The sequence below is a fragment of the Amaranthus tricolor genome, chromosome 14 (genome assembly GCF_026212465.1).
Source record: "Amaranthus tricolor cultivar Red isolate AtriRed21 chromosome 14, ASM2621246v1, whole genome shotgun sequence".
NCBI lineage: Eukaryota > Viridiplantae > Streptophyta > Magnoliopsida > Caryophyllales > Amaranthaceae > Amaranthus > Amaranthus tricolor.
The window spans coordinates 6,783,443-6,926,690 of NC_080060.1; the positions used below are offsets into that span (position 1 = coordinate 6,783,443).

A 143,248-nucleotide genomic window follows, 5' to 3' on the forward strand; every position below is an offset into this window, starting at 1 on the left:
TGATCTGCTATATTCAAATGAACTTTTTCTCCTTCTCATGTTTTAACTTGTTCTTGGTCTTCTCTTTCTCGGTGGACTAGCGTAAGGCTCAGGTATTTCCGCGCCATCTGGGTGTAGTTCATATTCAAGTAACTGAGACATTCGGCGAACAACAGCGGGATCAGATTTGAGGACTTTATCGACCAGAGATTGAAAGTACTCTTTGTCATTGGCGTTCGGGTATCGTACTCCTTCATCGGTTTCGTCTCCTACCTCTGTGTACCTCAAAGTACTCCAGAATTCATGAATGTCATCCAAATACAAAGCACCATGTGATCCGATGGACATATGTAAATAACATGCACACGGCAATCCATGGGTTTGTTGAAGTACACAACCACATTTGTTAAACACAAAATCACCGAGTTCTAACATGCGGTTATACTCAAGCTGGAGCTGCTCCAAGGCATAGAGAGATACGTGGCGATATAGAGGTCTAAAGTAATGCTGTCGCATCGATCTTGGTACAGAAGACATGGAATCCTGTAGCGCTTGTCGGATTGTAGCTTGCTGATTTGTAATCTGTGCGTGCGCCCTTTTGAAAAGGGTATCGAATGAGCTATTACCGCTACCAAGGTAATACTTAAAAGACGAGTGTTGGCTTTCAACTCTGCTGGTAGTCCGGTTACCCAAGTGTAAACAATCATTCGTCCACGCACGGACAAATTTCTCTCTAAGTGGAATCCATGTTCCAGTCAAATACCGAACGACCTTTTTGTTCCTAACCGACCACGTACTGACGATCACTTGCCATTTATCTTCATATTCCTCGATCGTAGAACTTTCAACCAAGGGGTTCCATCTACTTTTCCTGAATACCTGCCCTTGTTGATTTTTCTTGCCGCCACACAACTTGTCCACCATGTTCTCAACGTCGTTGTCAATATGCCAGATGCATAACAAATGCCGCACATCTACATTAAACAAAACATTGAACGTAATTAAGACTTTATCATTAGATATAACCACAATAATGAATCAGCAAAGCCTTTTTACCTCGGAAGACGTCACGAATAGCTGCAGATAAACCTTCGTCTCGATCGGTTACAATGACGCTAGGAGTCTGAGCAGTGCCGAAAATATCTCTCAATCCCTGCAGCACCCACGAATACGACACAGCCGCCTCATCTCGCATCAAACAAAACGCAACCAAGAAATTGTGATTGGTTGGCGTCATTCCGATCACTTCACATAGTGGCCACTTTTGTTTGTTCGTTTTGTACGTTGTATCTATCAGCACAACATACGGCCACGTATGTATCATTTGGATAGAGGTAGGATTTGCAATTAATAGTCTGCTCAATTGCCCTTCGTTATCCAAGTCTGTCCAGACCACATAATTAAGTTCTGTGGCCATATGAAGACAGTGTTGAAGGGGAGTCCTACCCTCCATCTCTTCTCTCCTTATTGATTGTCTAATATTATATGTTTGATTCATACTAGCATAAAAACCAGGAAAATTATCTCTAATAGAATTAATAATAAAGGCCGGTTGCACTAAGCTGTCGTATGTGCTCCCGAATGTCTACATTAATCCTATTTGCCCTTACATGACCATCTCTGTACACCAAGAACGGGTGGTTATGTTTTTTCCCTTTTCACCAGGACACACCCTTACCGTTCAAGGTCTTTCTGGTGGTTTACGACTACTTCCTACAATCATAAATTTACACCCGCAACTTCTACTTTTAGAACCAGATCGGGCAGTATTATCTAGATTATGTACATCACCCCTAATATTACCATAGCGGTGACATCTTAAATAGACACTAACTCTAGAACGTCCTTCTTTCTTTTTATAAGAAGCACGTGTAAATTGAAAACCGATTGTTATTGCTATCGCATCGGCCCAACTATGTAACTCATCTAAGGAGATAAATTCCCTATCCGTAACAAAGCTACCGGAGTAGTCTACGTTGTCTCCAAAGTTTTCAAACTCCTGCAAATTTGAAATATAAATAATATAAATTAAGTACATTAATGACTACAATAATAATAATAATAATAATAATAATAATAATAATAATAATGACAACAACAACAACAACAAATTAAAAACATTACGTAAATAAAAAAATCTTAAAAATTTAAATTTATCAACAATAAAAATTTATACGGAAAATAAAAAAAAATTAATACGAAAAATAAAAAATAGTACTAACAATAATAATAATAATAATTTAAAAAAAATTAATACGAAAAAAAAAAAATTTACAGTCGCCCAGATTTGTGCGCCTGAACTATGGTTCAGCCGCCCAGATCTGTGCGCCTGAACCATGGTTCAGCCGCCCAGATTTTTGCGCTTTTTCTTTTTTTTTTTTTATAATTTTCCAACGACAACTTTACGTACCGCATCCGACTCGTAGTCGCTTTCGTTAGCCATATTTAACCAATTACGGGTTACCACTTCTTTAACACTTTTTAGAGAGATAGTACCAGTTTTTAAAGAGATAGTACCGTGTTTGAATTCGTACTTCATACGCATCTCAGAATTCCATATATATAGACAAATCTTACGCATTAAATTCTTATTAGTGTTATTAAGCGTGATTTACATTTATTAATTAATTTTTAAGTATAGTGGCAATTTTGTAATTTTTTTAAATACAGGGGCAAAAATGTAATTTACAGGGGTGGCGATAAAATGAATAGGGGTGGCGAAATTTAGCGACTCCCATTCTCACATGCCAGCGTCTGATTTCTGAAATCTGAATCTTCCTCCTCTTCCCTTCGCTTTCTCTCTCCCTAACTTCTCAATTTGCTTTTCTGGAATTAGGAAAGTCTAAGGCTTGAAGGAGCTCAATAGCATTATCAATGGCGAAATCTAGCGCCGATGACCAAGAGTTACGCCGAGCATGTGAAGCTGCCATAGAAGGCACCAAACAGAAGGTCATTATGTCCATTCGCGTCGCCAAAAGCCGCGGTGTTTGGGGTAAATCCGGCAAATTAGGTCGTCAGATGGCCAAACCTAGGGTTCTTGCCATTTCCAGTTATGCTCTTCCTCTTTTCTCTTTTTTTTTCTCCAATTTACCTTTGATTTGCTACTCTACCTTATCATAATTAAATGTCCTACTGTTTTGTGATGATCATCTTTTGCCTAATCCTTTTTTTAAGCTGTTCGTTGTTGATCCGTTAAACCTTGGCTCTCTAATCTAAGTTGAATGGACTTGAAGTTTGTGATTTTCACTAATTTGATTTATTAGGAACGAGTTGATAGCAGTATATAATATCATAATTCATACGATGATTTGTTTGAAGATTCTATGTTAATAATTTTTAATTACGGTTGTTATATGCAATAAAATGCTGTTGCTTGTGATTCTTGTTGTGCTATTTAAATTGTAGTTTGCTAAATTTAGAAGAGCGTAAAACTATTATGTTGTTTGTTTCTGAAGAAGCAAAAGCATCTTTTTTCTGCAAACTTTGGACAAGTACTTTTTTTTGACTAACTGCAGATAATAATGTTCTAGTTGGGTTGTTACTTAGTTAATGACGGTACTGCTTCTCAAATAATAAGTCTTGAAATGGGTAATTGTTTGAAAGGGTAAGTTCTTCTGGTGTTGATATGTAGAGTATTGAATGCCTGGAGTCAAGTCTCGGAGACTAAACGGGATAACTTTATCATAGTGGTCGAGGCGTCCTTGAAATTCAAGTTGGAAGTGCAAGTTTATGGTAGGTTTGTGAAATTGTAAGTTTTGTTAAGTGAGGAATTGCATGTTAACATTTGGATAAGGGATTATGTGGGATTAGGGCAATTCATAATTATGGCATTTCAATGAATACCAAGGGGGAACTAAACTTAGGCATTAATAGGGGAGGATCTAAAAGTTAATTTGATAGGGATTATTGTGAGCCTCAATGTTTGGGGACATTTCCAACTTTTAACATGGATGCGAGAAGGAGTACCATGTTTGAACATCAAATGTCGGGTGTTGTATGCATTTAAAAATTCTTTTTATTTCTTAGGATATTATCTTTAACTCATATTTCATATTTGCGCGTACTCTCTGTGTCTTGGCCGTTACCGCAATTGGGAAGACATTTGCGTTTTTTTTTTTTTGTGTACATCTCTACTTGCACAGTTGTACATACAATTCTCAACAATAGTATCAAAGACAAATCGTTTTAGAAGGTAAAGCAAGAGTAAGGGTGCTTATCTTGGTGAATACCATGAATCTCAATGTTTACTAGTTTGGTTTGGGCCTTTTCGAGTTAATACTCCACGTTGGTAAACAATGAAGCTTTACTCTTGTTTGTGAAAAAGACATGTACCTAGAATTGATGATTAAGACCTATGAGTAGAGCACCGAGTGTACGAACTGGATGATAAATGAAAATTAAGGTGCATTTTAATTAAAGTAGATGAGAGGCAAGGGAAGTTTGAATCTAGGTATTTTAGAAGGATAAATCAAAGTTTTTGATGTTTTGAGGTAAGGGTGTAGAGAAGAAAGGATAGCGGAGGAGAATGATGAAGGGAAGGAAAGAAAGTGAGAGACTTTGCTAAAGCGGTTTTGAGAATCTGAATTTAGGGTTTGGTTTTTTGGTTGTGTTTCGGCGTGGGAATGGTTCAAAGATCGAACCATTATAGATTATGTGTAGGCTGCACGAATGAGGAAGGCTTTCAGAGGAGGTTGGGTTGTGAAGGTGGGCTTAGTTATCAATAATGACTTAAGGATGTGAACTTCGGATTGGGTGTGTGATTGAGGGAGGAAGGGAGGGTTTGGCATATGGAAAGGAAAGAGGGAAGGATTAGCATTTTGTGGTGATGGGATAGAACTACAAAATTTAATCTTAACTTTGATATTGAAACACCATGGAATCAAAACGAAGCTTTTTAAGAACATAATCAAATTTGCTTGAGTTTGATAAACATGGAAATATTTTTAATCTCCAATCTTCTCAAGAGTTACAAGCCAAACAAGAACTAAAAACTCTCGAAATTTGGACCAATAATCCACTATTTGTGATTGGATATTTGTAGTATTTTAAATGATCGATCTTTTGACATATAAAATGCAAAAATAATTAAAATAGCCAACAACTTTTGCAATGACCCATTATGCTAGGCCACTTGTGATTGTGAAGCAGTATTCAACTTACTGGAGGCGTGTGCATGAGAACATGGGATGAATGGTCTTTTTGTGTCTGGTGTTGTTATTTTTGAAGAAATTTGTCAAATGTTAGAAAAGTTATTTTTACGGTTGTGCATTCTTGCTTGGCAAGGCAAAGCAGAATAATGATTGTATATATAAAGGAAAGAGAGGTGTTTTCATTATGCTTGCTTTTACAGAAATTGTATTTAAGTGGGAGTAGGAGTAGCTCGAAGTACTCAATAGACAGGTGTTTTGTTCATTATATCTTAATTGAAGAAACTATAACTTCTCTCATATTTCTTCTTTCATTTACTTTACATCGCTAAGTTTTCCCTGTTTTACTTAACCCCGTCTTCTTCTTCTTTCTTTTTCATTTCTTTCTCTTATCTTCTCACCACGTACTTTCTTCTTCGTTTTGTCTTCTCTGTCATGTGATGTGCAATATTATCACTAATGTTGAACCTTCTTGTTTTTACTTGGAGTTCTAGTCTAATAAGATTCTTCTATATGACCATCCAAATAAATCTTAATTATCCCAAAATTCTATCTTCCATGTATATATGAGCAATTGTAGTCTTGATTCGTTCATCTCGAGATTGAAAGAAATGCGATCTTATTTTCACTCAATTCAAACTTAAAATTTTCAAGCTTTGACATCTGCACCAAACGTTGGAGTTTGCACATGGTCAGACGTTTCCTCATTGGCGTGACCGTTAATTTTAGACTCGAACTTTTGTTGGACTTTGCTAAACTCTAATCTGTCATGGTTGGGCAGTTTGACGAATTGTCATCAATGTGCCTTATGTTAGGGTTGCTAAACTCTAAACACATTTCTTTCTCTAATCTAAGCCGGGACTTACGAAAATCCTCATAGGCCTCAACTTTTGTAGTTATTCGGGACTTCTCAGTAAATTAAAGCGACAAATGTATTAAATTTCAAGAATGGAGGAGACTGAGTAAGAAGATAAATTGTCCTCAAACAATAAGTAATATCGTAAATTAACCCAATTACTTAATCTTTCTAATTGAATAACTTCGAATAGGAAAGATTTGTTGTGGTGAACGCAGGCTTGCCATTTTTTGCATGATGGTTCCAAGGAGTTTTGCTGAGCATCAATTTCTATTTTTTTTAGTTTGTTGTTGTGTGCTCCATAAAATTTTGGTTTTATATTTGATGCCGAAATTTTCAATCATCTAATTTTTCATTCTTGAGACTGTACATTAGTTGTTGCCACTATTCTTCCCCTTAAGTTGCTTTTATTCTTAATCTTAATTCATTTTTGTGATATTTATTATCATGTGGCTTCAATTGTGGAAACTTACAATTATTGCAGTAAAACAAAAGGGGCAGCGGACAAAAGCTTTCCTACGTGTCTTAAAATATTCTAATGGTGGTATACTTGAGGTAATTTTATCTTTCTATACAGTTTACTTGGACATCCGCTTGTAGTCTCTGGAAAAGTAATGTCCTAAGCTATCATGAGAAGAAATATTTAACAAGGGCTAGAACATGAAAATTTTTAGCTAGATTATGACTTCTTAAGAAGTTGGAAAACTTAACTGCTCTTATTGAAAGATAGTTAGTCAAAACAGTAATTGATAGATTATAGGGATGCTTCACTTTGGCTATAGGTCATCTATAAATTTTCTAATTGATTATCTGGTACTAACTTAGCTTTTTTGTTATATTATTTTTATTAAAGCCAGCAAAATTGTACAAGCTAAAACATCTCTCGAAAGTGGAGGTTAACACCAACGACCCCAGTGGATGTACTTTCACATTGGTACTGCATACTCTTTTTATGTGCGGGGAACTTATATATAGTGTTTTTCTTGCTTAATAGTAGAGAAAACGGAAAAGAAAAAAAGTTTGATAACTTTCTTATGTTTCTTTTTTGTTGACAATCTCTTGACTTCTTTTCAATTCCTTCAGGGTTTTGATAATCTCAGAAACCAAACAGTTGCTCCTCCACAATGGACCATGCGGAATACCGACGATAGGTATCATCTCTTTGACAAAGCCCTTGTTTCTTTCATCATTCAAGATAATATCATAATAATGATAAAATTTACGCCGTCATTTTCCTCTAATTTTTTATGCAGGAATCGCCTCTTACTATGTATATTAAATGTTTGCAAAGATATGCTTGGGCGTCTACCGAAAGTTGTTGGAATAGACGTTGTTGAAATGGCTCTTTGGGCAAAGGTAGGGAAAATTACTTGTTATTGTATTACATGAAGATGTACTTCAGCAAAACAGACCTTATCTGATTTTGCAGATTGTTGTTTTCATTAAAAAACTTCATTAACATCCTCAGTTTTCCGTTTTGATGCCTTTTTTTGATTGGGTCTGCTTTACTTGCATTAGACGAGATTTCCTTCTATAGTATAAATATGGGCTATGAATGCTGTGGTGTAATATGAAAATCCCACTGTATGGCCTGATTCCGTTAATGTCTTTTCTTTCAAATCCTTTAACAAGGACTTACAACCTCCTCTTTGTTGTCCTCTTTTTTCATTCATGTTTTTGTGCAAGTGCTTGCTTCTTGCTAGGATGAATTTGTCTGTAATTTTTTATGGACTGATTCGGACAGAAATAGATGTAGTGTTATGCTACAGAGGAGATCAAGACTGCTGGTAGCCAGACTGGTTTGATTCCTCCATTATGTGCATTCTTTATCTAGGGAGAAGTAACATTTCTTTCCTCAGTGCAAACGTGGGTTACTCTATTGGAGAGTGGAGAGGTTGTTGGCTCTGGTTGGTGAGTCATGCTATGTTATATAAGATCACTATAGTGGATTCATTGGGAGTTTTTCAGGGTGACTTTGGCATAGGTAAAAACATAGGTGTTTTGACGCCTCGGCGATCATGGTGATGCAGTTTAGTTCCGCCCCTGTCTCAGCGCAAATATGCGGTTTTGGACACAATTGTGTAACAATCATGGTGATGTGGTGATAGGGGTGATGTACTTATCTTACTGCCATATTTCGGTCGAGACCATGAAATATCCTTGAACTAGTCAAAAATGTGATTTATTTACACCTTTATGATGTAGATTTTAAACACCTTTGCAACTTGAGTGATACGATTAAATGCGACTTTATTTTTGCACTATGCTCTTTCCATATTAGTTTTAACACTTTCTTTTTTTAACAGTCTCAACTTAGTTCCCACTTTATTATTTGTAACAAGGACTCACAAAATTTTTATTATTTCTTACTTTACTTCTTTCGGAATCTAATAAGAAAAAATTCATTATCTCTATTCTTAATACCATATTAATTGATGAAGCACAACTTTTCATCTGAAACATTGTGCAATTGCAAATGTAGGCATTTTGGGACAGGGAGAGCATCAATATTTTCTTAGGTATGCAAAAATTTGGGAAATCTTTTCTTGAGGCACATACCTATGATCCAAGAATTCGTACTCCCATCCCTCTCGATGAGGACTTGATCCTAAGGCTCCCCTTTTGATGTGGAGTGCCATAGTAGGCTACTACCTATGTTGTTCATTGCTAATATAAAAGATATGGAATGCATGGTGTTTGAGGAGTATAATGGGAACCAATGATTCTATAGCATTTTTGCATTTTTTTGTGTTAGCTTTCCCTCCAGTATTATATATGTTGTATAAATATATAAAGTTTTGATGATATTTGGTCCTTTTGGAGGTTGGGTAGGAGGATTCATAGGATATGGTGGAGGGTAAATTTATAGTGGTGGCTAAGCCAACCACTATAAAGAATACAACTAAATAAAAATATATAAAACCTTAATATTAAGTTTGAGATTTTTTATGACAACTAAAAATATTTATTAATTTATAGACGTAAAATAAATTTTTTGGAAGCCATTTGCTACTTTTTTTTTTGTGCATTTTAATCATATTTTAATTAATACAAAAATCAAGTGGCTAAGATTTTATCTGAGAACAATAAATGGTTAAAATTGCATGATTGTCGTGGTTGACTTCAAAGAGACAATTTTAGATGCAGTTGTAGTAAATAGTTTTGTGGTAAATATATGATATACTTGAAAGGAGATCGAACCACTTTATTTTAGATGCAGTTGTAGTTAGGGTGGACAAGTCTTTGTGGGTACTGGGAAGTATTATTACTATAAATTACTCGATAGGAGATTGAATTTTTTGGGTGTTATAAGTATATATCGTTATTTTTTAAAGAAAAGGTTTTTATTTTCTCTATCCTCAGAAGACATACATCTCTGAGCTGAAGGATTTTATAGGGAACTACTCATGTTACTATTGGGATCCTGGTTTGCCTGGACAATGTTGAATAGGAAGAAAGTTTTGTCGGGTTGGTTTGCTATGTTTGTTCTTGAGCATATTTCTTTGATTGATAGGAAAAAAAAATGAAGATGAACGTCATACGTTCTTTTAGAACAATGACTGAGGTCATGTTCTCCCCAACTTATTTTGATTTCAGTTTGGTTTATAATAAGTTAAGGTATGCCCACTACTTCGTCACTCAGTTTCACTATTCAATAAGTTCTAATATGGTCAGTTCAATTTCAATAATAAGCTCAGTTACTTCTAATAAGCTGGGGAAAACATGCCATAAAAGGTGATGGTCTAACTGCATATAGACTGCCTAAGGTATAGAAGACCTGCAAGTTGGAAGTGTTTCCAAAATAAAAGAAGATTGAAACACATGAGCAATGGATGCATGGAGGCGCTGAAAAAAACTTGTCTATTTATTGGGCACATTAACCTACATATCTGGCCACCCTTGGAACTTTTGTTGCTTTTGGTACCTACTCGTAGGACTTCGAAGAGGAGATATGTTTTGAAAATTATAAAAAAAGTTCTCATCGAATTTGATGTGTTAGACTAGGGAGAATGAAGAGAAAGTAAGGTAAATGAAAAATGAGAAATGTTTCCCCAATTCCCTAACCCACTGATTATTTAATCTATTTCCAGATGCCCCTCAATTTTGTTGTTTATGTCACCTTAATGCACTACAGGAGAACACTACTGCCACCGCCATTACCAATCAGATGATTTCTGAAGATGGGCTTGACTCTGCAACAACGGCTGAGAAGGATTTGAAGGTTACTGTTGAGAAGGATCTTGTCTCCCAAGCAGAAGAAGAGGACATGGAAGCTCTTCTTGGAACGTATGCATTCTTACTATCTATAGCTTTGCATGATTTTGTTTGTAAGTGCTTGGTTTCCGCTATGCTTATTTTCATTTATGAAATGTCCGACAAGATTTATTCTTCTTATTTTTAGGAGCAAAAATGATGAAGTGAACCATACAATTTTATCATATGTTGTCTAGATTCTAGAGTGGTTTCTTGGTAGGAATGGAAAATATTGTTTCAGATGATGAGTAGATGATTAACAAAGTCATTTCATATAAAGAACACCTTGGGAAAACTAGCACTAAAGTATTTCCTTCTCGTGAGTACATCAACAATTGGGATTTTCTCTTTGATCACTCCCTAAGTGAAATAAGAAAGCCTAAGGAATTTTTTTTGACAACGAAAATTTATATTAATGGGAAGAAGTACACATTAAGGATGAGAAATCCCAAATAAGATCATCTAAAATCTACATTACAATCTCCCAATTACTCCTAAAAAATCATTTAGAGTAGCATGCTCAAAAAAACCATTTGCTTTTGCCCATAGTTATGCTAAGAATTTAACTTTATCCCATATAATTTCCAACGGTAAGAACCGATCTTTAAAAATTCGTCTATTCCTCACCAACCAAACATGCCACAGTCCACAGAATTGCATAGCAACAACAGTTCCACAAAACTTTTAAGCTCCCTCTTGTTTCCAAAGCCTCAATTGTTCTCTCATGAAACTACAATGCAAAAGGAGATGATCATTATATTCCTCACCATCTACCAAGCACATATTACATCGATGCGACTCAATGCTTTGTCAGCTCTTTTGATTGGAGATTCTCCATAGTATTGAGCTTCCAAAAACCACCAACCACACAAAACTCTAGTCTTATAGGATACACTTCCAAAATTTAGTTAGCCGCAAAAAAGCTGATTAAAAGAGGAAGAACATGATACTAAGCAAGAGCAAAATGAAGCACAAGAGAATCCTTTAGATGTATCTGAACTCCAAGAATAAGAAAGCCTAAGGAATTTTGTCTTTCAAATATTGTAACTTCATAAATAGTATAAATCATGGTCACATTTCTTTGAACAAAGTTGGAGATCAAGTCACGAGAAACCAAAAAACTCTTTCTATGCAACAAAATCATCTTACGAGTCTTCTTCAGATGTTCTAAGGACAAATTTTCTTCATCCCACTAGGAAACAAAAATGTAATATTTGAGTGCTTCGGATTACTATTTTCTCTGGACACTTATAGAATGGCTCGTGGCAGCCTTTTCACTCTTGACATCTAAACAAATAAGGAAATTGAGCTTATGCCTTATAATGGTTTAGCCCTAAGTTACATGGACACAAATCCAAGTATTTCCGACACGCGTTTGAGCGTCCAACTGAGAAATGAGTTCTGGAAGTACAAAAGAGATCATCTTAATTCTCATTGTTGGGAATGCACAAAAGTGATCGTTGTGCAATGCTTGAAATCATTGATATTATTTTGTTCATTTTACTTTAATTGTTGTGGTATTAGGTATTTAGATTCCACCTACATCTTATTGGAAATATTTCAATTCCAAGTTTCTTGTTTATTTCTTCCAGTAATTTGATGTCAGCCTTTGGTAGCAATCTAATCACTTTCTATGGACATGATTGTGTTGTGAAATGCAGTTATGTCATGGGTATTGGTGAAGCAGAGGCTTTTTCTGAAAGGTTGAAGCGTGAACTTCAGGCCTTGGAAGCAGCAAATGTTCATGCGATCTTGGAAACAGAACCCTTGGTGGATGAGGTAAACTGCTTCTACCATCATTCATGTTCTCTCTCATCGTGTGCTGTAAAAAATCATTGTTTAAGGTAAAATTTCCCCTTGAGTTGTGGCAATACTCATGTTAGTTACTCTCGTACTGTCCTGTTTAAAGTAGCATTGTTTAAAGTAGCTTACGTTTGAATTCATTCACTACATATAATAAAGTTACTCTCGTACTGTCCTGTTAAGGCAATGACCTTAAAATATTAAAATCTCTGGTTTGTCTTTAGAAAAGAGAGGTCTCAATAGAGAGAATATGAGTGAAGACTTTTTGTCTAGCTTCTCCAAGTACTGATAGAATGAAGAAAAGTGAAGTGTTATAGTAGCGTTTCAGCCATGCAGAATACATCACTTAGGATGAGAATACCACTAGGTGAGGTAAGCAGGGGGGGTTATAAGGCACTGCCTTATCCTATGTGCTGATTACTCTCCACCTTGAGGACAAGGTGGAAGTTTGGGCGGCCAGTGAGGGTGATTGTCATGGATGTATAATTGATTCAGTTGTCAATCTATACCTGAAGCTTGGTGGAGGAAATGGATTCAAGAAGGGTAGTTCTGGTGCGAGTAGGTCAGCTGCTGGTTCTGGCAGTTGTGACAGTGAAGCTCAATTTGGCCAAGTAACCTGCTGGCTACTCAAGAAGAGGTTCCAAGGCATACTTCTATAACCTTTGTTACTGAAACTCTTCCCGGAAGTTTCCTGAATAGCATGGTATTAAGAAATTGTTCACTACATTAGCTGGGAAATATAGGAAAAAAGAAGAGGGATACTCTATAAACAGGGGCATCGTAGAGAGAGTTGGTATTAAATGTTTTGTTGACTATCTTCTAATTCTCGAGCTTCAGCTCATTGGGAAATGGCCTATCAAACGCCAGATAACTAACTATCTTAGCGATTTCTTTACTTACAGCTTATCACCAGTAATAGTTAACTCTTCTTCATCACACTTTCCCCTGTCAATGGCAATTCCTTACTAAGTTATTGTACTTTGTAGTAACCCCCAAAAGTGCTTACCTAATGGGAAAATGTTTGATAATTCTGCCTAAATGTAAGAGATGTACAGTGCTTTTATTGAGTTCATCCATGTTGGAAGATCAAAGCTCTTAATTTTCTTAGATACATGTTGCTGAAGATATACTAACTTGGTAACTAGTCAATATTCTTGGATCAAAGTTACTAAATATATTTATTGAAGAAAATTATGATCGTGTCATAGTAGGCTTCCTTGTTGAATACTTATTAATTTTCTTAATAAGAATATGAATTCTAGTCTGACTGGAAAACCTCATTTGATGGAGAAAAATTTTGCATTCCTTTTGAAATTACTAACACCCAGATTTAAGTAAATTCGACGGAAATACACAAAAAAGGGATAAGGAGCATAGTGTGAAAATACGGTTTATGTCATAGTTGCGGTAATGTTCGCGAATCGGATATTTCGGTCAATATGGATAATTCACAGTCAATGTAGCCTATGTTTCGGTCACGGTAAACTTAAAAACCTTTACAATATGGTCGCAATATGGTGATGCGGTCTTGTTTTTGCATTATGATAAGGAGGATAACGACCATCATTTTGAGGAATGTGGGTGAATTTGTTTAGTATCACTTTTGAGTCTTGGATAGAGCCGGAAAGTGTGAGGGATCTCCTTCATATTAAATACTGTGCCTTTGGAAAGAAGAGGGAGCTCAAGAGTTTTATGGCATTGCTCCATCTTAGCCACACTTTGGGCAATTTGGTCAAAAAGGAATAGGTCCGTTTTTAAGGATCGTTTCCATGATTAGATGTTCGGGATAAGGCTGGATATTTAGCAACCTTAGTCCCTATGGGTTAAGGACAATGGTTTTGTTTGGGAACTTTGCGATTAACGATTTATGTAGAAGTGATCGGAAGATTTTAATTGTAATAAGATGTTATTGCAGTGAGATTCCCTGCTTTTTATCATTGCCTTTTACTCTAATGAAGTTTTTCTTTGTCAATAAAATGACTGCAAGCAGTTGTGGAGCAATGGTGTTTCTTTGACAGAGGCTATTTGGAATGATTAGGGTTCATTGCATTCTTGATTACCCCTTTTACTCTTTGGCGTCATCTACAAATATAGGTTCCTATGTGAGATCTGAGAGGTGTTGGGGGCGCAGAATCTGTGGCACAATGATCTTCCCATAAAAAAAACACAATTTTCTCTATGAAAGCTAATACTGTTTATAGCTTTACTTTGCGACAAACATATGGGCTTTCTGTAACATGTCCTTTTTTGATGTGTTGAAAATCGTAGGCTTTTGTTTTCCTTTCTGCATTCAGTTTTGACAAAATTTTGGTCCACCACCTTGTATTATACATTTTTATGTTATACATGATACAATCTTTTTTCCACTTCCAGTTTCCATCTCACCCAGCAAACAGGACAGCTGCTAAATTGAATATGTTTGAGTGTTCTATTTTCCTTAGTTAATCAATGGAAAAAATGCATTTTTATACCTTAATTCTTCTTGATTGTTATTTTTTGCATGGATAGTCGTCATTTAGGAGAGATAATTTCAGGCTTTTAGCTTCTTTTTGTGAAATTCTACCTGAACCGTTATTCATAAGAGATAATCGAGGAATTTCAGATTGTATATGGTTTATTATGAAGCACTTTATCACTTATGTTTTATATTGTGTAGCTGACTGATATGCTTGCTTGATGCAGGTGTTAAAAGGGCTTGATAATGCCTTGAACTGTGTGGATGATATGGACGAGTGGCTAGGAATATTCAATGTGAAATTGAGACACATGAGAGAAGACATTGAGTCGGTAGGTGGATCAACTTTCAAAGGGTCAGCATTTGGGTGAAAATTTCTGTTTCTGGTCAATTCATTTGAATGGATGTTTCAAACATCTTCTGGTTCCAAAATTACATACTCAAATCTCAATTGGTAGCCCAAACTTGTTCAACAACTTTGTATGTCATATCTTGCAACAAACTGACATCGCCTATGAGGAGATAGAAAAACAAACTTAAGATTGACAGTTTAACTGTTATGATTGATATGAAGAAATTTTTTTTAATGCATCTTGATAGGAAGCAAGCTATATCATAGGCACATGCATTCAAGAGGCAAGCACCCCTACAGAAGAACAGACCAAACGCAAAATGACTTCTCAATTCTTGTCTCGATCTTCTCTCCTACTCTGCTCTGTTTGTTAGAAAACTTTTTTGCTTGTTTTGTTTAACATCAATCAACTTCCCGCCTGAGTAAAAAAGCTTTCTCCCAACTGATTTGATCTTTATTTCCTACTATTTCCCCTTGACTTATTGTCGAAAAATTTACAATGTATAGTTATTCGCATTGTGGCCCTATGCTTATGTCAATTTCTAGCATATCCAATTTCTTAACATAACATTTATTTTTGTTTACAAAGTTTTGAGTGCATACCTTTGCCTGGCTTCTAAACATGAATTAATCACTAGTATTATTCGTTTGTATCTTCTCATGTTACAGTTACATGATCAAGAGTCTTTGATTAGAAATTATGAGATCAAAGCTCTTGCGCTACTCTCCATGCCATGAGATATGGGTCATTTTAATATATGATTCATACTTTTCTTCTTTCCATGCATCCCCTTCCTAGTGGGGACCTTAAATGCCCTTACATCATCTCCACCTCCGCTTTTTTCCTAAACACTCCTTGGTCTGCTGTTTCCAATTTTTTTTCCTGAATTCTCTGTTCTTTTTTCCTTGCCGTACTCACACAAGGTGTGGGCTGGACTCATAACATGAATTATTTGTTGGTGTCTTAAGAGAACCAAACAATTTTAAGTATTGCAAAAGTAAGAGGTACCATCTTCATAAAGTAGTATATTACTTTTTCTGGCTCTATTTACTTGCGACATGGATAACCATTTACTCTCACAAAATTGTGGGTTCATGTTGCAAGTAAAGAGAATCATAGGAAGTATTATGTTTGAGAAAGGTGTTGTTATGCTGTTGAAATTTGGAAGGTTATTTTTTGGGAAAACAGTATGCATGCAGATCTATATAAATGGTTCCAGCTTCTTCCTTGACTTTTGCTTAGAAAAATCTTCTTTGTTTATTCAGATAGAAACTCGTAATAACAAGCTGGAGATGCAATCTGTAAACAACAAATCTTTGATTGAGGAACTTGACAAGCTTCTTGAGCGATTGCGTGTTCCTTCTGAGGTATTCTTTCTTTCCTCCTTATAGTCTTGCTTGCACCTTTATATCTAACCATCAAAATTGACTACTTGCCTGCATTTAGTATGCGACATGTCTGTCAGGAGGCTCCTTCGATGAATCAAATATGATAAAAAACATAGAAGCTTGTGAATGGCTCAGTGGTGCTCTTCGTAGCTTGGAAGTCCCGAATTTGGATAGCAGTTTCGCAAACATGCGTGCAGTATGTTCCTAATTTTTTGGTTTTTTGTTTTTGACCTTAAGCATTTTGTCAAACTAACTTTATGTGTGTGATAACTCTGTATGAATGGATGGTATCCCATCATATACCAGTTATAAACTTATAATTTATAAGTTGTTTTATTGTCTTAGTATCTTAGGCATGTTTATAAATGAAGGTAGATCCTGTTCCATCAATTGCAAGTTCAATTAGTTTGTTAATCTTCTAAAATGCCCAGTAGGTTACCTTTTAGTGAAAATATATACAGTGAAAATTGCAAGATAACAGGATTACAAAACTATGGATATAATGACACTCACTAATCAGTAGTCAATGTCAGTCAAAAATTTCTGATAATTTTCCCTTTTCAATTCACTAATGTTTCATTCGTAGTTAGTTATCTACTTCCTGCTAGTTTAATTTCAAGTATATTGATAGTCTAGGCTTTAATTAGTCTCTCCCATACTAGTGTTTTGAGGTTCATTTGTTGTCGAACTTGCAATGACATAGGATTTTTTTTGGTGTTTTTCCCATCATATTTGCTTGTATTTTTTTTTTCTGAGTATGCATGTTTCTGTAAAGTAATATTTGTTTATTTTAGTTTCTTGCTTTTGATATATCTTTTAAAAGGTTAGAGAGAAGAAAGCTGAAGTTGAAAAGCTGAAAAGTACTTTTGTTCGAAGAGCTTCTGAGTTCTTGAGGAATTACTTCGCAAGCCTGGTGGATTTCATGATAAGTGACAAGAGTTACTTTTCACAGGTACAGGATCTACTTTTACTTAATACTCTTTTGGCAAGGTTGAGTTTTTAATTCTAGTGTAATATTGAGCAGCGTGGACAATTAAAGCGACCAGACCATGCTGATCTGCGTTACAAATGCAGGACATATGCTCGACTGTTGCAACATTTGAAGGTATACTTCTGGAAACTGTTACATATGTTATTGTCTATTTTTCTTGTTTTCAGTTGATTTCAGCCCTTTAATTTGATTGTGCAGAGCCTGGATAAGAACTGCTTGGGTCCATTGAGGAAAGCGTACTGTAGTTCTCTCAATCTACTTCTACGTAGGGAGGTTTGTTATTAAACATATCTGGATATTTACTCATTGTTAACGTAGAAGTTGCAATCGAACCAAGTCCTTGCTTTCTAAGTAAGGGTACAATAATACGGAAATCAGGATAGGAATTCATTATGTTCTTATGCTGTAAGATATGAGCTGTTATATGACATGTTTTTGGATTTCTGTTATGTGCTACAAATCTCCCATCAATTCTATTCTTCTTAATTTCATCAGAAAAAGGAAGAGTATTTTTAAATATATTGAAAAATTGTGATCCTTTAGAGAAACTGAATATCTGAATACTGAATTGAGACTAGACTGAGAGAAATCTATTTCTAAGCTCTATCCTTGAGCAGGATTTTTCTTTTTTTAACCTGTTCATGTGCTCTAAGATTTGAGTTATATGATAATATGCTTTAGGGTTTGGTTACCTTCCATTACTGGCTACAAACCTCCAACTGCTCTAAATTTCATCAGAAAATGAAATAGTATCTGTGGTGCAATCAGAAAACTGTGAGTGTTCGAGAAACTTTATACTGAAATATATTATTCAGATTAATTTGAGAGCTGTCTACTCTTAGGCTTGCAATTTTTCTTTTTATCAGACCGATGGTTCAAATGGACCCTCATTTCCAAGGGAGGGTTAACAATAGGTGTATACAGCAACAACATTCCATTACCCAATGTCTTTAAGTGACTTCCACCTAGGGTGGGGTTTGGGAAGGTTAGATCTACAACCCCATCCTTGTTAATGATAAAACTAACAAAGAGGTTGTTTTTGACTGATCGTTTTTACCAAATGTCATGTGCAACTTTGCATAAATAAGAAATGCACATGATTTAATTAGTCCTTTTACTTTAGTCCATTATAATTCAAAACCAAACAACTATAAATATTTGACCCCATCGAAATAATAGACATAACAATAGGTGTATGTTGGAACTTTTTTGAGGATCATAAATAGTTATAGGTCCTCCTTTCTGGTTAAAAGTGAACAATGTTTTTTTGACGTGATCTTTTGTCTTCATAGTTCCTCTTCCCAAGACATCTAAATGGTGTTAATGATTACAGAGGTAATATTCAGGAATTAGGATTATATTCCTATAGAGTTGACAGCATACACCCTTACAGGGTATCTTTTTTGACAGCTTTAAATAAAAAGCTCTTTTCTTAATCTTCTCCCATACATTTTTATTGTCCATATGCAGGCTCGTGAGTTTGCTAATGAGCTTCGAGCCAGTACTAAAGCTTCAAGAAATCCAACTGTTTGGTTGGATGCTTCTGCTGGTGCTGGTCAAGCTGTAAGCAATGCAGACACTTCTGCAGTATCTGATGCTTATGCCAAAATGCTAACAATTTTTGTTCCACTCCTTGTTGATGAGGTTATATTCCAGAAAAATTTGTATATTTATATCTAACTTGAGAATTTAGTCGTCTTATTGTAAGTCTTTTGAATCTCAGAGTTCCTTTTTTGCTCACTTCATGTGCTTTGAAGTTCCTGCTCTCAATCCACCGGGAAGTGTTCCCAATGGTAAAAAAGTAGATGATGCTGATGATGATGACCTTGGGATTATGGATATTGATGACAACGATAGCAAATCAGGTTTTCCTCTTTTCATACCATTTATGCAATCTAATTGTCCAATGTGTTTCTTCTTGTGGGTATATACTCATAATATTTTTGTATTCAATATACCTAGGTAAAAATTCAGCTGAGCTGGCAGCACTAAATGAATGTCTTCCTGAGTTGCTTGACGGAATCCAGGTAATTTGGCCATAACTTTGCACGGTATTGAAGTCTTTTCGGTTTTCATATTTATTAGTGTTGGTTACTTTTATGCCTTTGAGTTTGAACTACTCTGTTTGAGGATTTTTCTCTTTAGCGTGTGAATGCTGAGTGTTTTATTGCTTTTAAAAGGTGACTCTTACTTTTTGAAGTATTTATGTTTATGGGTGTTGTGGATATCCACCAGATCTGAAAGTTTGTAAGGAAATTGAAAATGACTAATTAACAAGTGCCATAATCTGATTTTGAGAGTAAGAGATCAAATAATGACAAACTTATGTTGAATGTATTAATTGTCAAAAAACTACTTCGTGAGACTCCAACCTTGCGGTTAACTTTCACCTGGAGGTTCTTTTGGCATTAGGAATAGAGGCTTATCTTTTTGACCTGTTATGTGTTATTTCCTTCCAGAGTCTTTCAAATCTTATAAACAAATATATATCCTAGTCTTTTGTAGATTTTCATTTATTTTTAAATATTTTGTCATGTGATAATAGGCGTTGTATATTCTTCAATGAATGTAAATAAATTTGTGCATCTTCTTATTTCAGCATGTGACTTTGCTTCTTGCATAGTAAAACTACCCTGTTGCCACTGTGTACCTCTCGCCTTTTAAATTCACTTTTTGTGAACACCTTGGCTTCTAGAATTTTTCTAATGTTTCTCAGTGTTGACATCTTTGACCTTTTGTTTTGATTCAAACACAAGGTTGTAAGTTTTAAATTTTACATATAGCTAGAATGGATAGTTAAATGATTATTTTTGCAGAAATCTTCTGGTGAATGTCCTTTTGTGATTGATAATGCGTGGTACTTAGACCACCTCATTGTTGTGTTGTGTGGTATCTAAATTGTAGGAAGATTTCTATGCTGTTGTGGATTGGGCCTACAAGATTGATCCCTTGCGATGCATATCGATGCACGGTATTACAGAACGTTATCTTTCTGGCCAGAAAGCTGATGCAGCTGGATTTGTACGTCTCTTGCTTGGCGATCTTGAATCTAGGATCTCGATGCAGTTCAGCAGAGTAAGTTCAAGCCTTCCACATGAACTATCTTGTAGTAATTTTAATTGTTTGAAGTCAATAATTAAAATATCATTCTGTGCAGTTTGTTGATGAAGCATGTCATCAGATTGAAAGAAATGAGAGAAACGGCAGACAGATTGGTGTCCTGTCCTACATCCCAAGGTGAAAATTTACTTCATAAGTTTAGGTACTGTTAGTGCAGGATCTCCCTTAGTGGAGGAGTAGTTAATCGTCAAAAAAGGTAGTCAATGATATTGATTTACTCGGCGTTGCGTATTTTAGCTCATATATTCTTAGCTGAAGGATTTGTTTTCCTGAATTAAAAAACTATTATACTCGATAATAGAAATTAATTTGTTACTGCCTAATTCCTGTCTTTTTATTTTCTGTCTCTAGATAGTAATTATACTCTTCTCACTTTCTAGAATGATTAGTAACTACAAGTAGATAATAAAAATACCAATAAGCTTACTGCTTCTGAAATAAAGTCGATGCCTTTTTTTTTCTTGAAGATGTATTAATATTTAAGTCACAAAATGTATTTGGTGAAATGTTTCTTTTTCTGTTGAAGGACTTCAAAATATTATTAGAAAGTCACATATAATATATATTTATGATGCATAGATTCGCTACACTCGCAACACGTATGGAGCAGTATATTCAGGGACAATCCAGGGATTTGGTTGACCAGGCATATACAAAATTTGTGAGTACCTATTCTTGATATTCTTGTGAATTTATATGGCATGCTATAATATTGATTTGCATTTTAATTAGGTTTTATCTGACTGCTAATAGATGTTTGAATTTGAAAGTGGTACACTATTGTTCTGAGTTAGCTACCCATGAATCATGTATTAATGATGCAAATACTCCGATTCAACATGAATAACTACTTTTGATGAACTTTATTGACTGATTCTGCTTAAAGTTTTAGAATTACTGAGAAGTTAAAACATGGTGTTTGTGAAAACATGCAAATACTCTAATTGATAGTGCCTTCGATTCCTTTTATATAAAGCAGTTTTCAAATTGTGATGTGCCTGATACTGTTACCGATTGTCAAAAGCATGAAGTTAACTATGACCGTGAATACTTGTTTGCACATAAGCATCTTGGAATATGTGAGATAATAATTTTGGTGCAACAACAATAATACCCACCCCTTGATCCAAAAAAGTGGGGTTGGCTACTTGAACAAAAAAGTCAATGTCAGCAATTGTAACAATTCGTCTTTTCATTCTACCCTATCCAGCATTGTATCTACATCAAGTAAAAATTTGATTCCAATGGTACACATAATTCTCCTCCATTCGTTCCTATTTGTTGTCATATGTGCTTGTATGTCCCCCTCATTTATGTCATTTTTCTCCTATCATCCAAGTCATCTTTGGCCTTTCTCTCCCTCTTCTGAAATCTTTGAACTTCCAACCTCTGGCATTCATTTTTTGGCTGTTTTTGTACATGGCCAAACCAACATTAGTGGTTCTCTTTCATCGTCTTCCGCCTTCATCTTGAAACCTATCATTGAGTGTATGTCCACTCATCCATCTTAGCATATGCATTTCAACTAGCCTCATCTTCCGCTATAATCTTTTCTAAAAGACGAACATTGTGAACCATATAGTTGAGGGCAGTTGCAGTGTAAAATGAAGGCCTCATTGTATCATACCCATTGAGTCTTAAATGTTTTTAACTCTATGTCACTAATACTACCCGCATTGTAAAGACGTGAGAAATGCATTTTAGGATACTTTTAAGGATTTTCATATTTGTAGACGACATTTGGTTTTTTGAAAACTGCATCACCCCCATTACCACATCACTGTAATCGTTACCACAATTGTGGTTGAAATCGCATTTTTGCACTGTAGTAATGGTTAAATGATAGTCCCGTAGAATTTTCTCTTTAACCTTAGTTAAGCACTAGGTCGCATAACATTCTTGTCGCCTCACTCCATTCAAACCACCAACACTATCATGTGATTTACATCTTGGTCAATATTTTTTTTCCATGATATCAATTTGGGTGCATTTTTTTCAAAATCAGTGAGATATAAAAATGTCTATGCAAAAGTAAGATGACCGCACCAAAAGCATGGAAAGACTTGAAGCTCAAATTTTTCCTGAAATGAGATGGGTTGTAATCAGCTTTACAGTACCATACAAATACAATGTTTTCAAATTTTATTTTTACAAAAATATTACTTTTGGTTTGCATCTAGTAACCGTGATTATTCATCATATTTTGTTTGCATCTAGTTACATTATTCATCAAAGTTTTATTTCTACAAAATATTAATTGGTTTGCATCAACTAACCCTGATTTTACTTGATTAATGTTCAATTTGAAATTAAATTACAAGATTTCACTAAAGCTCACAATGCTTTGGGTGTTTCGTTATTTCTTAAAAAATGTGTATGAGAATTTTATTGACAGTAATTTAATTGTTGACAGGTTAGCATTATGTTTGTGACTTTGGAGAAAATTGCACAGACAGATCCTAAATATGCAGATGTTATCCTTCTGGAAAATTATGCTGCATTCCAGAATAGGTATTTACATCAAGTTTATATTTATACACATGTTCTTTAAGTAATAATTCAACTACCTAACTTTAATCGATTGCAGCTTGTATGATCTGGCCAATGTTGTGCCAACCCTTGCAAAGTTCTATCACCAGGCCAGCGAAGCATATGAGCAAGCATGCACACGTCATATAAGCATGATCATATATTATGTAAGTGAGCTGTTTTGATGACAAAAATGACAACCCTAACGCTGTTAACAGTGTTAATACTTTTGGTACATCTGGTTCTTTCACAGTATATCAGTTTTAGTAAAGTTGCTAAGCCTAAATTTTTTGGACATCTATTGACAGCAATTTGAACGACTTTTTCAATTTGCTAGAAGGATTGAAGATCTCATGTACACTATAACCCCAGAAGAAGTAAGTATCTGATGCACACATGATTCTTGTAGTTTTGGAATTTCCCGCAGCTGGTATTTTTACATATGGTGGCTTTTGACCTGCAATATATCTGGGATTTCTTTTCAGAATAATTATTATGAGCTTTCTTTTACCTTTAACTTAGTAGTTTAGCACAGTAAGTCAGTCAAGTCTCAGCCTTGTGTTGTCTGCAAATTGGAAGGCCAAACTCTAGTCAGTTCCTCTTTGCACCTATTGAAGTAGTTGTTTTAGTAAATCGCTCACGTAATTGATATTGGAGTTATTCTTATTGCAAGTACCCAATTCTTATAGCTAATAATTTTTAGCGTGTTGTATTCTTTGGAAATAAGTAGGCCTATTATTGTGCTCTCGTGAACAATTCCTAATAAAAAGAAATATTATGAAAAAGGATCAAATGAACAGTTGAGACTTCTAGTGTTTGACTCATTGACTGTGACCTGTCTGTCTACTTCAGATTCCGTTCCAGCTTGGTTTGTCAAAAATGGATCTCCGAAAAGTATTGAAAGCTAGCTTATCTGGGGTAAGACCTGAAAAGTATCCTGTGGATACCAAAATTCTATTACCTATGTGATATCCCGCATGATAATCACTTTGGTTCGATTTTGCTTCAGGTCGACAAATCCATTCAAGCAATGTCCAAGAAACTGCAGAAGAATTTGACTTCTGAGGAATTATTACCTTCTTTATGGGATAAATGCAAGGTAAAAAACTTCAAAATTTGCATCTATTGTGATTTTTAGTAAACCATGATTGTATAATGATAATTTAATAAAATGTATGTATCATCTAATGACTTGACAGAAAGAGTTTTTGGACAAGTACGAGAGCTTCGCACAACTTGTTGCGAAGGTTTATCCCACAGAAAACATCCCATCTGTTGCTGAAATGAGAGATCTTTTGGCATCTTTGTAAGAATGTCTTTGTATAGATTCTTATCTTCTGTAGTAAATAGTTCTACGGCGAAATGCTTTTGCCATTTTGTAATTCTTTGTAGATTTTGGAATATTGTTTGCGGGTTTTGACTTTGTGTCTATTATTATAGTCCATAAACGTACAAGTAAAGGATTTCGGACATACATTGCTAAGATTCCGGATTATGAGCAAAATGCACACTTGTGTAAATTAATTATTTGAATTATTTATATTTTATGTTTTTTAATCACAACTCAGAGTTTCACTGGCCCTAACTTAGGATTTTTATTGGTGAATATTTGAAATGAACAAGTTCATTAAATAAAAAATAAAAAAACTTTTGTCCTAAAGTGATTTTCAAAATAAATATTTTCATGTCCGAGTTTAAGGTTAGGACTTGTTTAATGTTATTAAATATTAACAACAAACAAGAGAATAACATGTTAAAAATCAAAAAAAATTTACCACAATTTTGTTCGTTGTTAGTAATAGTGATTAAAAGAAAGACAGTCATATTTTTAAAAAGAAAATATATAAAATTAAGAGCATTAATGTGCTATACTGCTATTGCTTGGTTTGCTTGATTCGCTGTTATGAACACAAATTACTCCTCCTTTTTTCTCTCTTTTTCAACTTATATTCTTCCTTGCATAGTTTAGTATTTCTTTGTTTGGTTACAAAGTTCTAGCCTTTTTCTTCTTCTCAATTAATTAGTTTATCACTTCAATCTTGCAAAAGATATTGATCCTAATTCAACTTGCTTTTTTTCAGAGAACAATTTATTTTTCATATATTTTAACCCATACTAAAGTAGAAACTTATTTTCTAAGGTAGAGCTACCTAGATACTATAAGTTTTGATCATTCCAATTAGGTTACCTCCCATCCTATAAAAAATTTTCTTCAACGGAAATTTATTTTCATTTTTTTAAATATTTAGAAATTTGAGTTTTTAGAAAGTCAATTTAATACTTGTTCATTGTTGGTAACAGTGAACAAATAATAGCTAGTCAAACAAAGTTAGCTCTTATTTGTTCGCCTTTATTAACAACGAACAAGAGTTGACTGATTTTGTTTGACCAAGTATTAACCATGTTTAACTATTACTGTTGTGAGTATTTTAATTTAGTTGTTACTTTATTTGCTCTTAGTTTCAGCGAATAAATATTTTATAAATCTGTCATTGCTTTATTTATGAGTTTATTACTCCCTCCGTTTCTTTTTGTTTGTCCACTTTACCTTTTGCATACACTTTTTTAGCAAGTTTTAAGTCTTATATCTATAAGTACGCATCATAAAAAATTATAAAAATCATATATTAAAAAACTTTACATCAAGACAATCTAACAAGATCGCACATAAATATATTTTATCTTCAATATATACTTCAAAAATCTAATTTAATCTCTCTCTTAAAGTGGACAAACTTAAATGGACAAACAAAAAGGAACTAAGAGAGTATTTTAATTAATACATTAATTAATTTCTTCAAGTATTTGTTTGAGCAGTTAGTCTCTTGAGAGACCGTCTCTTTGAAAGACGTATCTCAATCCCAGCCCACTAAAAGATTAATGCCTATTTACGTATTCTTAATGCCTACTTATATTATCCTTAATACTTACTTCCTATATCCTTAATGCCTACTTTCAATATCTTAAATATCTACTTACATCATTTTTAATGCCTACTTACAATATTTCAAAAAATATATAATGGGCCGACCAATTAGAGATGGTCTCTCAAAAAGAACGTCCCTCACGAGAATTTGTGTTGTTTAAGTTAATTTAATCAATTAATTAGTATTAATGATTATTGTGTTTAAATGTCATACATTTATATCGATGAAGAGACGTGTCATTTTGATTACGGAGCTGAATAGGATCAGGACTAAAGTGACTTTAGATGTCTAACATTAATACCAATGAGTTTATTATTTTGTTAAATGTTTATTCTTCCATGATGAAGCATTAGGTAGTAGGCTTGTAGCTATTTTAGTGGGTTGATTCGCAGGTCACAGCAGAAATTTTTTATAATTAAGCTTGAGAAAGAAAATCTTCAAAGTGATTTAATATCTTGAAGAAGCAATTGAATGAAGTTTTAACCACTCAGAGTCACGGAATATAAAAAATTGGAATATAAAAAATTGAAAGGACTATGAGAAAATTTAAAAAGTTATGTCGATAATGTAGTATGTTTTAGTGAACAATAAAATCTAATGTAGTATGGTTTAATATTACAGCTAGTTTTTTGAGAGACCGTCTTTTTAAAAGATGTATCTTAAGTTCGATCTATTCAAGATTAATATTTACTTACCATGTTTTTAATGCCTACTTATATTATCCTTAATGGTTACTTACCGTATTCATAACACCTACTTTCAATATCTTAAATATCTACTTAATTATTCTTAATGCCTACTTACTATATTTTAAAAAATATATAATAAACCGGTTTAATTAGCGTCTCTCACGAGAATTTATGTTAATATTGACCAAGGCAGTAGTTTGTTGCATGTATAAGTCCACATTTACATGAGCAAGGTAAGTGGTATATTTGAACTTTGTTGCATGTACATTTCTTTGCTCCTAAATTCAGTTTCAAATTAAAACATTCATTCATATTGTTTGTAGATTACAAAATAAGGAGGAGGGAAGATGAAGACTAGGTAAGAATTGATAATCTAGTTTAAGAAATGTAATAAATGCAGTAATTAAGATACGATTCGATTCTCAAATATTTGTTCATAATATTAAGTCAAACACTCTTAACGTGATAACGTCTATTTCTCAATAAAATATATAATACACTATTTTGACATTTCTTTTTATATATTTCCTCTCGATTTTCTTTCCTCCTACAAATAATCTAAAACTTCCTTTATTCGCTTTAAAAACTATTTGCAAATGTTAATCTCTATTCTAGTTCTAAATATAATATTTCCCTTTTCATCTTTTATAGTATTATTATTCACTTTAGGACATAATCTTCATGATATAATATTTTTTTCATAATTTCTAAACATTTTTACTATTTCACTATTTACATCAATTTTCTCAATATCCAACCTTTTTGGTTCATTATAGTTTTCATGTTTTGTCATCATTTTGATTTTCCTACAATTTTGTTTTTGGTTTGGTCCCACATTCTCTTTTATAATCTCATCCACAATTCCATCTTGTCCTCTTTGATCCACATATTTTTCCATCAACATAGTCTTCTATTTAATATCTTATTTCTTAACTATAAATTAATAAAAATATTATTGTAAAAAAAACAACGAGACCGAGTGAGTTGCTAAAGGTAACCATTAAGTTTTTCTAAAAAATTGATAAAAAGTTTTATTATATTAAATGTCTAATTAGAAACTAGTCTTTACCTGCCTCAAAAAAAAAAAAAAAAAAAAAAAAAAAAAAAAAAAAAAAACTTTGAATAAATTATGTGTCATTGATTATTTTTAGGAAAAATTACCTAAAATAATCCAACCTTTCTTATGATTTTTTTTACAATAATCTCACCTATTAATAAACCATGAATAATCTCAACTTTAAGAGGTATTTGCCAAGAGTAAATTTGGGTAACCCGATAACCTACTATAGTAGATAATTCGCCAAACAAAATAAATTGAAATTTAATTTAAAATTAGAGAAAAATTTTAAAAATTTACATAAAGAATTTTGAATGATTAAAAAAATCATAATTTTTTAAAAACATTTTTTAACATTTTTTTCGACATTTTTATTTTAATTTTTTTGAAAAAAAAACTTGCTACAAGTCATCCGGCTACCAAATTTACTCTAGAGAAATACCCTTCAAAATTGGGATTATTCATGATTAATTAATAGGTGGGATTATTGTAGGAAAATCATGAAAAAATTAAATTATTCTAGATAATTTTTTCATATTTTTATTTAACTTTTTTAGATTATAAGACGAGCCGAGAGAAAAGGAGAACTGAAAGACTAAATGAAAATTAAATTGAAGATCTTTATCTAAGAAAAGTAACATTTATTTTAATTGAGACATTTAATGATATATCATCACATAATTCATTAATTGAAATTTATTGATATATCATCACACAACCTACAACAATTCCAATGTGAAAAGATCAAAAGAGATTTATCACTTTTATTGCAAAAGTTTCACAATCTTTTTAGTGCCGTCCAACTAAATTTGTCATATTATTTTTTTTTCTTCTATCATTCACATTATTTTTTTTATTTTTATTTATATATTTAACTTATTTTTTCACCTTATTTACACGTTTTTCTCACTTTTTATATTATTTATTTTTAAATTTTTTTTATTTTTGCACCAAATATCTATAAGACAAATTTAAAGACAAATTTGATAAAATAGATGAATTACTCCCATAAAAACAAATTCATTTAAGGGAAGCATTAATGGCGTTTTGACATATAAGGTAAATATTACTCCTTATATTAATTGATAGGGATGCATAAAAACACTTTTTTTTTATTGAGAATGATCAAGACACTCATTATTATATAAAATGCTACAATTTAAAATACAAGGTAAATATTATTTGATAAAAAATTCTAGTTTTGGAAGATAAATGATGGAAAAAAAAGCCTTAATCCTTGTGTTTCTCCTAGGACTGAATTTGGTTCATTATGCTCTTTCATTACGTAAGCCTCATATGTTTATTATCAAATTAAAGTTTTTATTCATGTTTATTTTAAATTATAATCATATTTTGTTTTTGTTACAGGAAATTTTATGGAGCCATTTCCAACTCCACCTTTCTTTAAGGATGCTTCTAAGGTTCCTTTTCATCCTTTTTACAATTTTCAAATTAATTTCTACCTCTCCAAACTCTCTCCAACTCGGTCTTGAACCAGACTCATTGAAATAATGATAATGAATATTAGATTGGGTTTTGTCGAGTTTGAGTTTGTTGGGTTCACAATTTGACTTAAGATGGTTTGACTACAAGTTGTCTATGTCGAGTCAATACCATACTGTCGTTTTATTTAGTTTTGGGTTGGTTGAAAATCGAACTCGTAATCTCTTGTCACATTTGCTCTGATATCATGTTAATAAACAAACTCAACCAAAAGCTTAAGTTGATGGTTGTGGCCCGAAGATATGTTATATACTCTAACAAGTTGAATTTATTTTTTTATCAAATTTATATTGAGCCAAATCAACAAGATTTAGGTTCAAATAAGTTATATTTCGAGTTTAGCCGTGTCCACTCTACGTGGGAGATAAACTGAATCCTCACATTCCCCCGGACCCTAACTTATTCATGATACTAATTAAGTTAATGGCTATCTTATGCATGATACTAATTAAGTTAATGACTATCATTATGACTATTACTTTGCATAAGTTGGTAAAACATGTCTTTTATCAGTTAAGTAACTACATTACTCTTGTCTCTTTTACTTCTAATAAGTTTTTACTTTTTTAATAGCTATATTTATTTAAAAAGATCTCACATAAAAAAAAGGTGTCGCCATTAAAAAAACAATCGGTCTCATAAAAAACCATCTCTTTAAGAGACGTCTCTCAGATTTAATCCATTAAAGCTTAATGTCTATTCTTCGTCTATATTTTTCTTTATAGGCCGACCCAATAAAAAATAGTCTCTTAAAGAGACCGAGACTGTCTCTCATAAGAATTCGTATTAAAAAAACAAAGTAGTGTATGACCATCACAAGTTTTTGCAGGACAAGAATAGTACTAAGCTACGCATGGAAAATCAGGGAAGTGATTCAATTGTTTGGTTAGGAATTGAAGATGTTATTAATGATTATGCGCCACCGGGAGCTAGCACTAGACATGATCCATCACCTCCTCCTCCAAGTACCAATATTTAGTTTACAATCATTTTCTATATAATATAACTTAATAAGAATAATTAAATAAACAAGTTTTTTTTTTTTCCATATATAGATATCTTTAAATATTTTTTATTTTTATCTTATTTTGTTCACCCCATATAATATAGGGGAGAGGAGTATTTTATATATATAAATTGTTGTATAAAACTATTTTAAAATTCTACATTTTTTATATATGGGTTGAATAATAAAGTTAGTGTAAATTATGAAGATATAAAACACTTTATTTTAAGAATGTCTTACTGAGTGAGAGATCCAGCTAACTCCTATTTTCGCAGATGATGCCCGCAGCCGCAAGTGAGAATCGAACCAGTATTGCAAATACTTATATGATAAACTTGTATATGAATTTCGATATGAAGTACTCTTTTCATATCTTATTGATGTTCCTTTAAGAAATATTCAATTCAAGATGAAAGAAACTTGCATTGTGTATGAGAAATTACTCTTATCTTATTAAAATTGCTATATTTACACAAAATTAATATTCTATTAAAATTGTTACATTTTTATTTTGACAGGTTCTAAAATTTTCTTTAAATCTCATTCATATACTAAAACTTTCTTCTCCTAATCCGCACAAATCAATTTTTTTTTCGAATTTCACTAAATTTAATCAATTAAGATTACTTTTATAAAGTTAAATGAAGTAGCATTTTTGGCACTGTTTTGAAATATTTTGGTGTTTTTACTTACTCCTCTCTAATTGTATGAATTTGTCATTATTTTTAATTTAGTTTGTCTTTTTACTCTATAATATATATATATATATATATATATATATATATATATATATATATATATATATATATATATATAATTATTTTCTCTCAATTTTAAATTTATTACGCCTTTCGTCTTTAAGAGGAACAACATTATTGATTGATACAAATATTAAGAAACTTATGAGGATCACAAAATTGTGTGGATGTAAAAAAAGTGAGAGAAAATATGTGAATTAGAGTTAAAAGAAAGTGATGAAGAAAATAGCTAAAATAGAAATATTACCACATTTAAGGAACAATAAATAAAAAAACATAATAATTTCTTAGAAATAGAGATACTATTTTCTTAATAATCGTGCAATAGTATGTTATTTCAAACTCAGGTTCAATCGGACTCGGATTCAAACCCATCAATTTTGCTGGATCTATATTTGGACCCGCATCCTTAGGTTTGAAAATTTTAGACCTAGACACATCGGGACTGATGAGCATAGGATCCTAAATGAGTCCTATATGGGTCTTGGCTTAATTATTAATATTTAGATTTTTACATCTTAATTTTTAAAGTTTTTTTAGTACTAAAAATGGGTCTATATGTTGAATAAGTGTCTAAATTGAATCCAATTAAATATAGAAATAGGTTTAGAACGAACTTAAATTGATTTTGGATTGTATAATAGATCGGGTCTAGCAGGTATGGTCGTATGGGAATTAAATGGGTCCAGAGAGGGTCTGAATCTGAAGAGCGAAGACCCTATAGATTTCCATTAATTTTTTAGGATCAGAAATCGAATTCAGTTATATGCTGGCTCTCAAAAAGTTAGGCACAGACATAAAAAACAAAGACGGGTCTAGGGTTGGTCTAATGGGATCTTAGACCCATGACCATCCATACATAGAAGTACTTCATCCACTCAATGATACTTGGTACATTTTTATTTTTCATTAGTTTTTGAATACTTTACATTATCATATATGTCATAAAGTAACTTAAATATTGTCCTTTTTCCTCTATTTTACTTCAACTTCATATTTTACTAATCATTTACTTTTTATCATTTTCTTAATACTTATACCAAGTTGAAATACCTATCATAGAACGAATGAAGTAATAATTTGCTACTTCACTTTCCCTCTTCTCTTCTATCATATTTACAAATAATAATGACATTTTTCTGCTCAACAAGTCATAGTTAATTGTAACTATTCTCTCTGTTCCATTGAATTTGCTTTATTTTTCATTTTAGTCTGTCCTACTTAATTTGCATCATTTTTATTTTTGGACAATGGCCCACTACTTTCTTTTGATCTCATCCATATTTTTCAACTTTTTTTAATTTCATCCACACAATTCATTTTCTCTCTTCATTTATTACTATTTTCTTAAAAATACATTCATTCCTCTTTGATGCAATTTAAAGAAGACAGATTAGTATTTCAAAATGAAGGTAATAAAAAAAAAATACTTTCTTCGTTCCACTATAATTGCTATATTTGACTTTTACGCAATTCAATGTGTTATTTTGATCATTCACATATTGAACTATACAAATCTAAATATTATAAAAAGTTAATATTATAAAAATGTATAATTAAACAATTGAAACAAAATCACAAATTAACCATATTTTTTTCTTACACATTAACCGTAAGATATAAAATAAGTTTATCTCGGTATATAACGGAGGAAGTAGTAGAAGATGATGTGGCATGTAAGTCGGCGGAAAAAGCGAACCTAAAAAGAAGACCGCCAAGAGTTTCTCATAGTAATTTGCATGAGTAAGTGTGTGGGGTGGGAGAGAAATGAGAGGTGGGTCCCGCATTCAAACTTTTTCTTTTAGATTTAGATGGAAGTGACGTCCTCTCTATCCGTAGCCACCAGATTACAACACACAATCCCCGTATCATCCCCACCTCACCTCACCTGGACCATCCTTTTACCTTCTCTTTTTTTCTTTCTTTTCTTTTTTTATTCAACACAAAAGCAAAACCAAATTACTTTACACTTTATTAAAAAGGGAAATAAAGCAAAAGCCCCATAAAAGGAAATATATATTTTAAAGTGAACCCTTTTCGTTAAAATTGTTACAATAATACTCAATTCCAATTACACTTGTTTTATTTGCTTTACATAAAATATTATGAAAGACCGTTGTTTGAGAGATAATTTTTTTGGACACGAATTTTTTAGAAGAACATCGCTAATTAGTTGATTTATTATATTTTTTAGTAAGTGTTGCATGTTTACTCGATGAGTTTTAAGATATTTTAAGTAGACATTTTAAATATTATAAGTAACTAGTAAAAGTACGATAGGTAGAAATTAAGGATGACGACCTAAGTAAGCGTTAAAGATACTAGGTAAACATTTAAGATACTGTAAATAGACATTAAAGAAGATGTATGTAGACATTACGATAAATAGACACTAAGTTTTAATGAGTTGGAACTGAGAGAAATCTCTCAAAGAGACAATATCTTAAGACACTGACTGTTTACTTTATGCTCTTTCCTTTTTTCATAAAAATAACTATAATTTGGCGTTATAATTTCAATTACAAATTTATTATCTCTTGTAATCTCATTTATTATTATACGTCATTAACATTATAAATAAATACTCTTATATCTCTTTAGGATAGTAGCAAAGTTAAATATGATTTTTTAATTATGAAAACTAACAAATGAGCATGGAAAATAAATTGTACGAAAGATATAAAAAGAGACTTAAAATGTATAAATGAGTAAAAAAAAAGTGGTTAATCATTATTCAAAATAGAAATAGTGTAGAATAAGAGGAACAATGCAAAATGAAAAATGATGTTAAACGAGAAAGATGAAGAGTGTAGGCTGTTTTAACTCATGAACTTGGGGCTTAGAGATGTATAGTGGATATTATTTATTTTTAACAAAAGGGTTAAGAATCATTAATTACTTCATATATGCTATCTTATTCAAAAAAATTTCATGAGTATACACTTTTATTTTTTTTGAATTGAAATATTTTTTTCTTTTTAACATAAATTGATTTAGATAAAATGTCTATATGTCAAAGAGTATATTTAAGAAAATAATTTATAATAAAGTAAACGAGATAATTAATGATTTTAACCTATATTATATGATTAGAGTTGTTCAAAATAAATTCGATAATTCGATATTTATCCGATCTTATAATTGAACCTAATTTAACCCGACATAAAAATAAATTTACAATCATTCAAAAATTAATGTTAACACAAGATTTGATTTTAATTCGACTCAAAACAACTGATAAAAAATCAACCCATTTACACAAATGAACAACTCTACGCTGTGACATTAGTTACACAAACTTGTTTAATAATTTACGAGAAAAGATAATTAAAAGTAAAAATTGTGCACAAAAGCAGTTACAAAATTGATTAAAATATTAGAAAAAGCACAAAAAAAGAAATAGAATTCCTCAATCATCCTCATCCTTCACGTTCTTCTTGCTTTATTGGTTCGCTTCCCAAAGAAATAAAAAGATAGAGAAAAGGGGAAGAAAAAGAGCATTTTTCCCCAGGTTCTTCTTTTCTTCCTTTCTTTTAGCTTTACAATTACAAACCTTTTTTATTTTCTAAACTGATTTGTGGGTTTCTTACTGTCTAGTCTATACTTTCAAAAAAGCTGTCTTTTTTACTTCACTTTTTCTGGGTTTTCTATAAAACATATGGTTTCTTACTCCTATGAGCTAGATTATGAGAACAGAACAATCTATGGCTGCTGCACTTGCTAAAGATCCAGCTATTAAGCTCTTTGGAAGGACTATTTCCTTGCCTGATTCCCATTTTTCTGATGACTCTGATTTTTTGGTACGTTTTACTGCTTTCTCATTCTCATTTCTGATTCTTATTATCGGTCCTTTTGAGTTTGCTATATTTAGTCTAAAAAAACCCTCGTTTTGATTTGGGATATGTAGCAAATTCAAGAAAAGGGTATTTGTTTATGACCCATGTGCTAATTATATGTTTGTTTTGCTCAGTAATTTTTGATGGGTTTTGGTTAATTTGTGTTTTTGTAGATTTGTCTGATATAATGTTTATTTGGGAATTTATATTTCTTTGCTCGTAGTGAGATTTTAATGTCAAAATTTTAACTGCCGTGCAACTCTAGCAGATGCTTGAATTTCTGTTTTTATGTGTTATTTTGGTGAGAAGTTGATGTTTATGTAAGTTGAGCATATCAAATATCATAATTTACGAGAATCATGAGTTAATCTGGCGGTTAAACCCTTTGTAAGGGTATCAATTCTATCTACATTTCTTCTCTTTGCGTGTAGGGATTCTCTAATCTTACTCAAATATTAAAAAAATGATGTAATTTGTTAGATATTTAAGCAAAACAATATAGCTTAGTTGGGTTAAATCCTATTAAGTGGCTTCCACTAGGCCGGATTTTGTGTTAGATATATCCAATCTTATATAATGATAAAGTGCATTTGACCCTTTGTAGCAAATATTATCGCAATTTTACATAAATAAGAAATAATGCAACAATGTTAAAAGCTTCTAATTATGGTGAGTTATGTGATATGCTCAGTGTAACATGATTTGTTAGTTAATTCGTTTTTGAATTCGCGATTCACTCAACTGAACCTAAAATAGCCCAGAACCGAACATAGTTCGCTTTTTTATTTGCGATTTACAAGGAGATTAGTGAATCATGTTACAGTGGATATACTTAATTGATGAAATGGTGTTTTGAAAGAATTTTCCATAAGTAACTTTGGGAGAAGGGAAGAAGGGTCAGGGTGGAGTAAGTGGACAACCCATGTTCAATCTCATTAATGGAAGTATTATTTTTGCAACACTGAAGTTAATGTAAGCATAAATTATTGTTGAAGATAATGTTATCTTTTTCTGTATATCTCCATAGACCTTTTTTGCTTTTTTTAGTATATCACAAACCCAATAATGGAAGTGATTTCCCAAAAGAGTATGTCACCAAGTTTACAAGCTTTAAAATATCTAAAGGAAAGTTGGACTTTTGGAATCATACTTGAGCCAAGTTTGATGATGACACACTCCTGTTTTTTTTTCTTTTACATGTTTGTTTGATTCGGTGTCACATGATCTGCTAATCTAATCGTCAGTTGAAAAAGTGAATCATGTCGGTTTCGGCCTGTTTTCATGCAATTTCGGGTGGAGTAAGAAGGCTGTTTTGTATTCTATACCTCAAAAATCTAGGTTGGATAACGCTATGTTAGTATAATCCGAAATCACTAGATATTCTTGAATCGGCCTAAAATGCAATAATTTTACACCTTGACAACACGGGTAATATCGGTCTAGTAAATTTGTAAACCTCTACAATGCGGCTGATACGATGCAACTCAACCTTACTTTTGCACTATGATAGTGAATGAATAACTTGTTTGTAATTTGTTTGATGTGTAAACCTGTCTGTATTCTCGAGACTTGCACCGTTCAATCAAAGCCTATTTGTCTCAGTTGTTTGTTGATTTGTAGGATAACGGCTCCAGCTTGATTGCAAAACCAGAAACCGAAGAATATAGAAATGGGAATTCTTCGATAATAGATGAAGTAGTTTCTTTTGGACCGTGCAAGGGTGATCAAACACAAAGCTCCACAAAACAGCCGATTACTTCCGTAGAAACTACGAAACCGAAGAGTCAGCAGGAAGAGTCAGATGGTACGACAGAGCAGAAACAAATGAGAAGGCCCGACAAAATCCTTCCGTGTCCCAGATGCAACAGTTCAGATACGAAATTCTGCTACTTCAATAACTACAATGTCAACCAACCTAGACACTTTTGCAAGAGCTGCCAGCGGTATTGGACCGCTGGAGGTACCGTTAGAAATGTTCCCGTTGGTGCAGGGAGACGGAGAAACAAACACTTGGCTTCTCAATATCGTCAAGTAATGGCGTCCTCTGATGGGGGGCCCACGATGGTGGCTGAGGCAGCCGATACGGACAGTCAACTATTTTCATGTGAAGATTCTTCTCGGTCTTGCACGGCTTCAAGTCCGAATGAAATGGTTCTGAAATTTGGCCCCGATTCCCCTCATTGCGTTGATTCGACTCCAAACTTATCGAGCAATAAAGAGACTAATTCATGCTCAAAGATCGATCATTGCAATTCTAGTGCCTCGCTACAGCATATGTATCAGTACATTGTTCCTCCACAGATAATTCCACCCGGGTCCCATTCAACAGGTTCCTTGTCCTCGGCAGTTCCTGGATTGGCGGCACCAAATGTATCGTATCAAATCGTTCCTGCTGCCTATATGAATTGCATTCCTGTTTGGGTTGCTGGTTCCGGAAATATTTCACTTGCTCTATCAAGTACGTGCGTCTCTCCATCATTCCTAAGTAGTAGTACTCGGTTGCAAGTTCTCGGGAAGCATTCTAGAGACGTCAATCCTCCAAGCGACACGGGGAGAACCGAAGAGGGTATTTCAGCTCCGAAATCACCAAGAATTCACGAACTTAACGACACATGATAAGTCACTCCATCTATGGCGATCAATTGTTTGACCTTACAGGACACCGACGGCTCCAAGGCTGAACTTCGATCGTGTTCGACGACATCTTGCCTTAAGGTTTTGGAGCATGCAGATGGACAAATGTGGGAAATATTCATGGGTATTGAACCTTTTCTTTTCTTAATGCTATGGAAAAGACATTCCAACTGAAGTGATAGGGATCAACATCCATGTGACATAGTTAGATAAGCAACTTAGAGGTCATAATCCCTTTTTGTCCTACAAAGTAGGGTAGTCTGTCAGTGACTTGCACTAATAATATTCCATGGCGAGGTCTCAATCTCATTGATTATGAATATCCTCCCTTTTCTGGTTAAGGTATATAAATATTCTGTGAATGTCAACTTGTAGTTGTAGTACTTCTTTTTCATACTATTTCTGGACTTCAAACTTTAGTAACTGTTGACAAAAGTGATTGTAACATGAAATTTATTATTTTTTGCGGGGGAATTTTCTGATAAAACAATTTTAAGGGTTGATTGTATCATGGTTTTGAGTAGGGGTGTTCTTTCGGGTCATCGGATTGATTTCAGGTCAGGTGTTTCGGATTGGTTTGAAATTGGGTTTTTGTGTTTATATTTTTTTATATAATTGTAAGTAATTATTGAAGTCGGGTAAAATCAGGTTCGTTTATAAGGTCGAGTGAATTTTAGCTCATCGAATCTGCTTAAAATACCTCTAGTTTTGAGCCTTCATAAATGTCATTGGTAATGGTTTAGGACTTGGGAGGTGTTTGCTATACAAATTGAAAATAAAATGAAAAGGAAGTGCACACTTTTGTTTATAATCTATTTTTTTTACTTTTGCTATAATTCCTTATGAAAATATCTTTATTTTTTTTTATTTTTATTCACGTATTTTTACTACATTTTAATATTATTCACACAATTTAAATGATTTTATAATTTTTTTTTATTTTTGTGTATAATTTCATTAATGCAATATCTTAGGAACGGAAGGAGTATGATTATTAAATGATTGGTATAATGATGATGCGTTTGCTCGTTTATTTGTGGAGTATTTCGTATATGTCACTATCATTGGGACAAAGCAAATCACTTAATAGTATACTCGGTTATTATACAAGTAGAAGAAGCAATTACACACAATAATTTTTAAATTTTACTTTTTATACATATTTTATCATATTTATAGGGTCTAAAAACAGTAATTAAGCTAAATTAGACTATTATAGTTTACCATTAACCAATATTAAACCCATTAATTTAAGAGATCGAATATTTTGCATAGGCCCAAAATCACTTGTGCATGTTCTTTTTTCCTACTAATTATTGACCATCCTACAATTTCTTCTAATTTCTCCATTATTTCCCTCCATAACTTGTAGGGTCCCCAATTTCACTAGTGTCTTTGCAAATTGTTCTCCAAACAAGGAATTATCTGCTGCCAAAATTGCAACCAACTTAGAAGTTTGTTTTGCTTGTGCTATAACTTGATCTATCTTTAACACTCCTTGCCTCTTAACAATCTCCTTGTAGTACATATTATCTACTATAAAAGATGTATTTTGGTCTAAAAAAACAGTACGATCCACGTTAAATTTTGATCCACATATCTTTTTTAGCTTTTTAACCAATCCTTGCTCCATTGCAGAATTGGGGGCTCCACTATTTTTAAAGTTCAATAACCTATCTTTGATGAAACTACAATGTGTAGTTCCTACTGTGTGGGCCCCTAAGAGGACAACCATATCATTAAGGGTCAACCCATGCGCTTCAAATGCTTTTCGGGCATCTGATACACTGGATGTTGGACCGGGCAAGTTCACCTCATTTGAACGTGAAATAAGCCCATCCCTACGTCCTGTTGGTACATCATAGTTTGGGCCACTTGCTAGCGCAACTGCATCTCGGGTAGCTAGTGCTATAATGTCGGCACAAGAGACAGTTTTGGGGCATATTTGTTCAAGTCTAGCCTTAATTAGGTCTATGAGTTGGTATTCTTGGATTCCTGAATTCGCAGCAGCGGCTTTTTCTGCTTGGTTTTTACTCGTAGAGTCTAAAAGTATGGATGCATCACAGCCCTGTCAATCTGAAGGTTAAGTATGGGACTCTATCCACAAATTGTAATTACAAGTTTGACTTGCAAATGGCAAACATTATTAATTAATCAGATATATGTCATACTTTTTCAACAACAACTAGACTTGTTACTGTTGATCTATTCGAGTTATAACTTAGTATTTTTCCGTCAAATTATATATTTAACATTGGAAAACAAATATAAAATTTCTAGCGGTAATTAAACATTACTCCACATTGTATTTTTAGTTAATTCATAACAATAAGTATAAATAATAGTAAATTTATGACCTATTAAGTCAAATCCAATCGGCCTTTTAACTAATTTGACCAATCAATTTGACAGGTCTAACTTTAATAAATACATGTGTAATTATGAGGAAACGAGAATTAGAAACTATTGAGAAATGTGAAAACTTGTTCCACAAGAAAATTTTATTATTTTATTTTTTTTGAAGGCACAAGTAAATTTTATTATGGGGGATAAACAAGTATACAAATAAATGTTGTGGGTTTAACATTGGGGGAATCTTATTTTGAACAAGATTCTGAAATTGAATTTTATATCTTTCTTTTTTCTCAGCATATATACTTTAAAATAATAATATTTTAGGGAAATTTGCAAATAAACACCTTTTAAAACCACTTTTTTGTAAAGAAACACCTTTTATAATTTTTTTTGTAAAAAAACACCTTTTAAGAGACTTTTTTTAAAAAAAAACACCTTAAATCAGTTTCCGGTGACTTTTGTCAACTTTCCGGCGTTGACTATGCCAGTCAACGCCGGAAAGTTGACCAAAGTCACCGAAAACTGATTTAAGGTGTTTTTTTTTTAAAAAAAGTCTCTTAAAAGGTGTTTTTTTACAAAAAAAATTATAAAAGGTGTTTCTTTACAAAAAAAAGGGTTTTAAAAGGTGTTTCTTTGCAAATTTCCCTAATTATTATTATTATTAATTTTTTTTAAAATTTTTTTTTAAATTTTTTTTTATATAATAATAAAAATAAATTTTTTTTTAAAAAAATAATATTAATAATAAAAATAAAAATAAAAATAAAAACAAAAATTTTAAAAAAAGTTAAAAAAAATTTTAAAAAATTAATAATAATAATAATAATAATAATAAATATTATTATTCTTATTTTTTTTAAAAAAAAATATTTTTTTAATTTAATTTTTATTTTTAATTTTATTATTATTATTATTTTTTTTAATTATTATTATTGTTATTTTATATTTTTTTATACTTTTTATTTTTTTTATTATTATTAAATTTTTAAAATTTTTTTAACTTTTTTTTAAATTTTTGTTTTTATTTTTATTTTTATTTTTATTATTAATATTATTTTTTTAAAAAAAATTTATTTTTATTATTATATAAAAAAAATAAAAAAAAATTTAAAAAAATTAATAATAATAATAATAAGGGAAATTTGCAAAGAAACACCTTTTAAAAACCCTTTTTTGTAAAGAAACACCTTTTATAATTTTTTTTTAAAAAAAACATCTTTTAATAGACTTTTTTTTAAAAAAAAACATCTTAAATCAGTTTCCGGTGACTTTTGTCAACTTTCCGGCGTTGACTGGCATAGTCAACGCCGGAAAGTTGACAAAAGTCACCGAAAACTGATTTAAGGTGTCTTTTTTAAAAAAAAGTCTCTTAAAAGGTGTTTGTTTACAAAAAAAATTATAAAAGGTGTTTCTTTGCAAAAAAGGGGTTTTAAAAGGTGTTTTTTTGCAAATTTCCCAATATTTTATATATTTTTTGACTTTCTCATTTCTGCCTTTCTATTTTCCTCACCGTTTAAAATGATAACTTTAATAGTGATACTAAAAATTTTCTATACAATTTATTATTATCATTCACGATATAAGTTTTAATTCCAAAAAGTTTAATAGTTGTCCACTATTATACATTTGAACCGAAAATCATTTAGAGACACAGGACACTTTAAATGGGTAACAAGTAGAGCCAAACATGGAGACAAAGTGTTGCTCACGTATTACTCTTTTCCCTAATTGTATTATGTTATGATTCCTAATTTGATTAGAAAATAATTCTAACAGTTATATGACCTGAAGCACCACATTTTCCTAAAGTCAGAAATTAAGTGTAACCTCTCTTACTACTAATACTACTACTACTAATAATAATAATAATAATAATAATAATAATTATTATTATTATTAAATAATTCAACATTATTGTTGTATATAGAGATTATTTTATAAATTTCCTAAATGATGGGTTGCGTAAAACTGAATATAGAAGAAGAATCTATGTAAACGATTATTGAAATTAATATATTGGTTTATGTAGTCGATTCTAATCTTTTTGGATTAAGACTCTCGTATTATTGTTGTGTTTTTGTTTTGCGTATTGTAATTATATTTGTGACACAAGATATGACCCCATATTATGCCATTAAGAAATAATTAAGCATACTATTAGTGTGAATTAATGAGTAAAAAGTCCTATTACTAATTTTGTAACCAAATTACTAATTAAGTACATTGCTTAATGCAAACAATAGTTTACTAATAAAGCATTTGATCACTATGAGACAGAAGACTATTAATCATTAGATAAGCAAATTCAACTCGTTTTCTATTAAGAAATGAAACGTATCATAGTTTACAAGAAACATTCAAGTTTAGAACATTCCCTTTTTAAAGATAATAAGAAAAATCATAGTGTAATTAATCCATTTTTGTTTTCAAAGTTTTTAATTCTGTCTTGTTTAATTTTCCATATTTTAAATTTTAATATAAGAGCTTTAAAATTTTAATATTGTAAAATCAACGTAGTTTGTAAGTCAAGTGTATATAAGAAAGCCTAGGAAAAAAAATTAATAAAACGGGATGATTAATAATAGTTAGCTCTTAAAGTCAACTAATATAATTATTAAATTTAAGGAAAAATTGATATTAATAATTTAATTTTTTCATCCATCCACTGTAAATAATTTCATCTTTTGATTACTTTTTTATAATTCAGTCTTTACCCTTAATTTGCTATCAGCTTAACTTTTTATTTTATAATAATTCAATATTTACTCTTAGTTTGCTATCAGTATACTAATCTACAATTAGAATTATTTATAGCGAATGGACGAAAGGTTGAATATATTATTAACATTAATTTTTTCAAAGTTTAATATATAATACATCTATAAAATTAATAAAAAATTGTAAGGAACGTAATAAAAAAGTGAATGGTGATAATCATGTACATAGGGTGTTAGACTGTTAGTACCGAATTAATACCAATAAAATGAAATAATTCTAAAATAATTTATTTATTAGTCTACCACATGAAGTTCAGGGTCACCATTTGGATTTATTGTTTACCACATGGAAAAGCCAAAAATTCAAGGTTACCACATAGAATTTTCTAATAAATTACCATCATTATATTCAGTATATCTAACAAAAGAAAGATTAGAAGAAGACATGCCATACCATTGATAAAAATTAACATGTATATTGACGTATACTTTCTTTGACAAAATAAATTATAAGTTCTAACTTGAACAATTTTTATTACCAATATTATCGGCATGTTCCAACTCTATCCCATAGACTTTTTAATTTAAAGTTAATTATAAAATGATCTTTTCATTATTATCTTGCCTTAGTTATAAACAAGAACTTCATTACTTCTTAGAAATGATCACAATTTAATTATCATCTAACCCTCACTTACACTGTAATAAAAAAACCAAGATAATATATATATATATATATATATATATATATATATATATATATATATATATATATATATATATATATATATATATATATATATATATATATATATATATATATATATATATATATATATATATATATATATATATATATATATAACCATATATAACCATAAACCTAAACATTTTGACTTTAATCTTAAAATAATGTATTATATATTTTATCATAAAAAGTTATCAAACAATGATTTAAAAAAATAAATATATTTATTATTTAATTTTAAATAAACCCTTCTATTGGATATAATTGTTAAAAATAAACCAATCTATTATTTCTTTAATTGACTTTCTTTTAACATTTTGTGTAAGTCTTGCAATTAAAAATAAGAAATCAATAAAACTATATATCTTTACTTAATATACTTTTGATATTAAATTAAGAAATAAACTTAACAAAAAAGTTTAATTTAAATGGATGATTATAGTTCGAAAATATGTTATACATTTCATAAGAAAAAATTATTCAAGATTGATTTCTAAATAAAGAAAAAAGATGAGAATGAGATTTTTTCGTTTGAAGTAGGCTAGAAAATCTTAACAAGAAGGAGAGTATTAATAATATTTTCTGTATGTAATGAGAATTAAGAAAAAACTCTCGACAAGCTAGCTAATCATAATTCTCGAAAATAAGATTGAGTAAACCTATATATTTATTTTATTAATAAACGTAATATTTTTTTATTAACTTTTTTATATACGAAAGAAAGAATGCGCCGTTGTACGGTCAATCACTCCGCACACCCTCAAAAACCGTGTTAAGTATGGAATAAAAAGTAAGAAAAAAGAAAGTTACCCTAATAAAGCAGTCATGGTAATGCATGCGAAGCAAAGCAGGAGTGACTGATCTTTTTGTAAGAAATTTTTGACGAACAATTTGTTGAATGATTGATTCAGCTGATGGGCATGATTCTTTATAAAACCCAACTCGCAGAGTAGCCATAGTTATAAATAGACAATTGATCATCATGATTAAAATCAAAATCAAAACAAAAGAAGTTTTGCCATGGTTATTCATTATGTGTTTGGAACCAATTAAGCTAGGTGAAATCTTATGGCTTTGAATGCTTAGTATTGTTTCATAAGCTCACTATAAATAAACTAATAATATTTTAATTTTATCTTTTTTTTAATAATATACAACTTTATTAGATCTCTGTCAGATTGGTTTTAAGGTCTGTCGGGTTTTACCCAATGAATCATAAATATATTATTATCTTATTATTAGTGTTTTGTGATAAATATAGCTTTAAAAACTACCTAGCGATTATATTTGTTAGAAATTTTAAAAATAATTTTTTATTATATTGGAGAAAAAATAACTATTCAAGTTATAATTGTGCAATATTATTGACTCAAATAATGAAAAAGTTAACAAAATAATGATATGTTATAACTCAAAAATATTGAGATAAAACTCAGAAAACACCAAATATAAGAAAAACGAGTTAGATTGATCGAATTTTTAGTGGGCAGAATTTTTAGATTAGAGAAAAAATTAATGTCAAAAAATTAGTAGGATTTTAGTGAATATTTTTTTGAGGCTTTTTTTTTAAATTAAACAAAAAAATTACCAATATATTTACATTTTTTCATAGATAGTGGAAGGGAAAGGAAATGGAAATAGAAATGACGTGTTGCTTTTACTTTGTAACTAGTTTGGCCCAAATTCCACACAAGTAACGGAATCAATTAGTGTTAACTTTGAGACAATTAAGTGGTGCAAAAAGACTAAAGTTGATTGTAATTTTCTAGTGTAAAATTGGTCTTTTGTGTCACCCTTGTTACATTGGTTAAGAAAGGGGAAAAGAATTTTGATGTTTTTTCACTTTTTTTTCTTTTTCTTTCTCCCTTCTATAAATTTTATTTAATTGTAAATAATCAGTTGTACCAAGTTAGATTTTTCCTAGTGATGTTTTATTAGAGGAATATCACTTAAAGGTTAAGATTATTTAAGGTTAAATATAATATGAGATAATAATAAAAAACGGATAAAAATTATAATTATTTTGGATAATTTTTTACATTTTATAAAATAAATCGCATTAATATTCAAAGAATAAATTTGTGTGAAATTAATTTTTTAAATATATTCATAAATTGCATTAATTTTCCCTTAATTTTATTGGTATACTTTCTAAAATATTTTCATCGATCCTACACAAACTTTAATGTGCTCTAAGTTTATGTATATTTGATATATGGTTGTCGCTTGGCTGATTTGATGGGATTCAAATATTAGTTGATAAGCCAATTGTTTAATATAATAATAATAAAAATGCTTGATTGTTGGTCATTTGTTAGAAAAAAATGTGTAGAAAGTCGAAGGCCAAAAGCCAATAATAAAAAAATTTTTTAGTACTTTTTTTATTTTGATTTAAAAATGGTTTTCAACTAACTTAACGGTCATCCATCAAATATTTTTAAGCGTTATACAAACTAAAAGACCAAAAATCTAAAAACAAAAAAACCAAGGGAAAAGTCATTCGTTTAACATCCTTTAATTTTCTTAATTTGATTGATTGTGGCGGAATTAGATAAAAGTTAATTTTAATGTAAATAATATACTCTCTTCTATTTAGCCAACTATCCCATTTGACTTTTCACACTTGCTGAGGCAACATTTTAAACCTTAATGTCTCAAATTATTCTTAATTAAAAATTATAAAAAGTTGATATTAATAATTCTTATATTGAGAAGAATCAAACAAGATTCCACATGACTATGTTTTAACTTATAGATTAAGAGTAAAATACAAATTAAGAGTGATAAGTAAATAGTGTCAAAAAAATGAGATAATTAAACTGAATAGAAGGTAGTATTATTTTGCAAATTAGATGGAACCTAAAAATATATATTTTTTTAATACACAATAAATTAGTAGTAGTACACTATCCATACTCTTATTTTCCATTCCACATATAGTCATGTTCCATAATTTACACTCTTTAAATTTAAATTTGTGCATACTGTACACTATTTACACTATTTTTGTGTATACAAAATCTCACTTGATAAATTTAGTAAAAGGTAATTGAGAATTGAATCCAAATCATTTCTCAAAATAGATATTTACTTCATTTCATTCATTTTATATTAATTGTAGTTTTGATTTATTTCACTCATTTTGCATTATTTTTATTTTTAGACAATAATCTATTACTTTCTTTTAATATTATCTATACATTTTAACTCTTTTTTAATTACATTCATATAATTTATTTATTTATTTATTTATTATTAATCGCCAATATTCATATTTTTGATGGGACAGAGAAGTAAATAAACCATTGATGGAGATAAGCATTTCGATAAACTTTCCGTTCATTCTCATCATGGCTCAAGTTTCAGTTACAAGTTATAATACTGGACTGGACTGGGATTAGGATTAGGATTAGGATTTAGGATCATACTCGATTCGACGCACTATTCAGATATGGAATTCTGTTTATCCTGCTAAATCCTTAATCCTGATGCACTCATTCTGAATTTTAATGGCGGTTCTACCAAATTCATTGTTTCATCTCCCCCTTTTCTCACCAAAACTCACCAAGAACCCCATTCGTGCTCCAGTTGTTCGTCTGAGGTAATATTTTTGACGCTTTTTTTTAACATAATTGTTCGGCTTTTCATCTCTTTTCAATCAATGCAATATTATAATTAGTCATTTCAATCTTTACTTAGGATTGTTCAATCAACTCGGTAAAAACTAGATTCATCTAATGATCATAAGTCGCCTCTAATTTTTTGGATTTAGGATTTGACATTTTGTTTTATGAATCATTGAGCTTTGTTTTCATGTGAGGAATTTCAGTTTTACAACAGCTCTCCTGTTAAATCGTACTGCAGATTCGACAAGATGGATTAATTCCTCTCCCCTCCCTTGTATAGATTCTCTAGCTACCCCGAATTGAAAAATTGTATGGTTTTGTATAATCTAATCAAAATATATAAAGTGTCCATAATTTTCAGTTTAAAATAATCATTACAACTGTTATACAACATTTTTAGTACTACTTATACAAGTTGGATCACAACTCACAAGTATATTTTGACAAATAAGGAACTGTTAGTTGGACTAGAGTAAATGCTAGCGCTATCTTTAAAGATTCTGTATATTTTCTATTAATATGTTTGCCAATTTCTTGTTGTGGTCAAAATTTAAACCATGTTCATCTCTAGTATTATACATTTATATAAGGATAATGAGCCATAATATATTCAGAGACTTTTGATCATTAAACAAAAACAATGGAATAAATTTGTGAAAACATTTTACTTTAAATCACAAGTGATAGACTCTACATTTTCATCCAGAAAGCTGTGATGTTATGTGTTAGTATTTTTCATTTTCTTTTGAATGCTAACATAGAGCAAAAACAAGGCCGCATTACCGTATCGCGACCGTATTGTAAAGGTTTTTGAGTTTACCGCGACCGAAATATAGGCTGCATTAACCGTGAAATTATTTGTATTGACCGCAATATCCGATTTGAAATCATTACCGAAACTGTATTTTTGCACTATGAATGCCAACACAAGACATGAATGTATTTTGTTTTGAAGAAGTTAATTTAGTTTATTCTATTTTATGCTTTATGCCATTGGATATTGCTGTCCAAGTGCAATTGTGAAGTTTCAACCTCTGAAATTTAAAGTATTCTTCTATTGTCTATGGAATTATTTAGCTTACATCTGTAGTTTTTTCCAATAATTGTAATTATCTTTGTCTTTCAGGCTGGAAGATCATGATAACTTTGAATTCACTCAGGTGTGCATGAATGATTCTTTTCTAGCCGACTTGGTACTTGCTTTTATCTGACTGAACTCACAGTGATATTGTTATTGATCATCATCTAAAAGAATAATCTACAGAGTACGTCCACTAGTGAGTTAGAACTGCGGAGTAGTGAGGTATGGAAACTGTTTACAGAAGCTCAGCAGAGTAAGATTCCAATCCTCTTCACAGAACTTCTAGGCTCCATGTTACCATTGTTGGTTTTTGCAGAAGAACATTTTTTATTAGTTTGTTTGGTTGCAAATGAATATGTAGATATAATGTACCTGAATAAACAACGTATAATGGCCTTGGAAGAGCTGAATAAAGCGAAAAAGGAGATCGAAACTTTGCATCAAAGAATAGAAAGCCTGGAGGCCGGAAAGCATGAGACTACCAGAAGAGGTGATTTTGTCGTAAGTCTTAAGCTGATGGAGAAATAGAAACTGTGTGCTGTTTTTCTATTTCTTCAGGTTTCCTCAGGCCGCTCTTGTGGCCATTTTAGTGTTGTATAGTTTTTTCTTCCTTTGTAAAAAATTAAAGTAGAGAATAAAGTGAAGTATTTTTCTCATAGCAGAATTGAAAATTATAAGTCAGAATTTCTTGCTTCTTTGGTTACAACCTCTTCCAACTAACAATTGTCTTTTTGTTTCTTTTTCACTTAAAATTTAGAAATATTTGATGATTTGTCGATGTAGGATCACACTACCTTGAGTGTCAAATAGTTGGATTCTTTGTTACGGACAATGGTTTTGGTTTGCAAGCATTAGGATAAAGGAATATAGAAGATAACTTCAAAGATGATTAGTCGTCTGTTTTTAAAATTTGTATTACTAACTCATACAATCTCAAAATAATATTAGTTAACAATGAAAGATTTGTTTAATTCCACTTTAATATCCCAATTCTCAGTCATTTTCCTGGTCATTGCATGCAAAAATGTGCAAATATATGTGTTGATAAGTTGATAAAAACTATGTGAACACGTTTATGCAAATTATGTTTCAAAAGGCACATTCTATCTGTTCAAATGGCTCTAGGCCTCTAGCCATGTTTCTTATTATTTACAAATGTTTTAACGTTATCACATTAGATCTTTTCCCCTGTGTTCTGGTTGTTTAAAGAAGGCATTTTGGTAATCGTTACTATTGAATAGCATGACTTATGACCATTTGTCTTTTTTATTTACAAATATTTTAACGTTATTACATTTGATGTTTGAATGCATACTGTTAGATAGCAGTTGTATAACTATCCGAAAATTTGAGGATCCCAAAAACCTATCCACATTCAATCTGTATTTTTTTGAATATCCAATTCGAGTTAATTTCACCTTGGATACCCCATCCATAAAATAAAAGTAGATTTTTGTTGGCAATTCAGTTATCAACATTTTTGGGTTTTTTTTTTTCTTGATATCGATACCTGAAATCTATATCAAAATTTGGCTTTTATTATAAATTTGTAGATCTTAGGTACACTGCATTCAGATGTTTGTTGAAACTGATTAGATTTCAGGTTCCAAATATATTGGATATCCGAAATTTTTGGATCATATTCAAATATTAGAAACTGTTAACTTCCCATAGATATGCATTACCAAATTCTATTCCAATCCGATGTTTGATTTTGTGCTCACCTGACTTTTTAATCTAGATTTGTTTTCTTTATAGTTAGTATTAAAATATGTAGATTAAACTATTATTTCCTTTCCATGATACTTTGTGTTTGTTCCATTAGGATGAATACATATGTGGGAATGATTATCTTTATTTACTTTTGATTCAAAAAAATGATCATTTGTGCTGAGAGAATTTTCATACATGCCTGACAGATGATTCATCGGTTCTCTGGCAATTACTTCTTCGGTTAGATTCAATGGTTCTTGCTGGCATGATTGACAGAACAAATGCATGTGATTTGAGAAGGCTGGTCATGAATACTAAGGTCAATGAAAACTTCATGTCTCTGTTGCTGATGAGAGATGACGAACTTTTGGCAGAATTAAATCGTTTGTCAGAGCAAAATAAAAGGTAAAATAATACGACTATTAAGAAATTCCTGTTAAATGTGTAATCTATCGATTATTTTTTACTGTTTTTCTAAGTGTAATTTCAGAAGTTCCAGGTTATTAAAATTATTCAAGTAAAAAACTTAAAAGGGAAGTCTGAAAGTTATGAATGCCTTCAATCTATCACTGTATTTATAATATCAAGGACAAATGGCTTCTTCAACTTCTCAAAATCTGAAACTGGCATTGTTATATGATAACAAGGAGAACCTTTACATATGATGTTTCAAGTTTCAACTGATTCATAGGAATCCAATTTTAGCTCTAAGAAGGGTGCCATTGCTTTGACAATGGCAGCATAATACTACATAAGCTTTTAAAAAAATCTGACTATCACACTACTATGCTATTATGTCTCAACTTTTTAGTTGATAAATATCCTAAACAAGGTGCCTTTTCATTTTTCAACTGCTCAATACCCTAGCCAACTATATGAGTATTTCTGTGATTTATGATAACTAATGTAGTACATGTTAGTTTACGTAGTATTCACAGTTGATTAACGGATGATTTCTCTAAGATTCAGAATTTTCCTTTTAATCAAGAATTTAATCAAAATTAGTGCCCAAGAATCAATAATTCTTATGTATGGATCATCCTCTGTGAAGAAGGATCATATTTAGAGGTGTTATTTGCTGATTAATTAGTGGCTTTTGTTTTCTTGTTTTAGCTCTACTGGATGTGCAGATTACCTCTAAAGTTTGAACTATATTGTTTTCTCTAAATGAAGATTCTTGAGCTTGTACTATTGTTTTAGATTGGTTGCATATTTTTAGGTGGGAATTTTAAAGGTTAAAGATTAAGATTCATACTAAACATAGTGCAAAAAGGCTGTAACAGTCATTGTTGCGCTAACAGATACGGTGATGTGGTAACATGGATGATTCGATTGCCATACCGCCAAGTATTGGCCAAAACCATGGAATATCGCTTGGAACAGCCTAAAATGCGGTTTTTAAACTTTTACGATCAGGGTAATACCAGTTCGGTAAATATGATAACCTTTAAGATACGACCAACACGATACAATGCGAACTTGTTTTTACACCTTAGTAAGATTGCGTACATCAAAATCCTCTAAATCTTGCCCACTTGTGAGCCACTTATTGGCATTAGGGTGATGAAATGTTGTTGTGGTGGATGTCTCTTTTCAATGATTATAGCTAATTATATAAAAATTTATGGCTTGTTCTTTCCTTTTCCTTTGAAATTTTTTTCTGATGCAGTAAAATATATGTATGTGATTCATAGTGCTATACCGCTATATGTTAATAAAGGGTGGAGACCTCATTATATATCTACGAAAGAGGGAACATGATGCTCTCTGATATCTAAAGAATGAGATTGTACTTTTGAAAAATTTCCTTACTAATTGTAGCCTTTGTTTTCTATGTCTCTTGTTAATCGTAAAGCTAATACTCTTTAAAATCTCTTTCCAGGAGTGGTTTCCATATAGTACATATTTGCACCGAAATGGAGCCATTGGCTGCTGTTGGATCTTTAGGATCGTATGTTACTGGTGTATCATGTGCATCACAAAGGAAAGGAAATTTGGTTGAAGTTATTTTGCCCAAGTAATGGCCATTTTTGGTTTTTCTATATTTCGAATTCTAACTATTCAATTCTTTATTTTGGACATTTTTTTCATGTAATCTCTCTAACACAAAGTGATTGATAGTATATGTGGTTTAAGATTGACGTGGAATAATTTTTGTATCATTACCTTCAAATATTGTAATAAATTTAGTAGCCTCCTCTATGAGTAGTACTATGACTATGATCTAATGATATAAAATTGGGGTTATTTGAACGGATATTAACCACAAATGTCAAATAAGGCCTATCATTTATGGACTAAGGGAATAAAGTTTTACAAATCATGGAAAATTTTAAGCATTAGCCTTTTCCTTTTTATTTTAGTGTGTTTGATATGGAAGCTTGACACTATTTTAATCTATGAAGTCATTTGTTTGAACAAATCTTTCTAGTTCCAAAATAGATAACGATGCTTGATTAGTATTGCTTACGGATTGTGATTTTTGTATTTTTTTGGTGTCTATCAAGATTTTTTTTATTCTACTCACATGTCAACTCCTAACTACCTAAATCTATCTTACTAAGATAAAATGGATATTTTGCTACTCTTATGGAGTACATGTTTAGCATGTTGACTTTGGACGATGAATATGTCACATGGCCGATCAGGTCACACATTCTTATTGCCCAGGCCAAGAAGAGTTTATGTTTTTTTTTGTTGATGTAGCTTATTCTTGTTGTTGTTAAGATGATGGTACTAGGTTTAGACGTTTAGCGTCATCAAAGTACCTGCCCTGCCTCTTCTATTGTTTTGATGATGAATTTGGAACAAATATTAGATTTTTTTTGTTCTTCAACCTGATAGTTCTGGTAAACAGATTGTGATGATAACAAAAATGATCGAAAACTTTTTCTATCAGTTTTTTAGCTGTTTTGTTCAGAAATATTACTTAGATAACAAATATTTTGTAAATAGGTATAAAAGCTTGGATTTGAGTGATGTACAAGGACTACAAGAAATACATTCAAAGTTTTATTCATATTTCTATGGGCAATTACATGGAAACAAATTATGGACTGGGTAAGATTATGATTCATCATATTGTATCTGTAACGTTGTATGTGTATCTTTGTTTATCTAGGGATGCAAGGAGTTCACTATGCATGCATTAGGTTGTGCTGGCAAAATTAAGTTTCCTACTGTTTCTATTGTGCAGTACATAATTCTTAACGAATTCAATTGTGTAATTTGGAAGCAGTGTAGTCCATGGAATTGGAGTGACTTTTATTCAGCCTCTGGACTATTCATCATTATTTGACCGTGAGATGATTTATGGCTATTCTGATGATTTTGAAAGGTATATGCATGCTTCTACCCAATTTCAACCTCATGCAGTTTTCTCTTTAGCTTTTTTGCTGATAACTTTTCTTGCTTGATGGTTCCTTTTTACAAGTAATTTTCTGCTTGATGATGACTTTCATTTTGCTGTTTTCTACATGTGAATCGAAGTAGAGCATTGTTTGGGTCTTTGGGATGTGGTGGAGTATTGTTTACGTTAGTTGTTTGTTATGAACTTAGAAATAGTATGCCATTCACTTGCTGAATTTGGTATTATTTATCATCACAAATCTCAAGCTTTTTATATACACTAGTCATGCGACATCAAAAGTCAGTTACATTGGTTTGCAGCAGTAACATCCTTGATAATGGGTCATATGTTGTGATGAATATTCTTCCAATGACCTTAAATTGTTAGGAAGAAATAGCCACCAGGTTGGCTCTTTCAAAAGGATGCATCATTTAGTGTATATATTTGCATCAGACCAAACTTATATGAACTATTATGCTACACCTAGTTACTTCATTATCTCTTCTATTTAGCATCTTTTTTTTTACAATTATGCTTAATATGTGCTTTTACACCTATCTTATAGATTTGTGAGAAGCTCTAGACTATAGTAGTTACTAAATTGCCAAAATATGGGCGTTTGTAGCTCTCTTCTATAATAACTTCAATGATTTAGTGGACTCCTTTTTGTGAACAATTAGTTGGGTATCCTTTAATAGGACGTAATTCATGTGACACAAACCTTTATCTAGTTCCATATCAGGCAGTGTATAATATTTAATATAATATTTTTACTAATTTGTTGGGAGGATGTATTTTAGTGACACAATTACTTATTGATTTGGACATATGAAGTTTGAATTTAGTTCTTTCATAATTTTGTTCATTTGAATGATGCTCACTTTGGTTTATGACACTAACTATTTTTTGTTAATGAATTAATTTTTTGCTACCAGATTCACTTACTTTTCTCGTGCCTCATTGGATTATTTGGTGAAATTGGGAAAGCATCCTGATGTGTTACATATACATAATTGGGAGACCGCAATAATTGGACCTCTCTTTTGGGATATATTTGTCAACCAGGTATAACTTGAAAAGCTCTACCTTTTTCTTTTCTTACATTTGAATTATCATGGTGGAATCAAGGCTTTTACGTTGTTTAAATTGTCATCTGATCAAATTTTTTTTCCTAAGTTACCAGAACAGTAAACTAATGTTTCTCGCTTCTTGTATTGAATCAAATTTCGTTTCTTGTAACGTTGGACTGATCTTTCTCTTGATCGCCTACAGCAACGACTCAAGATCTGAATTATCAGCTACCTTTTTCCAATTGTCTTCTTTAGGTCGGCCATCACTTCTTCTAAGGAATGACTATCTCAGTAACAAATTTGTTATAAAAGAAAACTTTTTTATGGGAAAAGAAATGAAAAAATTAGAGAGAAAAGTTAGGAATTGTATCCTGAAAAGGATCGACATACATCTTACTTTAAGTTGTCAAGAGGCTAAGATCCCTCCTTAAGGTAACAGAGTTCACAAATATTTTCCTACTTTCTTCCCACGCATTACACTCCTTCTATAACATTTCTCTCATCTCTCTTCCCTCTAACTATACCATGCCACCGGACTTTTGTAAAATTTTTATTTACAACTGATTATGTGCTTCTGCGTTTTGCACAGGTAAAGTGTATAGGTTTGGGCTGGATCATAGAAAAATGTCTTGTAGATTCGATACCTAGGTTGAAAATTCTTCTAACTTCACATAACTTCCTCAAAGCCAAATGGGTGCATGCTGAAAGTGTTACAAGGAGCTCGACTTTATTCTTTTGATCTTTTCTTTGATAAGTTGTGAGCTATTTATCATTCCTGTTCACAAAGGGATCACTTATGGATGAAGTTATTGTTCATTCTACAAGCTCCTGGAGAAATTGATGTTCTACAGAGATGGTTTCTATAATTTTTTTATGTGAGGGAAGAATATCTGATTCAATGACAGCCCACATCTAACCTCAATTCACAAATCCTGACTGCCATCTGACGTAAGGCAATTGATATTATGCTTTTGATATTCTTCATTTTATCATAAAAGTATGCATGCCATATAAAGGCTCAAGACAAATCATGAAATTCGGACTATCTGAAGCAAGCAGTAGGCTGTAAAATCTCATTTATTATTTAACCTTCGAATTTTGAATACTTCTAGATACGCAAGAGTGTCGTAGAAAAACTTTTCTGTATCATACTGCTCTTATTCACATGCCCTTGTTCTGATTTTTTGAAAGTTTGGTGATTGATGCCTGTACTATTTATTTGCTCCGTGTCACTGAATTCATTTCTGTTGTGACATCTTGTTTAACAAATCGTTTGTAGGGACTTACAGCAACCAGAATATTATTGACATGCCAAGGTTTTGATTCCCAGGTATGGAAAATTTTGCTTTTCTTTCTTCTATTGAGTTTTACTTCCTCAACTCTTAGTTTTTGCATCTTATGATTTGTTCTAATTATGAAAACACAACTTCTTCTAGTGTCTTGAGCAGCCTGAAAAGCTTGAACTTTGTGGACTTGATCCTTCTAGACTTCACCGTCCAGATCGTTTGCAAGATAATGCCAAGTCGTATCTTGTGAATGTTTTGAAGGTATAGTTTAAGGTGTTATTCCAAGTTAATTAAATATCTTTAGAAACAATTGATTTTTTCTCACTTCACCTCAAGATGGACTACCTCACCTGGTACTACGACGTCATTAATGCTAAAACTTTAAATTGGAATAGATGGGGTTGATTGGATAAACCAAGATTTGTGATCATCTACACTAACACACTTGATCTTGTGTGCTACAACATTGTCGTCTATATCTCCATTTCTTTGGATAGTTAGTCCAATGTACTTAAAAAGATCACTTAGCAGGTTTTTGTATCTATATTTGACTCTCAGATACTGAAGCGACACGCTATGTACTTGGTTACTCGTTTTGTTCCAACTATTATCTCCGAAACTTCAACTTGTCATTCACCTTGGCCCTAGTTGCGCCCATTATACGTTGTGTAAAAACCATCGCAATACTTATGTTAAATAGATCTAGTCATTTCATCTATGTCTGCTGCAATACAAACGAGCTTAAAGCTTACTGCTTGATAGGAAACACCTTTGATGCACTGATACATGTTCTCTTATTTTTCACTTTTCAATACACGTGTAGAACTATGTTGATATACTGGCGATATATACTCATCTATAACTTGATGCCCCCACCAAAAACATTTACCATGCTCACAATATAGAGTGTTGCTCCCTCTATCTCTTGATTTTGCAACATTTGCAGTTTGTGGTTGTCTTACTGAGATGGAAACACTTCCTCTTTGGGGAGTGGTCCCATTTCTTTCTCCTCCCTCCTTTGCAGTGCTTTCTCCACTTATTCTCCAAATCAACCCTTTTTGTGGTCCCTGTAACTCATAGAACCAAAATTTAAAAAGTAGATCACACGAAATAAGGGGTATGGAGGGAATATCTTTTCAGTCCACTTCCAAGTGATAGCAATGTAAGTTGTCATTCATATGATCAATAATCTCTTCTTAAAATTGCAGGGTGGAGTTATTTATTCCAATAAAGTGGTAGTTATGTCATCCATAAATTCAAAAGGGAGAATAATTCGGAGTCTTGGTCATGGCTTGGAGCCAACTTTGTCCACTCATAAGTAATTCTATTGTGCTTTCCTTATTTATTTTACGCCACTCTTTATGTTTTCAACTTGCCCAGAAAATTTAAAGCTATACTACTGGGTTTCCTTTGTAATATTCTTGAAGACGTTGTCATCTCACTTGGTTGCAGGGATAAGCTGGTTGTTGCTCCATATGGATTGGATCACACCGTGTGGGATCCTTCCACGGATGAATTGCTTCCTCAAAACTATAGTGTGAATGACCTGAAAGGAAAATCCATATGTAAAGCTTCACTACAGAGACAGATGGGATTAAGTGAGGATGCTTCATCAACACTTGTATGTCTTTTGAAGTACTGTTAACTTTTGTGCTTCATGCACCGTGCATTCTCTCGACAAAAATTTCTCCAGGAAATATAAATTTCCCAGTAATATAAAAACACCGAAAAAAAAACAATAACTTCAGATATTTGTTATTGAAATAGCATACTTGCTAGGTGATGCCAATTTTGGAATGATGCTAAATTAAGTGATGGCTGCGCCTGATACATGATGCTTTCCTTTATTATGCCTACTGAAAAGAATAAGCTCCCAGGCCAGGCTCGACCAACTATTCGTTAGTCGTATAGCTTATCCAAACTCAATAATTGAACACATGTTTGGTGTTATTTCTTGTTGATTATAATCTAAGCAATGATCTATTATTAGGTTGGATGCATTTTCTTCGAAATTTCTGATGTGGATCTGGAGAATCTAATTGCCCTTCTGCAAATTGCTGAGTTAAGCGGACTTCAGGTTCTTACATCTGTGACATCTATCACATGTTTATCATTACCAATTTAGAAGCAATCTGTTTTCCGTCGGTAGAATTCGACATAAAATTGCAGAATATATTACCATCAGCTTGCTTAGTATGTCTATGACTTTTATCACAGTTTCTCTTCATGGGAGTTAGCAAACTGCCGAGAATCAATAGTGTGTTACAATCTCTCAATGAAGAACTTGAGGTAAAGTATTGTAGTTGCTGCTTCAATTCACATCACCTTCTGTTTCAAATTCATTCTACATCAATTCACAACTTTTTTTATTGTAATTACTAGGATATTTTTCATGGTACCCCCCAATATTTTCCTACAACATACAAATGGTACCTACAATGAACATTGTTCATGACTTTATCTGGAATTTTCAACTGTACATGTACAGTGATACACCCATTAGGTAGATATTACAGATTCACTGGCCACCCCCTTTATGCTCTTTCCCTGTCTCTTCTCAAGTGCCTACTAGTTTTCATGCAAGCCATTATTAGGGTAAATTTAGGCTTATGGGGATAGTAAGGACAAAACTAGAGGCTACTATGTGTAGTGTGTATAAAGAATTGTATAAAAATCATATATGTTATTGGCCAAACTGAGCTCTGTGTAGATCTTATTGTGTTTATACTTGGAACGGAAGATACAAGATGTAATCTCTATACCTTGTGCATTTTAAGAAAGAATCATATACATTTTGGCCGAGAACTTTGTACTATCCAGATTCCAGAATGACCGGGTTAGCTGTATGCATACTTGATCGTAGACTCTGTAAAATCCATATAACCTAATGATGTTATCAATTTATCTATGGAGATGATTCTACCATAAGACCCCATTTGTAATTGGGTAGATTGGTTTACTGGAGCTTTCATTGCCTTTTCAACCTTCTGGAAAATACATCTTATAGCATAATCTGTAATCATTTGGGAGCGGCCATATGGTTAGACATCTTATAGAAGTATATTCTGAGTGGTTAAACATATGGTTGGAATTGGATAGTCTCTCAAGTCTTATGTTAAGGTTGAGCATCAGCTATGTACTGCCCAAACGAAGACTGTCATCTGCACATGAATCAAGTTGTTAGTACCTATGTAAAATGTGTCGTTTATTACTTTTACCCTTTAAGCTCCTAAAATCTATGAACAAAATTTAAATTCAAAATTTTGAAGTTAGCTCAAATTTCCATATTAAGGTGCCCACCATTAATGTAATTTGATGCTACAAATCAAGAAACCAATATGGATGTAAGAGAATAGAATACCGCGTGTATATCATCTTAATGTTTGGATTTCTTTCGGATTTCTAGTGTATCGATATCATTACAATTTTTTTATTTACAAACTTGTATAATTAAAATAATTTTTTAAAGTGACTATTTCAATTTGACCTTGATCGCAAGCTTGCAATTTTTAGTGTTCCTATTATTTCATATTTACATTTTAAACTCTTGAGTTTTTGGCTGGCTTATGGATTTCATTAGAGCCTGTTTTTTTGGGGACAACTAAAAATAGTGCAGGCATTTTGATCTAACTACTTGTTCATCATTTAAATTTGAAATTGCTTGACTGAACTTATTGTGCAGGGTAAGAATATGAGATTTATAAACAAGTATGATGAAGCTTTCTCTCATTTGTTATTTGGAGGGTCAGATATAATACTGTGCCACTCATATGAAGATCCGGTGCTGCAAGTGCCGGTACGTTGGAAAATAATAAAGTGCTTTGTCTGTTCAATCTGTTTCGCAGTTGGATTGTCAGCATACTTGATTTAACACATTATATAGAAGATTTATAGTTCTTTTTTTATTTATTTTGATACATCATATAAAAGATTTATAGTTCTGTTTTTATTTTGATTAAAGGTGTATGTAGACTGTCGCAATACTCATATCATATGGGAGCCTTTGTATATGCCTATCTGGTGGCCCCTATTTCGATGGATCCAAAGATTTATAGTTCTTTTGTATGTGCACTTTTTGTTTATGTGGAGTTGCATACAATGTTTGCTACAAAAAGTCAATCAAAAGCAACCTCTTTGTTACCCCTAACAAAGGCAAGGTCGTGTACATCCGACTCCTCCAAACCCCACTCAAGGTGGAAACCATTTAATGGCATTTGGATGATGGGAAATGATGTTGTATCTGGTGGCTTAATGCAGCAAGTAGATTGGTAAACAATATATTGGAATGGTATGTTGATTGTTGAGCTCATACTCATATCATAAGGAAGCATTCTTATACGCTTTTTGTTGGTCAAATACAGCTGAAGGCAATTAGATATGGAGCTGCCCCCATATTGGCGACTTCCATTGAAAAAAGAGTCAGGTAATTCGTCTTAAAATTATGTAGTAGTTTCATTCCTTTCTTTTCTACTTATTTATAGTATGCGCTATATTGAAATGAAAACTTACCTTATCTGATCTTCAATTTCTACTTTGTTGCAGGCATTTTGCGGAGCTCGACTTTGGAAGCACTCAGTTCGCACAGTACATCTCCACTTTTTCTAACATGTCCCTATTGCAAGCTGTAGATGAAATAGTGAGTAATCATTCTTGCTCATTTTAAATGCACCTGATTTTGCACTGTTGCATTCCCTCTCTCCTACATCCGAAACCTGAGTTAGCATGTCACGTATGACAATCACTTTTCCTTTTTCGGTTTTCAGAGGAATAAGCCCTCGGAGTGGAACCAAAAGATAAAGGAGGCAATGTTGAAAGACTTTTCATGGGATGCTGAGTGTTATGATGTGCATATATCTGCTTATGAATCCATTAAAAATTTGTAAATCTTGTAGTATAATGTAACCATATAAACTATACAGTCATGACGACCCTTTTCTCCCCATGTATATATTATGTCGTATATATATTGGAGCAGCTATTAAAGAGGGTCGAAAACCGGTATCATCTACTGACGGCCTGTATTGTGCTATCTTTTTTTCACTAATTGAAAGCATGATTAAGTAAGTTTTGAGGAAGCACTGAAATATTTAAGGGTGGTTTAAGAATGGAGGCAATATGGATGCCCTGTCTACTTGGGGTGGTATGGATATCTTGTCATTTTGATGTCCATGATCAGTTGTAAATAGTTTTTGTCTCTTTAAGTTTGCACCACATGACTTAAAAAGCTCTTATATAATTGAGTTATAATCGTATGGTGCAAACTCAAAGGAACACAAAGAGTATGACTTTAGTTGGTACAAAATAACAATATTAGATGCCTTATATGTATTGGACTCTAGTGGTTGATATTCCTCAAGAAATATGCATGGATAATGTAGTTGGCAGAAGTTAATGACATAAATTTCCCACAATCTGAAAATTGTTTTGGTAAAACGTGACTTTTATTTTAAATTGACACAAATATAATCTGACAAGAAATTTATAGTATTGAGCTATTTTGTTAAGCTTTCTATGGTAAAATGTTACTTTTTATTTTATAGTTTAAGCTCATTGTTACCTTGTTGACTTGTTTGGTTGTTGATAATAAAATGTGAAATTGAAAATGGTAATGGAAAGTTGTTATTTTAGTAGGAAATTGTTGACTAGTTTTATGTCATGTATTTTACTTCAATTATTTCTGTTTCGTCATAAAATTCATTTTAATGCATTATTATTTGGAGATGTAGTATTAGTGGATAATTAGAATTTTGGATGAAAAAACTTTCTATAATCATCAAAGCTACATCATAAGAATGATGTGGGACATTTTAAACAGTTACATTATAAAATTATTCACATCATCACCATTTATTATTGAATTTAACATTGTTTTTTGTTTGTACATTGTTGCTGGTGATTGATGGTGTAATACTTCCCGTGATTTAGTATAAAAAGGATTTAGCATACTTCTCATATATTTGGTGGTGTGGTGTCGAGGTTGTTGGTGTTGGTGTTGGTGTTGTTGTTATGTTGGTGTGTTGCTGTATTGCCAGTGTTGGTGGTGGTGGGGACTAAAAAGAGACAATTGTCCTTATTTTTTGATTAAAAAAGTCTACTGGGTGCGGGTTTTTTCGTTTATGCTTGTGACTAGAGTCTTGGAAATATTATTTTTCTTTTCCTTCATCTAAGACAAGACTTGATTTACTATTGAGATAAATTAATAAAACACAATTATTTACATAATTTAGATGTAATTAGCTGATACACCTTTTTTTTTCATCTAGTGCATTATTTTAAACTTCAATAGCTTTAGATACATATAATAAAAAGTTGAAGTTATACAAATATCTATTGACACGAATCAAATAAGATTTTACTTATTTTGTATTTTTTTCTATTACATAAAGAACATAAGAAAGTATTTGACAAAGTGAAATTCATTTGAATAGGGAGAAATCAATTTTAGCATTCAAAGTAATGTTCAAAATTCAATATTTAATCTATTTTAGATTGTCATTGAAATCATATAAAATTAATCATTTTCATTTCATATTTAAAATTTTAAATTTATCAAACATAATATTTGGCTAAATTCATCATTTTAAAATTAATTCAAAGCTCCCAAATACTTTTATGTTATTAAGTAAAATAATATTGTCAATTCACAAATTCTTATTTAAGACTGTTGAACAAGGAGACCGTTTTAAATTGGGCTAAATAGCTAAAGCATTTATTTTTAGTTGATAATGTTTGACATGTCATTTGAATATAAATACAGACTTTGAATATTTAAACACTTACTCGTCTCTTTGGAGCCATCTGATTAAACACTTATTCTAGTTGTTTAAGATACTCACTTTAAATTGTCTCACCAATAACACGATCTCATACAAGAAACTTATTATATAAGTGTAGCAACTAATTATAATTGGAGGTATACACCAGTCACCAATTTTATATTAGTCGGTCCCACTTATTTTGCACAATTTTTTTTCCAACAATGGTCACACATTCCTTCATCAAATCTCATTCATAAATTTATTCTTTATTTCTCTTAACTACTCATTTTTTTAATCCATTTTTTATCTTGTTTTCCAACTCAATTTGTTTTTCGGTTATTTCGTTCAATTTTCACCTAAATGTACTTCCTCCGCTTTAAATGAGATCTTATTTGATATATTTTCAATTCACACATACTCTTATTTGTGACTAATTCTTATTCTATAAGGTAAAACATGATCAAGCTAAATCTGTTTGATTTGTCTCAATGCAAAGATTATTATATCAATTTTTAAATTTTTTGTACATATTTAGAGATACTAAGAATTAAATTAATGTATTGTATTGCAGGGAAAAACAAAAATGTTACAGCTACTCTTGTGAGAGATGGTCTCTTAAAGAGACGACCTAAAAACAAAAGGCCCATATTCTTATTTTCTCTTTAATTGGTATTAATTGAGTTGTTTAGCTCATATATCTAATGCGTTTCTGAAAGAGTCTTTATTAACAAAGTATTTGGGAACGGATAAACTAATTTGTGCATTTTGAGAGTGATGTTGAACTCAAATGGACATAGAGTAGAGATCTTGTCAAAAATTGTTATGGACATAGAGTAGAGATCTTGTCAAAAATTGTTACTAGTATTCACAAATCACAAGCACAAGAGATGAGAGGATAGGAGTCACAACTCAAAATTTGACATAGGTGCGATGGGAGGCGCCACATTCCGCTTCATCACACTATTCTCATCATCTCCATTACCACTCCTCCATTGTCGTCGTCCTTCTTTCCTCCTCCTTCGCCATTTTTCTTCTCAGCTTCTCCATTCCCCCCTTCACCCTCCTCTTCATCCTATATTGGCTCCTGTTCTCAACTGTTCACAGCAACTTCACTCTCAATCTCACTCTGTTTGGGATGAAACCCAGCCAATTCTTAACTCTAATTCATCCAATTTTGATCAGCATCAGCATCAACATCAACATCAATATCAACATCCATGGCCTGAGTTCTCAGATTTTCTTTATTGGGTTTTTCGTTCTGGGTATTCTAATGCACCCTTTGTTTCTGATGTTGTTCAATTTGTGGATGCTCAACAATTGTCTCAACAGTTTCTTAACCACGCCATTGCTTGTTTGGGATTCGCTAGAAATCATCCTACTCTCTTATGGTCAGTACTTTCTATTTATCCTTTTATTTGGGTATTTATGCTGAATTCGCCATTGATTAGGTTATCTTTTGTTGATTGTTTTTGTTTGGAAAAAGGTCTCTTCCCAGGGAGGACATAGCGGTGGTGGTTGAGTATGGTTCGCCTTTTTTGTTCAGTAATGCTTCTGCTGCTGCGGCCAGGATGAAATCTTTTCTGCGAGATGAAGCTAATGATGTAAGTTTATTATGTGTAATTTCAGCACAACATCAATTGTTTTTTCTTGCCTTCCATCTTGAAGAAATTAAGTATTCTTGTGTCTTATTGAGTTTGCAAAGAGTAAGCATTTGTGCTTTTTAAATTTGTGGTTTGATTTTGGGAGAATAAATTGTTGGGGAAGTTCCTTTTACAAGTTATTACAACATTGCTTCAAGGTATTATATGATTGAGTGAATGACAACCTGCACAAAGTAATCAAGTTACTATATGATTGAGTAGAAGATAAATTGACTTGATTACATAGAAGGCCCGCTAGTCGCTTTCCATAAGCGTCAATTTCCTTGATTTGTCTGGGTGAACCTCACGAATTACGCTCAAAAGATACTATATATTCTCTCTTGGATTGGCAAGAAGCAAGAGAACCAAAGGTTTTGTGGTTTTATGAACAAGGATCAAGAATCACTTTCTCTAAGGTTGGTGGGCTTAAAGAAAATGCTTGGTTTGAGAGAACTTGCTTACACATTTAAAACAATTCTTGGGTGTTTAAAAATGGATGTAAAACAAAAAATTTTATAGGAAAACTTATGAGGAGTATCCAATGTGTAACTCCATTGGAATAACTACTCATAAAATAGATGGATTGGATTGTTGGGTAGGTTTGGGGTAGTTTTTATAATAGGAAATGCACTATAACAAATAAGGAAATTGTAGTAAATTCAGTTTACAGATAGAGTAATGGTGTAGTGAAGATCAATATCTTAATTGTTAGTGAGTGAGCAATTTGCAGCAATTGACCTTTTACTTTTTATTATTAGTTTAGGTATTGGACTCCGTTACTGAAATTGCAATCTTCGTGAAACAAGTCAATTGTGCAAGTTTGTGGTTGTTCTAGTATAGCCGATTAATTGAGTCTATGTACTTCAATTTGCCGCATTTGTATTCAAATGAAGTTTACTAATTACTAGTTGAAGTTATTTACTCAAGTTTGTGTTAGTAGAATTTGAGCTATTTCCTAAATTGCAATAAATTGCATTTGAGGATGCAAGTTATTAATCTTTATGAGTATGTTCTGGTGAATCGGTCATTGTCTCATTGCTCTAACTTTAATTGATTGATGCCCTTAGAAGTAAAGCTATTGTCTGATTTTACGAAGGAAATGTAAGGTAGCACTCGTGGCATTTTTGAATTTGAAAATGCGAAGGTCAGCTGTAACACAGCATTTCAAGACCTGTGTGGACAATTTCTTCATATTCTCTTGCTTACCCTTTTCTCAAGCATATTGTTTTTTTCTTCTGAATTCACTCCTGACTACCAATGGCCGTCCTAATATCATAAATGTTCGGCTGAAGTAGAAATTTGACTAGTGATACGTAAGTTAAGATAACAAATACTAGGTTATAGGCTATTAGCCTACTTCAATGTTACATATGAAACGTTTTTTTTTTCTTAGTACACAACACATTAATGGGTTTAACTTATTCATTCTTAGTGTTTTTTTTGTTTCATTTTATGAAATAGCTAGCTCAACCAAGTATATTGATTTCATCTTGATACATGTTGTATCTTTTCTTCTTCGAAGCATTAATCTCAATGCATGTTATCAGGTGTTGGATTCCGATAAACCAAGCACGGTTGATCTCATGGAGTTTCTGTTAAGTTATGCCCAGTTGGCTGCTGATCTTTCCGAAAACACGCAAATATACACTCGGGTTGAAACATCTGTGAGGAAATTGTTCAGTGAGTTGGCTAAATCTAAAGGAAATTCTTTAGAGTCTGTTGCAACCACACAGAAACAGTTTTCTGAAACATATAAACAAGCATCAAGATCTTTTGGAGAAAGAATTGAAATGAAGAGAGGAGACTGGATATGCCCAAGGTGAGTCTCGAAGATTTACATTGTAAATTGTAATCCCTTTAGTCCAGGAGAAAGCGGTTGAAATACTATTATGGAATGGCAATAGAACATAGAAGAACTCCAAAAGCTTAATTATGATTGTGCAACACTTTTGTGTTTAACTTTTAGGTTTTCCCCGTTGACACGCAACTGTATTTATTCGTGATCAGGTGTAGCTTTATGAACTGTTCCAAGAATGTGAAGTGCCTTCAATGTGAGGAGCAACGGCCCATGAAATTCATAACCGGTGGAGAATGGGAATGTCCTCAGTGAGCGTCTTAGCTTTTTTCTTAATTACCTTTTTCCTTTCCTTTCTTTCCATGTATCTTAGGCATCTATTCTAACTTCAGACGTGCCTTTTTTTCCGTCTTTCCCCAGATGTGATTTTTTTAACTTCAGTCGTAATATGGCTTGCCTGAGATGTGATTGCAAAAAGCCTGAAATCAATCCATTTATGAACCCCACCTCTGTCTCGCGTTTGAAAGCTGATACCTCCTCTGTTACCGTTAGTTCAGAGGAAATAAAAGAGAAGACTGAGGTAGAGCAACCGTGGTTCACTAAAATTCATCAGTTGGAAAATTCATCTGATATGAACAGTCCTTTATCAGATTCAGATTTGCCCAAGACCTTTAAGGGAGGAGATAGTAGGTTTGCCGAAAGCTCAAGAATGGGCGGTGATGAAGATAACATCACTAGGAATATTAGCCAGCGTCTAGATGAACTTATTGGTGGAAAAACAGAATCTGGGACTCAAACCCATGCTCGGTTCCAGCAACAGAATTCTGATGCAAAGTTTTCTAGTCAGATGGAGAATAAAGATTATGATGGAGAACCAGCTGAAAAGTCTGTAAGATGGTTTGAAACGGCGGCAGAGCTACAAGACATGAAAGACCTATCGAACGATATATCTGATGATGATTTCCCTGAAATAATGCCAACGCGCAAAGGAGAAAATAGATTTGTTGTCGGTAAAAAGAAAGACCGTTCTTTAACTTCTCCGATGAATAAAAGGCGTACGGCAATGGAACAAGCGGGCAATAACAAGTATGTCCCTTTTGTTCCTTTTCCACCTGGTTACTTTGCCAAGAATAAACCACAGGAGGGTTCAGAGTTTACTCAATCGAGCGCACATACTGGCTCAATCAACTCAGCTTTCAGAGACGCGGGGGACGACATAGAAGATAAAACAAGCACGGTTTTGGAGCCACCCAAGAACAATCAAAATCCGACATCTTTCGTTTTTCAATCCAGCTCTCCTGATGAGAATTCGAAACATCAGAGCACAAGCGAGATCAGGGACTCGTGGAGAAGGAAAAGTTTGGAGGGGTCAGCAGTAAAAGAACCGGATCCATTGGACATGTCGGAAGAAGCAAAGGCAGAGAGGTGGTTTCGACGTGTTGCTCAAATAAAGGACATTTCAGAACTGAGCGAGATTCCTGACGAGGATTTCCCTTCAATAATGCCTATGAGGAAAGGAGTGAACCGATTCGTAGTGAGCAAGAGAAAAACACCATTGGAGAGACGGTTGGCTTCTGCACAATCTCGAAGGAACCTTCCGGATGTGAGCTCTGATCCTAAGAGGAAGGAAACGGACTCTAGTTGAGAATGCACACGAAGACATGATTAGGTTTTGTGCTTGGATTAGATGATGCCAATGTGTGGTGTTGTGTACTATACATAAGCTGTGATGCATTAGACATTGTGCATTCAATTCATGAAGATAAAGATAATTTGGTAGCTAAATTTCTTATAGCTAAAAATTTATGTAAATCGAGAATTATGGGTTAACTTAGTGACTAAGGGCTTTTCTTTTACCCATGTAATAGAGGTTCAATTCTTACCGTCTACCGTTTAATCATAAAAAATATGTAAGCATTGTGGCAGACTCAAATAAAGGGATTGTCATCGAACAAGCCAATTCATTAGTTGATCAAATAGAAAATAAAATTATAAAGTGCCTATAAAAGTAGCGATATTTTTTCTGTCCTACTTAATATGATGCAACTTTTTTGTGTTTTTTCTATTGATTTTATTAATATTTATTATGTCCATAATTTCACATTCTTTATTTTTTTTCTAACAAACTCAATTCCTTTCTTTATTTCATTTACATATTTATTTTTATTAGTTTCTTTGAAGTATTATTCTCTTAATAACAATCAATAAAAATTAAAACCTAGAGAAATTAGTAGGACTTGGAGTACTATGAAGTATTTATTTAATTTTTAATGATTTAGGGTAGGCTTGACAATTACTACATGTAAGAAAGAAAATATTATTACTTATTCATTTATTTGTAAGTAATAAGAATTAATTCCTTGTTGAGGACGTTTGTATACTGCGGTCAATAGGTCATTGTTACTTTTATGGCTCGTTTAGTTACTGTAATTAAACTGTAGTAATGAGAATAATTTATAATGTAATTTTTTATAATACTTACCACGTTATTTTCTTGGTAATGAAACTTCGATCATAAAAAAAGTTTTTTTATCCAAATTTTTCATTACCTCTTAATACCGCATTTTAAAATGATAATACATTTGAATAAATTTTGTAAAAAAAAATGAAATTGTTAATGTAAAACAAACAAAATTATAAAACTTATCATAAGATATTTCTATCAAATTTACATTAATTATTCATTATTATTTTTATAATTTAATGCCAACAATCAAACAGGTTATGATTCAATGTAAACCGGGAAGAACCACACAAAATTTTGAATTGTAAAAGTAGGTCCCTCCAGCTTGTCCAAGTGAGATTGAGTTCAACGAATAACGAGAAACAAAAGGTCTCTGTATGGGCAACGTGGCAATAAGTTCATCTCTCATTACACTTGGACTTTCTCGACCTAATTAAAACTCTAGATAAGGGGTGCTTTGTTTAGCAAAATAGAACTCCGTTAATTTTAGTTTATTTTGTTGCAAATAAATAATTAAATAGTCAAATCATTTTATATTATTATTTAGTAAATTGTCTAGTTAAAACAATTTTATAAATTCTTGTATGAGACGGTCTCAGCGTGAGACATATCTCATATTTGAAATAAATAGCCTAATAATAAAAACTTTTAGCTTATGGGCTTCTTGTTTTGAACTCATCTCACCGTGAGACGATTTCATATAAGACAGGCTGAAATTTTTTATATTAAAATAAGTTATTTTTGCACAAGTTGTTCTACCAGCGTGTTTAATCTTGACTAATCAAACCAATTTTAATAAACTTAAGTGATCAAGTCAGCTACTCCAATCAGCTATTAATCATTTATCAAACACCCACAATTATATATATGCATGTACTAGTAGGCAATACATCATATCAACACAACATCATTTTCAAAAAGAATCAAATTCTCTTCTACTAGCATCGGGTAGTATTTTCCCAATCTTTTTTTTTTCTTTTACGAAAAAGATAAGGATTAAGTGAGATTCGATCTCAAATCATTTTCTTAAAAAAACGATATTTACTTCAATAGAGATAAAATCCGATTCTCTCTTCAATCTGCATTTAATAATTTAATACCATGCATTATTATTCCTAGGTAGCTTAACTTAGCTCTTATAAGCTTGCTTGTTCAAGACTTCAATTAATGCTGATAGCTAGAAAAAGATAAAATGGGGAGTAATAATAAGCAATCAAGATTAGTAGAATTAGGAAGCATGATAATATTCACAATCTTAGACATTGTTGATTCAATATTATGCATAGTGTACGCTTATATTGATCACTTCTTGGAGACGGACACGCCGTCTCCCTGCTACTGCCTGCAAACCTCTGTCTCAGATTCAGATTCAGACTCAGACTCACTATATGGGAGGATCAGAAAGCCTAATTCTTTCAGAAAATTGGTTGGTTTTATAAACCCCAACAATAATAATAGCAACAACAGGATTTTGCATAAATCTATTAGAAATCATGATTCTACCAAACGTACTTGTTGGTCAGATTGTAGTTGTGCTTCTTGTGCTGCTTGGATTCACAATAATTATAATGATGCTCATCGCCTTCGCCTCCATGTGGTTGTACAACAACCAGGTAAATATGGCATTTAACCTCTTTTTTAACCGTTTCTTTAATTTTACTATATTTTTTATTTTGCGTTATTTTAGATTTGCTATATTTTTATTCTTTTTTATATCGGTTTCACATTCTAGCTATATTCTAGATGATGGTTGAAGCTTTGAGTATGTTATATTTTTATGTCCTCTTGAGATTGCTCCTCATAGAATGGAATATATAGATTTAAATATTAAAAATATAAGTATGTTAGCGTTATATTGTAGGTGAGGTCATGTCTTATTAAGGGTTAATTATGTAAGTATTAAGTATATTTTAGTGTAGGAATTAAAACAATAACCTAAATTGGTATATAGGTAGGAATGCTAGAGTATCATACATACTAATTAAATTGTTGGAAAATGACAAATATGATCCTATAAAAGTCTTAAGAAAAATAAGATTATTTATTTTAGTAGATGATAGTTGATCACATAACAATATTTACTTAATTTATAATTTGGTTTTTTTTTTTTATATTGAAGCTAAATTGGATTAAACATTTATATAATTTATTATAGTAATTCTATATACCTAATATAGAATTTTGATATATTTAATTGAATGTAAAAGTGATATATTCGATAAATATATAAATAAATCAGTATGAATTTTTGCTTTAAAAAATCACCATAATATATACGTGCATTATTCTTTGAAGCTATATTTTAATATATTTTATACGAATAAATTCGTGCATTGCACGTGTATTACAGTAATATTCTATATTGTATTCAAGGCTTTAATTATGAGCTTAAACCTTTGGTTGAGTTGGTTCCTAAACATGGCATCACTTTCAGTGGTTGACGTGATAAAAAGGTCATGAGTTTAAATCTCAACTACCGTTTAAATTCAAGTTTAATAATTTTCGTGCAAACTATGAAGAGGGCATATAAGGGACGTGTTAAAATATATAACATATCATCGCTGCTTAAGCTTTTTTGTTAAATTGGCCGGTTATTTGACAGATATTGTTCAGAGATAATAATAAAATAAATTCAATTAAACGAACTAAAAATAGTATATGGAGCAAAATCGGCATGGAGTATATATACTCTATCATCTTATGTATAAATTTAGTATCTTTCTTCTTACATTTCACATATTTTCTCCGTCCATTCTTTCATTATGAATTAATAATATCACAAATTAACGAGAGTAATTAATGAGTATGTTGTTTTTGATATGCAGAAGAGAAGAAAGTCATAGAAAATGTGATATTCTTGCATGGATTCATGTCTTCCTCATCATTTTGGACAGAAACAATATTCAGTCATTTCTCTGATCATACAAAAAACAAGTACAGATTATTTGGTGTTGATTTATTGGGATTTGGGAAAAGTCCCAAACCAAGAGAGTGTTTGTATACACTGGAAGATCATTTAGAAATGATTGAGGAATCAATCATTTTTTCTTTTAAATTGAATTCCTTTCATTTAGTTGCACATTCAATGGGCTCCATTCTTGCATTAGCTTTGGCAGCTAAGTATCCTGATTCTGTCAGATCCATAACCTTGATTGCACCTGTAAGTACTTCTATTTGGTTCTAATTAGAGGTGTTCAACGGGACGGGTCAAATCAACAGGTCAAGGATCGGTCACATTTTTACGGGTTATTGGCGGATGGGGTCAATAATAGGTCGGGTCATTAATGGGCCTTAGTGTAATGGGTTGGGCCAGGTCAGTTGGATAATTATAGAAATTGGTTGAAAAAAAATCACCACTTTTTATAAATGTTTTTATATGGTATTATTATATAAATAAGTGAATTGACTCAATAGGCCATAAAGTAGAATAAAAAACTATTATATCAACTTTTTAAAAACTGGTCAAAGTGGGTTAAATGGGCTTAGACCCGCCCTGGCCCCTCTAAATTTGACATGACCCGCCCCGCCCTAGTCCGTTGAACACCTCTAGTTCTAATGTACTCATCAATGTTGGTAAACTTGTAGTGGTTGTCTCACTATAACAAAATTAACTTTTCGCGACATAGGATTTAATGACATTAAAAAAATATCATTGATTTAATTTTTAATGTAATAATAATTGGTTTTTATTTTAAGTTCCACTATAAAGTGATTTAGTGACATTTTATTTGGCCTTTAGTGATATATGTAATTGTTATTATATATAGTTTATAGTGGCATTTATGAAAAACGTCACTCGATCCTAGCTATGTTGCGAAAAGCTATAATATGATTTTTTTTATTCTGCTGCTAAAGGATCCAATAAATTTCACTAAATCTAATATATACCATTTTAAATATAAAATAATTTCATTCAAATTATATGTCACTAAATATATCCCACTAAACATATATTATGTTGAATTGTCTTTGAAAGTCAACTCCTATAGTAATATGCATGCAATTTTAGTTTTTGATTGTTGCATTATTAGTCTGAGCCATTCAATTTTCTTTTTGTTTGAATAATTATTGAAAATAAATAAGATACTTATTGTTAGGGTTGCATAGGGGTATACAGAAGCGTATATTAATCGAGAAATATATATATATATATATATATATATATATATATATATATATATATATATATATATATATATATATATAAAAGGGTATAAATGTAAGATAAGAGATAGAAGAAATGCACAAATGTATATAAATATAAATTTACTATATATGTAGTGCGAGAGAAATTACAAGAATTTAAAGTAATACAATAATAAAGAAAATAATAATTCTCACAATTGAACTCAAAATCTTTTCTAAGAAGTGGAAGTTATTCTCCAATTAAAATATTCGATCCTTTTATATTATTTTTAATAAAAACTAATAATAATCTCAAACTTGATATATATGGGTTTATAAAAATTTTTATATTATCAAATTATTTAAGTGATTGGTTTTAAAACTTAAAAGTCAATCACTATAGAATTAGTCAAACATATATACTGCATCACATTAATATATAGCTCAAACGAGTTCTTGTAAGTGGGAACGTAATAGAAATATATAACTCAGTATGAGGTTGTATTCATTAGTTTAAGCTATTGATTGAGTTGATTTCTTAACTATTGTATTCTGCTTTTCAGCCTTACTTCCCTACTTGTGATAAAGAAGAAGAAGAAGAAGCGAGCCTATTTATGTTGAGGAAAGTAGCTTCAAAAAAGTTGTGGCCACCATTAGTTTTTGGTACATCATTAATGTCTTGGTATGAGCATTTGGGTCGAACCGTATGTTTCTTCATTTGTAAATACCACAGAATTTGGGAATTTCTTTTGAAGCTCCTCACTCGTACAAGGTATCTACTGCTAAAAATGTTTAAATCAGAATTTTTCATGTAAATTATTATAATTTTTCTAATTTAATATTCAATTTATTATTTTGGTGAATTACCTACTATAGCAGACAATCGGGTTATCCTAGTTTACTCTAGGAAAATACCCCTAAAATTGGAATTATTCATGGTTAATCAATAGGGAGGATTATTCTAGATAATTTTTCCTTTTTTAAAATGATTTTGTAACTTATAATGGTTAGATTTTAAGAGGAAAAATATTTTTGAAGTACTTTAGATTATTGAAAAATGTTATAAAAATCAGGTCGGATTTTTATAGGATGAATGAATAATAACGAGTTTTTATCAAACCGTCTTACTATGAAATGAGCCCATATATTTAACTTATTTTTCTAATTGATCATTTTAAAATTGTAAGTGATCCCTTTAAGACTAGATAGTTGATCACTTTAAAACTATAAGTAATCACTTTAAGTTACAACTAATCATTTTAAAACAATAAATATACAATGGGTCAGCCTGATAAAAAGTATATTATTTGAGAATTTATGAATGAAAAGTGAAATTTTAATAAATGGATCACCTAAAATTAAAATTTTAGGATTAACTTACAAAATAATAATGGTAACTTACAAAATATATATTTTTTTTAATTTCATAGGGACCTTCATTTCTTGATAATGGACTCAACTAAGCATACCCATCATTCAGCTTGGCATACCATGCATAATGTTATTTGTGGAAGTGCAAAGAAAATGGAAGAATATTTAGCAACATTACAAAAAGCAAGGCTTAAAGTTATAGTGATCCATGGTGAAGAAGATCAAATTGTCCCAATTGAGTGTAGCTATAACATTAAAATCAAAATTCCAGATGCAGATATTAGAATTATACCCAACACTAATCATATTACTGTTGTACTTGCCCAAATTAAAGACTTCACTCAACAACTAGAGCTTATTTGGATGTAATATCTACTTTTTTATTAATCAGTACGAGACTAGAGTTGCATGATCTATACCTCTCTGAGAACCTGATTAAGGATAAGGAATTGTTAGAGGCACTTTATTCATGTCTTAGACTACTGAAACCTTTCGCTTACCAGTTGGTGTTCTTATTTTTGTCTTTGCCTTTTACATATCATTCTTTTGCTCGTTTTTTACCTAGTTATTTTTAGTTTTATTTATATGTATTTTATTTATTTCTAACTTTATGATTGAGGGCCAAGCTTGTATAATAAGATGGAAGTTGACGGATTCAGTTTCACTCACTTCTTTTCGTATCAGAAACCTATCGTTTTGAGGATCAATCTAGATTTGGGGGACTCTTTGGCCGCATCCTCCTTAATGGGTATGGATTGCCGCCTTCCTTCTCTCCTCAGACACTGATCATAGTTTTCTATGGGCAGAATACACCGAGTACAATGATGATGATGATCTTTTGGGTTGTGTTCTTATGGGCAGAATACACCGAGTACAATGATGATGATGATCTTTTGGGTTGTGTTCTTATGGGCAGAATACACCGAGTACAATGATGATGATGATCTTTTGGGTTGTGTTCTTATGGGCATAAATTTAAGCTATGTGGGTCGGTCTAACACAATAAGAGGGTTAGTGATTATGGAACGTGTTAGTATTTGGCTAATGACAAGTTTATCTAACGATAAATGGTGGAGTCTAAGAGCTCAAATTAGGTTCTAGTTAAGGATGAAAAGTTTTTCTAATATTCCTTTACCGTTTCTAGGTTTAGAAGTTTTATATTAGCTATCTTAAATTAGAATCGAAGTTTTCTTAGCCTCAAGCTCTTGCCATGACCTTCAACTTGTTGTGCGACAGCGGAAGCAAAGATCGAAAACAATAATGAAACAATAAAGATTGAAACAAACAATAAAGAAAATCACATCGAGAAATTAACGTGGTTCACTATCAACGTGATAGCTACATCCACCGGCACCGAGAATAAACTTTTCACTATAAACCGGGAGATTACAAGATGAACTCGAGAAACCACAACAATGGCTCTCCAAGATTTTTCTCTCTTAGTTTTCCTCACTTTGTGTTTTGCATTGCGTCTTTTTCTAATTCTAATTACTTGGGGCCTTTATATAGTATACCTCATAATAAAAAGAAATTAGGGTTAAGAAAATACAAAAAACCGTCAAAGACTAAGAGTAACCGGCCAAAAACGTGCCAAGAAACCGCCATTACGCGAGCCGTGTAAACTACGCGAGCCGCAAATCAGAGGCAGAACACACTCCGCGTCCCGCGGACTGGGACAGCAGATTCTCCGCGCCCCGCGGACCTTCCTCTGCCTGGCAACTTGTTCGAGTCACTATATTTCAACAATCTCCACCTTTACGAGAACACGTAGTCAACAACTACCTCATCAAACCATAGTGAAGCAAAACCATTTTCAAGCCAAACCCGATGCAAAGCTCAAACATAAGCCATACATCCCGACAAGTCTCCAACCAAGACCCATCTCGATAAGTCTTCAACTAAGACCCATCACATACTCGTTTCCAAGTATAACAACTCATAACGCTCAACTAGCATCACAAGTTCACTCATAATGCTCCATCTGCATCACGAGTACACGAGGCAAGCTCCACCTTGAGGTTGTGCACACCTCCACCTGTGAGCTCCCTCACACCGCCCCTAAGGGCCTATGCTAATGAATCCAGCATAGTAAAGAATCTACTAGGACTGTCAGACCATCCTACCTTCTTTACCTCTATCTTCATGTACGTGCATTCCGAATGAAATCTGACTACACTGTGCTTCTCCCAAACATCAAGTACCAGATCACTAAACACACAATCGTAGTACACAAAAGCCAACCAAGGTTGATCACAAAGAACCATCACCGAGATCAAGACATAATCAAACTCAGCGAACACAACCTAAGCTTTAACCGATGTAACAAAGCACTTAATATCATTCCCGTACATAAGAAACACAACAGCTAATCCAAGCAAACCGTAGAGAGAACAAATCTCTACCTGCCAGTGCCCTCACCCAGGTTGAGTCACAAACCTACAAATGACACTTCTAGCATGCGCAAAACAAGTACACATCACAACATACTTCAAACACCGAACCATTACTCTAGACATGTAGACCGACTTAGTCTCAAAATGAGGTGATGTAATTGAGCTATGTAACACTACCAGTCCATACAACAGTTCCCACACTCTGCTCATATGTAAAGTCATAGCAAGCCATTGCGTCCGCTCACTATACTCTACTACGTGCTCATAAGTTGGTGGTCCAAGTGACTCCACAAAATTGGCTACCAACCTTGCCAATCCCACAAGGTTCAATGCATAACTTACCACACTTACAGCAACCAAAACAACACTCCCTACAGCCAACCTATTAGACTTCTCGAGAACACATATAGGCTTTTTTTGAAACCCTTTAGATCGGCGGAATGTTCCCTGTACTGACTCTTTTAAACTATCCACAGAGATAAAGATAGCACCAGAAATCACAGTCAGAGAGATACCTGGGGTAGCATCAGCACCATCAATTTGGGGTTGAACTAAAATGGATAAGGAGTTAACCTCATACTCCACCTCAAACTCGGTACCACTATCACCATAACCAGCTGCTGCAAATATGAGATAGCACGATACCCTACTGAACCACACCACACACATACTGGGCACCTCTAATCCCGTACGTAAACCCCGATCGAACAAACTAATCCAGTATCTACTCAACAACCAAGTACCAGAGAGCATGCATAAGACTCTCCCTAACAAGGTCCAATTTGCTATTCCTGTAACACCGTTCTGCAATGGTGTTATCCCATAGGTAGGATGCCACAAAATACCTAAAACACAGAACATAACAAATCCACAAAATGAACTATTCAAATGTAGCCAACTAACCATCTTACCATACAAGTGATCATGAGTTTCAATGCGAAGCTCACACCCGTGTTTAAACCCAAACACACAATGCTTGTCTTCCTCAAGGTAGGCATCCCTGACACTTGTAAGACGATTCTTAATGGACAATTTCAGCCCTCTACTTTCACCCATATGACCATGCCTATCATAAATTGTCATCTCTTGGTGACAAGTAGAAGCACTAACTGCAGAACTAAGCAGTGTAACACCCTAAAAGACATACAGGGATTTCACCTTGACACCCTTAAGTATCAAATTTGAACCCTTAAAGAAACTCACTTCCCCATTGCTAAACTCACCCTTGAGCCCCAAATCATCTAAGGTCCCAAGCGATATCAAGTTCTTCTCCAATGCAAGAACATGTCTCACCTAAGTCAAAGTAACCCTTCTCCCATCACTAGTCCGAAGTCTCATGGAACCAATACCTACTACTTCATATGGAGTACCGTTAGCAATCGTAACTGAAGCCCCAAAACAAGACTCATAAGTATCAAACCAATCCCGACGAGGACTCATATGGAATGAACTACCAGAATCAAGAATCCAGCTATCAAACAAATCACTAGACTCAACACAACTAATCAATGCTAAATCTTCCTTCGAATCATAGCTCTTGTTCTGTTTACTTTCGAATACTATGGCATAAGATTTATTCTTTAATTCTGGACATTTAGACCTAAAATGTTTTGGTTCCTGACAGTGATAACATATTATGGTCTTAGTGTTGCTAGACCCATCTCTACTATTACAAGTATCCGACGTAGCACTGTTACTATTGTTAGACCCCTTATTCTTTTTAGAATTTCTACCCGACCTAACAACTAACCCACTGCCATAATTCTCATTATTACCTGTCGTCTTTTGACGCAACTCCCTAGTATAAAGTGCTGCCTTCACTTCTTCTAGGGTCAACGAGTCTTTGCCAACCACAAAAGACTCCACAAAGTTCTCATAACTATTCGATAGAGAAACAAGCAATATTAACGCTGCATCCTCATCATCTATCTTAACTTCTAAATTACGCAAATCTAGTAAAATAGAATTAAGATTTTCTAGATGATCCCTTAATGGCGTACCTGACTGCATCCTAAGGCTAAACAACCGCTGTTTCAGTAGCAATTTGTTGGTTAAAGATTTTTTCATGTACAGTGATTCGAATTTTAACCATAATTCTGCGGCCGTCTCCTGATCAGCAACCTTCGTGATGATATGATCATCAAGACTTAGTAAGATGGTAGAATGAGCTTTCTCTTCCATCACTACTAACTGTTCATCAGTCCATCCATCTCCAGATCCCAACGTAGATGCCGCACTCTTTGGGATCAACGGACGCCAAATCTGCAACTGCTTTAATAACGCCTTCATCTTAATCTGCCATAGCCCAAAGCTATTCTTTCCATTAAATTTCTCAATCCTTATTGTAGAATCTCCTACCATTGTTTCCTTCAAAAACGCTTCTTAGGATTAAACCTGAGCTCTGATACCAATTGTAGTGCGACAGCGGAAGCAAAGATTGAAAACAATAATGAAACAATAAAGATTGAAACAAACAATAAAGAAAATCACACCGAGAAATTAACGTGGTTCACTATCAACGTGATAGCTACATCCACCGGCACCGAGAATAAACTTTTCACTATAAACCGGGAGATTACAAGATGAACTCGAGAAACCACAACAATGGCTCTCCAAGATTTTTCTCTCTTAGTTTTCCTCACTTTGTGTTTTGCATTGCGTCTTTTTCTAATTCTAATTACATGGGGCCTTTATATAGTATACCTCATAATAAAAAGAAATTAGGGTTAAGAAAATACAAAAAACCGTCAAAGACTAAGAGTAACCGGCCAAAAACGTGCCAAGAAACCACCATTACGCGAGCCGTGTAAAACTACGCGAGCCGCGAATCAGAGGCAGAACACACTCCGCGTCCCGCGGAGTTCTCCGCGCCCCGCGGACCTTCCTCTGCCTGGCAACTTGTTCGAGTCACTATATTTCAACATTAATTAAACAACTCGCATTCAACCAATCTAAGGAGTTAGAACGATAATAGGTTAGAAGTGGGCAGAGCCACACTTTTTGGGGCTCATCTTTCTACCTTTACTCAAAATGGTCTTCTAGAGAGCTAGGGGTGACTAACAAAGATCTAAAGTTCACCATTGAAATTTAAAACAAAAACATCTAATCATTTAAATCAAACAAGACTTGATCAGATTAAACCTTAGTGAAAAGGAGTTTCTCAACACATTCAATTCTACATTAGCTCATACTCCTCATTCTTTCTTCCTCCAACTCACACTCCTTATTGCCTACTTATTGTTCTGAATAATTTCACTTATTTTATTTCTTTTAAACTTATTATGAATATTATACTTTTAAACAATAATAATTAAATAATAAGAGGATTGTTCATACTAAAAAGTTGGATTACTTTTAAACTTATTGCCCACTTATTGTTCTAAATAATCCTACTTATTGTAGGTATTTACTAGTTGTTACATTCACTTTTTCTTCTTCTTCCTTATGCTTTTTTATTGGTCTATCGCTACTCCCCTTTAGTGGTAGGTATGTGGTAAGTGGTGCTGTCAGTAAAAAGATACAAAAGTTAAATTACTTAGAAATAATTAATAATAGAAATTATTCACAACAAATATGTTAGAGTATATAACATATTCTGGGGCTTCAACCATCAGCTTAAGCTGATGGTTGAAGCCCCAGGATATATTATATACTCTAACAAAATAAATAATAGATAAAATTATTCCTGAAATTTTCTCCATATTTTTATAAAAAATATACAAGACCTACTCTAAAATATTATTAAATAATAAATATATACACCAAATATATGAGACGGATAATTTAAAAGTAAAGTTTGATTGTGGGACAAGCTGGATAAGCAAAGAGCAGCATCACACGTCGTACAAGGCTTAGGCTTCTAAATTTTTAATCATGCTAAGCTTTTACACAACCTTACAAATACTAAACGCTACATTTTTTAAAATTAAGAGAGCCTCTCATCTTATTATTATGTATACTTACAAAAAGATAAAGGTAAAGGTAAGGATACTTTTAGTATCTCAACAAGGCAAGATTTGAATGGGATTTTTTTTTTTTCCTGAAAGATGCGGACAAATCATACTTGTTCACTCCGAAAGGGTGTAAAGAGAAATGCGCACAGTTAAGTTTTCCCCTACTAATAACTGGGCCCAGTAAAAATCAAACTCCAAACCACTCAAAAAGTTTATATGTTCCACTGGAATCATACAAATTATTATTATCTATACTTACAAACCACTCAAATGACACAAGTCTATATGGTCCAAGCACCAGACCTATACTTTTTTCAAAAAGTTTTTACATAAAATAGAGAGACTGTCTTATTATGAGATTGTCTAAAAATGAGATGAGTTTATATAATTAGTTTATTTCTCTAATTAATCATAAGATTGTAAATAATTACTTTAAGGTTATAAGTGATTATTCTAAGAGGATAAAAAGTGATCACTTTAAGAAAATAACGGTCCGTTTGGTTAACGGTTTTAATTGTTGGTTAAATAATTTATAGTGCAAAATTTCATGATATGTACCATGTCATTCCCATGGTAACGAAAGTTTGATCATAAAAAGTTTTTGCGTTCACAATTTTTTATTATCACCTAATACCAGTATATCACATGTTCACGTAGTAATGCATTAAAATGAATTTTGTGAAGAAAACGAGATTATTGAAGGAGAATAAGCATGTTCATTAAATTTTTCAAGAGATCTTCCTTCCAAAATGATATCGCCATAAGATTATCTCATTTAAAAATTTATGAATGGATAAATATAGATATCCATTTTTAACAACAAAAAAAAAATTCGCAAAAGCAAAATAAGCTCTAATTTATTTTTATATAACTTGTTTAAATATACCTACTTTATATAAACTTAATAGTCATCATCTAAATCTTGAAATATAAATTTGTATTGGTTACAATTTTTCATTGCAAAAGTTATGCACAAACTTTAGAATTACATATAAAAACTGAAAATGAAGATATTAATACTTCTATCAACGCTCAATTTTGTCGTAAAATTTTAAAGTAATACCACAATAACAAATTATTTAACTTTTATACATAATCCTAATAAATATATGTATCAAAACATCATAACAATACTTATTTAACCCTTTCAACTCCGATCATGATGATAATGATTAAACAAAACTATAAAAGTAGCAAGAGTATTTAATTAAAGACTGATGATTATTAGCTGGTGGATGACTGTAGAAGTAACTTCTTCAAAAAGAACTTATTCATAATAATAGATTCTTTTAAAGTAACTTCTTTAAAAAGAACTTATTCATAATAATAGATCGTTTTAACCAACTAACTTGCGAAATACTATCATTAAATATAGTTTAATTACAAATTATAATTATCATATATCAATAATTAAATTGTTTATTAATTTATTTTACTAGATACTCTCGATAAAATATGACAAGCGTAAAGATATCTATTCGGGTTATTGGGTCAATTTCGGGTTCAGTTATTTATGATCGGTTCAAGATCAAGTGTTATATCCACAGTGGTTTGAAGTCGAATTCGATTAAAAGACAGATAAATATTTAATTATCGGGTCTATTTTGAAGACTTTAAAGGTTGTTGTTTGAATGGTTCCCGAAAAAGACCTCCATCTCCAACGAATCATATACATTTCAAAATACTCTTATCAAATTCTCTCGTCCTAATTCCTTGTCAACAAACAACAACAATATCAAAATCAATTAACTCTTTTTTGAAAAATCATAAATCATAAATCGTAAATCTAGGGTTTCAATTTCAATATTAATTCCCAAATCGCTCTTCTCCTAATCCTTGAACAAGTTTTTCCAAATTTCCCTCGCTTTCTCCCTCTCTCTTCTCCTCGAGAGAGAGAATAGAGAACAGGGAATTGCAATCCTCTATTTTTCTCTCTAAACCTTTCCTCCATTAAAATGTTACTAGATTTTTCACTTAAATCGTTGTGACAATTCAAATTATTATTTTTCAGGTACGCGATTTCATTTTCACTGATAATTTGATTCCACGTTCTTTCTTTTGAATTCGTCAATTTTTTTCCATATTCGCCATTTTTTATTGGGCTCAGGAGCTCAAGTTTATTTATTTTTTTGTCAATTTTGCTTGTTTAGAGCTTTGATTGATTAAGGTATTGTTAATTTATGACATTATAGTTGTATATAGATACTTTCGCTTGCTTGAATGTTATATTTTGTTGAAATTTTTTTCATATTTTTGGCTTATATTTTGATATTATAGGAGTTCGATTAACGTCGACGATATAGGAAATTGCTGATTTGGCACATTAGAGGTGTTTAGCGTTTTGATTGATTTTACATTTAGGTTTTTGCGAGGAGAAATTTGGCTGAATTTCCAAATTGAGTTTATGCATTCAGAATTTGGTTAGATTCTGATATATGGACAAGGATATTTTGTCTTTCCCTTCCAAGAGCCTTGAACAATGCTGTGATTGTGGATGTAGTTGTTCTCTCACAGTGAACGCTTCGTCAAATGGGGCTTGGATACGTTCTGTTAAGAGGAAATATGATGAATTTGGGAAAAGTGGTCGTTACTATATCCCCGGCCTTGAAATATTTCCTGTTGCACGTGTTAGGATTGAAAATGAGTGTAAATTGTTGCGAGAGACAGTCGGCAGCCAACAGGCAACTATTCAGGAGTTATGTTTGGAATTGGAAGAGGAGAGAAATGCTGCTTCCTCAGCTGCTAATGAGACCATGTCCATGATTTTGAGGTTGCAGAATGAGAAGGCAGAGGTATTAATGGAAGCTCGGCAGTTTAAACGTTTTGCTGAGGAGAAAATGTCACATGATGCTCAAGAGATTTCTGCTTTGGAAGAGGTGCTATATAAAAAAGAACAGTCCATTCAGTCCCTAACATTTGAAATTCAAGCTTATAAGCACAGGATGATGAGCTATGGCTTGTCGGAATCTGAGGCCAAGGGAATCAAGGGGAGTTATAGTCGAAACCCAAGTTTCTCCAGTGACTTGGACTCTTCCATGTGTGCTTATCCTCAACTAAGGTGTGATATGTATGAATCTCAAGAGCAATTAGAACTTGACGATGATGTGGACTTTGAAAAGTATCCATTCGGCGAGATTCCAGGAGGTCAAGATCTGAAGAGTTTGGAATACAGAATCAACCAAATGGAAGGAACTCCTCGTGGTGATCAGATGAATGCGGACTTCGGCTCTAGAAATGTTTTAGAGAAGGTTGTCATTGGTCAGTCTCCAAGACGGTCGAGACAGTCGAGGAGGTTTTCCACTGATAACCCTACTTCACTATTGGGTTTTGCTAGAGATATGGGACCAGATCATACAATGGATTCTCCTAGGTTTGGTACTAGTTTCAAAAGGATGGATTGTGTAGCTGAGGAATTGAGAAAAACAGATGGTGCATCTGATTTTGAAGATGACATGTGTGATAGAGTTTATACTATTGATTCTATTCATCATGGGGCACCTTATAATAACTGTATGGATCCCAAAGCTGCTGCAAAGTTTGGTGATGACTATTTATCTTCACCAAAATCAATTGACCGTGGAGACTTGGGAGATCCTGATGTAAAGAAGCTTTCCATGAGACTTCAGGCTCTTGAGGCTGATAGAGAATCAATGAGGCAGACAATTATGTCAATGCAGACCGATAAAGCACAATTTATGTTACTTAGAGAAATTGCTCAGCATTTGTGCAGAGATATGGCACCTGCAAGTTGCATGCCTGTTCAGAAGCCATATATTTCTAGGAGCTTTTCCATCATGGCAGTGTTTAAGGTAAATTTAAGTGCATAAAACTACTTTGCTTTGTTTTATACATAGTTGTATGATTATATGATGTATGCACTAAACCCTATTAGATGAGTATTATTCTTTTCTGCATAAAATGAAAGATTGTTGTGTGATTATGGCTGATGGCTTCTTGTGCTCTAGTTTATCACTCCCCCCTGCTGGTTAGAATCTTTTTTTTGTTAAAATCTTTGATCACCTTGGATATATTTGACTTGATGATGAGAAGACTACAATTGTGAGATTCAAAACTCTACATAATAGGAGATACTATGCAAGTTCCTATTGCATACAATAGCATTAATTTTCCTTGTGCATTCTGAAGACACTACTTTTAGGATTTAGGATTGTATTATTTCATGCCGCTCGTAACTAAAAACTTTTTATGTAGTCATGGTTGATCAATTTTTGTGTTTTAGTTTATCATTTACCCCCTCAGCTGGTTCAAATATTTTGGTTAAGAGTATCTCTGAACACCTTGGAATTTGTATGTACTCCATTGGTTTCTTTATATTCTTTGCTTTTTGACTTTTATGGTCGAATACTTAAATGTGGTCAACGTTGCCTATGTATATCTAAAATGTATCTTTAGTTGTGTACTTGTGTTATGTAAGTGTTATTATGTATTATCAATTTGTCTCAATATGTATCTTCATTAAACAAACTACTCAAACTTACGTCAACATATGGCTATAGACTGTAATTGTCAAAAGTTTTTTGATCATAAAAGTTCAGTGCCAGGAAGAAAAAGCTGAAGGTGTTTTTGACTTGTCGATTCATAGGACTCTTGTTCATCTGTTCACAGTTTCATTGCATGTACACGGGTTGTGACACTACACAAGCTCTTATTGCTGCTCGGAATATAATCCTATAAACTTTTTCCATGGACACTTTTTCTTTTATACTCCATCTTCTCTTCATTATTGCCTTCGGTGAGTTGTGTAACATGTTTGTTTTTGTTGGATTTTCTGCATGCATGTATTGCTTTCAGTAGATTCTTGGTTCATGCAGCATACCCTGTATGTTGGAGTTAAGGCTTTGTCGTTTTTGTTGTTCTAAGCATGTTTAATCTATATTACTTTCTTTATAATTTGTACAGGTCGTGTTTAACGTTTTCCCTGTTTTTCAGTGGATTCTATCCGTTTTTTGGAGAAAGAGAGCACGTCAAAGCAAGTAAGTTCTCAGTTCTTTAAATATAGGTGGTTGGTTCAACAATGTTTCATCATCCAAGTGCCATTTAATAGCTTCCACCTAGGCAGGGTTTGTGTAGATGGATGTACACATTCATATCATTGCTATTTTTGACATCAAAAAATTTGTTTCTAATTGGCTTGTGGTTTTGTTTACTCCCGCATAAATTCATCACCTTTTAGATATCTTGAAATACCTTTTTGGACTGCTTTTTATTTAAAAATACAATCTTATGTTTTTTCTATATATATCAAGAAATATTTGATTTCTCGTAAGGCTGTACGACACATGATTATCTGTTACATATTGGATGTATTTGGTAAATGGTTTTTTAATTTGACTTTTGGGTTTTGGTTGGTCAAATAGCTTAAAAAAAAAAAGGTGTTTGATTTATTTATGGCTTTTATACCAACTAAAAAGCTGGCTTTAAGCCAAAACTTAAAAGCAACCTTGAGTAGCTTGTTCATTGGTTTTCGGTCTTTTGACCTATTCTTTACAAAACATATCTGTAATAGCTAGCTTAAACAGCTAGCAAATCAACCAATACTTTCAGCCAGTAAAATCAACCAACAATTTTTGCCAACAGCTCTAGTGAACAACAATTTTGTGAAAACAATACCCATTACATCTACTTCTATAATACTCCCTCTTACAGATGGTCTTCATTTGTTTGCTATAGGTTGCATCTACATTTTTACATTGAATGATTATACTTCTCTTATCTTACTCGACCACATATGCAAATTTTCTGGAAATTTGCAGGTATATGTTTGAACAAACAGCTGATAATATGGGTCTGCGAATGTTGTTGGATAAAAGTCCGCGCTCCAAACCCTGGAGATGTGTCTCGAAAACACAAGTTAAGAAAGCCGAGATAACAAACTAGTTGCTAGTTTTCATTACAGCTGCTTTTCCGAGCTTGTGTTTAGATAAATATTTGTTTCTGGGTTTATGGAAATATATTTTGTGCATTGTTATTCATGATTCATTTTCTTCTTCTTATGCCCCTTCAGAAGTTTGGGGTATCATTATGTGAAGTTGGTTCATCAATTTGTGAGAAGTATATAGAAAGTGTGCAGCTTGAATAGTATCTTTTTGAGGGAAGTGTTTTTACAAAATACACGTCATGTATAGTCGAGATTTTTGTATGACTACGTTGAATCACTGCTCATTTTTTACGATCAGAGTAAAGAATGAAATAATATAACACTCTTTTTTTTTGCATGATTACCAATGCACTTCTTTTTTTATATATATATAAAATTGTAGGGGTGTTTAACATATGGCTGGTAGCTAATAGCTGATTATAGTGGTTGATTTGACCAACTAATTTTATTAATTGGTTTTATCAGTTGATTTTGAAGCTCTGCTATGAGCAGCTTGTTAAAAATCAGTTTATTGGTAATAATAAGTTGTTTCAACTAGCTAGTTTACCAAATATTAGCATTGGTTGATTTGACCACCTAACTCTATTTATTTGTATCAAAATGATCTAAAATTGTCAATTAAGTTATTTTGCCAAATACCCTCACTTTCTTGTCTTGTGTGTCTCTCACTCTATAGTATCTTTGTAATTTACAATTTTAATAATTTTTTTGAGTTCTTTTCAAAATTTATTAAAATATATTTGACAAGTAAATTGTTACTCTCTAAAATAAATTTATTGATGTAAAAAATTGTAGTTTTTATACATGTATTATATATATTCTTTTTTTTTCTAGTGAATTCTACGTTCATTGATAATATCATTTAATAGAGCAAAAATTTTTAATGACAATGTGACACTAAGCAATTAAATTAAAAGTGGATAAGGTAACAGTGTTTTGTTTGGATGTATATAGATAGATTATAGATTATTATTGTCTTGTGGAAATAATAATATATCTTATAAATAGTTTGATTTTTTTGATTTTATGTTGGGATCCACACACATTTTGTATTATTATGTGAGAAAGAAATAATATAACTGAGTGATAGAATACCACGACGAATAACTATATTAAAGGGTTTTGATCGGGTGGCAAATTGTTTAGCATTGTGGTGGGATAATGTCGTAAATTACTCCTTAATTAAGTAAAATAGATGCAAAATGAGAGGAGTAAAAGATCTAATTTATTAGAGTTTAGAATATAACCTAAGCTTTTACCTACTATTATTAGGTAATAGATAAATTTCTACGTAAAATATGGATATAATAAATATTTACTTATAGAATAAATTGCGATTTACAACCTTTAAATTTAGCACTTTTACCAATTACAGCCTCAATGTTTATTTTTTGCGAATTACAACCATTAAAGTATCAAAGTTTACAAGTTCAGCCAAACATACAGAACTCTGACCACTTAACCTGAATTTCCGACCACACAAAATGGTCGGAATTCTGTGTTTTGGCTTGAAGTTGCAAACTTTGATACTTTAGTGGCTGTAATTTGCAAAAAAAAAACATTGAGACTGTAATTCGCACAAGTGCTAAACTTTAAAACTGTAATTCGCAAATTATTCTTACTTATATGAATATATTAATATTAATTTATAAATTATTTCATTTAAACATAAACTTAATCATTAAATCTTTGTATTTGTTATAATTATATAATTGACAAAGCGAAGAAATAATTTATATACAATTATATTAAAACATATATACAATTAGGATAATAGAATACTTTGTATTTTATAAGAAAAGTTATTCTTTTTTCTATGATCCCATATTGAAAGATTTTAGATTTTCCATCAATATATAATATTTTAATTTAATTTGTAGATTTTAATCATGTATAATTATAAAATATGTTTTAAAGAATAATAACATACATAAATTGAATATAAAATATAATATAAATTTTTAGCTTAAAATTTATGCATATAAAAATAGAAAATTAAATTATCTTATTTTGTCTTTTTATGGTTGGCCACTTCTTGATGAAGCTAACTTTAATTTTATTTAAGATTTAGAATAAAAAAAATTATAGATTTATATAAGAAAATATATTTATAGTCGATCAAAAAATATTATATTTTTTAATGAGTTATTTATTTCCTTAAATATCAAGTTTATCATCAAAAATTTTCATGTCAACTATAAAAAAAAGATGGAAAAAATGTTAGTAAGAACGTAACAAGTGTCCCAAGTGGTTTCTTTATTAATATATTTTATTAATTATTGATTATTGATTGATTGACATTATGAACTTAAAGTGACATTTCTTAAAACTTGTGCAATAAGACAATATTCTAAATAGATAATAACCGATGAAATATATTAAATATAATAATGAGTAGATTACCCGGTAGTTAAATATACGCTACTTTAAATTCTTCATTTATTTTTTCTTCAATATTGAATTGTAACTCCTCTCTTAAGTGCTTTCGTTAACCACAATTAAGGGGCTTTCAGTTTTCCCATTTATTTTTCTTTATTGAGGATGTTAACTCTTTTCTTAAGGTAGTATATTGCAATTAACCAATGGATGATCATAAAGAAGATATTATTTGTGTGGATTGCAAATGAAGATATATATAGGGCTTGTTTGTTTTTTGGTATTAAAAGGTTTTAATAAAGAATGAAAATGTCTTATAATATAAATTGTTATATATAATTAAAAATTATAAAAAAAATTATGAAAAGTTAATACTCCCTCTTTCTATGTTCTCTGTTGTTCTTCTCATATTCTCTATTTGTAAATTTAAAATATTCTTCTTATTTGAAATATTTTATTTTTAGTAAATAATGAAATACAAGAATTGTATTCCACTTGTACTATAATCTATTGAAATTAACTTAATTTTAATTTTCAATCTAATTTACTATACTTAATTTTATGTAATTAACTTATACATCTTCAATGATAGATTATGATAGATTACACTTATACTTTAATCAATAAAATCTTTAATTTTTACATATTATAGTATCTAATAAGTTTAGAAGATTGTGCAATACACGAAGTTTACTATGAAGATATCTATAAATAAAATTTTCAAACAATAACACAAGAAAAAGATATTCTTTTATTAACAAAATACATATATAAATACTACACATTTTAATAACATAATTACTTCGGATAACAACACAATTTACTTACTAAAATATTCATCTAATTTAGCTTCAAAGTTATGCTAAAACATATTTTGATGGTATTCTAGCATTCAATAAAAATAATAAACTAACTATGTTATGGATGCATTGAGCTTATGAGTAAACTCAAGCTATTTTTTGGTTATCATATTAGTCTAATTCAAACAATATCTAATTATTTAAATCAATATATTTTTATAAGTAATTTCTTATGTATAAAATGTTTTATGAAACAATTAATTTTTTCAAGATTCTTATTTTAGGTATAAAAAATTAATGTAATAAAATATTTTAAATATTTACCTAATTTAACTCTAAATTTAAAAAGATTGTCACGCAATGAATTATAGCCTTGTTAAATTAAACATTTGATAAGACTCTAAAAGGCCATCATTTGTTATTTTTCTACATTCTATTAGTATCCACTACTAGATAGACTTCTATGTAAAACACGAATGCTATAAATATTTACTGATATAAATAGTGATATTATTTTGTAAAATTAATTCATTTACAACATAGACTTAATTATAAATCTTTGTATTTGTTATGATATTATCACTATCAAAGAGAATAAATAATTTATTATACAATAATACTAAAACATATACTCATAGTAATTATTGATAATTAAGACAAATAAAATTTAAAAGTCTTCAACCATGATAGATAGGAGGAAAATTTTAGTTGAAAAAAATAGTCAAATTAGTTTGCTTATTTATTATGCGATAATATTTCATTATCTAAGTTAAAATAAAAATTTAAATGTATATTCTTTTTTTGATTTATATAAGGAAATATAGTATTTCAATAGATCATCATAAATAGTATGCGGCAAGTATGCGGCAACTACAGAGGTATTAAACTTCTAAGCCACACAATGAAATTGTGGGAAAGAGTGATAGAGGGGAGAATTAGACAGAAAACGGAGATTAGAGAGAACCCATTCGGTTTTATGCCAGGAAGTTCAACCATCGAGGCAATTCATGTTTTGAGGAGACTGATGGAGAAATATAGGGAGCGAAAGAAAGATCTGCACATGGTGTTCATTGACTTGGAGAAAGTGTATGATAGCATACCACGACGTGTCATCTGGGATAGCCTCAAGGCTAGAGGTATTTCTTCAGTGTACATTGAGGCCATACGGGATATGTATGACAGAGTTTCGACTATCATTCAAACACCGGTGGGGATAACAGAGCCTTTTCCTGTTAAAGTGGGACTACATCAGGGATCGGCTCTAAGCCCTTTCATTTTTACTGTCATAATGGAAGAGATTTCTAAATCTATTTGAGAGACGGTACGGTGCATGATATTCCCGGACGACATATTGTTGGTAGCAGAAACTAGAGAGGAGGTTAGCAACAAATTGGATGAGTGGAGGGAAGCTTTAAAAGGTAAAGAATTGCGCATTAGCCGTACGAAGACCGAGTATTTGTGCTATGACTTTAGTGGGACATCACCGGTAGGTAAACCAGAGGTGTCCATAGATGAAATAGTTGTTAAGAGTACAACCAAGTACAAGTATTTGAGATCGATCATTCAAAGGGATGGGGAGATTGACGGAGATGTAAATCATCGTATATAAGCGGGTTAGCTCAAGTGGCGAGCAGCTACCGCAGTGCTATGTGATAGGAAATTCCCGAGTAAGTTAAAAGGAAAATTCTACCGGGTGACAATCAGACCTGCTCTGCTATATGGGACCGAATGTTGGCCCGTAAAAAAAATTTTCGGACATAAAATGAAAGTTACAGAAATGCGTATGCTGAGGTGGATGTGTGGGCATACTTTGATGGATCGAATTAGAAACCAAGAGTTTAGGGACAAATTAGGGGTAGCCCCTATATCTGGAATAATGAGTGAAAATAGATTGAGGTGGTTTGGCTATGTGCAGAGAAAAACTTTCGACGCACCGCTGAGGAGGGTAGAAAGCATTATAGTAGAGGGTAAGAGTCGAGGAAGACCCAGGAGAACTTGGGGTGAGCAAATAAGAGTATACTTGCATGAGTTAAACCTCTCTGCGGACCTGACTAGAGATAGAAGTATTTGGAGACGCCATATCCATATTTTAGATTACTGATATCCTCTTAGTTTAACTTTTTTAGTGTCCTTAACCTCCTGCTTTTAAAGTTTCCTTTCTATTAGCGCTTTGTTTTCTTTTGTAGTGGTTCTTATTTTTATAGGCCTTTAAGTTATCTTTCACGTGTAATTACGTCTCTTTATCTTCCTCGAGCCAGGGGACTTCTTTGGTCGCGCTCTTCTTTATGGGTGTGAGTTGCCGCCGTCTTTCTCTCCCCAGACCTTGGCCTTAATTTTCTATGAGAGAGATATACTGGATAGGATGATGATGATCATCATCATAAATAGTTATAGTCCATCAACAATATTACATATTTTAAGGAGTGAATTGTTTCCTTAAATATCAAGTCAAATATCAATCAGTGATAGAAAAAAGACAAGATAAATTTTTCATGACAGTGTGACACGTGTGTCAAGTTGTTTCTTCATTAGTTTATTTTAGTATTAGTATATTTTATTGATTGATTGTAATTTTGATGTGTAATTATTATTTGAGTTAATATTTTTTTCCAAATTTCAAATGGAAAGATAAAAAACAGAAGTATCTGAATTTCAATTCCATAGCTTTTTTTAGACATGTTACCTTCATTGTTTGTAAGTTTCTTGAAGATATGATGGGATGTATTTCTTAATTTGGAAACAAATTTTGTACTGTTAGTTTGAACTAATCACTTCATTGTTTGTAAGTTTAGACATTCACTATCATTGTTGTTTCTTTCTTTCTAACAGGGAGAGCAATTGAATAGAAGAACTGCATGGGGGGCTGTACAAGATTCTGCTGCCCGCATAGAGTATGACTCATCTGCCTAGGATTTTCTCTTGTATTACTTGCATATTGAATCTATTATTTTGTTTCCTTTACTTGCCAACTGTGATCATCATTGTTGCCAATATTTAACACTGAGATTGTGATGCCTTATTCTAGAAATCTTGATGTGGATGCTGCAACTACTAAGATCCAAGCCTCAAAGAATACAAGATACATTGACAAGCATCTAGATGAGGTTTATCCCACTAGAAAACCAACAAGCAGGCTAATACACCTCTGGACAGGTATAGAATTAGATTTTTTTATACAAAACTATAAGTTATGCCCAACTGAAGGTTATTTGATTGTTTTGCTCCTGATTATGTCATTTTTCTCTTCATAAGCTTGTCGAAAATGCCATTTTCCATGTATAATTAATGGTCATTCAATTATGTTGTTTGTGCTATCATTATCCCATGTGGAAAAACGCAGATCCAATTTGATTAATAAGATTTATGTATGTTAGTCTAGTAAGTCTTGGCCAACTCTAGTTACAATGAGAGATATGATGTTGATGGGGCCATGGGTCAAATACGCCCTAAGAATAGGTAAACGTGCTAAGGCCACTTTTGTAGATGCAAGATTTCTTCCTAAGATCCACTATAGTTATTAAAGAATAGAAAACTAATTTATATCATTGCAAGCACAATTTTGTTCTTTTAAAATACTTCTACAGCTTACTGTGTCTTGAATTTAATTTCAGGTTCCACAAGTTATTTATGGGTGACACGTATAATGGTTCGACTCCTTTCTCGTACGAATTTGCCAACTCTGGCACTGAAAATATTGCATTGAAGTATTTAGAAGGTAGAAAATGTTGCATTGAAGTATTGAATGACTTGTCTGATTCAATGCAGCTTTGTCACAGACCCTAACTCCATGGCATTGAACGTTGAAGCAGTCGGTAAAAATTCCAACAACGACAAAACTTGTATATACTTATTCGTATACGAGTGGTATGCCAGCAGCTGTGGTTAAGTCTGGCTTGACTTCTGCATGTTTGAAGAGCTTGAAGTTTTCTAATGGGTCATATGTGGCTTCTGTTTCTCTCGTTTGAACCCAACATACATTTTCGAGGTCTTTCAAAAGATAGCAAGGCAATTTTTTGATAATCTCCATCGGACTTAAACTCGCTCTGTAAGAAAGGTTTCATGTCCATTGCCTGCCTTAAATTTGGAGGGTTATTAAGTGTATGTTTTGACAAGTTTTTGGGAAGAAAAGAAAGGGGAGTGGAGGAGAGGCAAAGGAGTGGGAGGGGAAATTAGTGTATCCTTTTAAATTTTCTCATTGTTGGAAGACTTTGTTTTGTATATAAAATTTAATGAAGTTATTCTCTCTTCTTTCCATTTTCTTCCATTTTTTGGCATCTTTACTCTCTTTATTTCTCCTCTTTTATATTCTATTTATTTTCTAAAAATGTATTCCCCCGTTCAGTCATTTAGTATAATTTGATTTTAACACTAAAAATAATACATAATGTGTTAAAGTAGAGAAATATTTAAAAATAATATATAGAATATAAAAAGTAAACATAATAGCGTCAGCATTATATGCAAAAATAAATATGAAGCACATTTGGACAAGAATAAGATTAGTAAAGGGACGTCACCAATGACCACCCCACCAATGGCGTTAACATTTAACAACTAAAAATTAACAACAATTAGTAACAAATATTCTCTCCAATTCAATTTAGTTGTTCCATTTAATTTAGGCATAAATATTAAAAAATACTAGGACCATTTAAAATAGTAGTGTCCTATTTAATTTGGGCATAAATATTAAAAAAATAATAAGAAGATTTAAAATAGTAGACTCATGTGTAACATTGGATGTTTTTGATATTAAAAATTGAAGAGGACCACTTAAAATTGAAGAGGACAACAAAGAAGGAACACAGGTTTGGATTGCGTGAAGCCTGGTAGTCCAATTCACCAACAAAGATCAGTGTGCATCAATTCTTAGCATCATCCGAAATTGGATCAAAGATTATCCTTGTACACTTCTTAATGTATTGAATCAACTCTTAATGTTTTTAATAATTTATATAATTAAATAATATTCACTTGATTATATTTTAACTTATACGATCTCTTCCTAAAATTTTAACTACATTTATCTTTTTCATATTTGTCGATGCACAACTTTAATTATTTTTTTTGGCTGCACAAATTTAATCCTTAATATTTCTAATTATACTAACTAAAAATTATTTTAACTCATACTTCCTCTATCTCAAAATTTTAACTACATTTATACTTTTCATGTTTGCTAATGCACAACATCAATCTTAATAACTCTAATTATCCATAACTAAAAACTATAGAAACTTGATAATTAATAAAATATACATTATAATAAATCAAACAAGATATCACACAACTATTTTTCTTTTATAAATTAAAAACAAAATACAAACGTATATTAGTGAGCATTACCAAAATCACAAATGGGTGGTATAAATTTAAGACATATAGAGTAGATTAACAATAAAATATAAATTAAAAGTAACTGATCAATAATATAAAATGAGAAATAGGACAATTGAGAGCATATGAGGGAGCAATTGTTTTTCTCCAAAAAATCTATTAGCATCCCTTACCACTTAAAAATGTAATATTAGGTAGCATTGAAAAATTACGAAGAAATAAATAAATTTGAAGATAAGGGCTTCATTACCGCACAAATAACATACATTTAGAAAAACGCTAAAACTAATTCTTACTATCACCATGTAATATCAATAATCAAATTAACGGTTAAAAAACATGAAACATTGTATCGATCAAATGAAAATAGTTTATCCAAATCCGCCAGAAGAACTCTAACAATCGAAATTCGAAATGATGCCGAGCTTGAAGAACCCTTCTAAACTTTGGTACTCAAATGAAAGGTGGTTGCAAGGAAAAAGAAAAGATAGATAAGTCTAACATCGACGAAGTCTTAGACTTCGATCAAGCAAAAAACATTTCGATTGAAATGAATCGATGTTGAAAACAAAAGGGGTCCCGTAATTGGGTTAACAAACAAATGGATGAACAAAAAGCCTACGAAAAAATGGATAAACAAAAAGCCTATAAATGGCGATAATAAACGAAAAAGCATTCTCACCACTGGCAAAAATGTGTGCGACTGAAGAAATGCAGTTCATAACCTGATAAGGGACGGTAATAGTCTCAGGACGAGAACTTGAAAGCTCCGGCATTTGAATCCGTTACAGTTTCCCAAAACGAGCTTTTTTTCTTCTGTTCTTGAGCTTTTGTTACTAGCTGGTCTATAGTCCCGGGAAAAGCAGCCTCGATTGCCTTTTTGAACTTCTTGTGCAGATTCACGCGATCCTTTGTTCCAGATACGAGTTCACTTGCATTTGGCTTCTCGAGGAACTCCAACACGTTCAGCAAATTCCTCCTGGAACAAGCAGGGAAAATATCACATAATATGCTACTTGCAAGCGGTATTTGTTTTAGATATGGTTTGTTATCTAATTGCGTAACTCAAGCTCTGCAGCATTGACTACTTGTCTTACTACACCCGATAACCCAAAATTTACCTGAACTTGTAACCGAACCTGATTTGACCCGACTTCAAAAAGATTTACATTTATGCTAAAAGTTATACGGACAAAAACTCGATTTCAAACCGACCCGAAACACTTAACCCGAATCAACCATGACCCGAATGAAAACCTCTACTTACTACCCGACTTGATCACACACAATCGAGCTCTTAAACTCTCTTGAACAAAAGTTCAAAGATAGCTCTTACGATAAAATCATATCAATCTTAAAATCTGATTATTAGTCATGCTTTGAATGGGTTTATATAATACCTAGCATCCTGAAGAAAGACAATTTTAGCAAATTTAAAGGCCAACTTTACGCGTAACTCAAAATGCACGAAATAAGAATCAAATTAAACTCTAATAAACTACTATCACAGCAATATACCGTGCAATTATTATCCTAATAATACTAAAATTTTAAGATAACTCTAATAAACTATTATCTCTTTTGTTCTTAATAGGCAATAAAGTACTTCTTCTCCGGTCATTGGGCATCTTGTTTGTCATCCAAATATTGTTAAACACATCAATCAGCCAAGTCACTCCAATTGTCTCTAGCAGTGTCACATGATTTATTAATCTCCTCGTGAATTACAAATCGACAAAAGTGAATTAGGTCGGTTTTGGATTATTCTTGGACAAATTTGAGTGAATCGCAAATTCAAAAAGCGAATTAGCTAACGAATCATGTTACACTGGTCACTAAGCATCTACAACATTTTGTCACCCTATAGTGTTGATAATTTGAGGATTTGATGAATACAATTCAGTGCTAGTCAATCTAAAACTTAATTCCTTTGACACCCTCCATTCCCGAATACAACTTTCTGAGAAAAATGGGAATTCAAGACAATGATTTACAAAGTTCAGTGATACAATTATACAATGTGTAACTATTTAGGGCAACAGTGTGATAGCTAAGGCCAAAGTTTTACCTGGATATCACTATTACCAAATTACTAATTTACAACTAGTATAATTAGAGAATAACAAATGACTCTACTTTGGCTGTTGCCATAAGATACTAAGACCACCTATGAGATTACAATCTGTCACAAAGCTCTTTTAAAACCATAAGTAGCAATTCTAACAGAAGACAATTACAATCATCTATATATGATCTTAGATTCTGTAACTTGAAAAACAAAAAGCAAAAGCTCACAATTAGATACCAATGATTCAAAATGATCTGGTAGCAAACTCGCCCTACTTCCCCGCAAACAAAAAAGTAGAAGGGGAAAAAGTCCCTCCACGGTTGTTTGTTTATGCCATTTATTTTGAGAGTCTTGACCATAGTGCAAAATCTCAGATGCAATCATTATTGCAGTAATTATCACCTAATCACTTTCGCTGCCAATGCAGGTAGTTTGCAGTATTCGAGGCCTATACTGCAGTCGCAGTAACTTCAAAAACCTTTACAATGCGGTGATGCACCCGATATTTTGCACTAAGGTCCTGACTTGCCTGGTCGTAATATACTAAGATTTGCATAGTAATTAGTATGAAGGATTTTCGAAAGATACCTGCTAACATAATTTTGTGTGATAGCTATAGATTCTTCTAAGTTGATAACCAAATGCCACCACCCATTCGGAACAAAAACAACATCACCAGCTTTGCAAACACACTCAAATGGTCTTTTCTTCCAATCTTTCGTAGCTTCATAAAAATTCATAAACCACTCAACTATTGAAACCGGACATGCTACTTCTGCGCCGTCAGGGCTAGGATGGACACCCGGAGGTACAACTTCAGGAGGGAACAAGACCCACTTCTTGGAACCCTTAATCACAGCATTCCAAGCTGATGTAGAATTAGGATCAATGTGAAATGAAGAACCAGACCCAGCCGGACCGATTATTACCCACCTATAATCAGGCCTCTCTTCACCCAAAACTGAAAACAAATCCTCCCTAAAGTATACTGGAACTTCATACTCATCACCCAACGTCGGAACTTTTTCTGCAAACTTAGGATCAAACAAATACAAGGGTCTCTCTTCCCTAGTAAGGTCAGAATACCTAAAGTAATCCTCAAGCTTCATTTCAACTGGACCAACTGAAAACTTAACATCCCCACAAGTTTTTATCAAATAATCTTTATCCCATTTATCTTTGGCAACCCAATTATCCAAACAACCTTCCAGCAATACTGGCTTATTTGGTTCCTCAAAATTGGAAATGAAATCCTCAACTGAAATGCCCCTCCTTCTAGGTATATTATCCCTTTGTAACCATTCAGGTTTCATCTCAAGATTAGCACACAACCAGCTTTGAAACAGATAATCAGAGTAAAAATCCCTAATTGCCAAATTATGAGACCCGATTTTCAAAACATTAAAGCATGGAAAATGAGCAGCAATATAAGTTTTTCTCCATGACCCATGATACAAAAACCCACCATTAAGGGTTTCTAAGACCAAATTCCTCCAAACAGGCTCATGGGTACAAAATACATATAAAGATTTGCTAACAGTAGATAGAATACCTAGGTTTTTTGCATCTAAAAGACCTAGAATTTCAAGAACAAGTTCATCACTAAGAGTTTTGAAATTACCTAAGCCAATGTCTCTGGAATTCTGGGAAGTTAAGCTTAGAAGAAAATTTCCCATTGGTTGAACCCCATGGTTTATTGAAGGAACAGAAGATCTTAGGTTAAACCCATCTTGTCCTTGTTCATCTTCGATCGGAAAAAAACAGCCAATTTGGTTAGAAATTGTTTGAATTCTGTTCTTGTTTTGCTTCTTCTTCTTCCTCTTCTGTTTAAATTGTTTGAACATCAATCTCTTACAGCTTCGCATACTAGATTATGCTCAATGATTAACCTAGTTTGAAACTTTCTTACAAACTACAAGAATGAAATTGCGGCAACCTCACAATTTGAACCCTGGGTTCAGGTGTCTTTCAACAATTTAGCTCATCAAAAAAAGTCTAAGTCCAAAAATGACCTAGTTAATCTGGTATATTATACTTCTTATGTTCGACTCATTACGCAATTTAATTTAGTATTTTAATTCATTATATATTAAATTAAGTAGATTCTTTTCCCAATAATTTAGGAAAATAATTCTCACTTTACGTTAAAGTGAAAAATAATTTCATATTTACCGTCTACATCAGACAGATTTTTCAAAAAAAAGCAAACCGTCATCGTAGATGGCGATTTGATAATTTTACCAAACCGCTATCTTAGATAGTGGTTTGCTTTATTTTATAATTTACAAAAAGCAACAAAAATGCTGAAAATGTAAGGGCATACATTTTGATCTCACAACCTCTCGGCATAGCAACTTAAGTACTAAACACTCAAGCAAAGAAACTTCTATGAAAGAATAATACCTACGCACCAATTTAACTTTGTATTTTGAGATGAGGTAAATCTCAAAATTATTACACGAAGCAAAAATAATTATACTAAAGTAAACCGTCATTTGAGATGGCGGTTTGGTGTTTTCATAACCAACTAAAACCGCCACCTTAGATGGCGGTTTAGTAATATTGTAATTTTTTTTAAAAGTACTGTTTTAAATAAAACGCCAAGTGAGGTAGCGTTTTATATTAGATGTTACACCAAAACCGCTATTTTAAGTGGCGGTGTTCTAGCAAAAGAAAGGCAAAAAAAAAATTCTCTCACCAGTCCTATGTGGACAGGAAATAGGGAATTATTTTTCCCTTTGATGTAAAGTGAGAATTATTTTTAAAAATTACAATATTTTGGGAAAAGATTCAATTAAGTATAATAAAAAAATCATAAAATACAAATATTATAAAAGTTTACGATTAAACAATTCAAATAAAAATATCATTTGATTATCATTAGCCGCATTATATAAATTAAATTAAAAAGATAAATAATATCATTATGTCAATAACCATAATGTAAGAGTATTACCGAACAGGAAATATTTTTTTTTCTTGCGTCCTTATGATATTGCATTGATTTTTATCTTTATTTTATTATTTGGTACATGATAAATTAAGGAAAAGAGCCTAGAAACGAACTCATGTCTCACCTGGAGAATATGATGCCTGTATCTACTGAGGCAAGACCCGACTCTTGAAATTTCATCGATTACTACAGTTGATTTATTAAATTGTTATTGGCAAACAAGTTAACACAAATATGATTACAATGTGTATTACTACCTTCACCAAATACAAGTACAATTTATGACCAATTTAAGCAACAAAGAAAATACTTCATTACGAAAATAAGAAAAATATGTAGATAAAATAAAATGATAAATTAATTGTGTGGAACAAAATTCAAAAGCATATAAACTATGACAAATGAAAATATGTAGCAAAATCAAAAAACGAAAAATTTGAATTTGAAACAAAATGTGAGAGGAAACAGCTCGTTTTGTATGAAATTGTTTCACCGTGACAGATTTATATAATAGTTCATTTCTTCAATTGATTACTTTAAGATCATAAGTAATCGTTTTAAAGTTATAACTTATTATTTTAAAACTATAAAAAGTAATTATATTAAAATTATAAGTGATCATTTTTACGTTATAAGTGATCATTTTAAGACAAAAAAATATATATTGAATCAGCCTAATAGAAATGATCTCACAGTAAGACCGTCTCATTTAAGAATTACCGGAGAGGAAAGTAATAGAAGTATATATACACAACTACGTCTTCACAAACGGAGATGCAAATTAAATGAGAAAGAAAGAATAAAATGGGACCACACATTTTTTCTGTCAGCCAAAAACAAAAGAACCGCCAAATATACATCCGTTATTCTCCCAATTTATCATCTTCATTCACGCTTTTCGATATTACATAGCCACATATATCATTTGTTCCTGGAATTCATGGGTTTGAGGAACGATCGATAAGCGGAATTGCTCCTTGCTTTTGATCATTTCGCTTTGTATTTTCGTTTTAGGTATTTGATTTTTTCTTTCAAATCTTCCTGATTTCTAGGGTTCTATTTTGTTGCTTAGTGACATAATTTGATTTGATAGTTTTGTTCATTTCGTTTCAATTGATTTGATTTGGAACTATGTGTTTGATTGATTATTTTGTTCATGATAGGAGTATTTTTCTATTCTTGATGGATAATTAAGTTTCATATTGATTGATTTTGATAATTTTATATCTCGTTAATTAATTTGTTTCATGATTAGGAGAATTTGTTGCATAATGGATCGTCTCAGCTCTCCTGCACGTCTAATGATTGTTTCAGATCTTGATCATACAATGGTAAAGTGGTTATTCACTTGAATCTCATCCATTTAATAATTAGTGAAAGCTATGCACTTATTATTATACTGAAAATGATATGATTACTGTGTGTTAGGTTGATCATCATGATCCGGAAAATATTTCTCTTTTGAGATTCAATGCTTTGTGGGAATCTAGTTATAGGCATGATTCATTGCTGGTGTTTTCAACTGGCAGATCACCAACCCTTTACAAGGAATTGAGGAAAGAAAAACCAATGTTGACTCCAGATATTACTATTATGTCAGTGGGTACTGAGATTACTTATGGTAAATCTATGGTTCCTGATCATGGTTGGGTCGAATTGTTGAATCAGAAATGGGATAGGAATGTTGTTATTGAAGAGGCTAGCAAGTTCTCTGAGCTTAAGCCTCAGGTATTTTCTGTTGCTCTTTATTTTTCACTAATTTTTAAGCTTGGTGAATTTATTTGTTTATTTGGAGGAGGCAAATTCAACCTATTTTCTTTCTTCATTTTAAAATTCGAAATGCTTGTCGTTGAAGAACGATGTTTACTTTGAGTTTTTCGTATGGAAGTAGTATCTCGTGTTCTCATCTATGTGTGGTTTGGTTTGGGTGTCTTAGGTAGTTTGTGTTTTGTGTGCAGACAGCAGAATAATGCCTTTTTAAGCAATCTTTGAAGGGATGATCTTCACTGACATTTTGTATTAGTGAAACCTGTAGGAAAATCAGCCTAATTAAATTGGAAAATTACTCTTATGTACAATTGTAGCCTAATGGTTATATGTTTTTACATTTTTGGATTTCTGAGATCTTAATTTCTTTGCAGTCTGAGACAGAGCAACGCGCACATAAAATTAGCTTTTATATCAACAAGGAGAAAGCGCAACAAGTGATGAAGGGTCTTTATGAAAGATTGGAAAAGCGCGGGGTAATTGTTTGTACTTTTGCTAAGCAAGATAAAGCTCAATTATTTTATTTTTCTTAAATAAAGGGACAGGTTGTGTCGTGTCCATGCTCGATGGAGCTAAGTTCTTATAGTTCTTTGGTTTGGATTATAATGCACGATAGAAAAAACACATTAGTAAATCATGTACACTTCTTCTTTATATGAAGCTACATATATTCGAAGGTCAATCACACAACATTTTTTTTTGAAGGGGGGGGGGGGGGGGGGGGGTGTTGTAGCTAATAAGATGCAGCTTTGCTGTGTTTTTGAAGTTTGATGCTAACTTTGTACTGGAATTTGTGGCTTTAATTATCTTTCAGTTGGATGTGAAGATAATTTACAGTGGAGGAATTGACTTGGATATATTGCCACAAGGTGCTGGGAAAGGACAGGCCCTTGCATATTTGCTTAAGAAGTTCAAGTCTGAGGGAAAACTGCCCATTAATACCCTTGTGTGTGGTGATTCTGGAAATGATGCTGAGCTCTTCAGCATTTCAGAAGTTCATGGTGTCATGGTTGATTTTTAGATTACTTTTCTGTCACAGTTTCTGTTTGTGAAAGACAGATGTGGTGACTTGATCTGTAGTGAATGTACGCAGGTTAGCAACGCTCAAGAAGAATTGCTGCAATGGCATGCACAGAATGCAAAAGGGAACCCCAAGATTATCCATTCAACTGAAAGATGTGCAGCTGGTATAATACAAGCTATAGGTCACTTTAACCTTGGTCCCAGCATCTCGCCCAGGGATGCTATGGATTTTACCGAGTGTCAGCTAGAGAATGTGAACCCTGGCCATGAAATTGTCAAATTTTACTTGTTTTATGAGAGATGGAGACGTGGTGAAGTTGAAAACTCTGAGTCATACTATGCAAGCCTCAAATCGGTTTGTGTATGTTATAACTCATTTTTTCTTTACTCTGATTAAATGTCTGTGTTTTATTGCTGTGTTTTAATGGCATATGTTTTTCTGTTTTCTTTATGCTTTTGTTGAGAATGGTGTCTTAACAAACCACTCCTATTGATGATCGTGATTGTTGTGTACTTGTGATATAATATGTGGTGTTGTAAAGAAAGCAGTGTTGTTAGGGATGCATTGAGTAGTGTAGTTGGGAGCTTGTGTTTTGTGGAAGCATCATATGGATGAAGGTTTTCTATACGAGGAATGAGGAGTGCTTGAAAGATAGAGCGCTTTGGCTCGGAGGAACAGTTAAGTTAGCCAGGCACTGCCTAAAGCGAGCTCTAGTGCTCGAATGAGCAGACCATCCAGGAAGCTACTGTGTGTGCTAGAACTTGTCGCTTGATCAACCATTGCTCTTGCTTGAACTAGTAGATGCTTGCTTGTTTCTGCTTTATTTATGCTCGTCGAGTACTCCTCTTTCTTGTTCGAGCATTTTGACCTCTGTTCCCGTTTTAGCAAACCGGGTTTATTCAATGGCATATAGATATCATTAATTCTTTTCAACCATTAACAAGAAGCATTTATTGAGTGTTGATAGCCACAACTGCTAGGGTTTTAGCGAGGGAAAATATGCTTTGAAAGTCATGAGTTTGTGCACAGATTATTGTGAGATTACAAAGCTTTTCAATATTGTAAATACTAGAAACCATCAATGCAACATCTTCAATTGTTTTGGGTGGGTTTTTCTCAAAGGATATTCTCACCTCTCAACTCTTACATCTTTTGTGTTTAATTCCCTCATAGGATAGGTGTGTGTTTCAAAATGAGCTACAAGAGTTTTTTTTATCACTTTTCCTCACTGCAATGTCTCTCCAATGACAACTTTGTACTTCCATTCTTTCCAACGTTAGAGCTTATTAATTTATAGTACAAAATTGAATTGGAGTGCTTATGGGGTATTTTTCGAATTTTGTTTTTGATCTTTTGACATTCAACTTGAAGTTGATTGATCTAGGTGGCAATGTTATGTACACAATTTTTGTATATGCTGTGTGATAGTGGATGATGAGATGTGAAATTTCGCCTTTGATTACTTGAGAGTTGAGAATGGAATTAGTTGTGCATTTTTTTTTGCCTGAATGTTATTCTGTGAGGTGGTTTGGCTTTTGGTTTTCTGTTTCAAGTATGTACCAATGTAATTAATTTAAAGAAGCAGCAGAAGACAGTTCCATCGTATGACATAAAAATGTTGAACATATTTCTTGTACATTAAATGAGGCAAAGAAGATAGTGTTGAACAATATTTTTAACAAGACTATATCAGTGTTTATTGATTCAATTATATCCTCGTGTCAGTAATATTCCTTTAAACATGAAAATCACTATTTTGTGTTTCAAAATGCTGTCTTTTTCGGTGCCAATCGACTATTGCATATCTGTCATTCGAAGAGTATACATTTGGTGTCTTATGTAAAAAATTAGTAGCATTCCTATGTTGTTTGGCACATTTATTAAGAAAGTTTTTTTGGCAACCTACTGTATACATTCACCTTCTCTGTTACAGTTGTCTCTCTTTAGTGTCTATTTATCTCTTGAATATTTGATATACCCTTTCTTTTAAGCAGGTTGTATAAAGTAACTTTCTAACATGTCTTGTGTTCTGCTTTGATTCCTCTGTAGCATCCTTCAGGAGTTTTCATCCATCCATCTGGTGAGGAGCTCTCCCTTCATGACAGTATAGATAAACTCAGAAATTGCTATGGAGATCGTCACGGGGCAAAGTACCGAGTATGGATTGATCGTCTATTGCCAACAAGGATAAGTAGTGATGCATGGCTGGTGAGGTTTGATAAGTGGGAATCAACTGGTAAGACCTTTCTCTTCAATAATATAAATTTTTGTTTTCACACGCATTTTTTCTTCTTTGAACTGATAAGATCTTTATAAGTTTGTGATAAATTGAATCATCTCTACCCTAGCTATTTCGTTGCATTCTTTTATGAGTAACATGTATTAATTATATCTGCACAAGTCCCTGTTATAATGCCTAAACCTGAATCTAACCCAAGAATAGCATATTTTTACTTTTCAGCCCTATACTCAAATGAGTCAACCTGAATAACCTATATGTGTGAAACTGAAATTCTTAAGTACATCAGAATTCTTTAGGAATAATTTGATTGTCTGAATATATATGTACACTATATACATCAACTTGTGTAAATATATTAAATGGGTTTAAAAGGGTAACCACTAACCTATTACATGTAAGAAGATTGGCTTTGTTGGAGTTGCATTTTCTAACCGGGTTAGTAAATGTTTTGGTTTGGGTTGAGGGTTTTCGACAACTTTATTACCATGCTCAAGTCCAAACCATGAACCCTATCCAACCAAACATGTTTGCCAATTGTAATTGAATGACTTGGACATTGAAGGAAATTTTGAAATGTATTCTAGTAAATAATCATTGTTAGCGGCAATCTCTCACATTGCTGTTTTGGTTCATGAGCCAAGCTTATACTATTGGGATTAAGGCTTTGGAATTGTTGTTTTCTTGTACTACTTATATGTTTGCATGTGGAAAAAGTAGAGTTCCGAACAACTTGGTGAGAATCTGATGTGGGTTAGGTGATCTCGGTCAGTTTGTATAGTTTTATGTTTGGATTCTGGGCCAAATGCGATTATGCATGGTAAGGGGTGAAATTGAATGATCTAGATATTCTCTATATCTTGTAGACATGGTTGATTTTGGGAGTCAAGAAGATGGACTTTCAGGGTATGTAGGGAAAGAGTGCATGCGAGGGAAGAAGTGTACCAAGCAAAGGACAATGACTCGTTGCCATTTTAACGACTCATCAACGTATTCTAAAAGAATTGAGAACTGGTGTCTAGCACAGGTTCCCTTGAAAGGTTGTCCATCAGCCAGGCAGAAGCTACAGATGACTCCTCGGCTTAAAGGCAAAAACTCGTCGGTTTAAAGGCAAAAAATTGTTGGTTCAAAGGAAATAACTTGTTGGTTGTCGCTAGCGAGCAGTGTAGCAGTGAGTAGAAACAGAACTTAGCAACGACTCATCACCTAGTTCGGGACTGGTTGCGAAGCTAGTCTTTCAATACATTTTAATCAGTCTAGGAGGCTTAGTGTAGCAAGGGGGCTTATCCAAATGGGTTTTTACTTATCGTGTGCTAGTTCCAATTGCTTGGATTTATTGTTTTTTTTTAATTACTCACTTCTAAGCTAGTCTTGGAAGACATAACTAGTCTAGGAGTCTTAGTGTAGCAAGTGGGTTTATCCTAGTGGGTTTTTTTGTGCTAGTTCTAATTGCTTTGAATTAGTTTGTCATTTAAATAGTATATAGTTTTAATTACGTTAGAAGTCTTGGGTGTATTTAGAAATATTACTTGTACAAGAGTCTTATTTTATACTAGGTGTAGATTAATATAATTAGGGTCAATGTCATTTAAAATATAAAAATATCATGAAAAAATTAGATTATTGAGTCAAAGTTGTGTTTTATGAGAAGAAATCATTCAGACCCTTGTGAGCTATGTGCAGACATAACAAATATAATTAACAATCTAGTTGGTATAGACGAATTATTAGAGGTGGTTGAGAGTTTTTGTCAAATTGAGTGTCGATACTAACTGTCAATTCCGTATCTTTTTTGTTTGTTTGTGATTAATTGAAGTTTGCATAACAAACTCATGGGTTGCCGGTGTATAGATTCGGAAGATGTTTGAGAATTGCACTTATACTGAATAGTTATGAATTATGATTAACGAGTTCCAATTCTCAATCCATCCTGTTGAACTTAAGATGCTTGCGCTTCATGCCTTATCAAATGGACTGTTCAATTTCTGTCATACTCACTCAAATATCTAGTACTTAAGTTTTCATTAGTCGAGCAAAACAAATCCTAAGTTTGATAATCTGATGATCAGATCATATAGTTATTGGATTCTGGATATTACTCTCTTCCTTCGTACCATTCTTCGCACTTATAGTCTTCGAGTTTAGAAGTGGAATTATCATGTTTACAGCTTATTGTTAGATATGTTGGAGATTTTTTGTTTTATAAGTATAATGAGACCTAGATCAAGGATAATTCTAGCTGTGCTCGAACTGTATTTACAAAAGCTTATCTTATTCTTCATTAGAACAATCAAACCTATGAAAAAGCTGAATGATTTGCTTCAGTTACTGAAGTTTTGTTTTTGCATTCAGGTGAAGAGTGTCAATGTGGTGTTGTTACAACTCTGTTGAGATCCAAGGCAAGTGCAAGGCTTTAATATACTTCTTCTATATCATTATTCATCACCTTGTCGAGCTGAGTGACTCTTTGGCCGCATCCTCCTTTATGGGCATGAGTTGCCGCCTTCCTTCCCTCCCCAGAGTCCCAGACTCTGATCATAGTTCCTATTGACGGGATACACTAAATACGATGATGATGATCATTACTTTGTCGTCTGTGTGAGTTCTTGAATTCGATTGGTTTGTGTTGCAGGTTGCCGACTCCTTAGTCGACCTATTATGGGAGCATGTGCATCAAACGTGGTTAGATGGGTTTGCTGCCAAGGATAATAACTCATGGATGTTATAGGTTGTTCCCTTCATTGATCAATGTGACTTTCCTTTGAACTGGTTGGGTCTTGGGTGTATTCTTTTGTAAAACGTTTTTGCATTTGCTTCATAGTGATTCTCATGCTGTTTTAGCTTATAATGGATGACTGTAATTTTCTTCATAATACGAAATAAGTATTGTAATATGTTCACGATTGACGATACTGACACATGTTACGCTCTATTGTATTTTGTATTATCATATTCCAAACTTTGATGTGTCATTTAAATATTTATTGTTTGAATCATTTGTTAAAAAAACAATTTTGAAGTTTGAGTCTTTAGGAAAATATAACCTTAAAGTTTGTTTTTTATGAGTTATAACTATTAGTCTATGTCTATTGTAAATCAAAAGGTGTAGTTGTTAGATTTTAACGGCTATGACCTGAGTTGACCAGTTTGCCTTGGATTTTACTTTTGACTTTACATAATTGATTTTTGATTTGTTAAATGTTAATTTTTCAAAAATCAATTTCTTATTTATTTTTAATTACGCACACATGGAAATGATCATGTGAAACCAACTAAAGTGTTAAGAAAGTTATATGTTCATTAATCTATCTATTTAGATTTTAAATCATATCAAATTTAATATACGACAAATTATCTAAATTGAATTTTGGGAAATTCCAAATGGTAACATCGAACTTTCATGAAACACCAGTGGTACAAATTATCTAAATTGAATTTAGGGAAATTCCAAATGGTAGCATCGAACTTTCATGAAACACCAGTGGTAGCATTTTTGTAAGATTTTTTCATATGGTAGCATTCAATTTATGCCTTATCTAACTGCCGTAACATTTTCCGTTAAATTCTTGTCAATTTCCGTTAAATTCACCATTTTGACATTTCTACCCTTATTAAGTATTGGTTGTTATCTTTATAATTTTCCATAAACCATTTTTATGCTCTCAAATGTTTACTTTACCATTTTGACGTTTAATTCACCGCTTATTTCATCAACGTTATCAAATGTTTAGGACAAATTATACAAATAGCCAACACTTAATAAGGGTGAAAACATCAAAATGGTGAATTCAACGAAAATTGACAAGAATTTAACGGAAAATACTACGGCAGTTAGATAAGGCAAAAACTGGATGCCATGTGGAAAAATCTTACAAAAGTACTGTCATTGACGTTTCATGAAAGTTTAATGCTACCATGTGGAATTTCCCTTAAATTTAAATTTAAACTTCATATTAAAACAAAAATGCTATTATTATATTCATCTGTCCCATTAAAATTATAGCATTATGTAAATATATGTGAAAGCTTTTAATAATAAATGTTATTCTTATTCTAATAGGACAGGAAATAAAGAACACCGTGTATTAATAAAATTTTAACACTAATTTGAATAAAAATATTGCAAAATGTTTGTATTAATATGATTTTAACACTAATTTATATAATAAAAATATTGTATTACCATATCACATCATATATTTATATAGTCGGTACATGTAGAGGTGTTTATTGGAGTCATCGGGTTGATTTTAAGTCACGTGTTTCGGTGCGATTTAAAATTGGATTTTGAATTTAGATCATAATTTTGAATTTGTATTAAAATCGGATCAAGTTAAGTTTGATTAAAAAGTTGTAAATATCAGAAATTCAGAATGGAGTCTATTTTGATCAAGTTAGTAAAAGTAATTGAATTTGGTTGATATTGTTGAATTACTTAAAACCGACAGTAGTAGACCCAACTTGGAGTTTGAGCACAGGCGAATCAAGAGAGAGAGAAAGAGAGAATTGAATTGGTGAAATACAGACGTCAATGGCGAAATCAAGTAGCAAGGATGCTCAAGCATTGTTCCATTCTCTTCGTTCTGCTTATGCTGCCACCCCTACCAATCTTAAGGTATCAAGTCTTTCTCATTTCTTTCTCTTTTTCTATTGCTTTTTCGATTTCCAATTCTAATTCTTTTTACAGATCATCGATCTCTATGTAATTTTCGCGGTTTCCACTGCTCTCATTCAGGTACTTCTCTTTTAGATCTTCTTTTATGGATTCGATCTACTTGTTTTTTTTCAAAAAATTATCAATTAGGGTTTTAGAGTTTAATCGTTTGACCCAATGCATTACCGAATGATTTTGAGTTAGCAGTGACGGTCTGACGGACATGTAATTTGATGCGGTTGTTTGAATTATTACTCGATCGTCAATTGTTCTTTATATCATGTGCTTTAAAGATGGAAATTTGCTTAGTTGTGATTATTTTAACTTTGTAAAGGATAGACTGGAAGTTGTGGTTTTAATAATGTTTTAAATTCTTGTAGAATACTAGAATGAGACTGATACCTGTATCTTTATATTACCGTTTTGAGGTATTGTATGTGTGGAGGGTCTACGTGGTACAATCTATCATACGCTTCTAAGAACATTAGTATTTGATGTCCCATATTAAATTAAATCTATGAAAATGTAGCGTGAACAGTATTTAGAACTATTTTGATTTGGGATCACTTGGAGAGGTTTGATATCTGTTGAATACATCTATTTTTGTAAAATTACTCTGATGAATACATTTATTTATGTAGAATTACTCTGATATCTTACTGTGGCAAAGTGAATGGGGTGAGATATCATTTCATTTGGATGAGATGTGATATAGTAGAATATACAACTTGTGGAAGCCTTGCTGGAGTTGGTTATCGTTGGTTGTAGTATATCAATATGTTTGCAGTTGAATAGCCAAGTGATAGATGGAAGGACTGCAACTCATACCAAAGTTTTCTGTTGGTTCAGCATTTCGACTAAGCACACCATTCCAATTTCAGTCCATGATAAGTTAGGCTCATCTATTTGATACTTACATAGGGGTTGTTAAGGATAGTTTGAGTTGATTATACCTGGGATATTGTTGCTTCAAATGTGTTGTAGGTATTTTAATGTGAGATTTTTCCCGAATGCGTAGAATATCTTTGTCTTGGAAAACAAGAATAGTTCTAGCCACATTATCCGTCTCTATTCAGTTCTATCTTATATTTGCTTTGACTTGTCATTGGATGCTGCCTTTTGACTTGTTAAAAAGCTAAAAACTTTCATGTGGCATATGTTCATTGGGTTTCCTCTACAGTTCCTTTTCTTTTCTAATTTTAAACTGCTCTTTTTTTTTGTTTTCTGATTTTGACCCCAATCTTTTAGGATTAAAGTTCTGACATTGTTGTTGTGTTGTTCTTTCATCCCCTTGCTTGACCTTCCATTTTATGGGGTTTAATGTTTTGCTCTTTTGTCGTGAGAAAAAAAGTAAAGAGCTGACTCAGTTCCTCTCATTTTTCTCTTTGTTTGGTGATTTGTTTCCACTTCCCTTTCATCTTCTTGTTATGTTTAATGGTGATGTACTTGAGGGATGCAGTGTGGATTGGTGAAATGTATATGTGGGATTATGGGAAGCAATGGGAAGGGACAAGGAGGGAGATCATCTTAGGAGTTTTTATACATTTAACAAACCATTTCAGACCTAATTAGACCTTTTGTCATTTTTTAGGTCTAATTAGGTTTGAAATGGGTTTATAGGTTAAAAGTTGAGTATAAACTCTTGAATGGATCCAAACAAAGGTCTACAATGAGTCCAAATTAATCATGAGTTGGGTCATTTGTTCTCACACAATTGGATCCGAACTCTAAAAATAGAGTTTGGTCTAAGGGCAGGTCCAACAGGGTCTTGTGACCATCCCTGTTTATGATTTAATTTGGCCTTAAAAATTGAAAAAACCAAAGACTTTGTTTGTCTTGGTTTTGAAAAAACTGAACCATAACCCAAACTTTCACCTTAGATGGTAGATGATTAGAATGAATGAAGATGGATAACTCGTGGACAACTTGGAACTGATTTATAGTTCATGAATTCATGTAGATGATCCTCATCTCTTGAATTAAGGCTTTGTCATTGTTGTAGTATGGTTATGTAGAATTTATGTGCTTGGTTCTTTTCTTGTTTATCTCATATCTGATCAACTAATATTCAGATTGAGGTTTAGGGCCCTCACAGAGTAACTGGTGCTTTGATAGCAATCTTTCATAATTCAGTATTTTAAGTTATGTCTCTTGAATTTAAAAATAGTTGTTCTGCATGATTATAGCATTCGAAAATGTAGCTTCGCAATTTCATCTTCTGTTGTGGTAGTTGTCTCCTCCCACACTATTGACTAAAATCTGCATCCTTTATGTGGCGGCAATTTTTGATTGACTTGTGTGGCATCCTCAAATTTGGCTTTCAAACAGGTTGCTTACATGGCGATAGTTGGATCATTTCCTTTTAACTCCTTTCTGTCCGGTGTACTTTCTTGTGTGGGTACAGCTGTTCTTGCTGGTATGTTTAATTTGTCATCCATTAAAGTTTTTTTTCTTATTTCTTTTTAATCTTTGGTGTTGTAATGAATCAATTTTCTTTGGCTGTAGTATGCCTTCGAATTCAGGTGAACAAGGAGAACAAGGAATTTAAGGTACAATGTCTTGTTTTGTGTGTAAAATTCTCATTTTGACATGATATATTTTTAAGGATTTAAGGTTACAAAACCCTTTATTTTTTTCCTTTTTTAAAAGGCTAGTTATTGGGTGGTTTATTCACAATTCTTTTTATGATAGTTGTGGTTTGTCTTGGTCATTTAGTTAGTTTTTCTACCCTCACTGGTGCATTGTGTTTGAAGTTTTGAGTTGCATCTGAGGTCAGAATGATGCATCGCTAAACTAATCGAAACAATACTTTAGCTAGAGTTTGCAATCCATTTATTTCCATGGGCATGGGGTGGTGGAGGTGAAGGAAAATCACAATTGAACAATAGTTTAATTGGAGATCTACGTTACCATATTTTTTTGAGAATAGATAGTAATAGTTGAAATTGGGAAGTGCTGGCTTTAATTATCTTTTGGAGATATTTAAACTGAATCAGAATATAGGTTGACAGTGTTTAATGCACTGAATATAATAATCATATATATCCCCTGTTGTTGCTCTTCTGAAATTCCAGTGCTACATTGGCTAAGGTTGTGAAGAGATATTTGGGAAGCATTATGCTGATTAATGAAAGATGTACATGTGCTACTTGGCACTTGCTGTAGAAACTTTAGGATCTGGAAAGGTTGGCTAGTCTGAAGGTTGATGATCTTTACGCCCCTTTTGTTTTATGGTACTAAATAGGGTACTGAGAATGAGTTTTTGTGTTAATTTTGATGAAATGTGCTATGTCATTTCAGTGGTAATGAAATGTCTATAAGATTTGGAAAAATTGTCTTTTAACTCTCACAAAGTTCCATCAACTTTTTAGGTGGGATGGTCAATCTTCTCTTACTGTGTCTGTAAAATATGAGAATATTGCTGGATTTGAAGTAAAATTTAATTTGAAGGACAATTTAACTCATTCACCCACCGATCCACCATACTGGTGCCACCCACCACCCTTCCCTTTCCCTATGCCATCATTTCCTTCTCCTTTCCCTGCAACACTCCCACCTCTTCTCCTCACTTCCCCTCCTCATTCAAAGACCCAAACCCCTTCAAATTGGGGCAATTTTCAATCAATTATGATTAAATTTGTGGCAAAATTCGATCAAATTCTATCTTATTTTGGGTGAAATCAGAAAGTGGTAAAATGTTTCAAATGAAATCCCAGATTCTCAGGAGTTTCTCTGATGTGTATTAACTAGCTTGTACATTTTTATGTCAAACTAGTCCTTGGTAAAACTAAAACAAATATTGGAAAATCTTAATTGTGACCTCTTTACCTGCGTATTAGGAACACTATTCAAAAACGTATTCCTTGTCATGAAAGATTATCTTCCAAAAAAGATGCCATGTTAACTGTTGTATTTGATTTCTGCTGACCTTCGACAACTGTCTTATGTTTTCTCAATGTCATGACAGGATTTGCCACCGGAGCGGGCTTTCGCAGATTTTGTTCTTTGCAATCTAGTTCTCCATTTGGTTATAATGAACTTCCTGGGATAAGGACGATATGGTTGGAGTATTTTTGATAAATTTATGGAGTTTTACCTTGTGTGCTTTATGAGTATACAACATAGTATCAGTTTTAGGCTTTTTCCTTGTTTCCTTTTAAGAAGCTTTTCATAGACTTCTTATGGACGAAAGGATGATTTTGCAAATAGACAGATCTGCTGATCCAAGTTTAAATCTTAAAACTCTTATTTCCAGGATGTGCAAATTTCTTTGTCAATTGTTTTGCTTCTAAAAACATGATATTTACAAAGAGTGTTTGGTTGTTGGTTGTTGGCTGTTAGTTATTATAGTTGGTTTGTTTGATCAGGTGAAAATGTTAGTTGTTTTTATTGTCTTTTAAGTTAGCTGAAAAAGCCAGTTGTTTGTAGAGATGTTTGGAAAATTTAATTATTGTCTGTTGGTTGTTTATTAGAGAAAAAATAATCAACAAGTTAAAAGCCAACAAAAAACTAACTGGGGTAGCTTTTTTATTTTGGTGTAAAAGCTAGTTTTTCAGCTGGCTTAAAAGTCATTTACCAAACACTATTTTTAAGTTGTTTGACCAACTAACAAGCTAACCAAACAACCCAAAAGCTAAAAGCTAACCAATAAGCCAATGTAGAAGCTAAGTACCAAACACCCCAACAACAAGCATAATACTCTGGTTTTAAAAAATTGGTTATATATTTTGAGTTGGTTATATTTGAAAATTTTTCTTTTGTGAAAATTTTTTTTAGTTGGTTGAGAAATGAATAACACAATTTTATTGGTCCATTAATTTTATTTAATGGATGATTGCCCTTTAATTATTGCTTATCCATATAATAAAGTCAAAAATTAATAAACTCTATTCCAAAGTTATTCTTCTTAAATTACTTCTATTAATTAACGTGCAAGATGCCAAACAAAAGTGTAAGTCTAAAATGGTTTTTTTTATTGTGCACCCTTTCTCAATATGTTATTTACAACTTTACGGTGCTTAGAAGGTGTTCTCTTCAACTTATTTTTTTAACTTATTACTTATTCTTATTGGAATCAGATCAGATCAGATCAGACCAGATCAGATCAGATCAGATCAGATCAGAACTATTCAGATCAGATTAGAAAGTTTCAGATCAGACCAGACCAGATCAGACCAGATCAGATCAGATCAGACCAGATCAGATCAAACCATACCATTATTATTATTATTATTATTATTATTATTATTATTATTATTATTATTATTGTTATTATTATTATTATTATTATTATTATTATTATTATTATTATTATTATTATATTATATTATATTATATTATTATTATTATTATTATTATTATTATTATTATTATTATTATTATTATTATTATATTATTATTATTATTATTATTATTATTAATCATTATAACTATGTAGTATGTAATATTAATAATAAGACATAATAATAATAATAAATAATAATAATAATAATTATTATTATTATTATTATAATAATAATAATAATAATAATAATAATAATAATAATAATTATAATAATAATAATAATAATTATTATTATTATTATTATTATTATTATTATTATTATTATTATTATTAATAATCATTATAACTATGTAGTATGTAATATTAATAATAAGACATAATAATAATGATAAATAATAATAATAATAATAATAATAATAATAATAATAATAATAATAATAATAATAATATTTATTATTATTATTATTATTATTATTATTATTATTATTACTATTATTATTATTATTATTATTATTATTATTATTATTATTATAATGATAATAATAATAATAATAATAATAATAATAATAATAATACTAAAAATAAATAATAATAATCATTATAACTATTCAGATCAGATCAGAAAGTTTCAGATCAGACCAGACCAGATCAGATCAGATCAGATCAGACCAGACCAGATCAGATCAGATCAGAAAGATTCAGATCAGATCAGACTGAATCAGACCAGATCAGACCAGATCAGATCAGACCTTAGTAAATTCAGATCAAATCCAATCAGATCAGACGAAGAGAACATGTTCACTCTCTACTCTACTTGATCATACTCTAACTCATACCTTGCTTTTTAGATAAGTGTATATTATTTTAGTGTGCACTATATTCATACATGTAATCAGTATTATAAAACCGAGGGAGTACATTAACAAAGGTGGAATTTACAATTGGATACTAACTTAGTTTAGCTTAATTAAAGGGGACATAATCAAGAATTGGGATTAGCTCCTATTAAAAAGAGAAAATATACAAAATTCAATATGTAAAAAAAAAAATAAAAAAAAAATCAGTAAATAGAATGAACACAAGATGAATTCCTTCCTCTGGAGATTCCATTTCCATAACCTGTCTTTGGAAATAACATTTTGTATTTGAGAATGCCATTATATAACGCCAACCTGTTTAGAGGCATGCTATTACTATTGCCATTGCCATCCTCTGCTCCTTTGTTTTTGTACCTCTTTTTTAACCACAATATTTTTCCTAACTTGCCTTTGTTATCAATTTCGGTCGATGATGCTTCTTCTCTTGTATTTCCATCGAACCGGACCCTTTTCTTCAATTCACAATTTTCGTGTCCTGATTTTTAAAAAATATCAACATAATTGGTAAATTGTTTGATAATGAGTGCGGATTTGATGATTTGAATGATTCTTTAAAATTACTATTTTCCGTTTTTAAAAGATTTTATTGAATTCGTCTCAATGCAAATATTTATTATATCATCTTTATATTATTTTTATTTTTGCTCATTTAAAGATATGTTTATGTTCACATAGCGCATTAATTATTAAATAACATAAAAACTAAAAGTGTTACTATTAAAAAGAAACAGATAATATTGTGTTATTGTAATTATATGGGAAATTTTCCATACATCAAAATCTATGATTATGAATTATAATTATGGAGGATATTTTTATGTTTATATAGCGCATTAAATAACATAAAAAATAAAAACTAAAATTGTTGCTATAAAAGATTTTATATAATTAGAATTATCCTCGTACATGAAAAACTAAACGGTTTCATGCAAAAGTGAGGTGTATATAATGTGTAACACATAATTTGAGTACTGTAAAATTTGTTTTCAAACGAAAAAACATTAATGAAAAAAAATACCTAATTCAAAATCGATGCGTTTCATAAAATTAGAAAGAAGACGTTTGTGGAGTTGAAGGGCAAGGAATGCCATACTTCCTGAGACGACGAAAACTGTCATAAATCCTGTCCCTAATGAATTTGTCCCTTCCATTTCTCTTCTTCTTAATGAGATCTACAACCCAATTTCAAAATTTATTCACCCTTTTTTTTTTACAAATATTTGATGATAAATAAGAATGAGAATAGAAGAGAAGCATTTTATTTTATTATTTTTTTAATAGTTAATATTGTCTATGTGCCATCCCATGCCATAAAATAAAAATTTTACATTCACTAGCGTAAATAAAATATTAATTTTAGAGTCTTATCTATTTTTGGGTTAAAGTATTGTCTTCAAAACATACAACCATTGTTTTTGTTTTTTGAAAATATAATTTTATTGCCAAAAAGGTAAAATAAATTGCAAGGAAAAAGCTCCTACACAAGGGTGTCTAAAACACCAAGGCACTATCAATACTTAATAGCTAACAAAACCAAAACATAGACAAAAAAAATTTAAAAACTTGCATCAAAGAGGACACTAGAAAATCCTTATATGCAAGGGCCGAGAGAATTAATCATTTCTGTAGACTAATTTAAATTTTTGTGAGAGATAATCTTTTTGACAGATTATTTCTAGTTGAACTGACCCATAAAGAAAAATACAGAATAAAAATAGGTATTAAACTTTAATGAGTTGGGCCTAAAAAATTCTATTATAGAGACTAGCTCAAGCTCAAACACAAATAATATTTGATACATTTATGAAAGGTTGACTAAGTTGCTCTTTCCTTGAACGATAGCTTGAGGTGCTTGAGAAGCTTGTTGTTGATCGAGGGCGGGATGGCTTGGCTAACAGTGATTTGGGCTGTATTGTTAAAGTTTTTGACACTATTTTCCAATCATTTTAATTTTGTACATTATCTTTAATCTATAATTTTAAACAGAAGCGAAATTTTATTTAATTCGTTTTAATGTAAATTTTATCAATATCAACTTGATATAGTTTTTAATTATAAACAATTAGAGATAATTAGAATTAAAATAGTGCATCAATAAGTGTGCAAAATCAAATGGGACATTTGATTAGGAGAATAGATTTTTACTTTGTATAAAGATCATAATTCACGAACAAAAACTTAATTTTTTCCATAGTTAATTAGCATATTTGATCGAATGATTCTTCTTGTTAAAATACAAGAATTGAATAAATAAGTTTGTTCAGTAATAATTGATTCAAAAGTTGTGAAATGTTTATATACTTGAGTTTCTAAAAAAGTAAAATGAAGTTTAATATCATAACATTATCATGTTTGATTGTACTTTTTACTTAATCAAAAAATAAAAGGATTTAAGCGTGTTTTATTTGAAAATTAAATTTTATCTCAGTTAAAATGTATATTATTTTTTCTAGCTAATTTTTAATTTAATTTCATCATCTCCTTCTTTTCCCCTACCCTATACAAAAAAAAAAGTTTAATTTATTTCGTGTTAATAAGTTTTTATTCCAACTCAAAACCAATGTTTTGATCTGTCTCATCCACATTTGTAACTTACAATACAACAAAGCATAAAAGATTTTGAAAATCAAACATTACTCACAACCAATCAATAATAAGAATATATCACCCTATTTTTTAGTTAAAGCCTCAAATCTTATATAATCTAACAACCTTTCTCTTAACCACCCTTTTCAAGAACATGTTCATAGATTTTCATTGAAAAAGATTAATTTTTCCTCCCTTTCTATCTCCTCGCACTCTTGAAATAATTTCAGGAGTCGAGAGATAAAAATATAAATTTAAATTAATAATTAAAAAATTTATAATCAATGACGGGTCAAAAACGGATAATAATCAGACAAGAGACGGGTTCAACCGTATACAGGAGAAAACAACCACTGCTGCAGGCATCTCCGTCATCCTCCACTAGCGGAAGGATAGCGGAGATGGCTGGAGGCACGACCGCAGGGTGCGTAGCCGTGTGGTGCTGTTGCCCATGCTCTTTGGTTAATTTGGTGGTGCTTTTAGTTTACAAAGTTCCTGCAGGAATTTGCAAGAAGGCTTTTAGGAATCGAAGAATTAGAAGTCGACGTGACGAGTGGCGACAATGTAGCAGCCATAACCATTATCAAGAAGTCGGGCTTGGGCTTGGGCTTGGGAGTGAAACAGATGAGGTTACCATGGTGGTTATGGATAATGAGTTTATTAGATTGGAAGAAGAAATGTGGGATAAGTTTTATTCTACTGGTTTTTGGAGAAGCCCTTCTCAAAGAGAAACACAAAAAGAAAAGGAATGGGAATATAAATTATGATTTTACATTGTATTTGTTTTTATTCTTTTTTCTTGCGATTAGAGGTGTCCTTTTCGAGTGTTTGGGCGGGTTTCAGATATAATATTTTGGGCCAGGTTAATTTCGGTTCTTGAGTATATGTAAATATCTTAATAATGATTTTATTTTGATTTTTATATACAGGTTATTTCAGATCGGATCGAATCATACTCGATTTTGTTTATATGTTGGATTTTATGGTTTGGGTTGCTTTGTTGATGATTTGTTCAATTCCTTGTCTTCATTGTTTAAATAGTAAACCATTGTCTAATTTCTAAGTTGTTTTATAATGTGGTTAGGACCTCTTTTTCGTTTGAGCAAGTTTCATGTAAATGTAACATTGTTTGTGAGCGACAACAAGCTCGAACAAGCTGGGAGACAGAGCGTGGTTCTATGTGTATCTTTCCAAAGCTTTTTAATGTTGAAAGGATTAGTTAAGTCTCTAAAATGAAAAAAAGCTCCCTTTTAATTTGGTATCCACATAATGGAAAAGCTCATCTGAACTAAGTGCGTGCATTCTTCTTTGCCCTTTCCTTAGAGAGGATACGGATATGAAATGTCTGTTACCTTCCTCCCTCCAGACTCCGACCAGTACGAGATACTAGGTTGATGACTATAACTAATCTTTCAATTTCTCCTTTTCCCTCCATCTCCCCGTATCCAACGTCGAAACATAGTGTTAATGTTTCCGCTCTCCTTGCCATAACTTAGAAGCCCATCTTCTCTGATAACTCAAGACAGTGGAAGCATAAGATATGCAATCACTATTGCAGATTTCAGTCATAAAAACTCAAATAAATGCATGTTCTATAATGTATCAACACCAAAATAATCACATAAATGAACAAAAAAAGTGAAGACAACAATATATTAACCTTTAAGGATCCAATACATAGATTTCTCTGTTTTTCCCCTCGTTGACATAACAAATAGTAAACGATATACAACTCTCAATATACAAATGCACGTCTTTTTACATCAGCGTCAACCTCACCAAGTTGCAGGAAGTTTGAGCATCGAAAGTAAATTTTTGATCTTTCGTCAACCCCCAACCATGATTTCGTTGGATATGGCCTCAGTGATGGTGGTATTTGCGATCACCCCATTGTCCGGGGTAGTAGCCACATCGATGACTTTGTTTGCTTCCTCAGCAACCTCAACGGAATCTTGAAGGGAACTTTGGTTTTCTTCCCGGGCCTCATTTTCAACTTCGCCTTCCCTTTTCTTTGTCTTTGATTTACCGATTTTCTCTACACTTTTTACGTTGATTGATTCTCGAGCTTGAAGCTTTGATTGGGATTTCCTCACCGATTTTTGAGTAGCATCAGAAAATCCTTCGCCATTTGCATTAACTTTCTTGATCATGTTGCTCACACGGGGGCTAACACAAGCTGCACCTCCGACAGTAGCAGTAGTAACTGCTGCTCCGACAGAACTCTTGTTTCTGCCGAGCTTTGGAGATACTGGACGCGTTGTGGGTATCTGTGAATAAGCGTTACCAATGGTTACCGATTTGCAACATTGTGAAATACAGTATCGCAAAAAAAAGCAGTCGATGCACTTGAGCAAGTAAAAATTAGCCGGGGATTTGGAAGTGTGTGGTGTGCCTATGCGCTTGTTTCTCTGAACTTTTAGCACATTCCGCTACAATGCCTGCAGTATATGATACATTGATACCAATCTATCCTACTTCATTTTAATAGGAAATGAGCACATCCGCAGAAGATACTCGAAGCATGAGAACATCGAAGGTGTTCGATATGTAATTCGATGTATTTGCAGTACATCTGAATCACAACAAGACTATACAAAAAAAGGCCTTTACTTTCAACGAGGTTGGCTAAAGTGGAAAGCCTGTGTATTTGGCTCCTAGAGTGTTGAGTCGTAAAGCAGACTCAAGACAGGTCAAGCTAACATTGTGGGCCAGACTTAACAATGGTAACAATGCCAGAGCCTTAACCAACTCATCTAGTATGAGACCATCTCACCATGAGACGGACACATATAATTAGCCCATTTCTCTAATTGATCACTTTAACACATTAAATATACATAGATCAGCTCAATAGATATAGTCTCACCATGAAATTGTCTCATTTAAGAATTTGTGTTAACCAATATGGGTAAGTTTGGTGTCGAACTCGACAAGCGTAGCATCATAGATATAAACGAGAAATACCAATCTCGGACAAGTTAATTACACCCTTGCACAATCAAACTAACCTTCTTTAGTTCAACTTTTGGAGGAGGTTCTTTATAGAAACTTGGCATTGGTGTAGCTTTGAAGTTCAAACTCTTTCTCAGCTGTTTTATCTCCGCCTGCTGACTCTCCTGTAAAACTCGAAGGAAATAGATTAATAAACTACTGAAAGACGGAAGTCGATCACCAATGTAATATAACAGGCAAATTTCGAGACCACAAGGAACAAATTTAGACAAGTTTGTGTAAAGAAAACCGAGTCCAATACCTTGGATTTGGCCTGCAAGTTATTTTTCTCAGCCTCTTTGGCATGAATCTTCTCTTCAATTTTCATATTAAACTGGTGGAATTACAAAACAACATTTGTAATTTCATATTTCATTGAGAAAACTCAAAAACAAACAAACCGACGAGCAATATATTAGATAAAACACGCAAACACAACTTCCTTAAGTACCTCTTTTCGTTTTTCAGCACGTTCATCCAATCTAAACGCAAATCCAATGATAGAATTTTTCTTAGATGCAGAATTGTTCTGGTTTCTGTTAACATATAAGTCCCATTGATCAGATGAACATAGGTTAGATAAACAGGTGTATAAATCTAAGATGCAGGGTAGAAACCATACTGATTTGGATCTTTGATTTCCTCACTATCCTCAGACAACGATTCTTTGACGGGTTTTGGAGTTTGATCAACAGGTCTGAATTTATTAAGAAGTTAATAAGAATCTTAAAAATGTCGGAATCAACTCAACCAAAAGATCAAGTTGGTGGTTATAGTTAATGTTAGGCCGTAACAATTCGACACATGATCACCCCATGGGCCCACTCATGTGGACACACCCACAGGGTACCAGTGGGCTCAGTCCCACAGACCCACAAGTAATGAGCGTTGACTTGCATACAACACATGAAAACCATATGGTATTAAGAGGATTACCCATCAAGTATCATATACAAGTCTACAACCTACTATTTTAACGATATGGGATCTTCTTCACATGTGAAGTATTTCTAACGGTTAAGCCCTAATATATGTTACATATTGTGATATCCCGTCCCCTAGTCCCTCAACGAGAGCTCATTGAGCAAGGAGTGTAGATCCAGCACAATTCTCACTCATACTTGGTGCTAATGATTTCGCTTGAAGGGAGGGGTGTGGATAAGATTCAAACCCATGACTTGGCCTTTGATAGCATGTATAAACCAAGTTAACCAAAAGTTCAAGCTGATGGTTGAGCTTCGTTATGTGTTATACAAGAAACAAGACTAAATAGTCTAAATAAAGGTAAAGTAGTCACCAAAACATACTTGGTCTTATGATTCCACTTGAAAGAAGGGGTGTGGACAAGATTCAAGCCCATGACCTGGGCTTCAATACAATGTCAATAAACCAACTAAACCAAAAGTTTAAGCTGATGGTTGAGCCCCGGTATATGTTATACAAGAAACAAGACTAAATAGCCTAAATGAGGTACACAGTATAGTCACCAAAACATACTGTGAAGTGACAGAGGCATGACCATTAGCATTCCCCATCTTCGAACCCGATTTTGTGGACTGAGACACAAACAAAACAGATTTAGAAATGGCATTAAAGACCCACCAACAAAATTTTAATACACAACACAAAAAAAGTGAATCATACCACAGAGTGTTTGATTCTAGAAGCAGATTCACTTGAAGGTGATTGTCTAGCAGATGCACCAATCTTTTTGACACTAGTTTCCTTTGAAGTAACTTCACCCAATGTGTAACCATTAGATTGATCCATAATGGAATCTGAAGTCACTGATGGGTCTGAAGAACAAGGATTGGACTTTTTACCATTTGATAGTGATTTCTTAGAGTTTGATTTCACAGAGGTTGCATCAAGGCTTTGCTTCATCAGATTACCATGAACACCTTTTGATGGGAATGAAAGACTCTGAGACAAGCTTGCCTTCTTATTGCCTTGTAATTGGGACCCACCTTTTCCATTAGCTAGCTCAATTATTCTTTTGGTGACAGTTGATTCCTTCATCCATTCAAAACACCAAACTTCAGAAACTGCATAACCTAAAAGTAGAGGTGCTCAAAAGAGATCAATCACCGATATTTACCTGACCTTGGAACCGAATCTGACTTAACCCGACTTCAAAATGAATTTAAAATAATGTAAAATCAATTTGAAAACAAGACCCCATTTTGAACCGACTCAAAACACCTGATTCAATAACCCAAATGAACACCTCTACCTAAAAACATGACTTAGAAAGTACATAAATGTTAAATGATGTTATGTTATCATACCTTAGAAGATTTAGAAATCAATGTCCCAATTTTGGATCCTTTTAGGCCACCAGATTTGGTCTTAGACACCTTAGAAGCATCAGATTTTGCTACATTTTTGACATCAACATTTGATTCTGAAACTTTTTCATCATTTGCAACATTCTGATTGATACCCAATTCTTCCACAATTGGTTTCTCATCAACACCATTCTCATTGAAACCATTATTCTTTACTTGAACTCCATTTTGAGACTCCATTTGAACAAACCCCATAACTGATAAAATATCTATACAAATAAAAGAATTAAAAATCACCCAATTACAAAAAAGTAGAAGAGAAAAGGCAGGAATTAACCACAGAATAACATATCTTTCTATTCTTCAACATGAATGATTACAACAGGACATAAGATAACAATGTTGTCTAAAGGGTCATATAATGGTACCACACTAGCTATACCCATCAAAGAAATAATAGAGAATAGCCAAAAATTATGTAAGAAAAAACAAGTTATGTAAGGACAAATGGACCACAATGAGAGGCTAAGGGAAATAACCCATATGACTAGAGTTGTCCAAAATTAACCCGATCAATCAAAACCAATAAAATTTTTATGTATACTCAAAATCCGAATTTAACCCGATTTGAGATATCATGTTAAAATTATGTCGGAACACCAGAATGTACACTTCTAGAGTTCGATTGACATAAAAACACTACTCAACGAATAAGTTCTTATGAACTCCATGTGTATGATGAAATGATGATCATTTAATTGACATTAAATGGGGAAAAAGGAAACAACTTTATTGGGTAAATGGGGCAAAAAAAATACAGATAGATCCACCCAAATTGTGCAATAAAAATTGATGAAAAGTTATAAAATAAGAAGTAACTGAAGGTATGTGTTATAAATGTGACTTTAATTTTATTAATTAAACATATAAAATAAAGCTACATAAATTTAGTAAGTTATAAAATATATGGCAAGTTCAAACCTTTGCTTTACATACACTAAATGTGAACTTTATTATCGGAACACCATATATCGAACATAGTAATAAGAAGATTTTGTATGTGAACTTGATATTAATTCTAGGCGAGATGTTCTTTTCTAAAACATTATTTTCTCCCTACTACGGTGATTGGGAATATAAATCGGAAATATGTTCTGATATACAAAGAATTACACTAAATTCCTAGCACAAGAAACTTAGAACGACAAGAGAAAACTTAAGTGGAAGAAGAAACGGAAATTTACAATCGAGGATTGTAAGTTCTCTATATAAAGTACTAGAGAAGAAAAAGAAAAATCAGAAATTGCATGTATATTCCATGTACATCTCATGTAACAAATAACTTACACATGTCTACTATATTTATAGAAAAGCATACAACTTTTCATAAAGTAATATGTCATTTCATGAACCGCAACATCAACTCACGAATCAATGTCGATATTAAATCAATTCACCCCAATAATTCAGTTAATATAACCATATTAACCGTAGGTAGTTATTGAATAACTAACAAAACCGAATAAAATGAACATTGCAAAAACTAGCGCGAAAGTCGCAAGCTGCGACCAGGCCAAGTAGCGAGCCGCAACCTGTGTTTATACCAGAACAAAAAGATTTTACAATCTTAGAATATTTCCAATTAATTATTAATTTAAATTTAATTTAACTAATTATAATTTTCGATAAACATTATACATTCTAAACAGAATGTAGTGTGTAAGACTACTTTTTGGGACAGAACGGCTGAACGGGATAATGGTGATGAGAAAACGGTTGAGGGAATTGATGATAATGCTTTTAGAACTCAAAAGTTGAATATCAGGTGAATTTCTGTGTCTCTCTTCTCGTTCTAGTATGAAGAGAGAGAAACAGAGATAGGAGTAATTACTAAAGAATGGAAAAAATAGTTCTAAGAATTTTTTTTTTTAGATATTAGACTTAACAGAAAAAATAGTTTATCTCTTTGTTTGACAAATAATAAGAGACGATAATAGTTATAGAATAGGTTATAAAAAAATTGAAAATTGAACATTACTTATTTATTTCCGAAAAATTATCCTGAATAATCTCACTTATTGTCCATGTGAATAAATTCTATTATTGAGCATTTCTAAATAATTCAGCATTTGTATATTTTTTTGCTAACAGCACCCCTTCTCCTTTTAATCAGCTACAGTAGGTCCTCGTTAGTCGTTACACTAACTTCTTCATCCTCCTTATGTTTCTTCGTTGGTTTACCTTTACTCCTCTTTGTTGGTAAGTATCTAAAAAAAAGCAGATTAAAATGCATCAAGGGTTGTTGTCAGCAAAAAATATATAAAGATTGAATTATTTCTAAATAATTAATAGTAAGGATTATTCACATAAAATATATAATAAGTGGGATTATTCAAAATATTTTTCTATCTTTTTTTTGTTTTCATTAATGACAATTGACAAATATGTCATTTTGCATAACCTTGTCTCAATTCTAAATACCAGTAACCACTCCAAGACATTTTTTTGGGAGTTTAGCTAGCAAAATTCTCATTCTCTAATTTTTCCAAAGTCTTATTCTCTCTAAATAAATACGAGAATTTTTAATATTAATTTTTCATATACTCATCTTTAAAGTCTTTCAAAAGTGACACTATAAATATCATGCATATAATTTGAATTTTTTGTCTTTTCACATAATTTATCAATCAAAAGTTATTCTAATATATATACTATAAAAAATTTAGCATTGGGACGAATTAATAGTACATATTGCTTTTATTAGCATGCAAAATTATTTCATTTGATTATTGCTGCAACTACTAATCTATTACTATCTCAATTTCATTATACTTGCTATTAATAATGCTATTTTTTTACATGTTATATTACAATTGGGTGCAAGTACTCCAGAACAGAAGAAGTATATTATTGTATTGAGAAGATATACTCACTGCATGGCTACATTTTTTTGAAATTTTTATTAATTGTATACCTTAAACATTTGCTCAAACAAGGAAAGAAAAATCTTGAGTTTGGTGAATTAATATCATAACCATAAATTTCTCATTCTAATAATAAATAATAATATAAAAAATTTTTAGTCAAAAGTAAATAGTAATAAAATAATACTAAGTTACCAAACAAAATATCAATTCAAATGGATCAAAGAGGGAAAAAATAAACCAATTTAATTTTAATATACACAATTAAAAAAGAAAATTGCATGTAACAGAAACTTTTAGCTGAAAAAATAAGGACAAATAAAAATTGCAATTTGCATGTAGTAGGCCGAATTTTTAGCCAAACTTAATTTTTTTGAAACTTTCATTAAACATAAGTAGTAATACTTTTGTAAGATAGATTTTTTCACATGGTAGCATCCAATTTATACACTGTATAATTGCCGTAGCATTTTTCATTAAATTCTTGTTAATTTCCATTTAATTCATTATTTTGCAAAATTTTTCCACATGGTAGCATCCGATTTTTGCTCTCAAATGTTTGATTCACCATTTTAACATTTAATACACCGATTAATTTATCAACGCCCTTAAATGTTGTAACAATTAAATAGATATGTATTAATGCTTGGAATGCACCTTTTGAATTTATGAAATGCACCTTTTGAGCTTATAAAATGCTTTTTTGAATTATTCATTACTATTTGTAATGCACCTTTTGAACTTTATAATGCCATTAATTATAATGAAAATAAAATTGTTACAACATTTAAGGGCGTTGATAAATTAATCGGTAAATTAAACATTTAAGAGCAAAAACTAGATGCTACCATGTGGAAAAAACTTACAAAATGTTGAATTAAACATAAATTAACAAAAATCTTATAAAATTGTTTCATGAAAATTGGATACTACTATGTAAAATTTCCCTTTTTTTAAAAAACTATAAAAAAGTAAATATAAAGAAAAAATGTCAGATCATAAATGACTTGATGTTTAGATTATCAACGAGTAAAAATCTATTAAATTAAAACTAAATTTTAAATTCGTCCAAGCAAACACAATACTTAAAGTTTGACAAGATAAATTATTTTTTGCCAAAATCTATCCTATTGTTAACAAACAAGTTTAACTTTTCAATTTCTTTTGATTTTGATATATTTCTCATGATTTAAATTTTTATCTTATTATCTTAACAATTTAAACAAACTCCAACTATTTACTTAGAAAAAGTAAATTTGTCACAATATAACAATTTAACATAAAAACTTGTGCAATTCAGGGAGTTATTAGTATTAATAGATAAATAGTTACATTTGCATATTTCATCAAACTCAATGATGTTTGAAGTAAACACAACAAACATGGATTTTCGTAAATACTATAGACAAAAATCTAAAATATTAATTTATTATTTTCATTTTAATTCTTTTACAAAAAGGAAAAAGGGGTAGGCCGCACAATTTTGTATGACTCGGCCTAAGCCAAGTTGCACACGGCATAAAGCATGCAATTGAGCCTAAACTAGTCGTACACTTTGTGTGACTTACCCATTTTTAAAAATATTTGTTTTTAGTTAATACGACAATAATATTATTTTTATTTAATATTAATTTATTCATACTTCTATTAATGATGTTATTAATTATTTTTAGGTATAAGGAGATCAAATAATTAATTGGATCAGAAGAGAGAGTTTATTTTAGAGAGATGTTAAAGAGATGAACACTAAAGAAAAAAGTAAGGAGCTACGACACAATAGAAAATGTGGCGATAAAATCCCAACTTTGATAGACATGAGAAATTATCTTGTAGACGAGATGTTCATTCAGGTCATTAGGTCGTTTGGTCAAGACTAAGGTCCCCGAACCTAAACCCGACCCATGCCTTCTCTTTGGATTTATTTATGACCTAGACCCTATCCAGACACGATTTATTAGACAACATAGAATCAAGTTAAAGTTCGTTTAAACTTATTTCTATGTATTTGTTTGGACTCAACTTAGACTTATATTAAGCCTATAGACTCATTTTAATACTAATTAAACTTTTAAATGTTAAAAAGTGAAAGTATTAATAATTACATTAAGACCCAATTAGGACCCATGTAGGATCATATACCCATTGAGTCTAATATTTTTAGATCTTAAAAGTCCAAATCTAAGTATGAGTTTACAAAAAATTAATGAATTTAGATCGAGATTTGATTGGACTCGATCCAAATCCGACCCATGTCTATTCCTAAAGAGATCTATTTTAAACATCATCATTATTATACCCAGTCTATCCTCCGTTCATAAGAAAACTATAATTAAGGTTTGGGGAGGGAAGAAAGACGACAACTCATACCTATAAAAGAGAATGCGATCAAAGAGTAACTCGAATAAAAAAAGATCTTAAAAAAAATCTATTTTAAACACTTATGCCAAATTGCATCCCCTATAGGTAAAATATTAGTGGGTCCAAAACTCCAAATTGGTGGTGATGTGGTTGAAAGTGGAAATGTGATAGGTCTCACGTCCCGCCAATCATGTTGACGGTCTACCAACCTTCTCATTTCTCGGTCCAAAACATATAAACATAAAAAGCAAAATACTTGTACAAATATTAGCTGTCACAACGTGAGGACGATAATGCCTCATGCATTATCCAGCTCACCTTCATAGGAGTATTAGCTTCTTCTTACTTCTTACAATATCTACCCTTTATTTATTGTCCAATCATATTCCCCATTATACTCTCATAGTTTGATTAATAATTCATTCGGGTGGTGAAAATCGGTTTAAGTTAATTCGGATTTAATTGAATGTCGGTTTCGCGCATGATTCGGATTTTGTTTAACTTAATTCGGCCATTACTTGGTTCGGGTAGTTTCGAATAACAGATTTTGATCACAGTTCGCGTATGATTTTGCCCTTTTCGGTTATCAATCGATTCAGGTACAACTTCCTTTCAGGTAATGTTGGTTCGGTAAACCTAAATAAAGAACACATTTTTGGGGTCAGGTAATTTTCGGTTTCAGTTTTGATTTCAGGTTCGGTCACATTTAAACAGCTCCAGGCAGTTAACCCTATTCTTTTGTTTTCATTTAACGATACGTACACATTACATTTCTATGTTTGGACGAGTTTTGGATATGATATCTTGGATCGAGTTAATCATGTCGCTATTGCGTATCTAAATATCATGACTATTAAATTTGACTTTATACGCAAACGATTTTGGATAGATACGAGTCGAGTCATAATCAATTTCGATTAATCAGGTCGATTTTGAACAACTCTACTAAATATAAAACTCTTCTACTCATACATCATGTTACATTGCATAAACAATAAGGCAACCCATAAGTTCACTTGCCTACTCTTACTCAACATGGAAATGAACTAATGGAAAACATGGGTCTTACTAAGACGTGAATTATCCTCATCTAGCATAAAAAGACAGAATAGTGTCTTATTTTTGCTACGCCTAAACAGAGACATGATATCAGATCATCAGAATATGGTCTAGAGATAGCTTTAATTTGTTAGGCTATATAATCCTATTATTAGCTACAACCCTACAAATTAGTCATACCCTTCATAATTTAATCATAGAATTGGTCAAAATTAGTCACTATTATCTATTATCTATTTTGTTTGTTTGTTTGTTTGTTTGGGTGTTATGTTCATTCATACTTGACTATTTTTTAAATTGTATTATTTGTGTTATATAATTTATTATTATTATTATTATTATTATTATTATTATTATTATTATTAAGTATTCCCTCTATTTTTATATGTTTTTCTTAAATGAAATTTTTGAATTTTAGTGTCAAACTTTGACTATTATTTCTTATTGATTTATATAAAAAAACATATTTATATAGGATCTTAATCTCGTCTTAATATATATTTTCTAACTATCAACTTTTTAAAATTTTCACAATTAAAATTATTTAACATATAAATTTGCATTAAAATCTGCGCAAAAAGTGAATGATAAGAACAGATGAAAATAATAAAGTATTAAAATAATCAATCAAAAGTCATTGCACAATAATACTTCCTCTAGACTAGGGCAAATCAAGGATATATTATTGGCAGAACTAATACACATTGACAATCTAAAAATATCAATCTCAACAAATATTTTGCTATTGGACTCCCATATCACCTCATTACCATATGAAGTTACATAAAAGAAAGTTAGGAGATTTCCTCATTTTCCTCTCCAAAAATTATTATTTACTCTAAATTATCATAGTCAAGTTTCAATTATAAGTTAGAAGAATAAGAGTAAACAATATAGATAACAGAGTAATATAAGAATTAATTTATATAAAAATGATTTTATCGAAGTTTCAAAAATTGTATCATGTAAACATTGAGCCCTTATTTTTAACGATTAGACCGTTATTTAGAGCTTTGATTTATATGTAGTTGCAAGCTCGTAGTTATATCGAAATTAAAAACGAAACTTCTGATTACAAAGAAGTTTCACTTTTTTAGTCCAAAATCTTAATTGGGTTGCATAATGCAAAATACGTGCATTTTATCCGAAAACTAATCGATCCAAAATTCAATCAAATTAAGTGATGACACCCATGCAAAACCGAACTTATAACCCAAATGAACATTGAAGAATATTTCTTTTCACCGTAGAAGAGTTTAATTTTGACCGCCTAATGCAATCCATCTCCCCTTGCTGCATAAAATTGTTTATACAGCGTTCTCAATTTGAATTGTTACTTTTCCCGTGAACTGCAATGCGTTGCTTCCCCTCGGTATGGAGTAGATAGTTGATTCTGTTAATTTTGATTGAAGGTTTTATTTTTGATGAGCTATGACCCCTTACTGTTGGGTTTAATCTTTGGTTTTGATATTAATTGCTTCTATTCTAAACACTTTCTTCTTTTCTTTTGTCCTGCTTTTCTGGGAACAGCTTGAAATCTCTGCTTACAGTTCTTGTTACATTCATGAACCAATCTTATGTCTTATTGAGGAGTGAACAGATTAAAATATCAAAATTTTTAAGGCAATGTTCAAACAACTTTTGTCTTGAACAAGGATTACAGGCTCATACTGCTGCAATAAAATTGGGTTTTTCGACTCATATGATAGTAAGCAATGATTTGGTGGATATGTATTGTAAGTGCCGAAAATTGGACAATGCCCATAAAGTGTTTGATGGAATGCATCAGAGAAATGTAGTTTCTTGGACATCTCTCATATGTGGATATTTGCATCACTGTGATGCTCAAAGAGCATTGTCTCTTTTTCATGAGATGAGTTTATCTGATATTAAACCAAATGATTACACTTTCTCTGCCTGTTTTAAGGCTTGCAGTATTCTGGGTATCCCTGAAAAAGGAATGCAAATTCATGGATTCTGTGTTAAAGCTGGGTACCAATGGTTTTCAATTGTTGGAAATTCAATTGTTGATATGTATGCAAAATGTGGTAAAATTAGAGATGCTTTTCAGGTTTTTGATGAAATTGATATCAAGAGTCTCATAACATGGAATACTATCATTGCAGGGTATAGTTCTCAAGACAATGGAAAGACTTCTATACAATTGTTTCGCAAAATGCAGAAAGAGGGTGTGATTCCTGATGAGTTTACTTTCACATCAGTCCTTAAGGCTTGTAACAAAATTGGGGCGATTTACTCTGGCACTCAAATCCATGGTGTATTGATTACAGGAGGATTTCCTGTTTCTTCTCAGACAGCTCTTCTTGGTGCTCTTATTGACCTGTATGTAAGATGTGGATACTTGGTTGAAGCTAGGAAACTCTTTGATAATGTTGATGACCGGAGTGTTGTTTCGTGGGCCTCTCTGGTTTTGGGTTATGCACAAGCGGGTTATTTTTCGGATGCTATGGTTGTGTTTAGACAGCTTAGAGAGACCATTGTGACGGTTGATTCGTTCACTTTGTCAGCTTTGATTGGTGTCTTTGCTGATCTTGCTTTCATGGAGCAAGGGAAACAGCTTCATGCTTATGCCATTAAGGTCCCCTCTGGTTTAGAGCTAGAAGCTGGGAACTCAATTACTGACATGTACCTAAAATGTGGATTAATGGAAGAAGCAGAAAGATTTTTCATGGAAATGCCGGTGAAAAATAGAGTTTCCTATACTGCAATGATCACTGGCTATGGAAAACATGGTCTAGGAAAAGAAGCAATCTTCTTTTTCAATAAAATGGTATCAGAAAATGTAAGGCCTGATAGGATAACATACTTGGCTATCCTGTCAGCTTGTAGCCATTCAGGCTTAGTAAAAGAGTGTGAAGAATACTTTTCACAGTTGTGTAGTGACCGTTGGATCAAGCCAGAAGTGGAACACTATTCTTGCATGGTCGATCTTCTTGGTCGAGCCGGGCGTCTAACTGAAGCTAAGAATCTCATAGAGAGCATGCCAGTGAAACTGAATGTAGGTGTGTGGCAGACCCTGCTGAGCGCTTGTAAAGTTCATGGGAACTTGGAACTCGGGAAAGAGATCGGAAAAATCATCTTGGAGTTAGACGGAGATAACCCAGTAAACTACGTTTTAATGTCGAACCTTTACGCTAATGCTGGATACTGGTATGAGTGTCAGAAGCTGCGAGAAGCTGTGAAGAAGAAAGGGTTGAGAAAAGACGCTGGCCAAAGCTGGGTTGAGATCGACAAAGAGGTCCATTTCTTTTATGGTGGAGACGATACACATCCACTGACCGACAAAATTCATGAAGTGTTAAAAGAAATGGAGAGGAGATTAAAAGAAGAATTGGGTTTTTCGCACGACGTAAGGTTTGCATTGCATGATGTGGAAGACGAGTCTAAGGCGGATAATTTGAGAGTTCACAGTGAAAAACTGGCTATTGGACTAGCACTACTTTGTGCAGGGAAGGATCAGAACAAAAAAGTGATACGAATTTTCAAAAACTTGAGGGTTTGTGGTGATTGCCACGAGTTCATTAAAGGTTTATCTAAGGTCTTAGAGAAAGTGTTTGTTGTTCGTGATGCGAATAGATTTCACAAATTCCATAATGGGGTTTGTTCGTGTGGAGATTATTGGTAATGTAGTCACGTAGATGCGTACTTATGATCTGCACACTGCGACTACACAGCTATGTCCAAAACGAGTACTTCTGAAAACCCGACTGGTGCTGCTATACAGAGTTTCGGACCCAGTTATGATGGAACATTATGTGTGTCTTTCATCCATGTTTTCACTACCCGAATGCAGTAGAACCTCGACATTCTTGGACAGCAACGCCTTGTGTTTGAATTCATATTCTCAAGTGTCCCCGTCATGTTTGATGAACATTTTTCACAACCAGCACGATGTCAAATGAGCGGTTTTTGACGACAATGAGAAGTTGTGCTCGAACGTGCATGAGCTTGAATTTGTATTCTCATGTGACTCATTATGTTTTTGATGACAGTAATGCAGGAAAACCCGGGCAAGCAGAAGAGCAAATGGGTCTGTCATCTGTGTATGAGCTCGTCTGAGCAAATCATCGAGTGATGGCACAATGTGTCGAGCATGGAAAGGGCACATTGTGGATTGCTTGCTCGAGCTACTAGCATGGGTGCTTGAGTGGGTACCCAATTACTCGGACGAGCAGTAATATCTGAGCAAGCAATGTAGAGCAACGTAGGAAAAATGTCATGGTTGAATCGTGCTTGGACTAGCAGCCGAGAGCTCAAGCTAGCAACATACTACGAGCAAGGCAGTGTGAAGGGTTGAGCTCATGCTCGAAGAAGCATCAAAACGCTTGGGCAAGTTAATGTGGCGGAGGAAAGACAATTTTTTATTAATATTGACGGAAGTTATTTGTGTAACCATATAAAAATTTAAAATCTATAGATTATGTATGTTAATGCAAGTGTCAAAACACTTAATAATGATGATGAACTTGATCACTTAATTGAACATGCTTTAGCTTGTACTTCGGAGAAGGACAATGAGGATGTGTTATATGTAAGTGAATTAGTGTTTGGTGCTATCAATGAAGTGATTGATGTGGGGCGTTTGAGGCTTCACTGTGGAACTATGCTTTGAACGAGTCAAGGCATGGGAATTGGATTGCTCGAATAAGGCAACACAAAATAGCAAACAGAAGGTGTCAGAGGGGAGTGCTCGTTCGAGAACATTGTTCTGCAGCTTCCAGTAGGTTCTAATGAGGGTGCCTTGTTCGAGCATTTGCCTTGGATTTTTTTTTTTTGGTTAGTTTTTGCTTCTTGAAGGGCATTGAAAGGTTGTGTAACTACTTATTTAATGCTATATATATTGTCGTGCATTATTGTTGATGTTAATTGTGGGTTTAATGGTAATTAATGTGTGGTTCTAGAATGATGTACACCTTCATCTATAAAAAGGTACATCATTCATAGAACAAACACACCACAAACACACAAACTTGTGAGAGGGCAAGTTTAATTGTTAGAAACTTGAAAATATTCTTACTTTATTCTAGTATTGTGATCTTGAGAGTTTGTTCTTAAGAAAAGAGATATTATACTTGTATTGTTGAATCAATTATAATAAAACTACATTTTAGGGGAGGTATCCAAGATACCTTATAAAACACATTGTGTCCATTTCATTGATTTTGTTTGATAATCCTCATATTATTTTTTATTGTTGAACCTCTTTTAGGCTTACATTTTAATGTTTTAAGTGTAAAGACACCCTCCAAATAAAGGAAGATATATTTAGATTATTCATGATTAATTAAAAATAGAGATTATTAGGGATTTGTAACATCTATTTTAGTTTGTCACATAAGTTTAAGTGCAATTTTGTATTTGACCATGACTAATAATCTTTCTTAATTCTCATCTACACATAATAAACTTATTTTTCATCTTATTCGTCATCTCATCTTGTTTCCAACATACATTTTTATCACGTTTTGTCTCGAATTACGCAAGTTGTCACTTTCTTTGAACTGCATAAGAAATGTATTTGTTGAATGGTTATTATTATTATTATTATTATTATTATTATTATTATTATGATTATTATTATTATTAGGTAAAGTTATAAGGAACTATCTAATCTATACCCTTGTTTTTTAAAAAACTACCTTATGTAAAATTTTTTGCAAAAAACTACCTAATATAATACAAATGTTTGCAAATGACTACCTGTTAATTTTCGTTTGTTGACTGTTAGTTTTACCCGTTGACCATCACGTGAGTGTCACGTGACTTAATATATCTCTCCTTCTTCTTAATTGAGCTTCGAAATTTCAGAAGCATTCTTTAGTTACTCACTCATCGATGGCGTTTGGGTCTGAAATTTCAGAAGCATTCTTTCAAACAGGCGAAATCATCCATCTAACTCCTAAAAGTTAATATATTAAAATCTAATAGTATACTATTAAAAATCAATCAATATATTAAAAGAAAAAATTAAAAATTTATTAAAAGTTAATAGTACTACAATTGAGAAAATTTCCATTGATAGAAACATCCAGTACCTAAAAACATTAAAAATCAATATATTAAACGAAGAACTTAAAAATATATTGAAAATCAATAGTATTACAATTAAGAAAAAAATTCATTCCTAGAAACATTCAATACCCAGAAACATTAAAAATCAATACTACTAATTAAATCCCATTCAACAATGAAATTCCATTATTTTTCCACAATCTATTAGCAAAATAAATCAGTTAACAGCAAAATGAAAATGGTTTTCAAAACACAGTTAACACCAAAACGAATTCAATAATGAAATTCCATAATTTTTCCACCAAAATTAAGAAACATAACAGTTGATACAAAAACGAAAGTCTAGATTTAGTTTCTAAAAAAATAGTCCTACAACAATGAAATTCCAGACCCAAACGCCATTGATGAGTGAGTAATTGAAAAATGCTTTTGAAATTTCGAAGCTCAATTAAGGAGAGATTTATTAAGTCACGTGACACTCACCTGATAGTCAATGGGTAAAACTAACAGTCAACAAATGAAAATCGTTAGCATGTAGTCATTTACAAACATTTGTATTATATTAAGTAATTTTTTACAAAAAATTTTACATAATATAGTTTTTTAAAAAAATATAAATTAGATAGTTTCTTATAAATTTGCCGTATTATTATTTAAACAAAATTGGAACAAATTCAAAAGATCTTCGTGCTGCAGAGTGTCTGATGTTAGAGAGGGCCAAATTGAACTCCCGGCAAGAGTAGCCATGTCCACATTATCCCTTACTTCTTCGTGGTATCCTTCCAATTCAACCTTCCTACCTTCTTCATCTTCCATAACCCACTTTCTCTCTTCTTCACCATACCCAAAACTCCGTTCACCTACAGGATCTTTCTCCAACCGAACTCCAAACACCATATTTTGCTGTTCCTTCAAAACCCAGAAATGGGTAACCCCTTTGTTAACCGCTGGCATTGCTATGGCTTTGGTGGGTCCCTCCATTGCAGTTGAGTCGCCGTCATTGTTGTCTTCAATTCAAATTCAGGAGCCCTCAAATGCCCTCTCTCTGCCCACCTGGGCTGTCCACGTGTCTAGTGTTGCTGAATGGTGAGAAGGTCTCAATATTTATTTTTTGTTAATTGTGTTTGTAATTGCTGTATTGTTGATTATTGTTGATTTTCTGTGAATTGTTTTTCTCAATTTAAATTTTGGGTTTTTGGGTTTTTTGCCTTAAGGGTGATAGCAATGACTTTGGTATGGAAATATGGCGAGAAGCCTGGAAATGAATCTTGGAAAGGTCTGTCTTGGGGAATGGTGAGTTTGAGTTTTGAACTTTTATGTTTTAAATTCAGCAATGTTATGATTCAGGCTGTTAACTACTCCGTTCCTGTCATTTTGCTATATACTTAAAAGCTAGATTTCACAATGGTCAAGTGTTAGGGTATGACTTGATTGGGTAAAACCCATTTGATAAGCATGGAGATTGGTGATCTTGAGAAGGGCATTCAATGCATAGAAGATTATGGTGTGTAGCATGGGAAAGAGTACATAGGCTTTGACCCTTGTGCAAGTGGTTCAAGGAGTTGCGTAGCTGATGTCTAAAGGGTGCTTAAGTGATCCTTGTTGATGCTTGGGTTTCGTATGAATTGCTGCCCGGGAAAGCAAGAATCCTACTCAGTGGAGCAAGAAGCTTGCTCGGGCGAGCACCTTTCATGCTCTGGTGTTTTGATGCACTCTTTGTCAGTTTTAGCCCCTTTTTTCCTTGACCCTTTTGTGGTTTTGCCTATATATATGAGTATTTGTTGTAACTTAAGCCAAACTCATGCTTAAGTTTCACATTCTCTCTCTAGTCGCAATGCTCTTATGTAATCTCACTTCCCTGACTTTCTTTCTCACTCCATGGGTATCTCTTATATGTAATACCTTCAATGTATCTTGATTGTTTTAAACACATAATACAAAACACTAACATAGGGGAGAATGTAGCCACATTGGTAAAAGTTGGTTGTGTTAAGAAAATAACAGCTAACGGCACCAATGATTGAAATAGCAAACTTTGGGTTCATTCTTTTGGCTGATTTTGGACTTCTAAAACTATTTAGTTTTACTCCCTGCTGAGCTTCTATGAACTAAATTTCAGCCATAGCTAATTGAGTGAAGACAATGAAGATGAATAGATCTATGCTTAGCAACTAGGGTAGAATTGCTGGTATCTATGTCAAAAACCAAGTTCCTGTATTACCCACTTTTGAGTGGTACGTTCACTCCCGAAAGCTATATAAAACTATAATTCAAATACGATTTTATTATACTTATCTCTCTCTAGGATTTTCTATCTGCACAAATTAGAAAAAAATTATATTCCTCTAACTTACTTCTTTACCTTCTCCTAGCTAATCATCTAACATCTGATGACATTTCCACTTTAACCGCCTATAATTTTATCCATAAATATCCCTTAGGCGAACATATTGGTTTTGCACTGTTGAAGGATTTAGAAAAAGTGAGCTATGCTAAGACTTGAAATTACAAAAGATCTGTGATAATTTATTATCTGTCTTAAGCCAGATATACAAGATGTTTCAAGATCTGTTTTGTAAGGTAGGGGTGAAGGTCATGAATTTACTGTATATTACTCTTTGCAATATCCTTGGTAATGCAATGCTATTCCCCAACATGGAGTTCTCTATATTTCTCATTTACCTCTCAATAGTCAATACCTACTTTTGATAATGATACTTGAGGGCCAAGGGGACGAACAAGAATTATATTGAAAATTGGCTCGACACCACTCTTACAAAATTGTTCATAATTTCATTTCCGTTACTATCATTTAAGACCACTAACCAAAATGTCTTCGTGCTTATTTAAAATTGAATATTAGAAATGTGTCACTTTTCTTGTTGTACTGATGATGCATACGGATTTACCTACCGAGTTGATCTTGTGATCTTTAAAAGTTAGATCTTCCTTTGGATGCTTGATCTTAACTTATATGTTTCCTGTTGTTTTATTGTATTTAAAAAATTTTAAATCTGTTTTAGGTACCCTTACTTGGCGGAGCAATGTGCGCTTGTACATGGCATTTCTTTTACAATGCGGAGTCACTTGAGGTATAGCTATTGCCCATTCTCAAGCAATCTTTTGGAATTCGGCTACGATTTTGGCTTCTCTCTGCACTGTGCTAAATGATGAAATTTGAGCTAGTTTTTACTTCTGATTGTTTTCAGGTACTTGTGGCACTTCAAGCTGCACTGACTGTGCTTGGTAATGCCACTATGTGTATTGCTGCATTCCGCATATATAAGTCACAAAGCCGCTCAGAGAATCTGTGAAATTTCTATGGAAGAACCTATCTTAGATTGAAGTGCAGGGATTGGGCGTGAGGTATTTTCTCTCTCATAGCCTATAGGAACTTGTATATTACTGTTTTTCTCATGGATGCATTTGACAGCTTGGATCATTTAGCATAATTTCTTATTGCACCGGTCTAAGTAGTAGTTTGGATCATTTTGATCTTTGTTTTGAAAAATTTACATTTTGGTATTTGTATTTATATTTTTTCAACTCCCATCTTTGCAATTTAGTTGTCACGTAAGCTATGAATTTATTTTATCAGGATTTCAGGGTTGGGACAGAGTAAGTTAAATATTAAAGGTTTAATTGGTGGAAAAATGAGATGGTAGATACAACTAGAGGTGTTTGAACAAATGAGACGCGACATAATTTACTGAATCCTTGGATTGACTTCAAAAAAGGATTTACAATGATATAAGAACCAATGTGGAAATAAGATCCGATTTTGTTCCAATTCAAAACACCTGAACCTATACCGATCCAATGGCCCAAATAAACATCATTAACAACATTTCTTTACCATAATGCTTTTAAGTGGCTCTCACCTAGAAAGAGTTTTGGGGTTTAAATTGTAAAATGAGAAGATACTAGAAAATAATAAATGATTTAATTTTTAGGGTTGAGTGGGGGTGAAATAATGATATAAAAAGCCTAGTAAGAAAATTTACCATAAATTGTAACGCATCAACTAAAATGGGACACCTAAAAAGGGACATGTGGCAAATAGATGGAGACTGAAAAAAAAAAAATTTGGATCTTGATGGTGAATTCTAGCACATTTTTCATTCAACAAAATGATTGGATTAGTTCACTACATTTTAATTTTGATGCCCGGTTATTATTTTGTTCAAAAGCGCAAATGAGTGTCATACTTGGTAATTTTGGGAAGCCAAAATGCTCTTTGGATATCAATTTGAGGTAGATATCAATCAAACTAATGTACATATATTTTGGCTTTTTTTGGTTTGGCTCGACCGCTCAAGGAAAGTGATAGAATTCTTTTTAAAATTTGTTTTTAAGTCGTTGAAGATAGGAAGCTTAACCTGTTCTCATATAAGTGTTGTGTTCTAACCATAGTGTAAAAATGTGGTAATAGTCATAATCGTGGTAACGTAACTTAAGATATTCCTTGATACGACCCAAAGCGCAGTTTTTTGTACACCCTTACAACGCATGAAATATCGGTTCGTTTATTTTGAAAACCTTTACAACGAGGCCAATGTGATGCAATGCAACCTTGTTTTTACACTGTGGTTCTAACTACCACATGATTGTAGTACTCAAGATACTTGACTTGTACATCTTGCCTTCGGTTTTTTGCTTTTATGAACTTCTGCTACATAACGACTAAAGAGGATTTTTGATGTCAATTTTGTGCATTTTAAAGTTTATTTTAGAATTGAGAGATCTACAGACTGTACTTGAAAATATTGACAACTTTAAGGCAATTAGTACAAGTCATACTGATTGGTAAATTTGAGAAAAGGGATAATCTGTAGACTGTCGAGGTTGCCGTAAATCATGAGTGGCAACTTTCCTCAAATAGCTTAAACTCAAATTATGGGTTAGGAGCTAGGATGGGATTCTAGTGGAACCTGCATTGACAATGATTTAACTACTATGACTGTTTTGATCATTTTGATCGACAATCCTTTTTTTGGCAATTAAAGTATTGTGGGAAATTCCGTGTGGTGATTCTAAGTTTTTTGCTTTTCCACGTGGTGGACAAATATTTTTTTCATTTACATGGTAACTTTAAGCTTCTAACTTTTTCACTTGGTAGACAAAAGGTTAAGATTTTTGTTAATTTACGTTATTATTACCCACCATAATGACTTCTTTCTAAAATTAGGCACATTTTTTTGAAAATGTGTTCGAAATGAGTTTAATTTAACAAAGAAATTAAGCTTTTGTCTACTACATGAAAATGTTGAAAGTTCAGGATTACCATGCGAATTTAAAAACACATTTGTCTACCATGTGAAAAAGTTGAAAACTCAACGTTACCATGTGAAATTTTCCAAATATTATTAATTACCAAGAAATTACCAATACAAAATATGGGAAAAATCCATAAATCTAAACTCCATTTGAAGACTTTATATTTATAATATGCCTAAAACACAAGAACAGAGCTAATACCCCAAAACACATCGGCCAATAGATGAATTAAAAATTCTCTCAATCTAACAAAATATTCCTGAGTTTCTCACCTTATCTAATAGCTATCCTGAAGAAAATATTCCTTGTAGCTTAAGCAGAAGAGCAGCGCTCGTAGGTCTTATCACATCTTTGTTTCCGGATTTCATAAATCATCTATATCCTATAACCACACCTTAACATAATATGTTGGAGCTTAAGTTTTCTTTTTGCTAAACCAAGCTTGGTGCTGAATCTTCTAAACAAGAGTAGAATAATTGTTCTTTCGGAACATACACTGCCATTTCTCTCTAACTTTTATGAATTGAGATCATCATTGGTGTGGATTCACGTCAATGAGTGCCGTGCGAATGATCTGGAGTTCTGGACAATGTAACAGTGGAGTTCAGGTGAAGAAAAGGGATACAACAATTGGTTTGTAGCAAAATGACATTGTAATACTGATGATGAAATGTACTGCAAGAACTTTAATATGAAATGAGGTGGACAAGGTGAACTTTGGGGATAAGTTTATACAGAGCATCATCCAAGGGGGGGATAGGGAAAGATAGGCAATATCCATGTTTTGCTTTTCATGGGGACTGCCTTTACTAAATGGGGAACTTATTATAATGCAAGTTCTTCAAGCAAAGATGTCAAGGTTTCCAAGAAAGTACAAAAGGAAATCAAGAGTTAATCCTAAATCTTTTAAGAATGGTTCAAGTGCACGTATGAAATGCGCATCCAAAGAAAGCATCAAATGCTACATTAAAGTGATAATAATAAGAGTTCTATTAATGCTTATAACATGGCTTATTTCGGTTACAAAGAGGTGAATTACAACCCCTCTTAATCACTCATAAAACTGTGAGAATCAATGAGGTAATGCAAGTTGAACATGTGGTTAATTTAAGCAATCAAAATAGAAGTTAAATGCATCATCAATGGAAATAAATTTAAAGCAAGAATACAAAGCCTCCGTGAATACTAATTGGATATTCATATATGGCTGTCCATAAATTAACAATATAAGCTTCAATAGAGTTGAGATAAGAGTTGAAATAACTAAATCTATCCTTAATTAAACGGTTTTAGGTATTCAATTAAGTGAGCCTTTCTTTAGTCTTACATGTAATAAGAGTTGACCATGTAGCTCATGATTAACTTAGTTTACTTAAGTTGAAAAGATGTAAAGTCGTCTTTGCATGGACGGACATAGATCTAGAATTCTTAGAGTTGTAGAATTTATCCATGGAACATTTATCCTTGGAGGGACTTGGAGGATTAATTAAGAGTCTTAATTTCGGAGTTGCAACTAGATGAAAGGTTAAAGGCGTATAGGACTATGTTAGTATGCCTAAACTCTCGTTATAAATAGAAATGGATCACAATCCCTCTAGGTGTGTTAAAATGAAATAAAAATTAGATTTTCTTTGTGAAAACTTTAAGCAAACTCAGTGTAGCTCAAACCATTTCTTAAGGAGTTCTTTGTGATACTTAAGGAGTAAATTAAGACTTTAGTGTGTGTGTCATCCAAAGGTGCTTAAAGACCCCAATGTTTTAAGGTGTCCAAAGTAACATTGATTGAGTTGCTTACTTTATAACTGTTTTTGCTATCTTTTCTCGAAGCTCTTCTAAGTTAGATCCACCCCCATACCATTTCGCGTCAACTAGTTAAGCAAAGAAATGAGAACACCTCTAGCCATAGCTAGCATGGAAAGTGCTGTCATAAGTTCTCTTGAGTAATTTTGAGCAGTAGAAGAGGTAAAATAATTGTTAGTTTGCTACCAAGGGTGTCTCAGACGTATCTGTCTTGGTACATGTAGCCAAGCTTGTATATTGGAAATTAAGGCTTTGATATTGTTGTTGCGGCTTTGAATAGTGAATGTTCTTATTAGTATATGTATATTAAGGTTGAGCGATGAGAAGATTACGAGAATAGTTTCTCACTATTCTTCGTGCAAAAGGAGATTGTGGATCACTTTTGAACACCAGGAGTGATTTATTTTGCCTATCGGTTATTTTGATGCAACTTCAGAAGAATGATTTGAATTAGTTAATTAATTTTTTAAATATTCTGAACTTAACACTTTTCTTGGGATGTAAAGTTTGTTATAACGTACCATTGCTATTCTAGATGAGTCACTGCTACACCTACTAGTTTCTTCTATGACGGGTGCTACACCTACTAGTGGTTTCCTTTTCGTGGAAGTAATCTTGATAAAGAACACAATCATATTTGAACTTCATAAAACAATGGGCGTTAGTTAAGAGCAATGCGATGGTTAAGAATTTATATGGGCAAGCACCTACCTAATTTCTAGTAGAAAAACCAAGAGGATCAAGGTGAACCGACCCAAGAACTACCTCGATTGCCTCCCTAGAAACCCGATAATATTAACATAGAAATACTTAACAAGTACCAACTTCTTGCTGCATATGCATTACAAGAAACATTATAACCGAGAGTGATTGTTTGCATTTGGCTTCCCGCTGCAGATAGAAATTGCAGAGCTGCTCGGAGAA

General features: G+C 32.4%; 15 protein-coding genes across 26 annotated transcripts in view; 11 read left to right on the forward strand and 4 right to left on the reverse strand.

The window, feature by feature from the left end:
- The first annotated feature begins 2,724 nt into the window (after positions 1-2,724).
- Positions 2,725-24,435, forward strand: LOC130800481 (exocyst complex component SEC3A). Its single transcript, XM_057664041.1, has 25 exons — positions 2,725-3,028; positions 6,467-6,537; positions 6,836-6,916; positions 7,066-7,133; positions 7,236-7,338; positions 10,118-10,269; positions 11,898-12,015; positions 14,722-14,826; positions 16,113-16,214; positions 16,294-16,431; positions 17,059-17,187; positions 17,260-17,340; positions 17,425-17,499; positions 18,697-18,870; positions 18,950-19,091; positions 19,189-19,253; positions 20,131-20,301; positions 20,384-20,463; positions 20,926-21,007; positions 22,760-22,857; positions 22,934-23,042; positions 23,184-23,252; positions 23,728-23,793; positions 23,885-23,974; positions 24,075-24,435. Exons 1-25 carry the CDS (start codon positions 2,854-2,856, stop codon positions 24,183-24,185), a joined length of 2,655 nt encoding a protein of 884 aa, XP_057520024.1. The 5' UTR covers positions 2,725-2,853; the 3' UTR covers positions 24,186-24,435.
- A 9,792-nt stretch (positions 24,436-34,227) lies between these two features.
- On the forward strand, positions 34,228-37,772 carry LOC130800482 (cyclic dof factor 3-like). The gene is made up of 2 exons (XM_057664042.1): positions 34,228-34,615; positions 36,272-37,772. The coding sequence occupies exons 1-2, from the start codon at positions 34,502-34,504 to the stop codon at positions 37,265-37,267; spliced, it is 1,110 nt and encodes a 369-aa protein (XP_057520025.1). The 5' UTR covers positions 34,228-34,501; the 3' UTR covers positions 37,268-37,772.
- A 538-nt stretch (positions 37,773-38,310) lies between these two features.
- On the reverse strand, positions 38,311-44,165 carry LOC130800483 (peroxidase 57-like). Its single transcript, XM_057664043.1, has 2 exons — positions 43,916-44,165; positions 38,311-39,353 (listed from the first exon to the last, which is right to left on the reverse strand). Exons 1-2 carry the CDS (start codon positions 44,135-44,137, stop codon positions 38,595-38,597), a joined length of 981 nt encoding a protein of 326 aa, XP_057520026.1. The 5' UTR covers positions 44,138-44,165; the 3' UTR covers positions 38,311-38,594.
- Positions 44,166-46,365: 2,200 nt separating this feature from the next.
- On the forward strand, positions 46,366-60,294 carry LOC130800484 (probable starch synthase 4, chloroplastic/amyloplastic). 7 transcript variants are annotated; one of them, XM_057664047.1, is made up of 19 exons: positions 46,366-46,706; positions 47,858-47,891; positions 47,984-48,065; positions 48,174-48,302; positions 49,732-49,930; positions 51,408-51,542; positions 52,481-52,585; positions 52,764-52,862; positions 53,810-53,939; positions 55,224-55,274; positions 55,381-55,491; positions 56,439-56,548; positions 56,683-56,851; positions 57,221-57,307; positions 57,448-57,519; positions 58,913-59,026; positions 59,592-59,653; positions 59,773-59,866; positions 59,994-60,294. In XM_057664047.1, exons 1-19 carry the CDS (start codon positions 46,615-46,617, stop codon positions 60,111-60,113), a joined length of 1,995 nt encoding a protein of 664 aa, XP_057520030.1. In that variant the 5' UTR covers positions 46,366-46,614; the 3' UTR covers positions 60,114-60,294. The 7 variants fall into 7 exon arrangements, with proteins under 7 accessions (XP_057520030.1, XP_057520033.1, XP_057520027.1 ...); XM_057664050.1 differs by having other exon boundaries at positions 47,996-48,065; XM_057664044.1 differs by having other exon boundaries at positions 46,395-46,706; positions 47,858-47,924; positions 47,996-48,065; positions 52,761-52,862.
- A 2,470-nt stretch (positions 60,295-62,764) lies between these two features.
- On the forward strand, positions 62,765-67,454 carry LOC130800486 (zinc finger protein VAR3, chloroplastic). Its single transcript, XM_057664052.1, has 5 exons — positions 62,765-63,376; positions 63,472-63,589; positions 65,176-65,447; positions 65,636-65,734; positions 65,844-67,454. Exons 1-5 carry the CDS (start codon positions 62,919-62,921, stop codon positions 67,066-67,068), a joined length of 2,172 nt encoding a protein of 723 aa, XP_057520035.1. The 5' UTR covers positions 62,765-62,918; the 3' UTR covers positions 67,069-67,454.
- Positions 67,455-68,657: 1,203 nt separating this feature from the next.
- LOC130800487 (probable lysophospholipase BODYGUARD 4) lies at positions 68,658-76,209 on the forward strand. Its single transcript, XM_057664053.1, has 4 exons — positions 68,658-69,500; positions 70,713-71,047; positions 72,576-72,784; positions 73,443-76,209. Exons 1-4 carry the CDS (start codon positions 69,080-69,082, stop codon positions 73,750-73,752), a joined length of 1,275 nt encoding a protein of 424 aa, XP_057520036.1. The 5' UTR covers positions 68,658-69,079; the 3' UTR covers positions 73,753-76,209.
- A 5,184-nt stretch (positions 76,210-81,393) lies between these two features.
- LOC130800488 (myosin-binding protein 7-like) lies at positions 81,394-85,965 on the forward strand. 4 transcript variants are annotated; one of them, XM_057664054.1, is made up of 4 exons: positions 81,394-81,740; positions 82,007-83,538; positions 84,650-84,723; positions 85,504-85,965. In XM_057664054.1, the coding sequence occupies exons 2-4, from the start codon at positions 82,165-82,167 to the stop codon at positions 85,625-85,627; spliced, it is 1,572 nt and encodes a 523-aa protein (XP_057520037.1). In that variant the 5' UTR covers positions 81,394-81,740; positions 82,007-82,164; the 3' UTR covers positions 85,628-85,965. The 4 variants fall into 4 exon arrangements, with proteins under 4 accessions (XP_057520037.1, XP_057520039.1, XP_057520038.1 ...); XM_057664056.1 differs by having other exon boundaries at positions 84,680-84,723; XM_057664055.1 differs by having other exon boundaries at positions 82,091-83,538.
- An 8,168-nt stretch (positions 85,966-94,133) lies between these two features.
- On the reverse strand, positions 94,134-98,227 carry LOC130800489 (arginine-specific demethylase JMJ22). The gene is made up of 2 exons (XM_057664058.1): positions 96,798-98,227; positions 94,134-95,120 (listed from the first exon to the last, which is right to left on the reverse strand). The coding sequence occupies exons 1-2, from the start codon at positions 98,072-98,074 to the stop codon at positions 94,889-94,891; spliced, it is 1,509 nt and encodes a 502-aa protein (XP_057520041.1). The 5' UTR covers positions 98,075-98,227; the 3' UTR covers positions 94,134-94,888.
- Positions 98,228-99,940: 1,713 nt separating this feature from the next.
- Positions 99,941-107,204, forward strand: LOC130800491 (probable sucrose-phosphatase 2). Its single transcript, XM_057664059.1, has 9 exons — positions 99,941-100,176; positions 100,418-100,493; positions 100,591-100,890; positions 101,304-101,405; positions 101,744-101,938; positions 102,023-102,313; positions 104,003-104,189; positions 106,545-106,591; positions 106,825-107,204. The coding sequence occupies exons 2-9, from the start codon at positions 100,434-100,436 to the stop codon at positions 106,918-106,920; spliced, it is 1,278 nt and encodes a 425-aa protein (XP_057520042.1). The 5' UTR covers positions 99,941-100,176; positions 100,418-100,433; the 3' UTR covers positions 106,921-107,204.
- Positions 107,205-108,567: 1,363 nt separating this feature from the next.
- LOC130800492 (dolichyl-diphosphooligosaccharide--protein glycosyltransferase subunit DAD1) lies at positions 108,568-113,275 on the forward strand. The gene is made up of 5 exons (XM_057664060.1): positions 108,568-108,807; positions 108,880-108,927; positions 111,175-111,262; positions 111,352-111,395; positions 112,814-113,275. The coding sequence occupies exons 1-5, from the start codon at positions 108,724-108,726 to the stop codon at positions 112,895-112,897; spliced, it is 348 nt and encodes a 115-aa protein (XP_057520043.1). The 5' UTR covers positions 108,568-108,723; the 3' UTR covers positions 112,898-113,275.
- Positions 113,276-115,015: 1,740 nt separating this feature from the next.
- On the reverse strand, positions 115,016-116,236 carry LOC130800493 (uncharacterized). Its single transcript, XM_057664061.1, has 2 exons — positions 116,027-116,236; positions 115,016-115,483 (listed from the first exon to the last, which is right to left on the reverse strand). Exons 1-2 carry the CDS (start codon positions 116,157-116,159, stop codon positions 115,191-115,193), a joined length of 426 nt encoding a protein of 141 aa, XP_057520044.1. The 5' UTR covers positions 116,160-116,236; the 3' UTR covers positions 115,016-115,190.
- Positions 116,237-117,662: 1,426 nt separating this feature from the next.
- On the forward strand, positions 117,663-118,812 carry LOC130800495 (uncharacterized). The gene has a single exon (XM_057664066.1). It carries the CDS (start codon positions 117,879-117,881, stop codon positions 118,359-118,361), a length of 483 nt encoding a protein of 160 aa, XP_057520049.1. The 5' UTR covers positions 117,663-117,878; the 3' UTR covers positions 118,362-118,812.
- Positions 118,813-119,220: 408 nt separating this feature from the next.
- LOC130800494 (protein WVD2-like 4) lies at positions 119,221-123,451 on the reverse strand. 3 transcript variants are annotated; one of them, XM_057664065.1, is made up of 9 exons: positions 122,874-123,451; positions 122,409-122,598; positions 122,230-122,321; positions 122,083-122,141; positions 121,208-121,282; positions 121,037-121,121; positions 120,848-120,919; positions 120,603-120,710; positions 119,221-119,861 (listed from the first exon to the last, which is right to left on the reverse strand). In XM_057664065.1, the coding sequence occupies exons 1-9, from the start codon at positions 123,126-123,128 to the stop codon at positions 119,421-119,423; spliced, it is 1,377 nt and encodes a 458-aa protein (XP_057520048.1). In that variant the 5' UTR covers positions 123,129-123,451; the 3' UTR covers positions 119,221-119,420. The 3 variants fall into 3 exon arrangements, with proteins under 3 accessions (XP_057520048.1, XP_057520046.1, XP_057520047.1); XM_057664063.1 differs by having other exon boundaries at positions 122,230-122,598; XM_057664064.1 differs by lacking the exon at positions 121,208-121,282 and having other exon boundaries at positions 122,230-122,598.
- A 6,880-nt stretch (positions 123,452-130,331) lies between these two features.
- On the forward strand, positions 130,332-134,351 carry LOC130800496 (putative pentatricopeptide repeat-containing protein At3g15130). The gene has a single exon (XM_057664067.1). It carries the CDS (start codon positions 130,779-130,781, stop codon positions 132,858-132,860), a length of 2,082 nt encoding a protein of 693 aa, XP_057520050.1. The 5' UTR covers positions 130,332-130,778; the 3' UTR covers positions 132,861-134,351.
- A 1,567-nt stretch (positions 134,352-135,918) lies between these two features.
- LOC130800497 (uncharacterized) overlaps positions 135,919-143,248 on the forward strand; it is a 7,654-nt gene continuing 324 nt past the window's right edge. The window contains exons 1-5 of the mRNA XM_057664068.1: positions 135,919-136,333; positions 136,462-136,540; positions 138,271-138,339; positions 138,457-138,613; positions 143,222-143,248. The exon at positions 143,222-143,248 is cut by the window's right edge and continues 324 nt beyond it. Of these exons, the coding sequence (XP_057520051.1) occupies positions 135,993-136,333; positions 136,462-136,540; positions 138,271-138,339; positions 138,457-138,561 (594 nt within the window). The 5' untranslated portion in view covers positions 135,919-135,992 and the 3' untranslated portion in view covers positions 138,562-138,613; positions 143,222-143,248. The remainder of the gene's footprint in view (positions 136,334-136,461; positions 136,541-138,270; positions 138,340-138,456; positions 138,614-143,221) is intronic.

Bases quoted from the DNA above. Each gene is read 5' to 3' on its own strand.
- LOC130800481 (XM_057664041.1), top strand. From the start codon at position 2,854: ATGGCGAAATCTAGCGCCGATGACCAAGAGTTACGCCGAGCATGTGAA. The intron at 20,464-20,925 runs GTGAAAATTTAC...TATGATGCATAG, and splicing joins GTCCTGTCCTACATCCCAAG to ATTCGCTACACTCGCAACAC. The intron at 23,043-23,183 runs GTAAGTGAGCTG...ATCTATTGACAG, and splicing joins TAAGCATGATCATATATTAT to CAATTTGAACGACTTTTTCA.
- LOC130800482 (XM_057664042.1), top strand. From the start codon at position 34,502: ATGAGAACAGAACAATCTATGGCTGCTGCACTTGCTAAAGATCCAGCT. The intron at 34,616-36,271 runs GTACGTTTTACT...GTTGATTTGTAG, and splicing joins CTGATGACTCTGATTTTTTG to GATAACGGCTCCAGCTTGAT.
- LOC130800483 (XM_057664043.1), bottom strand. From the start codon at position 44,137: ATGAATAACCATGGCAAAACTTCTTTTGTTTTGATTTTGATTTTAATC. The intron at 39,354-43,915 runs GTAACTTTCTTT...TCAGATTGACAG, and splicing joins ACCATGACTGCTTTATTAGG to GGCTGTGATGCATCCATACT.
- LOC130800484 (XM_057664044.1), top strand. From the start codon at position 46,615: ATGGCGGTTCTACCAAATTCATTGTTTCATCTCCCCCTTTTCTCACCA. The intron at 48,303-49,731 runs GTGATTTTGTCG...CATGCCTGACAG, and splicing joins GCATGAGACTACCAGAAGAG to ATGATTCATCGGTTCTCTGG. The intron at 52,586-52,760 runs GTAAGATTATGA...GTAATTTGGAAG, and splicing joins GGAAACAAATTATGGACTGG to CAGTGTAGTCCATGGAATTG.
- LOC130800486 (XM_057664052.1), top strand. From the start codon at position 62,919: ATGGGAGGCGCCACATTCCGCTTCATCACACTATTCTCATCATCTCCA. The intron at 65,448-65,635 runs GTGAGTCTCGAA...ATTCGTGATCAG, and splicing joins GGAGACTGGATATGCCCAAG to GTGTAGCTTTATGAACTGTT. The intron at 65,735-65,843 runs GTGAGCGTCTTA...GTCTTTCCCCAG, and splicing joins GGAGAATGGGAATGTCCTCA to ATGTGATTTTTTTAACTTCA.
- LOC130800487 (XM_057664053.1), top strand. From the start codon at position 69,080: ATGGGGAGTAATAATAAGCAATCAAGATTAGTAGAATTAGGAAGCATG. The intron at 71,048-72,575 runs GTAAGTACTTCT...TCTGCTTTTCAG, and splicing joins CCATAACCTTGATTGCACCT to CCTTACTTCCCTACTTGTGA. The intron at 72,785-73,442 runs GTATCTACTGCT...TTAATTTCATAG, and splicing joins AAGCTCCTCACTCGTACAAG to GGACCTTCATTTCTTGATAA.
- LOC130800488 (XM_057664054.1), top strand. From the start codon at position 82,165: ATGGACAAGGATATTTTGTCTTTCCCTTCCAAGAGCCTTGAACAATGC. The intron at 83,539-84,649 runs GTAAATTTAAGT...TAATTTGTACAG, and splicing joins CCATCATGGCAGTGTTTAAG to GTCGTGTTTAACGTTTTCCC. The intron at 84,724-85,503 runs GTAAGTTCTCAG...GGAAATTTGCAG, and splicing joins AAGAGAGCACGTCAAAGCAA to GTATATGTTTGAACAAACAG.
- LOC130800489 (XM_057664058.1), bottom strand. From the start codon at position 98,074: ATGCGAAGCTGTAAGAGATTGATGTTCAAACAATTTAAACAGAAGAGG. The intron at 95,121-96,797 runs GTATCTTTCGAA...TGCTTGTTCCAG, and splicing joins ACACAAAATTATGTTAGCAG to GAGGAATTTGCTGAACGTGT.
- LOC130800491 (XM_057664059.1), top strand. From the start codon at position 100,434: ATGGATCGTCTCAGCTCTCCTGCACGTCTAATGATTGTTTCAGATCTT. The intron at 101,939-102,022 runs GTTGATTTTTAG...GAATGTACGCAG, and splicing joins CAGAAGTTCATGGTGTCATG to GTTAGCAACGCTCAAGAAGA. The intron at 106,592-106,824 runs GCAAGTGCAAGG...TTTGTGTTGCAG, and splicing joins CAACTCTGTTGAGATCCAAG to GTTGCCGACTCCTTAGTCGA.
- LOC130800492 (XM_057664060.1), top strand. From the start codon at position 108,724: ATGGCGAAATCAAGTAGCAAGGATGCTCAAGCATTGTTCCATTCTCTT. The intron at 108,808-108,879 runs GTATCAAGTCTT...TTCTTTTTACAG, and splicing joins CCACCCCTACCAATCTTAAG to ATCATCGATCTCTATGTAAT. The intron at 111,263-111,351 runs GTATGTTTAATT...CTTTGGCTGTAG, and splicing joins GGGTACAGCTGTTCTTGCTG to TATGCCTTCGAATTCAGGTG.
- LOC130800493 (XM_057664061.1), bottom strand. From the start codon at position 116,159: ATGGAAGGGACAAATTCATTAGGGACAGGATTTATGACAGTTTTCGTC. The intron at 115,484-116,026 runs GTATTTTTTTTC...TTTAAAAATCAG, and splicing joins ACGCATCGATTTTGAATTAG to GACACGAAAATTGTGAATTG.
- LOC130800495 (XM_057664066.1), top strand. From the start codon at position 117,879: ATGACGGGTCAAAAACGGATAATAATCAGACAAGAGACGGGTTCAACC.
- LOC130800494 (XM_057664063.1), bottom strand. From the start codon at position 123,128: ATGGGGTTTGTTCAAATGGAGTCTCAAAATGGAGTTCAAGTAAAGAAT. The intron at 122,599-122,873 runs GTATGATAACAT...GAATGGATGAAG, and splicing joins TGATTTCTAAATCTTCTAAG to GAATCAACTGTCACCAAAAG. The intron at 120,920-121,036 runs GTACTTAAGGAA...TAATTCCACCAG, and splicing joins GTGCTGAAAAACGAAAAGAG to TTTAATATGAAAATTGAAGA.
- LOC130800496 (XM_057664067.1), top strand. From the start codon at position 130,779: ATGAACCAATCTTATGTCTTATTGAGGAGTGAACAGATTAAAATATCA.